The 144,179-nt window shown below is 37.7% G+C and overlaps 10 protein-coding genes across 18 annotated transcripts in view; 4 read left to right on the top strand and 6 right to left on the bottom strand.

Moving 5' to 3' along the window:
- Positions 1–1,462, bottom strand: part of LOC139980960 (protein HIRA-like) — a 26,490-nt gene extending 25,028 nt beyond the window's left edge. The window contains exon 1 of the mRNA XM_071993030.1: positions 1,303–1,462. The gene's annotated coding sequence lies outside the window, so the exon portion shown is untranslated. The remainder of the gene's footprint in view (positions 1–1,302) is intronic.
- Positions 1,463–9,001: 7,539 nt separating this feature from the next.
- LOC139980525 (uncharacterized) lies at positions 9,002–19,563 on the top strand. The gene is made up of 2 exons (XM_071992223.1): positions 9,002–9,172; positions 14,754–19,563. Exon 2 carries the CDS (start codon positions 14,781–14,783, stop codon positions 16,245–16,247), a length of 1,467 nt encoding a protein of 488 aa, XP_071848324.1. The 5' UTR covers positions 9,002–9,172; positions 14,754–14,780; the 3' UTR covers positions 16,248–19,563.
- A 5,429-nt stretch (positions 19,564–24,992) lies between these two features.
- LOC139980524 (uncharacterized) lies at positions 24,993–38,053 on the top strand. Of its 3 annotated transcripts, none has more exons than XM_071992221.1 (2): positions 24,993–25,134; positions 34,170–38,053. In XM_071992221.1, the coding sequence occupies exon 2, from the start codon at positions 34,191–34,193 to the stop codon at positions 35,658–35,660; it is 1,470 nt and encodes a 489-aa protein (XP_071848322.1). In that variant the 5' UTR covers positions 24,993–25,134; positions 34,170–34,190; the 3' UTR covers positions 35,661–38,053. The 3 variants fall into 3 exon arrangements, with proteins under 3 accessions (XP_071848322.1, XP_071848323.1, XP_071848321.1); XM_071992222.1 differs by lacking the exon at positions 24,993–25,134 and adding an exon at positions 27,731–28,550 and having other exon boundaries at positions 34,152–38,053; XM_071992220.1 differs by lacking the exon at positions 24,993–25,134 and adding an exon at positions 27,732–28,550.
- LOC139980523 (carotenoid phi-ring synthase-like) lies at positions 37,048–54,502 on the bottom strand. The gene is made up of 7 exons (XM_071992219.1): positions 53,932–54,502; positions 53,173–53,445; positions 52,385–52,537; positions 46,383–46,505; positions 43,943–44,091; positions 43,013–43,098; positions 37,048–41,598 (listed from the first exon to the last, which is right to left on the bottom strand). Exons 1-7 carry the CDS (start codon positions 53,963–53,965, stop codon positions 40,815–40,817), a joined length of 1,602 nt encoding a protein of 533 aa, XP_071848320.1. The 5' UTR covers positions 53,966–54,502; the 3' UTR covers positions 37,048–40,814.
- A 1,150-nt stretch (positions 54,503–55,652) lies between these two features.
- LOC139981157 (sodium/glucose cotransporter 4-like) lies at positions 55,653–70,515 on the bottom strand. The gene is made up of 13 exons (XM_071993350.1): positions 70,352–70,515; positions 65,445–65,621; positions 65,081–65,140; positions 63,822–63,926; positions 63,235–63,340; positions 62,730–62,814; positions 62,393–62,591; positions 61,741–61,984; positions 61,142–61,292; positions 60,315–60,483; positions 58,451–58,666; positions 57,063–57,165; positions 55,653–55,877 (listed from the first exon to the last, which is right to left on the bottom strand). Exons 1-13 carry the CDS (start codon positions 70,460–70,462, stop codon positions 55,675–55,677), a joined length of 1,929 nt encoding a protein of 642 aa, XP_071849451.1. The 5' UTR covers positions 70,463–70,515; the 3' UTR covers positions 55,653–55,674.
- A 2,998-nt stretch (positions 70,516–73,513) lies between these two features.
- LOC139981156 (uncharacterized) lies at positions 73,514–90,067 on the bottom strand. The gene is made up of 13 exons (XM_071993349.1): positions 89,918–90,067; positions 87,811–87,949; positions 86,260–86,514; positions 84,878–85,012; positions 84,106–84,332; positions 82,329–82,431; positions 81,513–81,584; positions 80,022–80,161; positions 79,099–79,167; positions 78,389–78,458; positions 77,752–77,843; positions 76,714–76,824; positions 73,514–75,537 (listed from the first exon to the last, which is right to left on the bottom strand). Exons 1-13 carry the CDS (start codon positions 89,978–89,980, stop codon positions 75,484–75,486), a joined length of 1,530 nt encoding a protein of 509 aa, XP_071849450.1. The 5' UTR covers positions 89,981–90,067; the 3' UTR covers positions 73,514–75,483.
- Positions 90,068–91,627: 1,560 nt separating this feature from the next.
- Positions 91,628–104,452, top strand: LOC139981083 (coiled-coil domain-containing protein 62-like). Of its 2 annotated transcripts, XM_071993250.1 has the most exons (13): positions 91,628–91,784; positions 93,703–93,829; positions 94,440–94,761; positions 95,269–95,464; positions 95,845–96,011; positions 96,819–96,920; positions 97,206–97,283; positions 97,597–97,690; positions 98,803–98,904; positions 99,265–99,451; positions 99,983–100,217; positions 101,683–101,829; positions 102,504–104,452. In XM_071993250.1, exons 2-13 carry the CDS (start codon positions 93,804–93,806, stop codon positions 102,516–102,518), a joined length of 1,671 nt encoding a protein of 556 aa, XP_071849351.1. In that variant the 5' UTR covers positions 91,628–91,784; positions 93,703–93,803; the 3' UTR covers positions 102,519–104,452. The 2 variants fall into 2 exon arrangements, with proteins under 2 accessions (XP_071849351.1, XP_071849352.1); XM_071993251.1 differs by lacking the exon at positions 93,703–93,829 and having other exon boundaries at positions 91,662–91,784.
- Positions 104,453–105,295: 843 nt separating this feature from the next.
- LOC139980506 (uncharacterized) lies at positions 105,296–121,567 on the top strand. Of its 2 annotated transcripts, XM_071992179.1 has the most exons (9): positions 105,296–105,526; positions 107,231–107,440; positions 108,171–108,332; positions 108,823–108,945; positions 110,154–110,312; positions 110,866–110,981; positions 111,331–111,562; positions 113,521–113,585; positions 115,424–121,567. In XM_071992179.1, exons 2-8 carry the CDS (start codon positions 107,324–107,326, stop codon positions 113,563–113,565), a joined length of 954 nt encoding a protein of 317 aa, XP_071848280.1. In that variant the 5' UTR covers positions 105,296–105,526; positions 107,231–107,323; the 3' UTR covers positions 113,566–113,585; positions 115,424–121,567. The 2 variants fall into 2 exon arrangements, with proteins under 2 accessions (XP_071848280.1, XP_071848279.1); XM_071992178.1 differs by lacking the exon at positions 113,521–113,585 and having other exon boundaries at positions 105,303–105,526.
- LOC139980505 (uncharacterized) lies at positions 119,807–131,457 on the bottom strand. 2 transcript variants are annotated; one of them, XM_071992176.1, is made up of 8 exons: positions 131,100–131,457; positions 130,467–130,608; positions 128,824–128,970; positions 127,118–127,290; positions 126,426–126,532; positions 125,194–125,468; positions 124,229–124,498; positions 119,807–122,936 (listed from the first exon to the last, which is right to left on the bottom strand). In XM_071992176.1, the coding sequence occupies exons 1-8, from the start codon at positions 131,142–131,144 to the stop codon at positions 122,299–122,301; spliced, it is 1,797 nt and encodes a 598-aa protein (XP_071848277.1). In that variant the 5' UTR covers positions 131,145–131,457; the 3' UTR covers positions 119,807–122,298. The 2 variants fall into 2 exon arrangements, with proteins under 2 accessions (XP_071848277.1, XP_071848278.1); XM_071992177.1 differs by lacking the exon at positions 131,100–131,457 and having other exon boundaries at positions 130,463–130,595.
- Positions 131,458–140,729: 9,272 nt separating this feature from the next.
- LOC139980502 (uncharacterized) overlaps positions 140,730–144,179 on the bottom strand; it is a 28,152-nt gene continuing 24,702 nt past the window's right edge. For all 4 annotated transcript variants that reach the window (XM_071992171.1, XM_071992169.1, XM_071992168.1 and 1 more), the window contains 3 exons: positions 143,913–143,963; positions 143,284–143,371; positions 140,730–142,278 (listed from right to left, as the gene is read on the bottom strand). In XM_071992171.1, the coding sequence (XP_071848272.1) occupies positions 141,984–142,278; positions 143,284–143,371; positions 143,913–143,963 (434 nt within the window). In that variant the 3' untranslated portion in view covers positions 140,730–141,983. The remainder of the gene's footprint in view (positions 142,279–143,283; positions 143,372–143,912; positions 143,964–144,179) is intronic.

The raw sequence follows: 144,179 nt of genomic DNA, 5'->3' as shown, positions 1-144,179 counted from the left end.
ATTCTCACAGTTTAAGGAATTTGGAACAAAATACGTACCTGACGTGACATGAATCTAAACGTGATATTTGAGGCTAATCATGACAATAATTTCACCTATAAATGTTTGCGCTATATCCTTTCTACATAGCATGGGGGGCTCATAATTGACGCACTTTAGGATTTGATCAATGACATCTATCAAGGAAAAATCCAAATTACTCAACTGTATGTGTTTTTCATATGTGTAGTTCCTCAGAAATGTTCTGATCTCAAAATATTTAAGGTTCTGTGCTTATGCACCGTACAATTGAGCAGAATTTGACCACAAAATGTCTTCCGTGTCAAGTTCTTTCATACCCCTAAATTGACACATTCGTCGATAAGCTAACCGTAGTGTAGGCCTTAGTATACATCCATTGACTTTAGATGCTGTTTGCTATGCTTTGAGCCTCTAAGCTCAGACAGGTCAGGTCCCAGAGAGCAGTGTTATCATATTGAGGTAATGTTGGGTATTTTTAGGGTGTAAGATTTCCAAATGGCCAAAAAACGTGCAAAACTGGGGGAGGGTGTTAAAAGCTTAAAAAATACCACAATTTGGTCAGCAAATACCTCAAATGGATTCAAACTCATGAAATATGTAATTCTGCTTGACTGCAAAAAGTTTAGGTGGCCTGCTGTATCGTTGCTAGTAATAATTTAAGGTGCGTCAATTACGGGGGTGCGTCAATTATGAAGCCTTGACTATACATGCTGGTGAGATACCATTAGAAATACTATCTACACATTCTTGTTTATAATCTGCAATAAAGGCAATTTTACTGTGAAAATCTGAAGATATAATTAAATTTCTAACCAACCACAAAAGCAAAAGCTCTGAACGGAATTAATTTGCAGCAAAGTTAGGTCGATTGAAATTTTAGTTTGTAAGACCTACCCAACTGCAGTAGCCTAGGTCAATATGTTGTAACAGGTAGGAACAAGTGCCTGTGCAACTGATTGCAGTACAACTATTACATATGAACCGTGTCCGGAGATGAACATGACATTTTGGACATGAAATATTACAAGAATATTGATATAGGCCTAGACATAACTGCAGTGTTACTTTCGCCCAACCAATCAGGCCTATCCTACTTCATCTTGCTTGTATGTATAATGCTTATCAGCGTGAATTATCATATGGAGCAGTTACACGAAACACCATAAGTATCACGGAGAACTGTGATACTAATCTGCAGTATAATCTCCAGGGTTCTCTACAGACGTAAAAAGCATTCAGACTTCAGCGTAAAAAATGCATCAGTTTTATTTAAAAACTTACCACTGCTACATGAAGAGAGAACTTCAACTGGACTTCGCAAAATCACGTCATGTTCTTTAGCTTTGGACGCACGCAAAGTGGAGGTGGTCACCAATGTTCAAACAAAAGACCAGCTAGCTACATGTACGGCGCAAAAGGGAGCACAGCGACCCGAGCTTGCGTACGCCTCTGTATTTGTGTTCGAAGGTCATAATCATCATATGAGCATGCAACTTCATTCAGCTGAGGTTGGCCTGGGGGTACAGGGACAAGACAAACAGTATATTGTAATTATTTTTTCATGATTTCTGTCGGAATGCGGATGTTCGTGATAAGTAATATAATACATTGCTCGGATTAATTCGTTCGTCACATATCGACACATCTTCGCACACAATGAATGTGTGTATCCCTCATGCATAATGCGTATAGATATCCCTGGTCTAACCTAAAACCCTAAATCTGTAAATTCTATAGAAGTTGGAACATTCTTCACTACTTCGCTTGCAATCACTGCATAACATTGAAGTCGAAAGGGGTGTACATGATAACTCTTCCCTTAGGTTTGAGAAAAGTTAATGCTAGTTTAGTTTCTAGTACTTCCCCCGGGTTAGAAAGCCAACAGAGGTTGAAAACCCTATCCATGTGATGAGTGGACGATGAACATCAGCCAGACATGGACGTAATATTGCATCCATTCTTGCTGCATTAAGTCATTTTAAGACGTCTCAACTCATTATGACTTAGAAAGGGTGAATTTAAGCAGGAATTCAGTCTTGATATGTTTTAGTTCAAGAAAAAGTAAATGAAGATAGTGCTAGTAATATTTCTATATCTACTCAAGTTTTCAAGTATTCGCCGGCTTTAAAATATGCTAACACTTTAGAAAGACTGCTTTAAAGGGAGTGGAGACTCGCGCACAAAGAAACATCTCATGCCGGTAATCTGACCTATTTTCGAATGAGGTGTAACAGAAGAGTTGGACACCGGCATCGATCCCAGAAAATACACACACAGCTTGCTACCGTCGGTAATTAGACACAGTGTACAGTCAATACAGGCAGCTACGGTCATTAATTTACCCACAATTAAGTTGCCACAACACATGTCAGTGTCCATAGCAGCGATGGACATCTCAGGTCCGGATAAAAGATAACAAGGTATCACGTTTCATTACTGTCTGCATGCATTTTGTAGCGACAAGAAAAAAAAACTTCGCTTGCAAGCAACGGAAAGTTAACTTTACTTCAGAGGGCGGCACGCGGTTTGGGCGAGTCTATATAATTGCCTTTAAAGCTTCAAACACGATGACGTCGGATCCTCGATCAGTACAGGTTTAAAAATATTAAGATTTTAGTTTTTCACCGATTATCGGCATGCATTATCGGTACCGGCCGATATAGCTGGTCATGTTGGTCCGATATCGGTAACGGTAAAATTTGCGTTATTTACCGAAACTTCGCAATACCGATAATGCTTCCACAAAACAAACACGTTCGGTAAGAGGTATGAACTTTATATATTGTGGCCTAGAAACCGATCTCCATTGTGTGGCATATCAATGCGATCTACACAGACACAATTCGGTGTTTCAATTACCCAGTAAAGCCCGTGGAGTATAGGCTACAAACGTTTTGAACTGCCAGCAAGTTCTTAACTGTGCACCATATACGGTACGTATATTACAAACCAAATGCCTTTAATTAGATATTCCAGGTTTTTCGGCCGAGAAACCCGGATTATCGACCGAAAAACGTGGAATATGTACTGACAATTCAGGGGGTTTTTTTCAACCGAAAATCCAGGTTTTCAACGACTCGGATAAACCTGGACTTTCGCTTGGATTAAAAGGGTAGATTGAACTTCCCTGGTTTAACGGTTCGATAACATGGATTTTCGATCGATAGTCTCGGATTAACCGGGTGGATAAACCTAGATTATCGACCGATTAACCTATAGAATATCGTTCGATGAACTTCGAGACTAAACGAGGTCGTCACTCAATCTTTATCCAATAAGATGACTTACGAGATATCTGCTCTGGTCGAATCGTTGACTCGTCCTGTCGACTGTATAGTTCGTATATACGCCTCGACAAAGTTTTGCCCAAACGAGGTATGGATACCAGACATAGATACTTGAATGCCCAACCTTTCTTGTATCCTTGTTAAGAGCAATTTTCAAAAATACTCAAAGAAAAGCGAATTAATCATATTGTGGCATTTTCAGTCTGGACAATTTGACTTTCACCCGGACCCGGTAGTATACCCAGTCGATATAAGAGTGTATTAGAAAGTTTCTGATCATTTAAACGATCGTCATTATGTGAAAGGTTAAAGGATAAAACTATAGTTGGGCGATGGTTCAAGCTCTTAAAATAATATTTTCCTTCCTTTTTTTTTTTTTTTTTTGATATTGTGCTCCAACTAAAAGCAGGTTCATATTCGAGTATAACGTTACTAGGAACGATATTAAAATATCAAAAAGGTCAATAAATTTATGGAGCTTGCAGTGCATGCGTTTAATTTTCGAGTATTCGGAAAACAACTGTTATTCAAAACAACGTGTGTTTAAACCTTACCTTTATTAAAATAAATCATAGGATAATTTATTGTCATCCCACCGTTGCCAAAACAAGTTGTACTTTGTATAGTCACAGATTGTAATAACATATACACAGATTGTTATAACATATACACATGCAGATTGTTATAACATATATTATGCACAGATTATTATAACCAGGGGCGGCGATTTGTTTCAAATATTGGGGGGGGGGGTAGGGACATTTGCTTGGGTGCAGACGCGTAGCAACTTTCATCCCCAAAATTGTTCGCGCTTCGTGATATTTTGTATATTACTATTTAAGCGGAGCGCCACCATCGGTTGGCGAGCAGCGTACAAGAAAATTTCTTGCTTTGATAGCCCCCCCCCCCCCAGATCACCGGAAATGGCACTTCTCGGGCTTGAAAATGACCAACCAGATGTACACTTTTGCCTGAGAACCAAGTTTTTCCCAATAGTTTTTTTTCAACCATAACCTTTTTCAAGATTGTCACCAGTCACACATCATGTTCGAACTCATCGCAACTCATGTGGATCATTGCTTTTGTCTATAGGTAATAATACGTAACGGCCCACAATACCCGTCAGCCCTACTGTTCAAGGTTTTAAGCCCATTATTTGTTCAGAATTTGAATAATAAATTCACTTCAAAACATGCCCATAATGTTGCACAAAATACCATCTATGGACAACCAATATAGAATAAAAAAACCTCCAACCCCTAACAGACCGGTCGAAATTGCACGAGTAGAGGGAAGTATGATGAAGAATGTTCGTCAGGGAATTTTCAAAAATTCAGACACAGTTAATTTATCAGTGTACAAATATTAAAACCTCTTATAACGGCTACTATAAAACTTCGATATCATAAAAAAATATTCTCGAGGGGGTGGGGCGGCCTCCCCTTCGCCCCCTGGCTACGCGCCTGCGGTTAGAAATCTTTTAGGAAACAGGCCAAATGGAAACCAATTGAACCCATATCGATGTGGATCATATATATGATTGTAAGTACTTACACTCATACACAAGAGATGTACAGACATTATGATAATAATCATGGGTGACAACATGCTATACGGTCACAAGTCACAGAAACGACCACGAAGAGTCATTTACTTCATGCAGCATGTGCTGGATGAAGTTTTAGCCACCGCCAAATATGATTTGGATAAATAATCTCACGCATTATTTTCTATTTATAGCCACACAAAAAGACTATGCCACCAAATATTGGCGGGGGCATATTATATCCTATATCCATCACCTAAAATATTGGGGGACATGTCCCCCGCCCCCGCCCCCCCCCCCCATGATCGCCGCCCATGGTTACACACACATGCATTTACCCTCTTATAAAACACAGTAATCCACTCTCTAAGGCTATTACCAAAGCTAAAGACCGACAGGGTGTAATCAATAAAATTCCATTCCAACTTATCAAAGGCCTTTTCAAAGTCTATAAGAAAGAGTAAGCCAGGAATGTTGTGTTGGACGCATGATCAATAAGATTTAAAACAAAACGGATGTTTTCGCCAATGAACTTGCCTTTCATAAACCCAGTTTGATTTGGTCCTATGATTTTATGGATAACACATTTAAGTCTAGCAGCAATTGCTTAAGCCAAGATCTTATAATCAGTGTTTAAAAGTGTGATTGGTCGATAACATTTAAGAAGCGTTGAGTCTTTTCCTGTCTTCAGTATGACAGTAATAATACCCCTAGATTGTTCCGCCGTTAAAGCACCCTCCTGAAAACCGGAGTTAAGAGAGTTAATAACCACTTGTCAAATAATATGCCAGAACTTTTTATAAAAATTGACAGTTGTCAGTTTGACCGTCGCTCCCAGGGGCTTTCATTCTTCATTGTAGACTAAAACATTCCTCTAAATCTAAAGGTCCATCGCAAGAACTTGAATCATACAGGCGCGGCGGAACGGAAAAGTTATTGGGGGGGCTAATGTGTGGAGACTATCTAAGCGGAGCGCCACCATCGGTTGGCGCGAAGCGTACAAGAAAATTTTGGGTTTTTTCAAAACCCCAGATGGCCGGAAACGGCACTTCCCGAGTGTTTTATGCTGCGAATACCTAGCCCTAAAATATGGGTCTCAAGCCTGCAATTTCTCAGATTGCACGTAAAAGTCTGTAAAAACATTGTAATTTGTATATTCGATGGTGTTTTAAGAGAGTAGCTATTACTCGTAGTGTACTCGCAAAGACGTTTTTGAGTGTAGTAAGGGCAGTGGCGGAGCTAGGGGTATTGGTCAGGGGGGCAAGAATGGTCTGTAGGGGCGCTTTCGACACTATCCAAGCGGAGCGCCACCACAGGTTGGCGCGGAGCGTACAGAAAATTTTTGAGTAAAGTTACTCCCTAGATTGCAGGAAATGACCCTTTCCGGGCCTTGCTAATTTGCAGATAAACGGAGAATAAATAGGTGTCGTCGCCATTTTGTCGGAAAATTACACCAACAGAATATGACAAATGTCAATAAGTATATGAGAGCGCAATAAAATATTCAATAATGGCGAATAAGTTAAAAGTAGTGAAAAGCTGAAAAGGGCGCCAGCAGTCCATTTGAGTCCGTCAGGAGGGGGGGGGGGATCCGCCCCCTGACTGTATATATGGACGCTCCGCCACTAAGTAAGGGGATGTTGGAGAACTGGCTGAAATGAGGCAAGTCATTGGCCTAAGACGAAGTTGTGTTACGCTTACCGGTACTCACACTAACTGCTTCCACTTTTCACCGGCGTGAAGACGCGGTTGGGGTGACAATGTGGTCTATAGCCAGGGGACGGTCCGAGGGACCAGGGTCCCCCAGCAATTATTAAAATTATTACACCTATATAGTATACGTGTGCATCGGACAGATCGACAAGTATGCATTGAAAAATGGGCAGATGCACGTTTCGGAGCCTTGGTAAATATTGGGGGGGCTTATCATGCATTTGCCCCCTCAACTTTTTCATTGGGGGGGCTGAGCCCCCCCAAGCCCCCCCGGTTCCGCCGCCACTGGAATCATATACGTTCAGCTGGGGGTGATCTAGTTCATTAAAGAAGCAAGAGGGGGAGCAATGGTTAGAAGTATATAATGTCTTTTAAAAATCTTTAATATTGGTTGGAAAATTATTTTGTAAAAGCCACGAGGAATGTTGATTTTTTTTATTGTTCATTACAGTACTGATGTAATTATGTAACTTTCATTTCCCGAAGCTTTAGATTCCAGGTCACTAAATGAAGTTCATTTCCAGTAAATTGTTGCCAGATAAATAAATACCAATTCCTTAATGGCGCTGTAGAAGTGGATAAGTTTATTAGAATGAATTGTTTATTTATATTAATTTAACTTTCAAGGGTAAACTGATTTAGCGATTCAAACAAAAAACGCTTATCTTACATGAAGCCCTCAAACATTATTTACGAATTAAACGGAAATCAGAAATTAGATCATAAGAACCTTTAAATAACATAGTATAATAAGAATAAAACACAAAATAAATTCACAGAGGAACACTGATATAGAAGTACAACGAGTAGATTAAACATATCAAGGTCTGGTAGATACACCATTACAAAACATTAGCAATCATTTCTTTAAAACTCGCAAGAGATGTTAGCATGTTTTATCTTAGGATTTAGCTCATTCCATTCGTTTGCCATTAAGTATTTAAATCTATTAGTATGCCCCCCCCCCCCCCCTGTGATGTAGAAATTCTTAGACGATGAGGATCTTAGCAAATGGCTATGGAATTCCGTTATCCGCGGGGTAAATAATTCTTTTGAGTAAGATGGGTAAGATCATTTATAATTTTGTATACCATTGTCATTCTTTTATGCTTTATATATATATATATATATATATATATATATATATATATATATATATATATATATATATATATATATATATATATATATATATATATATATATATATATATATATATATATATATATATATATATATATCAAAAGTCTTCCATCCAAATTCATCGAATAACAAAGTCGATCTGTCATGGTAAGAAGCACTTAAAATCATCCTTGCAGCACTCTTCTGTAACTTTAAATTTCTTTCATTGCTCCTATAGTATTGCACGCTCCCAATGCGAGACAACAAGGACCTAAAAATGACATTCCGATACTCGGTGTAAAACATCGACTGAAGCATTGGAACATGTAGTAAAAGATCGTGAGCAAACGTGTCATGGTGCCCTAATTTTGTACTTATAACCCATTTCTGTTTTCACACAGGCAAAAACAAACCATGATTGTTTGGTCTTCGCTTTTGTCATCCATATAATTTAAGTATAAAAATGCCACAAATGGGTAATGGCGCGGCCTGTTACAGTATTGTTACTATGGTAGCATAGAAACGCGTACATGGTTGATTTGCAAACAAAGTATGAACGGTTCGAAGAACACGAGCTGTGTTGTCTGCAACCCTAAATTTAGTATACTGGAAATTTTCCCTATACAACGGTAAAATAACAATAGGGAAACATGAACACTTCCTTGTTTTAGATGCTAACACACTTTACCATATATATCAACGAAACTGCTGTTCATAACCAAATAGTTCTCTGGCTAGTAAATTGTTTATCTAAGTCTGTGTTACATTTTGAACTGCATGTTCGCTCACATCTCGACAGAATGCAATATTTATATAGACTTAAGCAGTGGCCAAAAGGGTAAGGTTGATGGGAAGGGGGTTCTCCCTGAGAAGAATTTGAGTATGTAGATGGGACATTTGTTACAATTTTGACTATTTCTCCAGAAATTGCTATCATTGTACTAACTATCCTCTCGAAATGTTGACGTTTAATAACGACATTTCTCTTTATTCCTCGACTAGTACCATAATTAGCTCGTCTATTCAGTCATTTCGGCAACCAGATTTCGAATAGTTATTCAAACTTTTCACTTTTTATCCCAAAGTTTCGACTATTCAGTCTCACTAAAACGACCATTCCTTTAGGCCACAACCAACCCCCCCCCCCCGTCCCGTTCCTATTCTAAGAAACAAACATAAATATTGAGAGTATACATAATACCTGACCTTTGACCTTGACTATCACTATTAAAAGTAACTGGAACTTCCCCGTTTTCGCAACCGATTCGGCTCAAGTTGAAAAGAACGCTTAGCATCGAAGAGACACAGGTGTTATATTATAATATACATGTACACGAAAACATAGATCATATGAAATCATGGTGTATATATGCAAGGTCACGGCTAGTCATGGGAACTTAACCAACCTCACCGTGTTACAATAAACTGACTGTGCTGTTTATGTTATTACGTTTGTCTTCTACTTGTGCTGAAAGTAAACGAGGTAAGTGTATTTATTTATCTTTATAATGTTCAAAGCATAAAATCTCTGCATCAGACATAGGCCTATATAGAACTTAGAAGCCATATCACAGCTCAATGGGTGTAACAATACTGCTGTACATGTAGAAATACGTTTATTAAAATGATATGACGGCAACCGTTTCGCTGCCTCGTTACAATATATTAGTGTGTACTAAATATTCCCACCTTTAGATATTGTCTTGACTTGGTGGGGGAAGGGGGGGAGGGGTTGGGTCCAGACATTATTAGGATGGAACGATTTGAGCTCCCCGAGCTGTCCCATGGAAGTTTGAAAAGTCATCCGTTCTTCGTATACTTTCGTGCGGGTGGGGGCGGGACTGGAATTAAGAAATAATATATATGTTCATTATAAATCTGGAATCGAACGGTGTTGTGAATCAGTTACAAAGTTCCTCTCTCGGTAATCATACAACACAAATAGGCTGCATTTAGAAATGTAGAAAATGACCACCTCCCCTCTCGGCTCTTCGCCCCCTAGATTGAAACCTCTCCCTCCGCCCCTGCGAAATGCACTGGTCTACAATAGCAGAGCCCCACTTCAGTGCACATTTTAGATTAGTTTGGGACTAATTCTCATAATAAAGCTAAGGACAAACACTGGTGTGTTTATAAATGTGTTTACACGAAATAAGTTTATTGTGAGTAGATACTAGACGTATGATACCAAATAAAATAGCATGTATATTTCGCTATGACTTACTTCCAACGTTTTGTCATGATACGTCATCATGACTTGAAGAAAGATTGAGCTGCATTTATTTGTATTTTAAGGAGGTGCTTTCCAGTAATCATAGCTGAATCATAGCTGTTCATATATACACCATCAATATATAACAGTGCACTGTAGTATCCGTAACATTATGGCGTTTGTATGACATCACATTGCGTCATCATTACGTCAACATGATCTAAAAATGACAATTTTACACAGATTCAAAGCTCCATATATATATATATATATATATATATATATATATATATATATATATATATATAGTTGAAGCTATATTCATGATTTATGATGCCTAGTACATTGCTTAGGACAGTGTTGTTCATGGGTGTCCGTAGACCTTAATTGTCGGTGTATGGGGATGAATAATGGAGTGGTAGGTGTAGGGAGTTATATACATTTTTTTTATAGATAAGTAGTTTAAAGGGTAAGGCCTAAAATAAGACATTTTGATGAGCGCAACACTGCACGTCATAGTTTGCACACAAAATTTCAAATGTTGGAACATTAAGAGCTTTTCGAGAAATGTCAACAGATTTTGAATGACATTATCACGCACTGCAACAAATGTTCTGAACTATGGAACGCGAAAAGGGCAACATATTTCGTTGTCTAAGCTAAGTTTGTTGTTGTCTAAACTAAAGTTGTTGCTGCTGTTTTACCACGTTGTTGCTCAAACTCACGTTGATATCTTAGATTCCGTTGTTTAAACAAACGTCGTTGTCTAAACTTACGTTGTTGCTATCGGCGCTGTTCAAAATTGCTCAACCGCGTAATGTAAACCAGAATGCAAAATGTATTGAGGTTTCGATGACTTCAGTACAGCTAGAAGGTTCTGCTTGTTAGTGTAAGCAGAACTAGCTGTTACTATAGAAATGGCCCGAACCACCATTTTAATACAATAACACTATGGCATGATAAACACAGGTCAGTCTGCTGTACACACAATAGGGGTCTTGGAGGTCGGCCAAGTCCATTTGGAGTCACCAGACGCAAAATTGTGGAAACCTTGTTTTATAAGCTACCGTATCTCCCACCGCCAGCATATCAGATAAAGATGTGCGTGACGCCTCATGCAAATAGGAGGCTGCGCGGTAAACAACTTTTAAAATGTTATAGGCTATGCATATACGCTGTGAATGTCGGAAATCAAGTAAAACGAGTGTCTAGACAAAGTACCAGCATAAAAATACTCCACATTAAAACTGATTTCATTTAGCCCCTTCAACAATATTTAGAGATACGCTGTGAATGTTGGAAATCAAGTAAAACGAGTCTCTAGACAAAATGCCGGCACAAAAATACTTCACTTTTAAACCAACTTAGTTGAGCCCCTTCAACAATGTTTAGTGATAAGCTGTGAATGTCTGGAATAAAGTAAAACGAGTGTAGAGACAAAATGCCAGCATAAAATACTGTACTTAAAACTTATTTATTTGAACCATTAAAATATGTCTGGATATGTTGTGGATGTCGGCAATCAAGTAAAACGAGTGACAGTAATATTACTAGAGACAAAAGTTTTCGTCCCGATCGAACACCAATTGCGTTTATTATATGGCCTATATTTTTAATAGTGTAATTGTAAAGATGCAATCTTATCACTGCCTGTACTTTGTGAATGTTCTACACATAGTTAAATCATCATACTTTGCGTTCATTGAGCATCGAAGCTAGATGCAAGCATGCTTGCAGACAATGGGTAAGGGATTATTATTAGCCAAACAAATCTCGGGAAATTTGAGAAACAAGAATATTGGCTGTATTTAGCATGAAAATCTCTGTAATAGAAATGTTGTAAGCTCTGCACGGCAGCAACTTGCGGTTGATTGTTATAATGTTTTGAAAAGTAAGAATGATGTTCGTTCACAATGTGTTACAACAACGGAACTTTAGATAGCAACGAAAGTTATACATCAACGTGAGTTTAGACATCAACGTGAGTTTAGACATCAACCGTAAATTTAGAAATCAACGTGAGTTTAGACATTAAGGCGCATTTAGTCATCAACGTGACTTAAGACAACAACGTAAGTTTAGACATCAACGAACAACAGTAGCATGATAAAATAGCAGCAACAACTTTAGTTTAGACAGCAACAAACTTAGTTTAGACAACGAAATAAGGTTGCCCTTTTCGCGTTCCATACTGAACGTGGGGCAAATTGCAATAGATGTCCGTAGACCTTCGAAACATATGATGCTACGTGTAATATAATGTTACACCCGACTGCGTTTGCTATTCATTTAGCCCCCCCCCCCCCCCTTCGGGTACGTTGTCACGATTCGAAGGTGTGAAAACATGAAACGTATGTTTAGTGAACCCAGTTGGGACAATATTTTCCAATACAGTAGTGGCACTCGTGTTGTCAGCACGAGCAGTATGAAAAACATGTTTCTTTCAGATCAAGGTTAGGAACTGTTTGTACTGTCAATAGCAGCTGTGCGTTGAAGCATGATATCAGAGCACAGTTTAGAAAGGTGTTAGCATTAGGAAATTGTCCCAACTGGCAGGTTTAGTGTCAACCTCTTGTAATGTCAACGGACGAAATACTACAAGTATATCAGGTACGATCTGGGAATTTCCCATGCTCTCTATACCCCCACCCCCACCTTGTGCATAGGGGGGGGGGAATTTATGAACAAAACTATATATATTTTACATTATTGCAATTATTTGTGATGATGATGACGATGATACACAGTCCGAAGGCTTCAAAAGCTGCGTGTATGAATACAATATATACGAAAGCGTAGAGCTCAATATTGAATGCCGTCAAGGGCGGCGGAAGCACTTTGAATCTGGGGGGGGGGGCACCAACGTCGAAGGGCACTTTGCAGAAATTCGATTGGACTGATGCAGCCTGATATTTAGTACCCTTTTAACTCTTATTGTATTATCTTATTTGCGTATACACATCACTCCATCAGCGCCCCCCCCCCCCCTCAAGGAAACAATGCATACTAGCACTGCAGTATCTAATGTGCAAATTGGGAAACAAGGAAAAAAACAAAATGAGGTGAAATCATTATAAAGTCCAAGTCCCTGCACACGCGATCGATACATGCATGAAAGCAAATGAAATATGTCAAAATACTGAAAGAAAAGTAATTTTCTATGTGTTTTTCAATGGTTAAACTGATATTATTATGATGATTATTATTGTAACGACTTTCCCAATAATTCTAACCGATTTGGAAGGGTTATAACACGGCAAATGATTGTATGTTATTGGCATGCGATGTAATAACCAACGCATGCCTATATGATATGCACATTAACATGTTGAACGCGCGGTTAGCGCGCGAAAAATGTTGGTAATATTTTTCGGGCAAGTCGTTACAGCCCCCATTTAAAAACATTTAAAACTTCCCGAAATATTTCATTTGACGTGGGTTTCGCTTTGGGTTTCGCTTTTTTATTTAGAAATTTTTATGTAGAAAAAGGGCACATTTTTAATCTGAGGAAAAGTGGGGGGCACGTGCCCCCTGTGCCCCCCCGGTTCCGCCGCCCTTGAATGCCGTGCCACGTGGGCTATGATGTTCCGGGTTGCCAGATAGCGTGCATTCACTGCCAAACCGGTTATTTATTACACCTGGGATAACATTCGAGTGAAGTAAATGCATCATAGGTTTATCATTCATTTTTTGTACATATTCCCATATTTTTATGCATGCAATGCACTCTGACGAATGCCGCGCAACGACTAGATTACCGCTGATTTTCTTTGTAGACGAATCATCTATTGACAGCTATGGTTAAACTGTCAGACTGCAAATTTCTGCAACCTAGACAGTGCTAGGATTTCATGCCGTAATTACGGTAACGCCCCACACTTTTAAAACTGGAAACAGCGAGTTTATATTTACTTATGGAGATATGTTCATTCTTTATGACATAATATATGAGGTCATTTCAACCTCATGACGTCATAAGCACGTCGTAGCGCATTTTAGCTGAAGCTAATATCTTTGGCTAGTATCATATACGGCTAGTATCTACTCACAATAAACTTATTGAGTATAAACACATTTTCCTTCCAGTATATGTCAAGTATGTCGAAACCGTAAAGATTTTTGCTCTCTGAGTTTCATCAGGTCCCTTCAAAAAAGAAGCTTAGTTCTGTGCTTTCGATATCAATGAACGGAAGCCATTCAGACAGTTTTCCGGGCGCAGAACACGAGTATGGTACATCCTTACCTCGTTGAAACAAAGTTGCCCACTAAAATGATTTGGACCTAACAGAGTGAAAGTTAGTGTTTAAACATGAAGTTTGTCCGCGGATTTAATTTGGGCTTATCTTGCTTTCTAACTTTATGGTCATATACAGATCAGAAAGTTCTACACGCCCATGCACTTTGTCCATTTGTTATGTTGCAATATTACATCATACAGTACTTTATACAAACTCCCAAGGCAATCACACTGTTTAAGAAACCTCGACGGCCGACGAAATTTTTCTTGAAGGCTGCATGCGACGCGGGGTCCCGTGTTGCTCACCTGTGGTTTAAAGGTATATTGTACATCCGGTCAATGCAGGGACTTGGCACTTTAACTAATCCCTGGGCTTATTTTATGCTCCATGCTTTATCAACTCAACTACATCACGATGCCTCCCTCACCCTCACCCACCCCCACCCACCACCGGTTAGTACGCTGGTTATTGTCCTTCCTTAGCTCGCGTCCTTGTTTGGTCATGGACGCATCGCCCTCTGACTGGCGGCCTCGATACTTACAAAATTATATGTAACCCTATCACGGGTATACACTTCATATACGATTTCCTGAAAACTTTTTTATTTATTTCAGATTAATACCAACAGGTCATGAGTGATCATGGAGGGAATGAAAAGTTCTTTATCTTGCCCCATATGTTTCGAGCTTTTCGAACAAGCTAAGACTCTCCCTTGTCAACATGTCGTCTGCGCAAAATGCATTGCGTTATGGACAGCAAGAAAAGGTCAACTTACTTGTCCGTCATGTCTAGAGGAGCATGAGGTACCTGCCGGTGGTGTATCAAACCTCCCAACGAATGTCGTGATCAACGGAATGGTGGAGTCCTTTAAGGAAGGATTAGAACTCGAAGACGATGGATCTCCCGATCTTAATGCAAGCTCTATCGAACTCTCCGGGAAGAGTCACGAGCACACCCGTGACGTCATCATCACCTTTTCGATTAAGATTTGTGATTCAAAAGGGAAGCCCATCAGGGGAATCGATTCCAAACGGCTAAATGCGACCATCATGTACCAAAAGAATAAATTGGATTTGGTTCCAGAAAAAGCTAATGAGAAATTTGAGGTCAGGTTTATCCCGAATAAATGCGGCGTCTACGTGGTAGAAGCTTTCCTGGATGGGCAGGGGATTAATAAGTCTCCTTTACAGGTAGTGGTACGTCCAAAAGGCCATATTTTTTCTGTGATCAGAGGATGTATGAAACAACCGAAAGATGTTTTTAGTGATGGCGACTCCATATTTGTAACCGACTCATCGAATGGCAATTACCTTCATCTGGATTGGCTAGGATATGACAAAAGCCCCGTGAGTGACAACATAAAAGTGGGCTGCGCTGGTAAAGATTTGAGCCCATGTGGCATCTTCCGTGCAGCAGATAACACTGTTTACGTTACTGATACAGATAGTAACAACGTACGATTATATGAGAATGATAAATATGTGTGTTCCTTTGGTGATGGGAATCTAGATCAACCTCTAGGCATATCAGTAGATAGGAATAAGTTCATTTACGTAGCAAACAAACTAAGCAATGCTATTAGTGTGTTTGATGAATTTCAGAAGCCATTACCCACCATACGGGTGGAGGGCGGGGGTAAGAAACCTACCGTAGCACCATCCCTGGCTTGTATCGCTCTTAACAGTGCTGAAGATAAGCTAATCGTAGCAGATCAGGCTAATTGTTGTCTCAAAATCATCAATCTTGCCCAGTCAAAAGTGGAACATTCTATAACAACCAAAGTTTTTAAGCATACAGTTAGACCTTTTGGTGTGGCGGTTGACTCTGATGACAATATTTATGCCTCGGTTTGTTATCCCGAATCATTTAACAATTTCAAGGGTGGCGCTTCCAGAGTCAGTGATGCCCGTGAAAGAACCCAGGGGGCAGTTTTGATGTATAATTCTTCAGGATATTTCTTAGGAAGATTCGGTGAGCCAGAATTGATAAATCCTGGTGGTATTTTTGTCCTAGAGAATGCCAACCACATATCTATCCTTGTGGTTGAAACGGACGGCAATGGACACGGTTCCAGAGCTCCAGGTCTCCGAATATTCTGTGTAGCTTAATATAAGCCAGTCGTTGTACAATCAACATAGATACTAGGTTGCTACACTCTTTACTACTCTTGAAAGCATGTTTACATGCAATGTTGCATACATCAATTACGGCCTCATTATACAACGTATATAACAGCATCTCTTCTGTAAAAAGATATTTTAAGACTAGCTCCAGAAACTAAATTTCCATGCGTTAATAAATAATAATAAATGCAAATTTATATAGCGCCAATATACAGAGGAAAACCAATGCTAAGTGGCGCTAGTGCTCAGGGACGGCAGTCAAAAATAGATAAGTTTTGAGTCTGTTTTTGAAAATGTTAACGTTGGGTGCCGACTTGATGTCCAGTGGAAGTGAGTTCCAAACAGTAGGAGCGGCATTAGAAAACGATCATTGACCAACTGACTTGAGCTTCCACTTAGGTGCATGGAGCAGTAACTGATTTGAGGATCGGAGAGAGCGGGTGGTGGTCTTCCGACTGATCATGCTACTTATGTATTCTGGTGCTAATCCATGCAGGGCTTTATTTGTGAGCAGGATGATCTTTAAGTTTATCCTGTAGGAAACAGGTAACCAGTGCAGTTGCCGAAGAATAGGAGGGAAAGTGGTCGAACTTCTTTGAGCTCGTGAGCTGCTGTATTTTGTGTTCGCTGGAGCAATGGAAGCTTATTATCTGGTAAACCATATAGAAGCGAGTTGGCATTATCCAGTTTGGATGCATTGTATCGCATAATGCATTAGTAATTAAACGGACTCGACTGTTTCTGTAAAAGAGAGGTTGTCTTACAAGACATGCGATATTGACTATAATAAAAAGAAAAGAAAAAAAAATAATAGTTACAACAACTACAAAAAGATAACGGTAAAGACCTTTTACCATTAAGATGGAAAAAAAATCTCAAAACACCTTAAATAAACTGAAATAAGAAACAAACTAACAAGAAGGACGTTAACGAAGGCAAATGAAGAAAAAAAATAACAATAACAAAAGAAAGGAAAGGATGAAGAGTAGATCTCTTACTATATAAAATGGAAACGGGTCTTATTTGACCTCTGAATATTTGAAATAAAATAATGTGAAACGTCAAAATATCAAAGAAAGAAAGCAAGGAAGAAGAAATAAAAGAAATATAACATTAAATTAAAAACAAAACGGTCAAGTAATCGTTTCATTCTAAACTTAGGCCTATTTGGTATGTGTTATATACTTATTGTTATATTTTACATGCAGTGACTGACAATGGTTTTAATTTTTTTATTTTCCATTAATTTGCTCTGTATGGGGTAGTCATAACTGATTTTTTTTCCCAATATTTCATATACCAGTTTTAACCACTACATATGGTTACTCAAATATTAAGTATGTGGGTTCACAATATTAAACGTTTCATCTAACTTTTCTAAAGCATATCTGCGGTATGATATAACCTTACAGGATAAGCATATTAATCATTGTATATAACGCGAATAGAGGTGATGAATTTTTTGTTAACTCATTTTCATTTTTAAATTTGTTTTACGCGTATTTGTTACTCGTTAAAAGATGCACTATTTTGTTTCAATCGTTTAATAATCTTTATACTTTCTGTTACTTAATTATTATCTATTATGCTATCTATTTTCGAAACTTCATTATCAAAGTATCTATAAGTCTGGTCATGGTCTGGTCTGGTCATGGAGAGCGTTGTGGTCAAGTGGTTAAGGCAGTGGACTTGTGATCTAAGGATTACAGGTTCGAGCCCTGGCCAGATCATTGCGTTGTGTCCTTGGGCAAGGCGCTTTATCTCCATTGCCTCTCTTCACCCAGGTGTATAAATGGGGACCTGCGAGGTAACTTGTAAATATAGTTGCGTGCGCCGGTTTGTGGCTGCACCCTATGGGAAGTCCCCCGGGGGACACGTGGTTGTGGTGCACTGTGGTGCCCCAGGAGAGATTGATTGAATTGTGCACACTTTGGTGTGTGGGTGTGACAAGTTACCAATGACCAGGGGTTAAGTTGTAAAGTCGTGTGAGGAGGCATTAGCCTCATACAAGACTGTAAACCTTCAACTTTCTGGTAAAGTTTTAACAAAACAAAAGATGTGCCAGATTTGTTTTGTTTTCCATTTCAAATGTACAACTCTGTGTTTATATGCTCTGTTTTAAAAGTAATGTAGTAGATCCAATTTACTGCTTCCATAAGATGTCAAATATATATTTTTATTAATTTAAAAAAATGAAGAAGAAGAAAAATTAGTGAGGCTGCATGATATACATGAACTATGCCGAAAATGTATAAGATATTTGAACAGGGCAGGTGAGCCTATAGTGCTCGGGGTAGTAGGTCTATCTCTTGTTTTTTGTTGCCATGCACGCCCGGAACTAATGCAATTGAAAACTGTATTGAGGTTTGGATGAAGTCATTGCACTAGATTTCTGCTTGTATCACTATGCAGAAATAGCTGTCACAAATGGCCCGAACCACTGTTTTGATTTACAATTACACTATGGCATGGTGAACACAGGTCAGTCTACTGTACGTGGCAATATACACCTCCACCAAAAACAATTGGGGTATTTCACTCAATGTGATGCATCCTCACACCAATGTATATATGGGAAGTATATCCACCATTCCCATCGTTAGATATCATGTAAAAGCGGTTTTCTGAGTTTCACCGCTGGTGACCCCAAATGAGATTTGACCTCACAAGCAACAGGCTTCCTATACTGAATATGGCAAATCCATGTACCATGTATGAAAAGTATCCGTGATTTCTACCATGAGAAATCATGTTTTAAAGGTTTTCAGGTCTCGAAACATATTTTAAAACTACTCGCTATTTGGCGACCGTGACTGAAAATATCATTTACGCAATGAAAATCTTAGGGTTGAAAGAGCATCTATCTTCCACTCGCAATTGGGTTGAGTGAAAATCGTTGCAAAAAACTATCAGCAATAACAGCAAGCTTGTCTCAAAACGTTGTCAAAATATGTTGTTTATTTTGCGAATTATGACTGATGGCATGTAGGAAATGCCCTAAGAAATCATTTAGGAGATGTTTGGTATTGGTATTCTGACACAAAACATTGCTTCTTCACGTTTTTGTGTTAACGAACACAATTTTACCCTACTCAGATGTGGATGACCAATGTTTATTGTGAGTAGTCTATACCGGGCGTCTAGTAATATACTCTTCTGTGTAGGGGTTGCCTGCGCCGTGGTGAAATCGATGGTTAATCACTTTTTTAATTGTAACATATTTACGAATGCCTTTAATACACATAGCGTACTTCGTAAGTTTAAGCCGTTCCCTGTAATAAAGTGTTAATTAGATTTTAAATTCTGTTTTCTTTGTATGTTTTATATGCTCCGTGAAGTTTGTGAACAATCTCCGCAGATGAAACCTTCCCGTAGAGCGAACCAGTTTACACAGTTAATTCGCATTGAGATTGGTCATTGATAAAAATCTCACTAGACAACAGTTAAATTTCAAAACAGCGCCTGGTCATTTCCCAACGTAACTACATCCAAACCTGAAGTTTTTATTTGGCACTGAATCTCGACAATTGCGAAATACGACGGAAAGCTTCAACAACGGAAACAAAGATTTAATACAGGTCGGTGATTCACAACGATATCGTTCATTCCGATTAACGTTGTAGGTACAAAACTCACAAATATGTAATGCAACGACGTATGCGTTAGCGACACGGTCAATTCGACGGAACTTGGGTCGGTATCTATAGATGCCCATCACCTAGTTTCCAATTGCCAACAACCTCTCCTATTCTTATGAGGTGCTACGCATGTTATCGAATAGGCTGGTCGGTGGGACACACAGTAGATTATAAAACAGGTTTCCACAATTTGGCCTCCTGTGACTCCAAATGACCTTTGATCTCAACAAAAAAACAATAAACTTCTTTTACTTAATGTGGTATTCCTTCACACGAAACACTAGATTGATCCAAGGTTCCTGTCTTGAGATATTGTGTTGACAAGATTTTCACAATTTGACCTATAGTGACCCTAAATGACCTTTGACCTCCACCAAACCCGATATAATGCGGTAGAATTTTATGTGATGTGGTAGAAAATGTGCTGGTTCAGTCTGACTCGACTGCGTACTAAACCGAAATAGTAAACCTGACTTCATTGATTGGGGTGGGAGCGGGGAGAGGGGGGGGTGTCTGTATGTCGCCCTAGGAAAGTACTAATACACTAACTGGGTGGGTAAGTTACTTGAGTCCGCCCATTGTCCACCGAGTAATGATTATGCCCACTCATGCAATTACATATCAAGCCACCATTAACATTTTGTGGTAAGTGAAGTTGACTAACAATTTTCTGGATTAAATGAAAATAATTAGTTGGAATACCCCCTTTTTTAAGTCTTCTTCATATAAGATTTCCATAAAAATAGCATTCAAAGATGTTGAAATCAATCAAATATATTTGCAAAAATCCAGATGTTATCAAAATAATAATAAATAATAATAATAATATTAATAATTAATAATAATAAAGCTGTCCGCCCAATAAATCATTCCTATTTATGCGTAAAGACACAAACCCAACCATAAGTATTGGTCTTTTTGATAGAGAAAGTTAACTGTCCTGAATAAATATTCCCAAACAGCTAAGAAAAGTCGTAAGTTCCATTTTGGGAAATATCACACATTTAACATTTCTTCACAAATAACACCGACGACGGAAGACTTGAACAAGTCTAAAATATGAAATCATCGAACAACATGCTTCAAGTTTTTCATGTTTCTCTTTCTTTATTACACTGTATCTATTTAGTGCAATGGAGATAGCTGTTGCAAGTGTTGAATCTAAAATATTCAAACTCGTCACATGACATAATGATTGTTATGGTTTCAGTGCCAACAGTGCAAAATATGTAAAGAAAAGTACAGATGAAGTAAAAAGGTTCAGATCATAATGGCGCTGTAACATCACAGATTTACAAAATAACGACTCCCAGACATGACTTTCAAACTGGTGTAAGTTCTCATTAATGGAAAGATTTTTCTTAGCTGCTTGAGGAGTTGTCATGTCACAAAGATCTCTGTCATATATAAGCCGTAGCTGAGAGTCCCCTTGTGTTCCCTTTAATGGGCGTGAAGACTCGTGCACAAAGAAACGTCTCATGCCGGTAACCTGACCTAGTTTCGAATGAGGTATAACAGAAGTGTTGGCCACCACCATCGATCCCAGAAAATACACACACAGCTTGCCCCGTCAGTAATTAGACACTAGTGCACAGTCAATACATGCAGCTATGGTCAATACCCACAACACAGAATACATAGCAGCAATGGACATCTCAGGTCTAGATAAAAGATAACATGGTATCACGTTTCATTACTGTCTGCATTTTGTACCGACAAGTTTGGGGCGAGTCTTCAATGCCTTTAACTACATCGTCCCCCAAAATTCTTGATAATGTACATATCTTTAAGTTGGCACATAAACCCGGCGGCCTTTGCTTCTCAACAATTTATATAACTAGGCCACAACAAACCACACACTTTGCCCTTTTCTCATTCTAATTTCCACCAGCCTTTCTGATGTTTTCAAAACAGGGACCAATTTTGTCGTTGGAGCTGAATTCAAACGTGCTGTACAAAAACTTCTAAAGAAAGCAAAAACGCCTTAAAACCAGTCGCACGCGCCTTCCGTTAATTGGGGGAGATATACCAGAACTTCAATGAGAGAACCGCTTGGAAAATTGCCTTTCAGTCCAAACTTGCTCAAACATTATCAGACTGAATGTTTTATGGACTTCTGTGGACTGTATTGACAATGATTTAATACCATGGACGACGCGCTGTACGGGAGTGATGGATCCGTACCAAATCCTAAATTTATCTCTGGCATTTTCTTTCTAATTCATATTCTGCACGTTGATAATATTAGACGATATAATAAACCAGTATAGAAACCACTACGTTACACCGTGAGACACCTTAATATCGTGTTTCACGATTATACGGTTCCGACATCTCCGACATGTTGCTTTGTGCACTTTTCGACAACGTTACATTATATTGCATCTACGGCGTTAATGAGTAAAACTCATATAATGCCAGGACCATGTGACCCAGTGACAGTGAGTGAAACCTGCCTCACGTGATCTTTAAGGAGGATGTGATTGGCTGCTTCTCTACCTGTTGACACCGCCCTCTCCATGAGAGCAGACGGGTAATCTGTATATAACCAATCACCGGCGAAGCTTAGATTCGGAATGCCGCATTCCTGTGGATACCCGGATGTTGGGCGATATTTCTCTATCCCGCTACTGAATGATGCGAAATTTTGAAAAGAGTATACATGATAATAAATGATCTTAAATTCTCGCTCTATTATTTCTGGATAAATTTCCTTTACAGCTGGAGCGATGATATCCCAAACTTTATCGTCAGATACGTTTCCATGTTGCCAAACGTAGGTATGGAATTCAACAACGAATCCGCCAGTTTTCTCCGACCAGTCCACATATTCTTTCTCCAGTAAATGATACTGAGCGATGAGATTAATCGGATGGTCTTGAGGTGTTTGCACAACGTTAAAATTTGGGCTGTTTGTCATCTTTTTGTCAAACCATACACGAATCACTTTGTATGGGGGCGCTATTGGGATGTTATCGACATTCGCATTGAGATTGGTAAAGATCTCGGCAATTTTCGGGCTCATGTCGTGGTTGCTTTTTTATGGTAGACTCAAGAATCTTCTTAGTTGCTGGTAAATCGGTCGCTAGGATCACGTGATCATACTGATTGGTTTCGTCATCGATGACGTTTGTCAATATGCCGTTATCATGGTCAATTTTGAGATCTCCTACCGGTGTGTTGACTTGAAGCCTTTGTTGGGAAACGAAAAGGAAATCGTTGAATATTCATGTCAAACATGGGAGTCAAGTGAAGTTGAATAGTGAACCAGTAGTAAAGACTTTAGTAAAAGACATGCAATTTAACAGGCTGGTCGGTTGGAGATTATGAAATAAGTTTTCCACAATTTGACCTCTGCTGACTCCAAATGATTTTTGACCTACACAAAAAATGATACGCTTCTTTTACTTGACCTGTCACAACTACATACTACATACGAGATTGATCCAAGATTCCTTTCTGGAGATATCTTGTTTACAGGGTTTTCACAATTTGACCCCTGGTCACCCCAAATGACCTTTGACTTCCACTAAAAGACAATTAGCTTTTTCGCTACATGCGGTACTCATTTACACCAAATATGACATTGGTCTAAGCTTTTCTTCTTGAGATATCGTGTTTACAAGCAAGGCGTCACACACATACCCTCACACGTAAACACACACACCAGGGACTCAGGGAGTTGTTCCAACAGTCCAGGGTGTTGTTATGGAACAACTCCCTGCACACACTCTCCGCCAGCATGACTGCATATGTTACGATTTCATTGAAACCAATAATAATTTATGCTACAAATGGGTAATGGCGCGGCCTGTTACAGTATTGTTTCTAGGGTTACCTTGTCCCGCCTTCTACGCTCAGCCTATACCGATAGTGACTGACGTGTAGCGACAAAGTCCATTTCGATAAGATCATCGCAATGGCAAATAATGGTTACCATCCTGCAAGGAAACACGTGACTGGTTTGCAAACAAAGCATGAACAGTTCCAAGAACATGAGCTGTGTTGTTTGCAAACCTAAATTTAGTGTACTGGAAGTTTTCCCTACAACGGTAAAATAACAATTAGGAAACATGAACCCTGCTGTACCATATCAACGAAGCTCGATCCATGCATTCAGCTGTTCATAACCATAGTTCTCGGGCTCTATGTCTGTGTTAGCAGTTTTCTGAAACATTTTCAACTGCATGTTCGCTCACATCTCGGCAGAATGCAATATCCATATAGACTTAATCGGTGGCGTATATGAAGCCAAAATGGTGGGGTTGGTGGGGAGGGGGTTTTCACTCAGAAGGATTTTGTTTGTAAACTTTGGGACATTTGATAACAATTTAACTATTTCTCCAGAAATTGCTATCATTGTACCAAAAATTCGACTATTTTCTCGAAATTTTTGAGGTTTATTTACGACATTTCTATTTACTCCTCGACTTTTCATACCATACGTTCGTCTATTCAGTTATTTCAGCAACCAAATTTCGAATAGTTATTCAAACGTTTCCTTTTTTATCCCAAAGTTTCGACTATTCAGTCTCACTATAACAACCATTCCATTAGGCCACAAACATACTCCTTTCTCTCCCCCCCCCCCCCCTGTCCCGTTCCTATTCTAAGAAGCAAACATATATTAAGAGTATACATATTACCTGACATTTGACTTCGAAGAACACTATTAAAAGTAACTGGAACTTCCCTGTTTTCGCAATCGATTTGGTTCAAGTTTAAAAGAACGATTAGAACTAGAAGTAAACATCCGGGCCCAGAGTGTTTTATAATAATATATATATACATGACATTTGACTTCGAAGATCACTATTAAAAGTAACTGGAACTTCCCTGTTTTCGCAATCGATTTGGTTCAAGTTTAAAAGAACGATTAGAACTAGAAGTAAACATCTGGGCACAGAGTGTTTTATAATAATATATATATACATGACATTTAACTTCGAAGATCACTATTAAAAGTAACTGGAACTTCCCTGTTTTCGCAATCGATTTAGTTCAAGTTTAAAAGAATTAACGGTTAGAACGAGAAGTAAACATCCGGGCACACGGTGTTTTATTATAATATATATACATGTAAACGAAAACTTAGATCATATGAAATCAAGGTGTATATGGTCACGGCTAGTCCTGAGAACTTAACCAACCTCAACGTGTTTACTATTATTAACTGACTTTGCTGTTTATGTAATTACGTTTGTCTTCTACTTCGTGTGCTGACAGTAAACGAGGTAAGTGTACTTATTTATCTCTATAACGTTCAAAGGATTAAATCTCTGCAACAGTTAATCGAAATAGGCCTATATAGAAGAAGCCATATCACAGCTCAATACGTGTTACAATACTGCTGTAGATGTAAAAGTACGTTCGATAAAATGATATGACGGCAATCAGGTGCGTATCCAGGGGGGGGGGCGTTGGGGGCGCGCGCCCCCTGGGTAAGAAAAAGAGAAGAGAAAAAAAGAGAAGAAAAAAGGAAAAAAGAGGGGAAAAAAAGAGGAGGAGGAGAGGAAGGAAGGGAAAAGAAAAAGAAGAAAGAGAGAAAAGGGAGAAAAAGAGGGAGGAAAAGCAAAAACGCGAAGACACCGGGAAGAGAAAGAAGAACAGTGACATCATGATAGCGCTGAATGGTAGCCAGTGACGGATCAATGATTTCGTAAAAGTGTGACTCACCCTACCCCTTACACCGACAACTCCATTTTTTGACGTTTCCATTTTCCTCTCTCACTAATGATCTATATATATACTATATATGGTCTATCATAACGCGTGTGTAGAATTGTGCTATGAAACCAACTGTGGCTGGTCTCGAACTCGACCGTGTCGTCGGGGAACATGACGCATTTTGGGATGGGGGCGACCGCCCGCCCCCCCCCCCCCCCCATTCAGCATTTTTTTAAATGATATCGCTAAGTAATTTCAAAATAGAAAGTCCTTAGAGGCAACTTACAAGGCCTGGGAAGTGTCATTTCCAGCGATCTGGGAGACATTTTCGGCCAAAATTTGCTTGTACGCTTCGCGCCAACCTATGGTGGCGCTACGCTTAGATAATTTGCCTACAGGCTTCGCCCCTCCCTTGGCAAATTCGTCGCTACGCGCCTGTTCGAATTTGTAACGCAAACAGCAGATATCACATCATATCAGTGAGCATGAAAATGGCGTTCCAGGATGAAAAGCCTCAAAACTGTCCGACTTGCCTGAAAAAATAACCAAAAATTTTCGCGCGCGATGCGCGCGTTCAACGTGTTCATGTCAATATCATATAAGCAAGCATCGGTTATTACATCGCATGCCATCGTGTACCGTACGGTCCGTTCAAATTGCGCAGTATACCGCGGGATGCTAATGTAAACAACGACATGTCACATGTAGATGTATAAAAAGCATGGAGGTCCAATTATGTCAAAACTCTCTTTTACATTAGTAATGGCGAATTAGGGCCTGCACCCCCGCCGCGCAGTGGCGGAGCGTCCATATGGTCAGGGGGCGGATGCCCCCCTGACGGACTCAAATGGACTGCTGGCGCCTTTTTCAGCTCTTTACCACTTTTTACTTATTCTAGATTATTGACTTTTTTATTGCGTTCTCATCTACTTATTGACATTTGTCACATTTTCTTGGTGTAATTTGGCGATGACACCTTATTCTTCGTTTATCTGCAAATTAGCCAGGCCCGGAAAGGGTCATTTCCGGCGATCTAGGGAGTATCTTTACTCAAATTTTTTTATGTATACGCTACGCGCCAACCAGTGGTGGCGCTCCGCTTAGATAGTGTCGAAAGCGCCCCTTCAGACCATTCTCGCCACTCCTGACCAATACCCCTAGCTCCGCCACTGCCGCCGCGCCTCCTACGCCTATGTGTGTAGTGTTCGGTTGAAGGAAATATCTGCTATTTTTTCATTTCCTTCAACCAAGTTTTATAATAGCCGTTATTACAGGTTTTAATATTTGTACACCAATAAATTTACTGTGTCTGAATTTTAGAAAATTTATGACCAACATTCTACATCACACTTCCCTCTACTCGTGCAATTTTGACCGGTCTGTTAGGGGTTGAAGGAAGTTTTTTCTATATTGGTTATCCATAGATGAAATTTTGTACAACATTATGGGTATGTTTTGAAGTGAGTTTATTCACGAGAAATGTGAATTTTCAAATTCTGATCAAATATGGGGCTTAAAACCTTGAAAAGTGGGGCTGACGGGTATTGTGGGCCGCGACGTAGAATCACCTACAAAAGCAAAGACCCACAGGAGATGCGATCAGGTCGAACATGATGTGTGCCGGGTTGACAATCTTCAAAAAGGTTATGGATGGAAAAAAAAAACTATTAGGAAATACTTGGTTCTCAGGCGAAAAGTGTACATCTGGTTGGTCATTTTAAACCCGAGAAGTGCCGTTTCCGGTGATCTGGGGGGTTTCAAAACAAGAAATTTTCTTGTACGCTGCGCGCCAACCGATGGTGGTGCTCCGCTTAGATAGTAATTCGCGCCCCCCGGGTTTGAAAATCCTGGATACGCGCCTGGCAATATATATATGTATATTATATATATTAGATATATAGTTTATCTATTTTATATATATATATATATATATATATATATACATATAGGCTATATATATACATATATATATATATATATATATATATATATATATATATATATATATCAGGTCCATTCAGCTCTTCATATATCCATAGTTCTCGGGCTCTGTGTCTGTTTTAACAGTTTCCTGAAACATTTTCAATTGCATATTCGCTCACATTTCGGCAGAATGCAATATCCATATAGACTTAAGCAGTGGCGTATATAAAGCCAAAAGGGTGGGGTTGGTGGGGAGGGGGTGGTCACTCAAAAGAATTTTGTTTGTTAACTTTGGGACATTTGATAACATTTTAACTATTTCTCCAGAAATTTCTATCATTGTACCAAAAATTCGACTATTCTCTCGAAATTTTTGAGGTTTAGTAACGACATTTCTATTTACTCCTCGACTTTTCATACCATACGTTCGTCTATTCAGTTATTTCAGCAACCAAATTTCGAATAGTTATTCAAACGTTTCATTTTTCATCCCAAACATTCGACTATTCAGTCTCACTATAACAACCATTCCATTAGGCCACAAACATACTCCTTCCCCCCCCCCCCTGTCCCGTTCCTATTCTAAGAAACAAACATATATTAAGAGTATACATATTACCTGACATTTGACTTCGAAGATCACTATTAAAAGTAACTGGAACTTCCCTGTTTTCGCAATCGATTTGGTTCAAGTTTAAAAGAACGATTAGAACTAGAAGTAAACATCCGGGCACAGAGTGTTTTATAATAATATATATATACATGACATTTGACTTCGAAGATCACTATTAAAAGTAACTGGAACTTCCCTGTTTTCGCAATCGATTTGGTTCAAGTTTAAAAGAACGGTTAGAACTAGAAGTAAACATCCGGGCACACGGTGTTTTATTATAATATATATACATGTAAACGAAAACATAGATCATATGAAATCAAGGTGTATATGGTCACGGCTAGTCCTGAGAACTTAACCAACCTCACCGTGTTTACTATTATTAACTGACTTTGCTGTTTATGTAATTACGTTTGTCTTCTACTTCGTGTGCTGGCAGTAAACGAGGTAAGTGTACTTATTTATCTCTATAACGTTCAAAGGATTAAATCTCTGCAACAGTTAATCGACATAGGCCTATATAGAAGAAGCCATATCACAGCTCAATGCGTGTTACAATACTGCTGTAGATGTAAAAGTAGGTTCGATAAAATGATATGACGGCAATATATATATGTATATTATATATATTAGATATATAGTTTATCTATTTGATATATATATATATACATATAGGCTATATATATATATATATATCAGGTCCATTCAGCTCTTCCATAGTTCTCGGGCTCTGTGTCTGTGTTAACAGTTTTCTGAAACATTTTCAATTGCATGTTCGCTCACATCTCGGCAGAATGCAATATCCATATAGACTTAAGCAGTGGCGTATATGAAGCCAAAAGGGTGGGCCCGTTGGTGGGGAGGGGGTTTTCACTCAGAAGGATTTTGTTTGTAAACTTTGGGACATTTGATAACATTTTAACTATTTCTCCAGAAATTGCTATCATTGTACCAAAAATTCGACTATTTTCTCGAAATTTTTGAGGTTTATTTACGACATTTCTATTTACTCCTCGACTTTTCATACCATGCATAAGTTCGTCTATTCAGTTATTTCAGCAACCAAATTTCGAATAGTTATTCAAACTTTTCACTTTTTATCCCAAAGTTTCGACTATTCAGTCTCACTATAACAACCATTCCATTAGGCCATAAACAGACTCCTTTCTCTCTCTCTCCCCCCCCCCCCCCTCCGCCCCGTTCCTATTATAAGAAACAAACATAAATATTAAGAGTATGCATAATACCTGACATTTGACATATGATATATATATATATATATATATATATACATATATATATATATATATATATATATATATACAGGGTTATAGCTAGGAGATTGTGAGTGCTGGTTAAATAAATTTGCGAAGCGAGCGTAGCGAGCGTAGCGAGCGAAGCTGTCGCATCTCACGGCCGGGGGTCCAGGGGCCCGCTTAAGGGCCCCTGGTGGTGTCCAGGGGCAACGCCCCGGTGGGGGGCGAGGGGACGAAGCCCCCCGAAGCCAGAGGGTTTTCCCCTCTTTGTAAAGGTGACGTTATTATCATGTTTTACGGCAAGGGAAAGATAAATTTGTTGTATTTCACAAGCATTTTACTATTTTTTCGTGCCGGCCAGTGGACTGTTTATTCACTTCCAATGCCGGCCGGCAGGCGTGAGTGGCGGTTACCACCGGCCGCCGCCGGCCGGCGTGGCTATAACCCTGTATATATATATATATATATATATATATATATATATATATATATATGTATATATATATATATATGTATATATATATATTTATATATATATATATGTATATATATATATATATGTATATATATATATATATATATATATATATATATATGTATATATATATATATATATATATATATATATATATATATATATATATATTTATATATATATATATATATATATATATATATATACATATATATATATATATATCGTCCCCGTTTTCGTGTAGCGGCGAATCTGCACTTTTGGCGAAATTGAGTTAAATATTGTTCTTACCTATTTCGAGGGTGAAGAATTGGTTAAGGCTTGTTACAAGTTCTAACTGTCTAGTTTTTTAGTAATTTCTGACTGATTTTTGACGAATGTCCACCGAAGGCCTACTCTCGTTTTTAACATACTGACGAATACTTAATCATTATAACCACTCAGTAACACAATTTGTCTAAGGTCCATGCGTTTTTGCATAACGACGAATATTACCCTTTGGATCAAGCCGAACATAACAACCAAGTCAACCAACTGCCATTTGAATACACCCAGGATTATGGGAAGGTAACATCTTTATTATTTCCACCTCATCTTTTAGTTGATTAATGCAGCATTTCATACACGATAGCATAACTCGTGAAAACAGAATGGCCAGTTGGTCAACAATAATATACCTGAATAGTAGCCTAGTGTTATGATTGCAGTACATTCGATGCTTGTATCTGTTGTGCGAGTAGCTATATACAGTAGACTTGAGTAACGCTATTTATCTCTACTGAATCGGTGTAACAGTGTCGGTACATTTAATAAGAGCTGTGTGTCAATGAGGAAACATACGGTGCAAGACACTGACGGACATTGATGACAATGTTTGTAACTTGTATAAAAATGATGAATATTTCACTCAAATTTTAATTGTGACCGCGAAGACTATACAATACCTAGACCAAGGTTAATTAATTTAAACCATTCTTAGTGTTAGCCTAACCATATATCTACGGATTAAAGGGAAGGATCCCAACCATCATAATGAACTTATATCACCGTCAAGATCCTTGTGATAAACTTATCCCTAAAATATCTAAGTCCATTATCTTGCACGGTACGGGAGTAAATTGGTTTTTACAAGTCGTGGCATGGAGCTACTTTTTTTGCCAATGTGTAATGTCATATTGCCACTTGGGATGGTGGGAGGGGGGGGGGGTGTAATTTAATTATTTTGGTTTCCTGTCTCCTTTCAATGTGAATGTAAAAAGTTCAATAAACAAATACCAGTACTATGACAATTTAAAACATGCAAACACCAGCTTCAAGTTAATATGTAAAGAAACGTTAAAGATGTAACATCTCCCTAAAAGAAGTACGGTTTCTCTGAGCTGTTGGCGGCTTTGCTCATCACGAGCATTGCTCTAGCTTAACTTATAGCTACCTTTATCTGGCTTAGTAATACCTACAGTTATTGGTTGAAGGTCACATACTTTTACATGAAACTTTGAAAGGTACTAGCATAGTTTATACTTAAGTAGTTACTTTGCTACAAAGGACGAGGGGGGGGGGGGGAGGGGGCGTTTAGACCGAATTATTAGAAAATCTGTATAGCAACCTTAAGATTTGACTGAACCTTGGATGTTTTCTTCCACAGGCTAAGAATTTCAGGATCACAGGGAAGTTTTACCGGACCTTTTGGAAAAATAAACCAATTCAGAATATGGACATACAAACCAAATGAACATCACCAAACTGATACACCCTCAGCCCTGGTTTCCATACATTGGGATTGTTAACCCATAAGGTTGCTCGATAAGAAAGGAGAAGGCACTTGCTGTTCCAGAACGGAAGTTGCAAGCCACTCGAAGAATCTATGTATTGCAGATATCAAACGTTTGATTAATCTATGATATTGTGTTTCATTAAGATTGTAAGGAATAAATTATAACAAATGGTCTTTTTCTTGACTTTTCAAGTGCTTTTAATACTGTCTTGCCAAATCTTTTACGATTTATCAAAGAAACATGGCTTATTCATTGGCTGGCACCAGTGGCGGCGGAACCGGGGGGCTTGGGGGGCTCAGCCCCCCCCCCCCCAATGAAAAAGTTGAGGGGGCAAATGCATGATAAGCCCCCCCAATATTTACCAAGGCTCCGAAACGTGCATCTGCCCATTTTTCAACGCATACTTGTCGATCTGCCCGATGCACACGTATACTTTATAGGTGTAATAATTTTAGTAATTGCTGGGGGACCCTGGTCCCTCAGCCCGTCCCCTGGCTATAGACCACATTGTCACCCCAACCGCGTCTTCACGCCCCGTGAAAAGTGGAAGCAGTGAGTGTGAGTACCGGTAAGCGTAACACAACTTCGTCTTATAGGCCAATGACTTGCCTCATTTCAGCCAGTTCTCCAACATCCCCTTACTTAGTGGCGGAGCGTCCATATATACAGTCAGGGGCGGATCCCCCTCCCCCCTCCTGACGGACTCAAATGGACTGCTGGCGCCCTTTTCAGCTTTTCACTACTTTTAACTTATTCGCGATTATTGACTATTTTATTGCGCTCTCATATACAGTACCTATTGACATTTGTCATATTCTGTTGGTGTAATTTTCCGACAAAATGGCGACGACACCTATTTATTCTCCGTTTATCTGCAAATTAGCAAGGCCCGGAAAGGGTCATTTCCTGCAATCTAGGGAGTAACTTTACACAAAAATTTTCTGTACGCTCCGCGCCAACCTGTGGTGGCGCTCCGCTTAGATAGTGTCGAAAGCGCCCCTACAGACTCCATTCTTGCCCCCCCCCCCCCGACCAATACCCCTAGCTCCGCCACTGCCCTTACTACGCTCAAAAACGTCTTTGCGAGTACACTACGAGTAATAGCTACTCTCTTAAAACACCATCGAATTTACAAATTACAATGTTTTACACACTTTTACGTGCAATCTGAGAAACTGCAGGCTTGAGACCCATATTTTAGTGCTACGTTTTCGCAGCATAAAACACTCGGGAAGTGCCGTTTCCGGCCATCTGGGGGTTTGAAAAAACCCAAAATTTTCTTGTACGCTCCGCGCCAACCGATGGTGGCGCTCCGCTTAGATAGTCTCCACACATTACCCCCCCCCCCCCCAATAATTTTTCCGCTCCGCCGCGCCTGGCTGGCACAATTTCTTCAAGGATGGTCCAGACAAGTTAGGTTGCATAAAGGGTTATCGGAAATATCGGAATTAAGGTTGGTGTGCCTTAGGGGTGAGGGGTCCATTATCTGCTATATTATGTACTATATAAACTTATGAAAATAGGTCAAGTTCACACATTTCTCTTACAAAAGATGCCGATGATACTGCTGTATCATGCACAATTCCTAAGAGCTCTGTTGAATTTGACCAATAAAATTATCAGTGTTCTGTAAATGACATAGTTCCAGCAAGTGACTGCAAGACTTAATTGTGTCACCCCCAAAATAAAGGAATTTGTTTTGAAAATAAAACCATAAAACATGAAGGTCTCATTCTATCAAGATCGCAACGTATTATTATTGAGGGAATGAAGGAGCTGAGGTGGCTAGAACCTCCAAAACTGAGTACTTGGAGTATACATCGACGACAGTTTGACCTTTTTGTTGCAAAGCATCAAGGTATTACATTAAAAAAAAGTACATTACAAAGTATAGTGTGGCTTACGTTGTGTCTTTCTTTAACCAAAATGCTAAGGAAAATGTTTTCAATACTATTATTCTAACCTGGCACATGTTATCTAAACAGTGCCTGTGTGTCACTCAAGAAAAACATACTAAAACACGTATGTTGATACCTGCGTTTAACCCATGCAAATTCCTTGTCTATTTTATACACTATAGTAAACCGTGGACGTTCTTCTTAAAATCAATAAGACCAATGTGCCACCCCTTCGATTATTTTCTTCTTGCGTAAGGTGATTCCACCTACCCCCCTCTTCTCCCCATGTGACAGTGAACATTCACGGTGTACCCTATGGCTACTACACAAACGTGACGAATACTAGTCTGTAACAGGACGAAACTTCAAATTTAGTTCTAGCATAGTACCGAATGTGTGACGAATGTCTAAATTTAACTGAAAATGACATGACATAACGACGAATATGTTTACACAAAAATTACTACTTTGTTAGAAATCTTTAGAGAACGTTTTCTCAAAACTCACATTTTGAACATTCGTCACTTCGCCAGAACGGGGACAATGTATGAGGCTTTTTATATTATATATATATATATATATATATATATATATATATATATATATATATATATATATATATATTATATATATTAGATATATAGTTTATCTATTTATTTCAGATTAATACCAACAGGGTCACCATGGAGGGAATGAAGAATTCTTTATCTTGCCCCATATGTTTCGAGCTCTTCGAACAAGCTAAGACTCTCCCTTGTCAACATGTCGTCTGCGAAGAATGCATTGCATTGTGGGCAGCAAAAAAAGGTCAACTTATTTGTCCGACATGTCGACAGGAGCAGGAGATACCTGCCGGTGGTGTATCAAACCTCCCAACGAATTTCATGGTCAACGGAATGGTGGAGTCCTTTAAGGAAGGATTAAAACTCGAAGACGATGGATCTCCCGATCTTAATGCAAGCTCTATCGAACTTTCCGGGAAGAGTCACGAGCACGTCTGTGACGTCACCATCACCTGTTCGATTCAGATTTGTGATTCAAAAGGGAAGCCCATCAGAGGAATCGATTCCAAACGGCTAAATGCGACCATTAGTTATTACGACAAGAAGAAATGGGATGTGGTTCCAGAAAAAGCTGATGAGAAATTTGAACTCAGTTTTATCCCGGACAGATGCGGCGTCTACGTGGTAGAAGCTTTCTTGGATGGGCAGGGGATTAATAAATCTCCTTTACAGGTAGTGGTACATCCAAAAGGCCGCATTCTTTCTGTGATAAGAGGTTGTATGAAACAACCGAAAGATGTTGTTAGTGATGGCGACTCCATATTTGTAACCGACTCATCGAATGGCAATTACCTTTATCTGGATTGGCTAGGATATGACAAAAGCCCCGTGAGTGGCAACATAAAAGTGGGCTGCGCTGGTAAAGATTTGAGTCCATGTGGCATCTTCCGTGCAGCAGGTAACACTGTTTACGTAACTGATACAAATAGTAACAGCGTACGATTATATGAGAATGATAGATATGTGTGTTCCTTTGGTGATGGGAATCTAGATCAACCTCTAGGCATATCAGTAGATAAGAAAAAGTTAATTTACGTAGCAAACAAATTAAGCAATGCTATTAGTGTGTTCGATGAATTTCAGAAGCCATTACGCACCATACGGGTGGAGGGTGGGGGTAAGAAACCTACCGAAGCACCATCCCTGGCTTGTATTGCTCTTAACAGTGCTGAAGATAAGCTTATCGTAGCAGATCAGGCAAATTGTTGTCTCAAAATCATCAATCTTGCCCAGTCAAAAGTGGAACAGTTCATAACAACCAAAGTTTCAAAGCATACAGCTAGACCGTTTGGTGTGGCGGTTGACTCTGATGACAATATTTATGCCTCGGTTTGTTATACCGAATCATTCAACAATTTCAAGGGTAGCGCTTCCAAAGTCAGTGGTTCCCGTGAAAAGACCAAGGGGGCAGTTTTAATGTATAATTCTTCAGGATTTTTCTTAGGAAGATTCGGTGAGTCAGAATTGATAAATCCTGGTGGTATTTTTGTCCTAGAGAATGCCAACCACATATCTATCCTTGTAGTTGAAACAGACGGCAATGGATACGGTTCCAGAGCTCCAGGTCTCCGAATATTCTGTGTAGCCTAATATAAGCCAGTCGTTGTACAATCAACATAGATACTGGGTTGCTACAATCTTTACTATACTCTTGAAAGCATGTTTACATGCATACATTAATTACGGCCTCATTATACAACATATATAAAGGCATATGTGCTGTAAAAAGATATTTTAAGATAGCACCAGAAACTAAATTTCCGTGAATTGTATCGCATTAGTTATTAAATGGACTCGACTGTCTCTGTAAAAGAGAGGTTGTCTTACAAGACATGCGGTATTGACTATAATAAAAAGAAAAGAAAAAAAATAATAGTTACAACAACTACAAAAAGATAACGGTAAAGACCTTTTACCATTAAGATGGAAAAAAAAAATCTCAAAACACCTTAAATAAACTGAAATAAGAAACAAACTAACAAGAAGGACGTTAACGAAGGCAAATGCAGAACAAAATAACAATAACAAAAGAAAGGAAAGGATGAAGAGTAGATCTCTTACTATATAAAATGGAAACAGGTCTAATTTGACCTCTGAATATTTGAAATAAAATAATGTAAAACGTCAAAATATCAAAATATCAAAGAAAGAAAGCAAGGAAGAAGAAATAAAAGAAATAAAACATTAAATTAAAAACAAAACGGTCAAGTAATCGTTCATTCTAAACTTAGGCCTATTTGGTATGTTTTATATACTTATTGTTATATTTTACATGCAGTGACTGACAATGGTCTCAATTTTGTCATTTTTCCATTAATTTGCTCTGTATGGGGTAGTCATAACTGATTTTTTCCCAATATTTCATATACCAGTTTTAACCACTACATATGGTTACTCAAATATTAAGTATGTGGGTTCACAATATTAAACGTTTCATCTAACTTTTCTAAAGCATATCTGCGGTATGATATAACCTTACAGGATAAGCATATTAATCATTGTATATAACGCGAATAGAGGTGATGAATTTTTTGTTAACTCATTTTCATTTTTAAATTTGTTTTACGCGTATTTGTTACTCGTTAAAAAGATGCACTAATTGTTTCAATCGTTTAATAATCTTTATACTTTCTGTTTATTTTATTATTAACGCATTGCTATCTATTTTCGAAACTTCACTATCCAAGTAGCTATAAGTCTGGTAAAGTTTTAACAAAACAAAAGATGTGCCAGATTTGTTTTGCTTTCCATTTCAAATGTAGAACTTTGTGTTTATATGCTCTGTATTAAAAGTAATGTCGTAGATCCAGTTTACTGCTTCCATAAGATGTCAAATAATTTCTTTTTTTAAATTTAAAACAATGAAGAAGAAAAAACAGTGAGGCTGCATGATATATACATAAACTATGCCGTACATGTTTAAGATATTTGAACAGTGCAGCGGAGCCTATAGTGCTCTGGGTGGTAGGTCTATCTCTTGTTTTTTTGTTGTTGCCATGACTGGAACTAACTGCATTGAGGTTTGGATGAAGTCATTGCACTAGGCTTCTGCTTCTATAACTATGCAGAAATAGCTGTCACAAATGGCCCGAACCGCTGTTTTGATTTACAATTACACGATGGCATGGTGAACACAGGTCAGTCGTGGCAATATACACCTCCACCAAAAACAATAGGGGTATTTCACTGAATGTGATGCATCCTCACACCATGTATATATGAGAAGTATCCACCATTCCCATCGTTAGATATCATGTAAAAGTGGTTTTCTGAGTTTCACTGCTGGTGACCCCAAATGAGATTTGACCTCACAAGCAACAGGCTTCTTGTACTGAATATGGCAAATCCATGTACCATGTATGAAAAGTATCCGTGATTTCTACCAAGAAAAATCATGGTTTAAAGGTTTTCAGGCCTCGAAACATATTTTAAAACTACTCGCTATTGGCGACCGTGACTAAAAATTTCTTTTACGCAATGGAAATCTTGAATATTGAAAGAGCATCTATCTTCAACTCGCAACTGGGTGGAGTGAAAAATCGTTGCAAAAACCTATCAGCAATAACAGCAAACTTGTTTCAAAACCCTTTAAATTGTTGTATATTTTGCGAATTATGACTGATGACATGTATGATATGCCCTAAGAAACCATTTAGGAGATGTTGGTATTGGTATTGTGACACGAAACATTTTTCCTTCACGTTTTTGTGTTAACGAACACGATTTTACCCTACTCAGATAGGGATGACGAATGTTCATTGTAAGTACTAGTAGTCTATACCACGGCGGCTAGTACTATACTCTTCTGTGTAGGAGTTGCCTGCGCATAACCAAGCCATGGTGATATTGATGTTTAATTTCTTTTTTAATTGGTTGAGAAATTCAGATTTGAGCCCAACATATTTACGAATGCCTTGAAAACCCATTACGTAGTTTGTAAGCTTAAGCCGTTACCTGTAATAAATTGTTAATTAGATTTTAAATTATGTTTCTCTGTATGTTTTATATGCTCCGTGAAGTTTATGAACAATCTCCGCACGTGAAAACTGCCCGTACAGCGATCCAGTTTACACAGTCAATTCGCGTTGAGATGATAGTCATTGATAAATAATCTAACTATAGGCAACAGTTAATTTTCGTAAATGGCGCCTGGTCATTTCCCAACGTAACTAAATCCAAACCTGAAGTTTTTATTTGGCACTGAATATCGACAGTTGCGAAATACGAAGGAAAGCTTCCACAACGGAAACAAAGATTAATACAGGTCTATGATTCACAACGGTATCGTTCATTCCGATTAACGTCTTATAGGTACAAAAATCACAAATATGTAATGCAACGACGTATGCGTTTGCGACACGGCTAATTGACGGAACTTGGGTCGGTTCGCCTGGTTCGCTAATAAAATCTACAGTTGCCCATAAGCTAGTTTCCAATTGCCAACAACCTCTCTTATTCCAATGAGGCGTAACGCATGTTGTCGAATAGGCTGGTCGGTGGGACACACAGTAGATTATAAAGCACGTTTTCACAATTTGGCCTCTGGTGACTCCAAATGTCCTTTGACCTCCACAAAAAAACAATAGGCTTCTTTTACTTATTGTGGTATTTCTTCAAACGAAATACTAGATTGATCCAAGCTTCCTGCCTTGAGATATCGTGTTGACAAGGTTTTCACAATTTGACCCATAGTGGCCCTAAATGACCTGTGGCCTCCACCAAACCCGGTATAATGTGGTAGAATTTTATGTGATGTGGTAGAAAATGTGCTGGTTCAGTCTGACTCGACTGCTTACTAAACCAAAATAGTAAACCTGACACCATTGATTGGGGTTGAAGCGGGGAGGGGGGGGGGGTCTGTATGTCGCTCTAGGAAAGTACTAAAACACTAACTGGGTGGGTAAGTTACTTGAGTTCGCCCATTGTCCACCGAGTAATGATTATGCCCACTCATGCAATTACATATCAAGCCACCATTAACATTTTGTGGTAAGTGAAGTTGACTAACAATTTCCAGGATTAAATGAAAATAATTAGTTGGAATACCCCCTTTTTTAAGTCTTCTTCATATAAGCTTTCCATAAAAATAGCATTCAAAGATGTTGAAATAAATCACGAATATTTGCAAAATCCAAAAATCCATATGTTAACAAAATAATAATAAATAATAATAAATAATATTTAAAACTCATAATAATAAAGCTGTCCGCCCAGTCAATCTTTCCTATTTACGCGTAAAGACACAAACCCAAACATAATTATTGGTGTTTGTGATAGAGAAAATTAGATATCCTGAATAAACATTCCCAAAGAGCTAAGAAAAGTCGTAAATTCCATTTTGGGAAATATCACACATTTAACATTTCTTCACAAATAACACCGACGACGGAAGACTTGAACAAGTCTAAAATATGAAATCATCGAACAACATGTGCTTCAAGTTTTTCATGTTTCTCTTTCTTTATCACACTGTATCTATTTTCTGCATTGGAGATGCTGAATCTAAAATATTCAAGCTCGTCACATGACATAATGATTGTTATGGTTTCAGTGCCAACAGTGCAAAATATGTTAAGAAAAGTACAGATGAAGTAAAAACGTTCAGATCCTAATGGCGCTGTAACATCACAGATTTACAAAATGACGACTCCCAGACACGACTTTCAAACTGGGGTAAGTTCTCATTAATGGAAAGATGTTTCGGAGCTGCTTGAGGAGTTGTTATGACACAAAGATCTCTGTCATATGTAAGCCGTAGCTGATAGTCCCCTTGTGTTCCCTTAAATGGGCGTGAAGACTCGTGCACAAAGAAACGTCTCATGCCGGTAATCTGACCTAGTTTCGAATGAGGTGTAACAGAAGTGTTGGACACCACCATCGATCCCAGAAAATACACACACAGCTTGCTACCGTCGGTAATTAGACACTAGTGTACAGTCAATACATACAGCTACGGTCAATACCCACAACACAGTGTACATAGCAGCGGTGGACATCTCAGGTCTAGATCAAAGATAACATGGTATCACGTTTAATTACTGTCTGCATTTTGTACCGACAAGTTTGGGGCGAGTCTTCAATGCCTTTAACTATGTATATATCGTCCCCCAAAATTCTTGATAATGTACATATCTTTAAGTTGGCATATAAACCCGGCGGCCTTTGCTTCTCAACAATTTATTTAACTAGGCCACAACAAACCACACACTTTGCCCTTTTCTCATTCTATTTTCCACCAGCCTTTCTGATGTTTTCAAAACAGTGACCAATGTAGTTGGAGCTGAATTCAAACGAGCTGTACAAAAACTTCTAAAGAAAACAAAAACGCCTAAAAACCAGTCGCACGCGCCTTCCGTTAATTGGGGAGCTATACCAGAACTTAAATGAGAGAACCGCTTGGAAAATTGCCTTTCAGTCCAAACTTGCTCAAACATTATCAGACTGAATGTTTTATGGACTTCTGTGGACTGTATTGACATTGATTTAATACCATGGACGACGCGCTGTACGGGAGTGATGGATCCGTACCAAATCCTCAATTTATCTCTGGCATTTTCTTTCTAATTCATGTTCTGCACGTTGATAATATTAGACGATATAATAAACCAGTATAGAAACCACTACGTTACACCGTGAGACAGCTTAATATCGTGTTTCACGATTATACGGTTTCGACATCTCCGACATGTTGCACTTTTCGACAACGTTACATTATATTGCATCTACAGCGTTAATGAGTAAAACTCATATAATGCCAGGACCATGTGACCCAGTGACAGTGAGTGAAACCTGCCTCACGTGATCTTTAAGGAGGATGTGATTGGCTGCTTCTCTACCTGTTGACACCGCCCTCTCCATGAGAGCAGACGGGTAATCTGTATGTAACCAATCACCGGCGAAGCTTAGATTCGGAATGCCGCATTCCTGTGGATACCCGGATGTTGGGCGATATTTCTCTATCCCGCTACTAAAAGATGCGAAATTTTGATAAGAATATACATGATAATAAAGGATCTTAAATTCTCGTTCTATTATTTCTGGATAAATTTCCTTTACAGCTGGAGCGATGACATCCCAAACTTTATCGTCAGATACGTTTCCATGTTGCCAAACATAGGCATGGAATTCAACAACTGATCCGCCAGTTTTCTCCGACCAGTCCATGTATTCTTTCTCCAGTAAATGATACTGAGCTATGAGATTAATCGGATGGTGTTGAGGTGTTTGCACAACGTTAAAATTTGGGCTGTTTGTCATCTTTTTGTCAAACCATACACGAATCACTTTGTATGGAGGCGCTATTGGGATTTTATCGACATTCGCCTTGAGATTGGTATAGATCTCGGCAATTTTCGGGCTCATTTCGTAGTTGCTTTTTATGGTAGACTCGAGAATCTTCTTAGTTGCTGGTAAATCGGTCGCTAGGATCACGTGATCATACTGATTGGTTTCGTCATCGATGACGTGTGTCAATCTGCCGTTATCAGGGTCAATTTTGAGATCGCCCACCGGTGTGTTGACTTGAAGCCTTTGTTGGGAAACGAAAAGGAAATCGTTGAATATTCATGTCAAACATGGGAGTATAGTGAAGTTGAATAGTGAACCAGTAGTAAAGTAATCATGGACGTTAATATGAATCTAAGAGACTGACTTCGGTTAGCTTTCGGCTTTGATAAGCCAATGATGGCTTCTTCGCGAGTTCCTGCTTGCAGGAGGATCTAAAATACATACATACAAACATATACATGTGATATACAGTACTACACTGAACACACGGAGGAAACCCGAGGAGGAAAGAGAAGTGGCAAATGCAAGATAGAAAAGGGATTCCATTTTAAACAAGCTGCATTTATTAAATTTAAGCCTCTGATTAGGATTGTGTGAGACAGAGAATATTATTCACTGACATGCATGGTGTCACTGAGATCAGGGGCGGATTTGGCCTGAGAGTATTGCAAATCTTGGAAATTGAAAAAGACAGCAACTATTCCACGTTAACTTGCCGGACGAGGTGTTCCAGGGACCTAGGTCGACATTAATAATAAATACCAAATATTAAAGTGCTGTTATCATGAAATAAAACATGCTCAAGAACATTGTACAAAAGAACTAATACATGGAATATAAAATTACCAAACTTAAGAAAACCTAAAAAGTAATAGCAATAAAAGTAAAATATGATATATAAGACAGGGTTAAAAACCACAATAAAGAACATAAAAACATAAATATACATAAAAATGGGCACAGTAATGTGACGTTTGAGATGGAGGGCGGGGGTGGCGGGAGAGGAAGGACAGACCGGTGTCAGCACCACGCCCATTGCTGTGACAAGTAGACATAGTCCATGCCCGGGGTGTCGGGAGCACTGTGATGACAATTTATCTGACTATACACACTGGGTAAGAAACGTATTCTTATTGGGACAGAACCGCGAACCTTCCTGTAATGTTCCAAAATTGATGAAAACAGGTTTAACAAACAAAGACACAACAAATGCTTGTTACTGGTTGCTATCAAATATATTGTGCTCTCTACTGCAGCTTTAAGATGTAAGTGACTGATTAAAACAAAAGGGGATATCTTTGTTCAATGGGTAGAGGTCAATGTTTCAGTGGTAGAAACATATATAACCTTTGACCCTGATGATGTAATAATTTGGAGATGAGAGGAACGTGGGACTGGTCCATTTGTTGATATAGGGGTGTTGGTTATACGGGATTGTAAAAATACGCATGTAGATTATAAGTCGATCGGCGGTTCACTTCCAACCACACACAAAATGAGCCAGCTATAATCCCTTGAATTATATTCCGCATTTGTATGCGGCTGTTTACCAAGATAGCGAAGGAATGGAAACAGTATCCCAGTGAATGAAGCTCGTGAAATTCTTATACATCTAAATATATTGTTCAATCGTGAATGGTTGAAATGCCACTTACTTGCCGCCAAGTTGAGTAATCCTGTCAGCCCAGGGGTTTATTAGTGCAGTTCCATAATCTACAATTGTAACTTCACGTCTGTCAGCCTTTAAAAAAAAAGCCAATTAGGAAAAAGAGAAGGAAAAATTGGGAAAGGGACCATCAAAGCACATTTGGAATTTTCTTTGCCATGCACCAACATTTTCAGTTTGATTAAATGATGACATTAAAAAACATGGATATCTCATAATCCATCAAACTCTATTATTATTTTCGACCCCCCCCCCGACCCCAAAAAATGTATTTGGAAACTTAACCCATTTAACGTTTGTAATGTCCAGGCACGGAGCTGAAGAGCCGACTAAACTTTGCTGAAGACGATGACGAAAATCCGTAATAACACACACTGACGAAAGTCCGTAGTAAAGTAATAACACAACTTGTATTTACAGAGATATTTAAACCGTTCGTCACAAAAAAAAAACACGAAAAACAAGGAAACAAACTAACTGTAGAATGATTCAGTCTGATCGCCATCGAAACACACTAAAAATACTCAAAATCATATAATCGTAGGTCGTAGATGGTGATATATACTGACTCGTAAAGACTGTGTTGGCTTGTAGGCTTTCAACACCCGAAAACATAAAAATAACTTTTCTATGGAAGGCCAAATAAGCAGCTCTGCAACTACAACGGTGAATGGATCAACTGCAGTGTTTGTGCATGGGGGCAACATTTACATATACCACTACATGCGGCCAGTAGCGTTCACCAATCTTAAATCCCCCGACTGATGTAGGTACTAGGGGGCATGAATCAGAGACAAATGATAGCTTGTACCAAGGAGAGTATGCATATATACCCTATAGTCTCTTTACAGTGAAATAAATCAAGTTTACTCAAGAAGTAATTTTTTCTTTAAATCCTCGACTGTTCAACAGACCTTACCTTATCATCTCCGGTGAAATAAAAATGAGAGAACATGAGCATCTCAGCAGCACTGAATACCTCAGGCTCATTAAATGTAGCTGACAACGCAGGCTTCAGGAGTACATCACTAAAAGCTTTATCTATCCCATAATAATCCTCAAATTCAGCTGTTTTGCATGGAAACGTAAGAAAAGAGAAAAATTAGAAATATATTGTGAAATTTTATTTGCCATATAGGCTATAACTGATATTAGCTATTATGTATATATTATATCTAAAATAAAGGTTGTTGAATGCAAATCTGTGTTACGGAGCTAGCAGAAAGTAGAGTTACGCACAAAATAATGTAATCCCGCAGACGAAAAATGAAGGAAGTACATTCAATCATTATCCTCATCTGTGATAGTTATATAACCATTTACAAACGAGACCATTTCCTATGGACATATCCATATAGGAAATGGTCTCATTTGTAAAGGATATATGCGAACGAAGTATGACCTTTTAGTCATGGAAATGCACTAACTGACCAATAGAATGTACTTTTATGCCATGGTTCAATGCACCTGTACTGACAGAATGAGCAGTATGGAATAGCATATTTGTTTCTATCAGCAAAAAAGGTATAAGGAACTGTTCATACTGTCATTATGAGTGCTTTGAAGCACATTACGAGAGTACAGTATAGAGTGGTAAATGGCTTGCCATGTAGTCGTACTGCAGTATTCATATATCATCACATCCTTTGTCTTATCATGATGATTTCCAAAGCAAAATAATTATATACCAAGAATGTTAAATGAACGATAGCAAGATAATGACATGCATTCATGAATAATTATAACATACTAAAGGGACGTATACATGAATAATGATAAGAATCAAACATTGATTGATCTATAGAAGTTTCCTGTTTATATAGTTGTTACTCAGAAATTCACGCGTTGAGCGATCATCAGACATCAGTTGTCTGATGATCGCTCAACGCGTGAAACTCTGAGTAACAACTAAACTAGTGTTCCACTAGTCTCAACATATATTTCGCTTTGTCCACCGGACATAGAGCACTCTGCGCCAAGATAGACGCAAACCAACCAACCAACTAAGATATATATATATATATATATATATATATATATATATATATATATATATATATATATATATATATATATATATATACCTATCCTGGCATTACAAGGAGCCAAGAGAACGTATGCTGTTAGATGGACGACAGAACGTAGTCGTTTATGCAAACAACTTGAATAGAGGTATGGGACGTAGCCAGGGGGGGGGGAGCAGGGGAGCGACTGCTCCCCCCTTTCAGTGTCGAAAAAAATGTTTCAAAACTGTCGTTTTTTTAGCATGGTATTTTGTCAGTGCTCTTTTGATCTTGAATACTGTCAGCTCCGTTAACTCGATTATAATTGTAGTAACATTCACGCCTACTGATTCAATTTCTTACTTAGTTTGGCAGATGCAATTAGCTAACTTTAGCCTATAGCCTATTACAAGCCTACAGTTGGCCACTGCGTAATGAAATACATATGGCCTACCTAACCGCACTCTATGGAATATCACGAACCGTATGCACAACAACGTCGACAACGTTCGTTCTCATCCTTTCTATGATTCGTCCTAAGTTGTTGCACGAACAGCATGTAATGAAGCTAAGCTAGCAATCGTACGTGATACGCACTTCCTATAAATATTTACTGCTAATACACTGCAATAACGATATTTGTTTTTAGGCCACTGCATATCTGGCTATATAACAAAATATGAAAGTTTATATTGTCCATCAGTTAAGTTCGTCAAATGTATTAAAGTCCAGACATTGGACAATAAACAAGAATCAGCCTACTGGAAAAATTGTAAAAGAGCAATATGTTTGTCTTTCTGATGTATTATGTAAAAGAACATGTAAAAGAATTCAAACAGGAAACAAAATCTGCTGATAATATATTAGAGGTTACTGTATATTTAGACTTCTTTCGTCATAAGACCATAAAGAATAATAGCAATGTCTGTTTCAGTAGCGGCGGAAGAGGTTGAATCTGGATGAGGTGGGATGGGGGAGGGGGGTCAGAAACTCTGGGTACAAGGGCAAACCACAAAGTTAACAAAAACGTTGAGACAAACTGTTTCACAATATTGGGGCAGAGGAGTTTTCCGACCATGTGGCCTCGGCTTCGCCGCCGATTGCTGTGGTGTAATTATTATTACTTTTTTGTATGATTATATTATTTTTTTGGTAAACGTACAACTTTTCACTCAAGACTTTGACCACATGTATTGGCGTACAGCAATTCACGTAAGCAATTGTAATTATCTAGTACTTAGAATCTACTTTTCGAATGGTTGTTTTCGTTTAATATTTAAATTGTTTACGTCATACAATGAGAAAATAAAAAAAAGGTGAAAATACAATAATAAACTAAAAAGGACACAAACGAACCAAATGTCATATTTTCGTAGCGTTCGTAGAAGGTATCGTGGTTGTAGAACATAGTACAGCTAGCGAACAGTGGATTCAGCATTAACTTGAGAAGTGAGATGTTTGGACTCTTAACGGCCAAATCTGAAGAGAACAAGAAGAAATGTTCGATTGTACAACCAAATATGTGTGACTTATAACATGGAATTAACCCACAGTTATAGTATACTCAAATCATGTTAATTATGCTTGTCTAATGTTATCACCTAGCAGGGTAACTATATGTGTTGGCTCACTATTTTCTACCATTCATGGGACGCGAGTTTACTCCGGGTGCAGTGACCGCTGATTAAGTAAAAGGCCAGGCCACAGAAACAGAATTTCAATGAACCTTGCAATTTTACAGCAACAGAAACAAGCTTTTAAACAAGAACTTACACTGAATAACGATCATTTTTAAAACGCATCAACAGAGTGTACACTGACAGCTTGCCAAAACTGCTTGAGTCAGACTTATTGTGAGTCGGCGTGTTCATTCTCCGAGTCGAATTCTAGCCAGGTTGACTGATGTATATTCAAACTCTCCCTTGTGGACTTGTACTCTGACTCTGGGCATTTTAGAATCTAGCACAGGCTATGTAGGCTACACAGTGGACATTTATAGCTGAACTATTGACTTGGGGTATACGTGAAATATGTCCTTTGAATGGCTTGGTCTGCCACAGAAACGTTACTTGAGAGTGAGAAAGAGTTAGAAAGGGGATGGGGCGGCATAAAGTAATATCAATGATAATGGTGGCAGCCATACGTCAGCAATTGGATAAAACACGTTTTGTCCAGCACACAGTCTTATGAATAGTTACGGACGTGCGGAATGGCCAACACATCTGTCCGCGCATGCGTCCAATCAATGTCTTGGGTAAACAAAGGCGATGTTATATTGTCTGATATTTTTCTACAAAGTACATCTTCATGATCGTGTGCTATTTTACAACACAAATATTGTATCAATGAGATACTGTTGGGCAGTCGTGATTTAATGCATAGGCCTAACTAGGGTTTAAAGTCTATATATATCGTACTGATACAGAGCTGAGGTATTTGTTTTTGTAATCGCATTTTCTACCCTGCATGGATAAGATATTGCTACTGAATACATACTGATTACATACACGTCTAAGTGAAATAGTGCTGTTCCAGACATTCCATGATAAAAATAACCGGTATGGATGTTTGTTCTAAACATCACAGCTGGGGTATTTCGTACAAGCTTATTTGCTCGATCGTATGGAAAGCCATTTTAACATTTAATCGGGAATTTTAGATATCTGAAATTGTTTCTTATTTAAGATATCTGAAATTGAATTCGAGATATCTAAAATACATTTCGAGATATCTGAAATTCTAATTCAGATATCTGAAATTGAATTCGAGATATCTGAAATTGAATTCGAGATATCTAAAATAGATTTCGAGATATCTGAAATTCTAATTCAGATATCTGAAATTCAATTCAAGATATCTGAAATTGAATTCGAGATATCCGAAATTGAATTCGAGATATCTGAAATTCTATTTCAGATATCTGAAATTGAATTCGAGATATCTGAAATTGAATTCGAGATATCTGAAATTGAATTCAAGATATCTGCAATTCTAATTCGAGATATCTGAAATTGAATTCGAGATATCTGAAATTGAATTCGAGATATCTGAAATGCATATGCATAAATTCCCGATTAAATGTTAAATGGCACGTATGGAAAGCCATTTTAACATTTAATCGGGAAATTTCAGAAATCTGTAATTGAATTTGAGATATCTGAAATTGAATTCGAGATATCTAAAATTCTATTTCAGATATCTGAAATTGAATTCGAGATATCTGAAAATGAATTCGAGATATCTGAAATTTTATTTCAGATATCTGAAATTGAATTCGAGATATCTGAAATTGAATTCGAGATATCCAAAATTCTATTTCAGATATCTGAAATTGAATTCGAGATATCTGAAATTGAATTCGAGATATCCGAAATTGAATTCGAGATATCTGAAATTCTATTTCAGATATCTGAAATTGAATTCGAGATATCTGAAATTGAATTCGAGATATCTGAAATTGAATTCAAGATATCTGCAATTCTAATTCGAGATATCTGAAATTGAATTCGAGATATCTGCAATTGAATTCGAGATATCTGAAATGCATATGCATAAATTCCCGATTAAATGTTAAATGGCACGTATGGAAAGCCATTTTAACATTTAATCGGGAAATTTCAGAAATCTGTAATTGAATTTGAGATATCTGAAATTGAATTCGAGATATCTAAAATTCTATTTCAGATATCTGAAATTGAATTCGAGATATCTGAAAATGAATTCGAGATATCTGAAATTTTATTTCAGATATCTGAAATTGAATTCGAGATATCTGAAATTGAATTCGAGATATCCAAAATTCTATTTCAGATATCTGAAATTGAATTCGAGATATCTGAAATTGAATTCGAGATATCTCGAATTCAATTTCAGATATCTGAAATTCCCTGGTATTTCGAGATATCTGAAATTGATTTTAAGATATCTGCAATTATTTTTAGATATCTTAAATAAATTGGAGATATCTGTAATTTAATTTGAGATATCTGAAATTATTTCGAGATATCTGAAATTCCTTATTAAATGTTAAAACGGCTTTCCATACGATCGAAGCAAACATTTAGAAAGGAGAAGTATGTTTGTTTACTAATGTGATGAAAGACGTTCTGGCAGGAAGTTATCTAGTATATTAATCGTGACGTCACAAATCAGATATTTGCCCAACAGGTACAGTGGGAACGACTGAGCTATCTTTTCATTCGTTTACGTATCTTTATCTCTCTCTCTCTATTTGTAGATCAGATAATAACCTTTAGCTGGCTCAGTTGAAACCTTTCAACTGGGCGATCGTGCCAAAATTGTCTTACTTTTTGCCACCGTGTTTCCCGTGTTTCCATTTCGTCAATTTTTTCATTCGATTTGGCTTAAATTTCGTAAGTGTTTTGTGAGAGTTAAGTTTTCATACATGCGCAAATAAATTAAAATTTGAGAATCATTTGAAGTCACGAGAGGTCATTTCATGGAAACGTAAAAAATGCTACTCCTATACAGCGTCTGTCCAAATTTGCTGAAATGTTGTGTATATCACGTTCGAATGGTGTCGAACCAAAGTTGTTTAGGAAAAATATTTTGTCGTCGAGTGAGTGCCCAAAACAGGGCCTTATGTAGAGTTTTCATTTGTGATGAAATGTAGACTACAGATCATCTAAAATGATCATGAAATTTGTTTTTCAAACAAATTTTTTTTTTTTTTTACGTTTTCGTTCTAATTATTGCATGATGAATGAAAAGTCACGAAGTGCATAAACTGTTGTTTCCTTATTTTTGCAATGGGGCATAGTTTATCCCTAGTAATAAGTACAACGATCTATTCAGTGCATAAAATAAGTTCGTGACAGTGTTTCCACTTTGAAGGAATTTTCCGGAATACGACAATCTCGGGGAAATGTTTCGGGGACTAACAAGGGGCGGTTGGTATACACCCTACAGCAAAGGCGTAGAAGCCCAATTCGATTGGGGAGGGGAGGGGGGGGGCTGTAACGACTTGCCCGAAAATTATAACCAATTTTTTTCGCGCGGACATGTTAATGTGCATATCGTATAGGCATGCATCGGTTATGACATCGCATGCCAATAACATACAATCATTTTCCGTGTTATTACCGTTCCATATTGGTTATAATTATTGGGGAAGTCGTTACAATAATAATGATCATAATAATATAAGTTTAACCATTGAAAAACACATTGCAAATTATTTTTCTTTCAGTATAGGTGCCCGAAAATTCCCAGCATATTGCCTGAATTTTCCAAAACAATTTTTCGTTGGGGGCTGCAGCCCCCAGCCCCCCCCCCCCTCCGCCGCCTCCTACGCCTATGCCCTACGGTAATTTGGGCTAACAACCCTTGAAATCATTCCATTCCGGGAAAATGTTACAAAAGTCTTTCATGTGAGCCTGACGTTTCGATCCTAGCAGGATCTTCTTCAGAGGCTGTTACAGTAGCTTTAGCCTCTGAAGGAGATCCTGCTAGGATCGAAACATCAGGCCCACTGACTTTTACACTATATATATCAATGAAAATATATACATTTATCTTTTACGTCTTCTTTTGTAAAACAAATGTTTACAACTTTCTAACTCTGTCTGCTAAGAAGGATAATAGGGCAAGAAAAAAGCAAATGGAAGGAAAGGAAATGATAAATGTTAATCCGCTGAAGTCTTATATTTTGTCCACAAACAAATGGATAAACTGCTCAGAAATATTGCCAATCGAAAGAAATTTCTCAAATGTATATAGAAGCTTTGCTGAGCTTCTGCGACGTTGTTGCCCTTGTTTTTCGTTTGTTTTGTTTTTATTGATATCTTTTAGCTATTAGTTTCATCGTTTTAGGCTGAGAAGGGCAAGGTCTGCTCCGCGTGAGCCAGTTACATCACTAATCTTCCGAATCAGTACTTATATGTTCTGGTAACAATAGTTGGTCTTATCTCGATGTTATGCAACAGTGGTTTACCCATATATATGAAGGTACCGCACCACAATTAGAGTAGTGTACATCCGCTCGAAAGGTTAACCATTGTCGAAGAAAAGCCTAGATAAAAGTACCTAACGTATAATGCAGCTTGTTTAAGTATATTATCAGTTACCATCATTGTTAGTTCTGCCTTTATATGAAAGAGCATAACTTAAAGTACAGATATTGTGAAAATAAGGAGGAACGAAGGTGATATAAACCATTTTAGAAAATCTTTGGTTAAATGTTGATATTACTCCGAGCGAGCAGATGGAAGGGTGGGGGGTTCAGTATGCTAAACTTGCTCCTCTCCTAGCTCAAAATCTAAACGGCCATGATATGGAAGCTTGCAAGTGCCATGATAGGCCAAGGTCTCAGCTATCATATGGTGGGTAGGATATACCAGTTGAAAACTTTTATCTATGCTTTGGCAGGTCTTGAAACTGACGAGGTAAGTCACTAAGAACTGTGGTGCGAGACCTGAAAGGCTGCAACAATTCCCTGTAACCATGGAGGTAAAAACAGATTTTACCTCCATGCTGTAACGCAGATGCAGTCTGGTTAGGCATACATAGTCGGAGAAATATATATGTTACACACTGGATAATCTCATGTTCCAAATGTTGGATCTAATCAATATATAAAATGTTGTCACCTCAAGCGTTTGGCTATAGTAGCTTTATATATAGCTTTGATACCGCAGTACTCAGGGTTTTTTTGAAGTTTATTTAATGTTTATAAAGCAAACACAGAAAATCACGGCCTGCCGTATAGGACATCCCGGGTAGTAGAGATTTAAAATCTAAATTGCTAACATAGTGAAGAACAAACTCAGAGAGGCTCTGGAATAAAATAATCGGACATACAGGAACAATCATGTCCATGGAGTGACGTAATTTTCCCTGTGGTCCAATCTGGCTCTCCACGCTCCTGCCAAAGGCAGTCGGCATTTGAATTTGGAGGTTCTTGTTCCATTAGAATCCGTAGTGTATGCAATTGGCTCTGCCAAGTTACTGTTTGCTTGTCGAGGAAGGTCCCTAGCCTCGGCGAACTCTTTTTTTTTCGCCAGTACATGTTGGTCAATGGGAGCTGCAGGTACTTTCTGTGTGTTTCTATAGTATATCTCAAGAACATATTTTACAGCAGAAGCGAATGCCGCGATAACCTAATGCAGGTTTGTTGTACAACTATACTAAGGTCTTGAACACGCCGGCCGCATGGCAAAGTACCTATCCAGTAGACAACGTTGACTTGAATGTACGTCCTAGAAAGAAAATTCGTGCATATCATTGGCTAATACAGCTCCCAATTGCCTTTTATGACAGTAGCCAACTACATCACTAATCATATACATATTACGTCAGATAATGAATGGCGGTACAGAGTATATAGACTATATACTTACACAATAGATTGAAAGGAAATGGTCCAACGCTATGAACCTCCTCCATTTCGTAGTCTCGGAACATAAAATAATTTTCCACCCATGGATAGAAATATTTATTAACACCGAGCCGATTCCGTAAATCTTTCATATTATGGTAGTTGTTGAACCAACCTACAGGAACAAAGAAAATAAGAGTTAAATGTAAGCGGTAAATGTTTCATATTATGAATATGAGGATGGAGGTTTTCATTATCCCATATTTTCGGGCCCCTCAATAGTTATACTGGACCCCTCATTGATTCTGTACGCAGCGGCTGTAGACCCCCCTCAGGAGCTGTAGACCCCCCCCCCACCCCCCCCCCTTTCGCCCATCTCGTCAGGATGGTCGTATTTAGCAACTCGCATCTTTACATCGATAAAAACACACGCACACATATTGTAACGTCACCGGGGTGTGTTGGTTTTCTTCTACCAGGATGTCACAGATGGTTTTGAAATCAAAGGACAACACTCGACAACATGAGTCAATACATTAAAACATAAATAAGCTTGGCTATCCTGCTAATGGTCAGACAGCCTAACGCAAATATAAACCTGTTGCCACCATGCAGTGCAAAGTACGTTCTTACAAGCATTACTGTTGAGAAAGCAATACATTGAAGACATTTCTTGCGTCGATTTCACTCCATCATTAAGAGAGGGACGTTTATGGTATAGCCTATTCATTATAGCTAAATCGAGAGGTAACACTTGATTACAATATCATAAGAGCTACGAAGTTCATTTGGAACTGAGAAAATATTTACCATGAAAACCATGTTCAATATGAAACGTCTGTCCCTGTACTTCCACTTCTTCTGTCATCAATCGCCCACCTAACACCTGGTTCTTCTCTTGGATTGTGACATCATACCCTCTCTCCACCAGTTCAAGTCCGGCCGAAAGACCAGCTAGTCCGCCACCCACGATCAAAACTTTCTTCGTGACTCCTTTCGGTAGCCGTTCGGGGTCATTCGGGTTACGAGGTTGAATTATCCTGGGCGGATCACCACCGTGGAATACATACGCTGCAATGGCAACTACATATTAAAGAGAGAGATATGCATCAACAGATATGATCGGCCCCTTAGCGATTGGCTTAACGCGCCCATCACCACCTAATTCCGAAATTGATTTTGACGTCCTCGCGGTCCTGAGATTAAAATGTTCAGCTCGGGAGTCGAATACACATCGGCCCACCCCCCCCCCCCCTCCTCTCACGAACATTTCCGAGGACAGCTTGTTTCTCCTAAACTATGCGAGACAATTATATTGTCGAATTCCCTCCCCCAATCCCTACCCTCGGCCCCTCAAGTTTCTCAGTCATATCAACTTGGACTAATTCTCATTCTACAAAAGAAAGGTTGTCACCAGTGTATATTTTTCACTTTGTTGACAAGATCTGAAGGTAAGAGTCCCCCCCCCCCAGAACCTCATATTAATTGCAGCCCTCTTGCAACAAAATATCCCCTCGATCCCCACCCCCTTCAAATTTAAAGTAAAAACACAAGGGAGATCAATATTACCGGCAAATGTTGTAAGAATCTTCCATGTCTCCATCTTCGTTACACAAAGTGGCTGGTAAACTTGTAGCTTAGGCTTCGATTTAACACTTTGATAATCGAAGTTAAGCGGGTTAATATATTCTACCGGCTTTGGGTCCAAAGTCGAAATAAAACTGCTTGGAAACAGGCGTATTTAAGATAACGTCTAGCAATCGTGTATCTTGTCCAAATGTGGTGATTTCCTCCTGGTACGGATGCGTAGAAAGAAATTTCACTTTGAAGACTTACACACAGTGCATAACGTAAACAAATTGAAAATTACCGCTTTGCACACTTAGAATACTTGTTGCATGTCAAGTGTGCAAAAGTACATGCAATTTGTACTGGGGCATTTTCTCTCAGCCCAGTATTATCTGTTCTATTTTACACGGTATGTGTTATCCTTGCTGTACGTAGTTGCACTGCCAATGAAGTAAAAAATGACAGCTATTACGATACAGCTGAATATGCCGTTATTACCAAATTGATTGATGCGTGTTGTTACACAGATGAGTAAATGGAATGTGCGAGACAGGTGGGCTAGCTATGCATGAACGCTAGACAATAGTATATAGTTGTCACTATGGAAACTGACAACGAGGCCTACTACAGCTCTCTGCGACGTCTTATATTCTACGTTACTTTAACCGTTGATAAATCTATCACAATAAGTTAGAGGGTCAGAGCCAGGCCTCCTGATCCTGAAACTATTTTGAGAACTCTCTCTGGACTTCTAATAGCCACGTGCTTCAACAACCCGAAAGTAGAAAGTTGGTCTTGGAAGCGCCCTCAACTTCGGGGACCCTAGCCTATGCACATATCTTAAATGTCAATTGTATAATCCGGCACTGCACTTTACAGATCATGATGGACTGAACGAGATGTAGAAAATACACATTATGATATTTGAACAATAATGAGCATGAAATATATAACAACAACGTTTGTATAATTGGGGTTGCATATTTATTAACAAAAAAAGGGGGGGGGGATGTTATATTACATGTCATGGAAAAAGTAAGTGTCATGTAGATCGTATAGTATGCATGATTTATCATCACAATGGAGCATTTCCATCCATAACTAACCATATCCATAAATGCACGTTTAATGCCTCGTTATGCAATCAATCTCGACGGTGCAGACAATAACATCATCTTTGTTTACCCGCCAAAACATTCATTGGACGCATGCATGCGCGCCAAGTGTATTGACATTTCATAACTTTATATTAGGCTGTACGAGTGCCAAGTTTATAGATATGGGGGAAGGGACGGGAGGGTAGCGTCGGCTTAGTATCATCAACGCGATATTAACGTGTGTATTTACTCGCCGTTCGGTTAACGTACCCATCATTACAAGACATTTTCCTTTATAAATGACAACAATTTGTTACTTGCAACATTCACACTGACTTGAAGACAGCAACTTAAATTCGTCTTTTTTTTGTCAGGAAAATGTTGTGACAAATATCAGAACCATATATATCGACAGAAAATATATATATATATATGTTATCATGATGTAACTCAGCAGCTGCAGTTGTACATTGATGGGCAATTCCGTTCTCATGTGTGCAATGATATAGCTTTATAGAGTAAACGTTGCAGCATTATTAACGAGCGTTATAGAAAGGACACTCTTCTTTTAGCTGTTGCAACATCCCCACCCACCCACTTCCCTTCCCCTTCCCCTCCCTTCCTACACCCGACATAAGTGAATTCACTAAGCAAAAACAACCCAAAGTACCAGACTGCACCCAAGCATAAAAATGGCTGTGGCATTTAGGATAATGGTTTCAGTTCTGGTCTCCGCCAACGAGGAGAGTTTTTCGAGGCTATCAAGCTCCTTGGCGGTCGGTGCTGCATTAGAGTCCTGACCCGTCCCGCATATCACATCCACGAACCGCCTTCCACAAGAGACGTCCTCTGTGGGGGGGGGGGGGGGAAATGGATTATAAAATTATGATAAGCTTGTACATTCTTAACAGGAAACTTTTGACGTCATTATAAAAAAATTATGTTTTTTTTATTGTCATGTGCAAAAAAAAGTAACAGTGTTCCCGTTCAAAGTATTTCAGATCGGCATGACCTTTAAAACAAACTGGAGACTTATCGCCTTTATTGATATACTCAACAGAAAATATAAATGTGATTCATAATTTACTGTTGACAGATGCATGGATAGGGTTGATAAACAACTTTAACAACTATCGTTGCAGAGCAGGCACAACGTTCATAGAACATCAAACTGTAAACATATTCTGTATATGCATCACAGAATAAATGACAAAAATACCTTAAAAAAAAAGAACTTGTAAATTTCGTTTCTGAAATTATGGAGGGTTGTCCAGGAGCGGACTATGTCATAAATTGATACCGGCGCTCGATGCATCAACCGGAGGTTCTATAGTGGCATTGAAAGAAGTGGCAGGTATGACACTTCGGACGAATATATAAACAACTTTTGCGACCAAAAGGAAAGCGGCGCCCTACGACACCTCAAACTAAAGCCGTCTTCAGTATATATCTCGACGATACACCGGTCCCGACATGTTACTTTGCCTGTTACAACTAATATGAGTGCGCCCTCGCATCCTGACAGGCTGATTTGTGGAAGGGCGCCCTTAGTTTGTTATAATTCCACGATATTTATATGTAGAACGAACGTCTCGACCAAGACTAGTCCCGACAGCGTTTTTTTTTTTTTTTTCCCAGGACGAACGTGGGTTTCAGGTTTTTCAGGAATTTACAAATTCGTTTGAAATCAGAGTTAGGATTTAGAAAGTGGGTTAGGGATTCAGTTTCTGTGAAAATGAAGGATTTTCGTTCATAATTTGGGGTCAAAACTAGAAAAAAAGATTCAGAACATGTTTTTTGAAAAAAGCGTCACATGTTTAGAATCCAGGGATATGATTGGCCGATGCCCACGTTCGTCCTGGGAAAAAAAAATACGCGTCCCGACAGAGTGTATGCGGGTGGTGGAATATCAATCCGCGTATGAGATTGTCTTAGTTTCAGCAATGATTGCAATCTTACTTCTAGCAATACTCTGCAAATATAATATTTACAAAACACAGACGAAAACCAAATAAACCAATTGTTTTAACTCACCGTTTTCTCTTGATTCTTGTCTGCCTTCTTCTCTAACTTCAATGACAGGTTCATCGTCTGTTATCAATTTATCTTTTCTTGTCCAGAAGGTAAGTCCTCGTATCTGTTTGAACGAGTGTAAGAAAATTTATGATATATAATATATATATTGCCGTTATTCCATAGCTGCACACTCAATTAAGGGTCGGAATAAGCATATAACCTGGCACGTGCAGGGCATTACATTTAGTTGTTTCGAACAAACTGATCATTATTCTACTGTTACTAACGACGTTTGGCACACTGATTAAAAACTCTTCTCGGGAAAAAGACCCAGCCGATGCTGCGGTCCACAGTGGAGTCGGGCCGTAAGCAATCTAGGGGGACCTACTACATCATTCTCTTATCAGGAACGAATTCTTATCAGTTAAGGCACCCCATCCTACCCACGAGCCGCGCTCCATACGACACACCGTAACGATTTCCTCGGGGCCAGTGGACTACACTCTGGGGCACCGCTCTTTGAACAGAATAACCAATATGTAGCAGTGACATATAGGTAATAAAGTCACAAAATGGAAGCGCAGGTGCCATTCCGATCATCGTATTCAATACAGTAAGTAACGTGTAAACTGATAAAGTAGATCAACATTAATGTGTTGAAATATTTTAACGTGTGTTCATATTCACCACAGCATGGTACTGTGGAACTGTTATCAGTGCTCTCATAGGGTCACACAAGTGTCAAAATAAAGTGAATAATTTTTTTTAACTCTGAGTATACATTTTCATTTTCAACTCAAGTGGCCCAAGGGACCCATTGTTTGTTTTTATAGGGGGGGGGCTGTACCCGAGGGGATTTATTTTTCTTCTTACAACTTGGTAACAAAAAACAATTTTTTGAGGTCAAAAGGTCATGCACATAGGAGTAAGAGAGTGATTCGAAGGCTGTTTATAATATGAGAGGGTTACGAGTTGTTTCTAATGATCATGCAGTTCTTTCAAAGAACATAACATCACTCTATTAAAATATGCAAAAGTACCCTACTTCCATCCCCTGAAAACGCCTGTGGGTGGGGGCTAGAAGAACAGTTCATATACTTTTATAGAAAAAAACATCAGGAACTATTATCTACATGAGTGTCCATTTTTTTTTATCATTGAGGTCACTTCAGGCATGCATCCAAAGAGCCATCGCTATTTTTTTTATTACAAGGGGTCCTTTTCAATACAACCCCCCCCCCCCCCCCATTTGAACGAACAAATGTTTATAATAATAATATTTATAATAGATAGATAGATAATGAAAATATCTATTACCCCGTATAAGGTGATAATATATATATATATATATATATATATATATATATATATATATATAGTCCTAGTTTAGTATTATCTTAACTTACATATCTCTCAGGCAATGGTTCCGTTAACAAACTCACAACGATTGTGAAAATACTGACAACGCCAAATAAGAAGACACCAAAGTAGAGATAGTGCCAGTTAGCCAATAATGTTGGTCTCGTATCAATCTCTCCACATGCAGGAGCAGTAAATGTGAAGTCGATGGCCATTCGAATCAATCCAATTACGAAACCAAACATCAAGCCCCAGAAGGCTCCCTGGAAGGACAACAAAATGTGAGATATATTGGTCATCTGTATTTTCCCCTCCGACCCCCCCCCCCTAAGGGCGTTGTGGTCAAGTGGTTAAGGCAGTGGACTTGTGATCTAAGGATAACAGGTTCGAGCCCTGGCCAGATCATTACGTTGTGTCCTTGGGCAAGGCGCTTTATCTCCATTGCCTCTCTTCACCCAGGTGTATAAATGGGGACCTGGGAGGTAACTTGTAAATATAGCTGTTTGCGCCGGTTTGTGGCTGCACCCTATGGGAAGTCCCCCGGGGGACACGTGGTTGTGGTGCACTATGGTGCCCTGGGAGAGATTGATTGAATTGTGCACACTTTGGTGTAGGTGTGACAAGTTACCAATGACCAGGGTTAAGTTGTTACGTCGTGTGAGAGAGCCTTGGTCCTGAACAAGACTGTAAACCTAAAATTATAAATATATATAAACGCCCACCCTCCTCTTGCTTGCAAAGTCTCTGTTTTTTCTTCGGACATAACGCGAACAATGTTTCGATGTGCCCGGATGTTTTCACAGAGACCCCAAGACCTTGTGCCTCAAATGCTTATTGGGTAGTCCGGCACCACCTCCCCCAATCCTATAAAGAATTTGTCTCTAAACCCACTAACTTGAAGATGATTCAATAAAAGTTAAAATTTTTATTCACAGAATATGGAAAGGTCAAATTAGATAAATCATTTCCGTAGGCGTAGAATCAGGGTTACCAGGGGTGGGGGGCGCTTTCCCAACATTGAAAACTGTATGTGTAGGGGATTGTTCTTCCTCGTTTTGTTAACTAGGGATTAGTAGTAACACGATTTGACAAAGGGATTGGTGAACACTCCCACATCCTGTAGCAGTGCGCATGATGGGCACAATGAAATCATTCTCTTTCCACTTTTATAAATATATTTATTTCTCAGAGAATGAAAGAAGTCAAGCTAAATGTTCTGTGTGAGCGAAACTAAGGAGGGACAGGGATTGGTTCGGTCATGACAATATCTAAAGGCTACAAATAACTTTGGATTGTTACAAAATTATAATAATATTATAGGCCCCTATTATTATAATACTATAATATTTCTCCCTTAAAGGCATTGAAGATTCGCCCCAAACCGCGTGCGGCCATCTGAAAAAGTTAACTTTCTGTTGCTTACATGTGAAGTTTTCTTTTTGTCGCTACAAAATGCAGAGAATAATGAAACGTGATACCTTGTTATCTTTAGCTGGACCTGAGATGTCCATCGCTGTATCGTTTGTATATATACTGTGATGTGGGTATTGACCGCAGCTGTATGTACTGACTGTACACTAGTGTCTAATTACCGACGGTAGCAAGCTGTGCGTGTATTTTCTGGGGTCGAAAGTGGTGTTAAACACTTCTGTTACACCTTATTCGAAACTAGGTCAAATTACCGGCATTAGACGTTTCTTTTTGCGCGAGTGTTCACACCCTTTAACATTGTTTTCACGAATAATTGTTGGTGTGACTTCGCTCATTTAAGATGAACAGGTGACACGTGAATTGAAATCTTCAGCAAGGTTTTGTAAGATAGAGAAAGTAAGAGATACAAACAAATCAAGTTATCTTTAATCAAGCAATTCTGTTACAGTCTGTCTTCGATTATGTGTGTATCGCGAATACCTTTTCATTGGTTCTCTTCCACGATACAGCGAGTACAAATACCGCACAAATTGGGGGCGCTAGGTAACTAGTGATCGATTGTATGTAGTCGAACAGACGTCCTCCTTGCGCTGATTGGATGATACTGATCCACAGGATGCCAATAACAACCAAAACCAGAATGAATACTCTGGAAATGAAGAAAAAACGTAAAAATTAAGAAGGAGAAAGTCTTACTACCCAGAAAGACGGTATGCTACAAGTACCCCCTAGCCCCTCTCCTGTTTAATCTGGATGGTTTAATTATACATTTCCCCAGCCACCCCGCCCCCTCCCTCCACCTCTCTCCACCCTCTTCTCTTCTCTCGCTCACTCTCTCTTTCATGTACACATAACACCTAACCAATTTTTGCATTCATTTTGCAAAATAGATCTTTCTGTGAGACTTGGTTATGCCAGAAAAAAAACAATTACACTTCTGTACTGTTTGGTGGAAAGTTAAAAAATGAACATTAAAAAAAAAGAAAATAATAATTAAGAACTGTACATATTCCCATTATCATTATCATTATCACATTGTCAGTGCTGGGTATCTTTGGCTCCTTGGTCTGATTTTCAAAACTGCATGATAGAAACTCTGAATATTACGGTAAGTAGATTTCGCCTTTTTAAGGTTTGAAAATCACCACCCCCAAAGCTATTTGTAAACTATGAGATCAAGACTACCATACGCAAATTGTTATCACAGCTAATAAAATCATTCAGAGAGCTCTCTATTCACCCACCGGGGAGGGAGGAACCAGGCACCCCTATGCGGGACCTATGCGGGATGATATCAACAGGCTTACCGACCAACCACCATCAGCTCCGTCTCTTTGGCCCTTGGTCTGAATCTGGTCCAGATATCGATGGTAAATATGGTGCTACTGCTGTTGAAGATGGAGGTCAATGAACTCATCAAACTGCTCATGATTACAGCTAACATCAATCCTTTTAAACCTGTTAAGAAATATATAAGGTGCCGTGTCGTTTCATCACAGTATATAGCCCGAGAGAACTTTCAGACCCGGGACGGAGAAAGAAACCCTTGAAGGAACTCATGGTCAGTATATGTGTGAAGTTTATTATATTATGGTTACTTGTCTAGTGTTTGCAATTAACAAAAACAGCAATAATGATATGTTTGAGAAATCTAACTGGTAGAGTGGAGATGGGGTGTCGCGTGTGTGTGTTGGAGGGGGGGGGGGCTTCCTATTCGACATCGTAAGGGAATTCCTTAATTTCACCCCCACCATATATTTCTGCCTTTTGTAAAATAAATCCGAAATTGAAGTCAAGATAATGTGCTGCATTTATCACAAATGGGTTTACCACAAATGGGTTTACTTGCCCGGGAAACTTTACATATATAGAGAAGCCATGCAATCTCGAATTCTATAATACTTACCTATGGGCATTATGTTGACAACCAGCTTAGGATATGCAATGTTACTGCATCCCACTTCACTCTGGCAATGTTTCATGCACTCTACGGAATCCACACAAGCTACTGCATCAGTGAAGAAAACGCGGCTTATCATCCCAGGATAAACCATCAGAAAGAGAGGCAACGATTTCAGAAAGCCCACCAGAATGCATCCTCCTTTGGCGTGAGCCACAGACTTAGCTGCTAAGGCTCTCTGTACCATTACCTGCGGAACAGTCATAACGACAGACATACCTTTATTGATAATAAAATAAGAGTAGCAAAGAAAAAGAGCAGGCACAAAATTTGACTTTCAAATTCCAATATTTTAAATGCTTTTTATCTAATAGTAACTTTCAAGTATCTTTTTCTTCAACGTTTTTCACATAACAGGGCACTGTTTAAGAACTTTTTTTTTTCAACGATTTTGTTTTCTTTCTGTTAAATAACAAAGAGCCCATTTTAATTACAAAATGGAAAAAGTGTATTTTATAACCAAAACGGGGCAATTTTAATTTCTGCAAGGGGACACTTTTATTGAGGTTTTCCACAAATCTGGGTGGGCGGATAGGAAGGGGGGGCGGCATGTATATCCCTGTGCTCCGGCTTTGCTGACGTTATTCCATTTAATTACCTGATCAGCGCAGACATACCACGTGGCAGATACAGTGATGCCAAAGATCATTGCAGGCCAGGGCAGATCTGAGTGGATGGGATGCCGAAAGAGATGAAAAGCATCCTCTCTTGGTAGACCGCAGGAGATGTTACCAACGAGAGCCTGTCTTGGAATTGCTAGAGGATACTCGAGCTGTAACTCATCCCAGGATACTTCCCTGGAAAGCTGCAAAGAAAGAAACATTACTTTACTAAATGGAACTGTAAGGGGTGTTTGGTCTTGTTTTGTTTTTCATACATTTGATAACCGTGGGTTATTTGCATCAAAATGAAGAATATTTTGCAGAATGTGGAACTTACATAGTATCATAAGTACAGCAGCGCCCCCTATCATAATAGCCGTCTGGGCTGCGTCTGTGTAAATAACTGCAGCAAGTCCACCTGCCGAAAAGAAAAGGGATGAGAGAATAAATGGAGAAGGAGTAGGGGGAAAAGGGATATAAAGTATAGGAGAAAACGTTAAGTTAATTGTAACACAAAAGTGTAATTCATGTTCTAGTTCATCGTCTGTCATATTTTGGGGCACTACCCTAAGTGTCTCTGCTCCATCTTTAATTCAAAAATTCCGGGAGCTGGAGAAATGTATGGACTAATGATATATATGTTAAAACCTGATGCATGTAGATTCTATGAAAATGCTTACTGATAAGATTGGTTCTCATATTCCCTCCTAAACGCTAATGATTATATATATATATATATATATATATATATATATATATATATATATATATATATATATATATATATATATATATATATATATATATATATATATAAACCAATGACGTCATTACGTACCCATTACTGTGTATATGGCGGTCACAGTTAATAAGATAATGACAGCGGGGTAGAGATTCCATCCTAGAGCTTGCTGAACAAATAAAGCACCCGTAAATAATGCAACCTGTATTAAAACAAAACAAAACTCTATGAGACAAATAATCATACTAAACCTTTTAAACCTTGTAACCATCAGGATGGCATTTTTCAATCCCATCCTAACTCTTTTAAACTATTTACAATAACATATGAAAGGCTTTCAATACGCACCTGTACTAGATCCTTGAGCGGTGTCGAAGGTTGGATAGGTGAGGGGTGGGGTGGTAGCAAGCAATAATGAACAACATCAAGACCACCCCCCCCCCAAAAAAAAAAGCGAATTTAAGTCTTCCACCTTGTCAAAGAACAAAAAGCACTAACGAAGGCCGTGGTAACTGCAGTACTTGCAAATATATAGGCCTATATTCTTTTTATATTTCACAACAAATTTATTTTTTAATTATTTTACGTGCAGGGAGGGGGGGGGGGATTTCGCCTTACGGTACTATCATACACATTCTTCACCATCATATACTGCTTGAAGACATTCTCAAGTCATAACTTACGGATATTTTCGTCAGCACTGACAATATGAGGGACAAAATGGCCAAGTAAACACGAATTCGCTGGCCACCGAATCGCTTGTTGAGATATTCTGGCATGGTGTATACCTGTATCGAAATCAAGGAGTTTACAAACAGGTTAACTGAATAAATCATTATCTGAAGAAACTCGAATAGAGCCTGTTGAATGTTGGAAGTACACAATAGTGCAGGCAGAGATAAAAAAAGAGGATGTGTATACGGGGTGGGGTGAAATGATCCCCTAAAGTCGGAGCTCAAATTGAATGTCAAAGGTATACATTCGTGTATAACATATGGAGTGTCAGACCATAGACCACTGTCTTGTCAACGGTTTGTATTTCACAATATGAACGTCACATTCTTGAGTAAATTGACAGCCCTCAATTTAACTTAATTGACGAATAAAACAAGATGTAACTGACAGCGTTCCGCAAACGTTTAGACCCATGGACGATTAAGGATCTTCAATGAGGATTTAGCCCCTATACCAACCAAACCCCCACTCAACCCCTCAGAATCGATGCTCAGAATACTGCATGTAAGCTAGTTTGGACTAACGGACTTGATGTTAAGAAATAATTGAGCCTTAATCAATCTCCATCGACAAGCTCCAAATTTACGTTTTATATATTACCCAGTTATTGATTTCTAATCAATCATGTACTGTGTGTTTAATATTGTATTCTCTTACTGCAATGTGATGCGTTACATTTAATACCATCTGGTATATAGTAACAGGTCATGTCCGTTAAAGGAAAGCTGCGCTGTGGTAACTTACTCTCATATTAACTGATGATATGTATGAGCCATTCGTATATAACATAAGAACTACTTAATTACGCAGATACCATCATGTCATATAAATATATATATGGACAAGCAAGTCTTAAACACCCTCTTCTTGCCACGTCCGAACCCAGAACAGTAGGCTACCGCAAAACAATTCTCGAAACTTGGAAAGATATGTCTGCCTCATTATTACTTTCTTGTTGACCTTATACTTCCATAAAACGTACCCGGAGATATTACACCTATATATTCTCTAGTGATGCGGCCCGCGGATGGATACAAAGTTTGACTGTTGCACTGATTTCGGGCCTAGACTTAATCTACATTATAACACTATACTTAACTTTTTAAATGACGTAATTCTCGTTTGAGAAATATTGTATTTAATCGGAAAATATCTCTTTTAATTGTTGGGGGAAAACATTCGTAAGTTGGCAAAGAAATCGGCTTACCCTGGAAGCCAAATAGACTGGTAGAAAGTACCATCCAAGCAATACAAAAATAAACATGCCCTGAAAAAGAAAAAAAGATACACATGAAATCAAGAAAGTGCACTGAACGGCCACTGAAAGCGTGTAACTCTTGAAAGAAATTTCAGTGTGGCTCAATGCTGACCTTACTGCGGTCATTGTAGTATTTTGAAGTATTCGGCGATCAATGGCTTACAAGATATGCTATGTTTTTTTTTTTTTTTTGGTGTGCATTATGTTGTTTACACGTGAAAATTTTATAGTTAGACCGATAACAGGATAACCTATAGTCAGTACACCAAAAAAAAAATGTTAATGCATGGTTAAAAAAAATAAAAATTCTCACATTTATTTCGTAAGCAGCGACGGAAATGCCGTTTGCGGCTCCATATCCAGCTAAGCCGATGAAATGCTCGCAGCCGATGTTGCTAGCGAATAGAGAAGCTCCAACAGGCCACCAGGACATTTTACTTCCCGCCAAGAAATAACCCTTCAGTGTTGATCTCGATGACCTCATGGACGCCTGCACGTGACATATTAGGAATTGACGTTATTTATTGTTATGATTTAACTTTATTAACTATACTTTTGCATCTCATCCAAACAAAGAAACGACGGGGTTTTAGAGTTGCCTAGAATATCATGATTACAGTTTGTCTCAATTTAAAATATAATAACATAAATTAACATATAAACTATATATATATATATATATATATACATATACATATATATATATATAAAAATCGTAATGAGTTGGAAAATCAAGAACAGTGAAAAAACTTCCAGCCTCCACCGGGATTCGAACCCGGGCCTTCCGCTTTGTACGCGGACACACTAACCACTCGGCTATGGACGCTGATTGTATATCCAGAGGTTCGAAACCGGTAAGGAGGGTCGTTTTCCACTGTAGGCGTTTGTCACCTGTATCGAACAATACTAGTTCTATTTTTGGTGACATATTTTGCCTTACTCTAGAGATCAAACATGATGCTAACCAACTCGATTTCATTTGTGATTCCTAAAGCCGGATCTCGAAAGAGATACTTTGAACAGACTTTATGTTAATGCAATGGAGGTAAACGACAAAGGCAAATGAATATATATATAAATGAAGATCGTAATGAGTTGGAAAACCAAGAACAGTGAAAAACTTCCAGCCTCCACCGGGATTCGAACCCGGGCCTTCCACTCTGTACGCGGACACACTAACCACTCGGCTATGGACGCTGATTGTATGTCCAGAGGTTCGAAACCGGTAAGGAGGGTCGTTTTCCACTGTAGGCGTTTGTCACCTGTATCGAACAATACTAGTTCTATTTTTGGTGACATATTTTGCCTTACTCTAGAGATCAAACATGATGCTAACCAACTCGATTTCATTTGTGATTCCTAAAGCCGGATCTCGAAAGAGATACTTTGAACAGACTTTATGTTAATGCAATGGAGGTAAACGACAAAGGCAAATGAATATATATAAATGAAGATCGTAATGAGTTGGAAAATCAAGAACAGTGAAAAACTTCCAGCCTCCACCGGGATTCGAACCCGGGCCTTCCGCTCTGTACGCGGACACCCTAACCACTAGAAACTTATCCCCTTGTTCGAAGGATGCAAAATTGGCTGCATATAAAGGTCTCCTCCTGCCAGTATTGGAATATGCCAGTTCTGTCTGGGATCCCCACCAAGCTTTCTTGCAGCACAACCTCGAAAACATTCAGAGGCGTGCAGCCCGTTTCATCGCTTCAGATTATTCAAGAGAGCCTGGCTCTGTCTCATCTCTGTTACGGGACCTAAACCTGGTGCCCTTGGCAGAGAGGCGCAGACAAAGTAGAATCATCTTATTTGCTAAGGGCATCTATGGTCAGGCCCAGATCCCTATTGACTGCCTAAGAAAGCCTCTGCGTAGGAGTTGGAACATGCATGATATGCATTTCTGCCAACTGTATGCCAGTACCAATTGCTATAAGTATAGTTTTTTTCCAAATACAATTAGGGATTGGAATAGTCTGCCTTCAGACCTCATTAGTAGTTCCAGTGGTTCTGTGAATCCTGTCACTTATATCAGTACTCGGGTCAGATTTAACTAGTTTTTCTCTTGACGTGTGTGTGGTGAGATATTGTCCCTTTTGCGGATGTGTCACCGTATCGAAGACGAAGACGAAGACGAAGACTAGGCTATGGACGCTGATTATATGTCCAGAGGTTCGAAACCGGTAAGGAGGGTCGTAATTCCACTGTAGGCGTTTGTCACCTGTATCGAACAATACTAGTTCTGTGTTTGGTGACATATATATATCTATATATATATATATATATATATATATATATATATATATATATCAGGCGCGTATCCAGGATTTTCAAACCCGGGGGGCGCGAATTACTATCTTAGCGGAGCGCCACCATCGGTTGGCGCGCAGCGTACAAAAAAATTTCTTGTTTTGGAACCCCCCCCCCCCCCCCCAGATCACCGGAAACGGCACTTCTCGGGCTTGAAATGACCAACCAGATGTACACTTTTTGCCTGAGAACCAGGTATTTCCTAATAGTTTTTTTTTTCCATCCATAACCTTTTTGAAGTTTGTCAACCCGGCACACATCATGTTCGACCTGATGGCATCTCCTGTGGGTCTTTGCTTTTGTAGGTGATTCTACGTCGCGGCCCACAATAACCGTCAGCCCCACTTTTCAAGGTTTTAAGCCCCATATATGTTCAGAATTTGAAAATTCACATTTCTCGTTAATAAACTCACTTCAAAACATACCCATAATGTTGTACAAAATTTCATCTATGGACAACCAATATAGAAAAACTTCCTTCAACCCCTAACAGACCGGTCAAAATTGCACGAGTAGAGGGAAGTGTGATGCAGAATGTTGGTCATAAATTTTCGAAAATTCAGACACAGTTAATTTATTGGTGTACAAACATTAAAACCTTTTATAACGGCTATTATAAAACTTGGTTGAAGGAAATGAAAAAATAGCAGATATTTCCTTCAACCGAACACTACACACATAGGCGTAGGAGGCGCGGCGGCAGTGGCGGAGCTAGGGGTATTGGTCAGGAGTGGCGAGAATGGTCTGTAGGAGCGCTTTCGACACTATCTGAGCGGAGCGCCACCACTGGTTGGCGCGTAGCGTACAGAAAATTTTTGAATAAAGATACTCCCTAAATCGCCGGAAATGACCTTTTCCGGGCCTGGCTAATTTGCAGATAAACGAAGAATAAATAGGTGTCATCGCCAAATTACACGAACAAAATGTGACAAATGTCAATAAGTAGATGAGAGCGCAATAAAAAAGTTAATAATCTAGAATAAGTAAAAAGTGGTAAAGAGCTGAAAAGGCGCCAGCAGTCCATTTGAGTCCGTCAGGGGGGGGGGGGGGGAACCCCGACCGTATGGACGCTCCGCCACTGCGCGGCGGGGGTGCAGCCCCTAATTCGCCATTACTAATGTAAAAGAGAGTTTTGACATAATTGGACCTCCATGCTTTTTATACATCTACATGAGACATGTCGTTGTTTACATTAGCATCCCGCGAAATACTGCGCAATTTGAACGGACCGTACGGTACATGATGGCATGCGATGTAATGTTGGATGCTTGCTTATATGATATTGACATGAACACATTGAACGCGCGCTTCGCGCGCGAAAATTTTTGGTTATTTTTTCAGGCAAGTCGGACAGTTTTGAGGCTTTTCATCCTGGAACGCCATTTTCATGCTCACTGATATGATGTGATATCTGCTGTTTGCGTTACAAATTCGAACAGGCGCGTAGCGAGGAATTTGCCAAGGGAGGGGCGAAGCCTGTAGGCAAATTATCTAAGCGTAGCGCCACCATAGGTTGGCGAAGCGTACAAGAAAATTTTGGCCGAAAATGCCTCCCAGATCGCTGGAAATGGCACTACCCAGGGACCATTTGTTAGCGCGAAGCGTACAAGCAAATTTTGGCCGAAAATGTCTCCCAGATCGCTGGTAGTGACACTTCCCAGGCCTTGTAAGTTGCCTCTAAGCACTTTCTATTTTGAAATTACTTAGCGATATAATTTAAAAAAATGCTGAATGGGGGGGGGGGGGGGCGGGCGTTCGCCCCCATCCCAAAATGCGTCATGTTCCCCGACGACACGGTCGAGTTCGAGACCAGCCACAGTTGGTTTCATAGCACAATTCTACACACGCGTTATGATAGACCATATATAGTACATATATAGATCATTAGTGAGAGAGGAAAATGGAAACGTCAAAAAATGGAGTTGTCGGTGTAAGGGGTAGGGTGAGTCACACTTTTACGAAATCATTGATCCGTCACTGGCTACCCTTCAGCGCTGTAATGATGTCACTGTTCCTCTTTCTCTCCCCGGTGTCTTCGCGTTTTTCTTTTACTCCCTCCTTTTCTCCTTTTTCTCTCTTTCTTCTTTTTCTTTTCCCTTCCTTCCTCTCCTCCTCCTCTTTTTCCCCTCTTTGTTCCTTTTTTCTTCTCTTTTTTTTCTCTCCTCTTTTCCTTACCCGGGGGGCGCGCGCCCCCAACGCCCCCCCTGGATACGCACCTGTATATATATATACTAGCTATGACAAAATATAGAGTAATATCCTTTTTTCAGCGATATTAGGCCTTATTCAAGTTCTGGTCATATTGCTGGCAGAATCATGCAAGTGATAATTAAGTTCTAAACGAGGAGTTCTCGTGATATGGTTTTGTACGTACATAATTAACATCGTTGCAATGTTATTTCATATAGGTACAATTACCATGCACATATGCGGTACATGGTATAACGTAGTTGCACCAACCAAAAAGATTCTTTAAGCGTTAACGTAACGTAACAAACTGTTTGACTCTACTATGTAATACTTTGAGGTATCCTTTTTTTCACTCTCGCTATAACCCATCAATAATTATACATTGTGTAAGATCATCCATAACGTAGCTTTTTTTGCGTATAACAATGATAACCGACAGTTGACTTCCATAAAAAAACAAAAAAAAAAAACAATAGTCTTCTAGTAAATATTCGGCATCTCGATCCAAGACAGTATACAATGAACACAGTTCATCTTGAATGTCGTGTTTACAAGCTATATAGGGTAAGATCCCGCCACAGATAACGTCCGCCATATGCAGCAACATAGGTTAAGATTGTCATGGGAACCACAAATCTAGTGGATACTACTTAAAGTGCATTATGGATAAAATTTTACGAAAAGTGCAATTTTCTTAACTGAGCAACAAAATTTACCTACCCATAATCCAACGGCAAGGATACCAACCAAATAAACTATTACTATCACGTAATCAGGCGTGGCCAAAGAAGACCCAATGGCTCCTGTAGAATAATTTGATCCACCCGCCATATTGTTCCAGACGTCAGTTGCCAAGTAAACTGTTGTGCGCGCGGGACATTTATATGAGCGTTCTACAAAGTTTTTTTTAATTTCCATGCTAAGTGAAGCCTGGCATCAGGTCAACACTTTGATTTACACGAAGCTTGACCTATAGCCGACGAGAGGAACGGGTTGGTATTTTGACACAATCTAAACAAATTCACTTGAGGCTATAACGAAGAAATAATATTTCCAATGTTGTGCTTTAGTTACCGAAAATATAAAATGTGGGGTCGTGGCCACTCGTAAAGTTACAGACATTACGTCTCCGTTCGTGAGATAGACCTTTTCAAGTTCTGCACACATCAGAAAGGTTCCAATAATATATCGAAGCTACACCTTATAGGTTGGTATACCTACTGCGTAACATTTTCATGATCTTGTATTCCTTTCTCCTTGAGAGATGTTATTTGAGGCCATAACTGTGTTTGTATTTGCCTATACTGTCTCGGATCTGAGGGACTGACCTAATGGCCTGTGCGGAAGACCAAGCAGTCAAGCCATTTTAATTGATCCAACTGGGCCTTTTTAACACTGACACCAACTTGGAGGGGGGGGGGGGCGACTGTGAGAATCCTCCCAAAATAGACATATAGTTTGTATAGAAATGACTAATTCTGACTTATAAGCAAAACTAGACCATATTTTTATCCAATTGTTGATGTGTTTTTGTGTGAAAAAAAATCTAGAAATCCTCACCACATACATATGTCAAATGCTCCCAAAGTCTAAATCAATTAATACCAATATGGTACCGTATAGAGGGGTCTGGTAACTGGTAAATCACCCTCTACATAAGAAAAGAAGGTCAACAAACTCACCACAGTTAATCTGGGCAAAATGGATCAGTCATTTTTTTTTCATATGGGTGTACCCCCCTCCTCCCCTCTTCAACTGCATAAAAAAAAGAGCAGGAGTAGTTGTTAGCACAATTTTACATTCAGAGCTAAGTCTAGTCTAAATATAACTTAAGATGCACCATTTTTCGTCTAAAATTTTCTTGGGGGATCACAGGCTACCTAAAAGGGAGTCGGTTTGAACGATGCCAGTCGGTCCGGACCTCTCCGTTATGAAATCATTCAATAACCTCCGGCCCTTCCTTATCGGTTCAGCTACGTTGCAAATCAGTCTGTTTTCCAAAGCTGAAACATATACCGAAACGGAATTTGTGAAAATTGTTAATCGAAGCCCGAGCTTCGGTTATAGGAACTGTAGATGATGGCACGTGGTTTTGCGCATTCTTATGTTACTCGCGTATGAAAACTACAGTAAAGTTCGCATGCTCACACGCTCAGTATGAAGGTATCCGCACACTTGAACAGATACAACGCAGTTAACTTGAATATTTCATTAATTGGTATATCGCCCTTTTTTCCCCCTCTGCTTCGATGCGCTATGATGGTTACTTTTGTGTAGTTGTATGTATGTATGTTTTTTAGATCCTCCTGCAAGCAGGAACACGCGAAGAAGCCACATGTGCTTATCAAAGCCGCAAGCTGACCGAAGTCAGTCTCTTAGATTCATATTGTAACGTCCATGATTATGAATTGTTAACAACTCTGTAACTGAACGACATACATTATTCTTGGAGTGACTCGAACTCGGGACTTTATTATTGAAAGGCACCGGCGTTAGTACGGTTAGTAGTACGGTACGGTTATGTTCGAAGACACTTCTTCGTAAGGAAGGATGATGTCCAGAAAAAAGTTTAAGTCACTTTCAGGAAACTTTGAATGACCTTCTTTGCATTTTTCCCACTACCAGGTGAAAAAAAATATACAAACACTGATCAACATAAGGTGCAGCACACTTGATGAACATGAATGTCATGATATTCCCTTTTGAGGTATCATGTTTACAATGTTTTCATCTCTGTTGACCTCATATGCCATTGACCTGCATAGAAATATGTAGACCTTTTGCCGATCACAAGAGTAATCTTCCGTGCACATGCATACCTTAATTGACCAAAGTTTGGTCTTTGAGAGATACAAATAGTTTTCAGATTTTGGCAACCACTGTAAACCTTTGACCTTCACAAGAAAAACGTCAGGAATCTTGTATTCATTATAGGGACGGAAGCCATATGTCAAATATGGGATCTTGTGAAGTTTCCTATCTTGAGATATTGTGCTTACAAGTCAGGGTTGACCTCTGTTGACCTTAAATGACCTTTGATCTACACCAAATTGTGCAAAATCTTTACACTTTACCATGCATATATGAGGTCATTTATTGTTCAGGTCCTAGAGATACAGCACTTTTGAGATTTTCACATTTCGCCCTCTGCTGACCCAAATGACCTCCAAACAAAACAATAGGTTTCTGGTACTCATTATTGGGAAGCCACATGCAATATGTAAGTGCCATTAAAGTTCCCATCTGGAGATATCATGTTTACAAGGATTTCAAATTTTGACCCCTCGTGACCTTAAATGAACGCTGAACTACAGCAAATTGTGTAAAAACTTTACACTACATAAGGCTAACCTACATTGAATGCATAAGCTCCTGTGATGTTCAGGTTCTGGAGATACACTTTTGAGATTTTCACATTTTGCCCTCTGCTGACCCAAGTCATGTTTGACCTCCACTCCAAACAATACGATTCTTGTACTAATTATGGGGAAGCCACATGTCAAATATGAGAACTGCAGAGGATAAGTATCTTGAGATATCATGTTTACCAGCTAGGGTGTCAAACACACATAAACACGCCAACTTGACTGCATAGGTTACTTGCCTGCCTATTGCAAGTAACCAAATAGGCTATGTGATCAGACTCAAGATGTTTAAGGGTCATTTATCAAAAAATTAACAGGGGTAGTAAAAATAATGCACCAATAAAAGTGAAATTCATCATTCTACAGCATATCAAACTAACTTTTCATGCCTAAAGATATCCTTTACACTATCACAATTTAAAAACCAGAAAAAAAAAAGACGGGACAGAAATTTTAGGTACAATCTTTTCTATGTATAAACATTTCAATAAAATCAGTAACATGTTTGATAGATTTTGATGATGATGATGATGATGCATGTTTGCCGAATTTTAGGTGAACTTTCCACTGCACTAGTCAGTGTGTGATCTGCCAATTGCATTACTATGCTATTGATTGACACACTTGTCAGGCAAGAAGTGAAATATTTAGCAAACTGGAGGATAATACAACAATAGCTTTACATCAAATATCTGAATAAAATCGAATCATATAAAAGGATGAACTTCACCTTATATTTGAGAATTTTCTTTAATAAATTTGTTTCCGAAAATATAGAAAACAGTTTTCAAAGTGAAGAGTGCAGAGTTGTTCAAAGCAACACAGAATGATGCACTAAAATATTTTACCAAATAAGTACTTCTACAATATTTCTCTTTAAAATTCACCATTTTAAAATAAATGTCTGAATATGTGAATCATGAAAAAGGATTCAAGTCATGCTATATTTAAGATAAAATTAAGAAAAATAAATATCTAATATAGTGTAGTTTTCAAGGTGAAGAGTGCTGAGTTTTTCAAAGCAACACACATTGATGCACTAAAATATTTTAACTCATAAATATTTCTACAATATTTCTCATTAAAATTCACTATATTAATATAAGTAGCTGAATATGTGAATGATAAAAAGGTACAAAACTTCATGTAACATTTTAGATAAAATTTTAAATAATATATTGCCGAAAAATATATATATCTAATACAGTTTTCAAGGTGAAGAGTGCAGAGTTGTTCAAGGTAACCCAGAATGATGCACTAAAATATTTTACCAAATAAGTATTTCTACAAAATTTCTCTTTCAAATTCAAAATTAAAATAAACAATGTCCACCTCTGTAAAAGTTAAAAACAAAGCACAAAATTCTTTTTTGACCAGTTTTCAAGGTGAATATCAATGAGTTACTTGGTTGCTAGGTAAATAGGTACTAAATACAAAATTAGCAAAAAATGTGACTGTATCCACTACTATCACTGCCAATTATATGTCTAAGTTATGAGACATTCAGCAATCTTTTCATACAGATATAGCTGTTATATACAACATCAATTGTCTTTTAGGCCAACATTACTACAATCATTACAATGGAAACTAATTGGAAATCTGTTGGTATTTTAACCAAGCATGATTGTAGTTAATATTCAGATTATTACTTTAAAATAACCAAATAAAGATGTTTCATAGCTCCCATTGGTTTCTTGTCATTGTTACTAGTAATGTCAAGGGATGCAAAAGCTAGCATGACTCGCAGTTGTAGCTTGTTTGCTAATAACCAAGGGAAGTATCGGAGAGATTGATCTCTTAAGCTTTGTGTTTAGTGCATTTTGCTTCCATCCTCGAGGTAAGAGGGTGGGGGGGGGGGAGGAGTGTGGGTGAAGATGGGTGCGGGACCAAGAGAAGAATGGTAAGAACATAGTAAGTAGGTCAGGGATGATTGAAGATGTCTGAATGTCAGGTTATAACATCTCATCCTCCCACTGCATGCAAATAATTGTTCTCCACCTCCATCATATCTTGGAAAACAATGACCTCAGCTGGCCCGGCTGTTCACCACTCTTGGCAGTTTTCCTCCCATGCTGCACCCATCACCATCATTTAATCTTCCTCCCCCTCCTTATACATCTTCTTCTCCTCCTTATAACCATCAATCCATCCAGTAACAATCAAACCATCTTTGCTCTCATCAGATATACCTCTATCATATATACGTATTTATCTCTTACATAAACAGAACGACAGCATTAGATTCCACGCTATGAAGTTAACGTCCACGAAGGTCACTTAAAATATGATACACGCTCGTAGTTTCAGGTTATCATATGTGATGCCATCTTTGATAGCTAGAGGGAATCCCTCAAGTAGACCCTCAATTTATGACCCTCTACTTAACACATCCACCTAAGGCAATCTGCATATTGGTAACCTGTCCAGTTTAGTAATCATCTCCTAGGGTGTTCCATCTTGGAGTGTTCCACAAAAGAGGAGAATTTATTGCGGACCAGAGTAAGATGTGCTAGGTTGATGAAGAATGTCATTTTCATTCTGTGGGTTTGAAAGAAATGAAAAACATGCTACAATTTAGGAAAGTATTTTACACAAATCATATTTCTAGGTGACATAATAATGTTACATATTGTGACCTGTTATTGAAAGTTTTAAAACAAAATTATCCTCTCTATGCAGACAATGAACTACTCGACAAAACTTGTTTATGTTAATTTTCTGACATTAAAGGTGATCTACCTTTAACCCATGTGACATTTAAGGTAAGTGTAAACATTTCATACAAATAGAAAAGATGACAGAAAAATAGCTAAAAAAACTCTAAAGGTGAGATAGGAAAACCCTGCTGATGGCCAAACCTTGTTTTAATCTGATTCCATCCGGCCCATGGTGTTACATGATCTTAAGCATGTTTTAACAGGACTTCAGACACAGGGTAGGACTATTAAACCTAGAAGGATTTGTTCAAACCTATTTCGTGATGATGGAGTTGACAATAACAACTAGATCTTAAACCAGAAGCAGAGATTTGCCTTAAATGAACATTCCAAACACTTCAACATACCTTTATCATGGGAAGATATTGAAAATGAAAACAGATGTCAAAAAATTCTAGTATGTTGATCAATATCAACATATACATATGGTATAAAGTTACCCTTGGAGGCAAAGATGCTGTGATTTGCCTTTGTTTTTTATGCATATTAAATAGCAAGGTTACAGCAGCAAATTATTTCAAACATTGACTTAATTCCAGTAAGTCCAATAAGAGGCAAATCTGACTGCAGGGAATGCATGCATAACTAAGCTCCACCTTTAACAGGCCTTTTTTGCAAGGTCTACTGTCAATCCATCATTTTGTAAATTCTAATGACACTTTATCATAAGAATTTCTTTTACTTACATCTGCACACACGACATAAGTTCAAAATATGAAATCAAATATCGTTTGCCTTTGATCAATTTATAATACATTGTAATAGTGTCAACATTTGGGGCAATATATATCATATATATATTTATAAATATATATATATATATATATATATATTTATATACATATATATATATATATATATATATATATATATATATATATGTATACATATATATATATTTATTCTCTTCTTTTTCTTTTGTTCCTTCAGAGGCTGCAGCCTAATGGCCTATGTGCTACACTATCGCATCCAGTCCGACCATCGTCTATCAACATACCTTGGCATCTTCGTCTTTCTCTATCAGTTTCCTCAACTGATTTAATTCTTCCTTCATCTCTTTCATGCCTGTAGTATACCTCTCTTCTACCTCCTGTCTCTTCCTGGATTCCTAAAGATTAATGCAACAGATTCAAGCGTTTGTTTCGAGAGACTTGAGAAATAATTTCGTAGGAATAAATTACGTTGAAATCTCCTCCTCTCTTACTCTTCAATTTTGTCTGTAAATTTAGAATCTGTTAACGATTTGCAACGTTTAGTTCTGGTGAAGTATTGAACTTGTTCACATCTAACCAAGCAAAAACAACGACACAAATTGCTAGAATAGTTTCAAAGATATTAGCATTTTAAGTTCAAAAGAATATCTCATAGGTATAAATTTTTAGTCTTTGACAACATATCTGCTTGATATTTCACTTTTACTACAGATGAAGACACTATCAGAATATTGAGAACAGAAAATAGGAATTGAGAGAAAGACGGTACCATGATCTTTAGATAATTCCTCTGTTTACATCCCAAATACAAGTTTACATCTCAACTATTCTTCTTGAAGAATACAAAAGTAGAACCCCTTGAAAGTTGCTGGTGAAGTATGGATGTGCCAACAGTGATTACAAATTGAAAAGTGTCTTTTCCCAACTCAAGTGACTAAATTTCGGTATCGTATATATCTCAGTCACAGAATCAGAGCAGGAACAGGGAACTTGGACATAATAGGTTTAATGGTTCTCTGTTATCCGTCTTAGACATGTTAGCATTGTCATATCTTTGAAATATCCATTTCATAAATTTCAACTTGATGCTACATCAATGTATCATCAACTGCAACATCAATGTATCCAAATGTTTCATTGAAGCATTTTTGCTTATTTTTATGTTTTGGTTTTTAAAGGCGAACAGTTTCAGTGACAAAGGAGAAAGTTAAGAATTTAAATATTAAATTTCTGTGTTGCCATACATCAAATTATACAAAGATCGATCCAGTGGTATAAGTGGGGGGCCGGAGGGGGGGGGGGGTGGCAGGGTACTATGTTACCTTCTCAAGTAGATCCTTCAACCTGATATTTTCTCTGTTCACGGAGGAATCCACATCTGATGCTGGAACATTGACATTCCAAGGCATTGGATCTATAAAATTATGCAAAATAGAAAATCACCTTAAAGAACTGACACTTTTGTGTAAAGAAGAATTAACATAAAAATACCTCTGTATCTACTACCGACATGTCACGGATATGTCCAATTAATTTTGATGTCAGCCGCAAATCTGAAGCACAATTGAGGCCCAGGAGTTTTGAAGCTCATCATTAATCTCTATAAAGGTTTTTTACTTCAAAAATGTTAAGAAAAGTATGAGATGGCTGGGCAATACATTTTAGCTCACAGTGCTGCTTCTAGGACAGTTACTTTATGTTTCAATCTGAAAACAGTGAAGTTTGTACTATCTGTGTTGGTTTGATTCTATGTGGGTTGGGGAGGTGAGGTGGAGTTTATCAAGAAAAAAACCTGCACTACCACCATGGAATGCGTCTTTTCAAATGAATCCTTGAATTAGTCAAAAGCTGGACTTAATGGGAAGAGTATGGTGGGGGTGAGAAGATACAGACTACAATACAGAAATAATATCACATTGAACAAGATGAAAATAAATGCAAAATTGAAAGCCAACTTACAATTTTGGGAATCTAACACTGGTCTGCTGTTCAAGGAAGTATTGAGATCTTGATGAAAATTTCTATTGATCTGTAAAATCCAATGAAAAAAAAAAAGAGAGAAAATATTACATAAAGAAGACAAAATTTGAAGAAATGACAAAATGATCAAAAATCAGATTGTTAAAGCAGTTGACATGTCCATTTCAGTTTTGTATTGATTGAACTGACCTGTAATTTAAATCCCAGAGAACATTATAATTCTAATATATTTTCCAGCAGGAATGGTGGTGGTGGTGGGAGAGTATTTTAACTGGTTAGACGACTTAGTTTAGTACACAAATTATAAGATAAGATGAGTTCCTCCAAATGCAACACAAAATTCATACTTTTATGACCTCAAATAAGACATTTTCAATTGCAACACAAATTTCTCAAAATGGAGCCGTGAATGCTTCATGTCTGATCTGCCTCTTTGGAGCTAAATCGATGATGACAACGGACTCCTCAGTCCAGGTCAAAAGATAAAATTCTAATCAGATTGAACATAAATTCTACTAATTATGACACAAAGACATGCAATGATCATAGTAGTAACGTCCATGGATGACATCCGAAATGTAGTAAAATTTTGAACATTGAAATAATCTTGAAACCAAAATTACAGCTATAAAAAAATCATCAGCATTGAAAACTACTTTTCATAAAATATCAATTCCCTAGTACCTTACCTCATACATGTAAAATTCTTTCTTCAGTTTATTTCCATCCCTCTTTAAGCAACTTGAGATTTCCTCTGCCTGTCATGCATTAATAAATAACACAAAACAAACAACATAAAATTATTAAAAAACTTGAGAAGTTTGAAATGATCTGGAATTTACAACCAAAAAATTCTTAGATGCGATTGTAATTATAATAATTATTATTATTTTTAACTCAGTGGGTTGTATTGCACATCACCGACTTTTGAAGCTATTTTTTCACAACTAAGCTTGATAGCATCTCCAACAATATTAATATTGAAACCTACACAAAAGACTGAGTCATTTGGTTGGTGATAGTTTTGTTGTATAAAGTTTACAACATGGCATGGATGGGCTATGATGGTCAGATTTGTGTTGTTCCATTCCTGTGCCATGTCTTGGAAGAGAGTTATACACTGTAAGTATAGTTTATATATTAACTTTAAGTGTCATGTAAGAATTATGTACCCACCCATGAAAATAACTTTTCAAGAAAACTGCCATAATCCCACCCACCGACCCACCCAACCAAAAAAAGTAAATAATAAAAAAAAAATCAACAAATCAAATTTATTGATGACACACTTTTGAAAGATACCATTTTACACAATTCCTTTTTGTACATTAATGTCAATTTTTAAGACTTTTAGTTAAGACTTTTAATTTTGACCAACAAAACTGGCCAAAGTTATCAAAATTTAATGACTTTTTTTTTGTATAGTCTGTGAAGTTCATTGTTGCAGTTAAGTTATGGTTGAAAAAAAAACATTGCTGTATGGATCTTTCCAGTTATGTTTTACAAGTGTAAAACATTGCTACCGTGTTTTGGACAGTATATGCAGCAAGATATTTCACACTGTACATAACTTACTTTTTAAATTTTTTAAATCTCTTTTTTTATGACTTACTGTTTGACATTGCAGGACCTGTAGTCTCAATAGAGAAATAGTCAAGGCTGTTATGACAGGTATGATGTCATAGTTTGGTGCATCCAATCCAATCAAATACTGATCCCAAACAAATAAGACCGAATCCAGAGAGAGATATCCTAGAACAAAACAAAAAAGACTGATAAGTTCATACAAATACTTCAATTTTTTATCAAATTTTATGATTACCATAAAAGATGTGCCTACTTTGTAGTTACATTCCATGTGATACATGATCCAGCAGCATATGCTACAGAGGCACAGTAATGGACATATGAAACGAATATCGGAATTGAGCCAAAGTGACATTTTGTAACCAATGAGCGAGCATCGACACAAAATGGAAACATATTATATGGAACTCCCTCCCGGTTGGAATTAGGTCTTTAGATTCTGTTATTCAATTCAAGCGCTGTCTTAAAACTTTTCTTTTCTCTCAACTCTATTAGTCTTTGCACATTCAGCACCCGTAGAGCGCATTGAACAACTTTTGTTGGAGTATGCACTATATAAGACTAGTTATTATTACTATTATTATATGGGAAATATAAAAGGGCTTCTGCAAGCATATACATTTATTGTCTATTTGTTACGTTGAAATATCCCATCACAACTAGACCCTGCATACTCGCTGCCCAAAGTTTACAAAATTTAATGTCTTCGCTTTTGTTCATTCTGTGAAGTTCATTGTTGCAATTAGCTTACCAACAAACGCAGAGCGGACCATAGGTCTGATCACTGTTAGCTTACCAACAAACATAGAGCGGACCATAGGTCTGATCACTGTTAGCTTACCAACAAACATAGAGCGGACCATTGGTCTGATCACTGTTAGCTTAACAACAAACATAGAGCGGACCATAGGTCTGATCACTGTTAGCTTACCAACAAACATAGAGCGGACCATTGGTCTGATCACTGTCAGCTTACTAAGAAACATAGAGCGGACCATAGGTCTGATCACTATCAGCTTACCAACAAACATAGAGCGGACCATAGGTCTGATCACTGTTAGCTTACCAACAAACATAGAGCGAACCATAGGTCTGATCACTGTTAGCTTACCAACAAACATAGAGCGGACCATAGGTCTGATCACTGTTAGCTTACCAACAATCATGGAGCGGACCATAGGTCTGATCACTGTTAGCTTACCAACAAACATGGAGCGGACCATAGGTCTGATCACTGTTAGCTTACCAACAAACATGGAGCGGACCATAGGTCTGATCACTGTTAGCTTACCAACAAACGCAGAGCGGACCATAGGTCTGGTCACTGTTAGCTTACCAACAAACATAGAGCGGACCATAGGTCTGATCACTGTTAGCTTACCAACAAACATAGAGCGGACCATAGGTCTGATCACTGTTAGCTTACCAACAAGCATAGAGCGGACCATAGGTCTGATCACTGTTAGCTTACCAACAAACATAGAGCGGACCATAGGTCTGGTCACTGTTAGCTTACCAACAAACATAGAGCGGACCATAGGTCTGGTCACTGTTTTCATCTTCTCTGCAAAGCTCTCTGCTGGAGAATCTGAACAAGGATTAAAAATGAAATGTTATATAAAACTCCTTAAAAATGAAATGGAATTCAGCAATTTGGGGTTGGAGTAGGCAATAATACTGGAATTTTCTAATACTTTTGATAAAGGTCAAGTTGAACGTTTACAGTCTTATTTAAGGCCAAGGCCAAGGCACCACCTTGTTTTTTGAAAAACAAAAAATAACTAGTAGTCTTAACTAGACAGGATTGTCTTCATTTGTATGTTGTTCTCTGTGAGGGCTACCAACACATTTGAACATAGGTGACATTTCTATGTTTCTTTTTACTTGCCAATTACATTCAAGCAGATAAATTGACAGCAGCTGATTGACTTAAGCAGAAACCTATCAAGTACTTAAGTTGGAGGACAAGAGCATCTCCAGTCCAAAAAGGAAAAAAAGCAGTCCTTGGAATGGTGTGAGTGGATTGATTATGTACAATATGCAGTATCACACACTATACGATAAATGCTATAATAGTCACCACCAAACCTGAGGTTTACAGATCGAGCGTCAAGCCAAAGCCTTGTGACCGAGTGAAAATCTATCACTGAAAATCTGATGATCACGAGACACCAGAGACACATTTCATGAGACACATCAGTGCTAAACTACTAAAAATATTTCAATCAATTTTCATGGTTTTATAAGCAATTACCCTATTATGCATCAGCTTAATAATCTTTACTGTATCAATTGATCAATTTCAAAATGAAATCGTTTGAGAAAGGGATACCTTTATCCAAAATGGCTTTTACATGTCCCAGCAAATCTTCATCAGCTGCTCCCAATCTGGAGATGACTTTGTCAGTAAATTCAGTCCAAACAGCTTCAAACTCCTAAACATAGGAAAACAAAACATTTCACAATTAACAGAACTCTCTTGTTCATCATAATAAGTTCCTTTTGCCACTGGCAAGGTATAAAAAAAAATTGCTGTAACTTCCTACCAGCATGCTTCAACTGTATTCATCAGAGAGATGGTACATGCTTGTAACTGTGCATGATAGATATTTTTTGAAAATAAAAGATATTCACATGTAAAAATTCAAGTCAAACTGTGTTTAACAACTGCAGCACAGAATAGTTAAGAGTAGATTGTTATTAAGCCAGATATTCCTATAACATCTTGCATAACCTCCCTAGCAGTATACAACACTTTGCTACTTACTCTCGCAGTTTCCTTTAAGGTAATCTCAAAATGTCTGCAGGTGTGGATCTAGAGGAAGGGTGTTGAGTGGGGGGGGTGTACACCAACCCCCCCCTCACCCCTTTCAACATCACACAAAGAATTATATGTACTTATTACCACAAGCTTCCATGTGGACCTAAATTATAGCCCAAATATGACTCAGTAGGCATTATTTCACATAAATTATTATTTATTTGGTCTATTGGGGATGAGTGGGTGGGGGGGGGGGGGGCTGGAAAATGCCAGACCCCTCAACATGGAAATTGGCTTTAAAGACGCCAGTCCCACACACTGGATTCATTCCTGGTTGGTACCCTTGCTGCATTAATCAACAGCCCCCTATCGATTGTTATAGATGTTACATTTTCACACGACTTTTCATGAACATTTGTTTTTCTTTACATTTTTTTGTACTTTCTCTTTTCCACTATATTTTTTCTAATGGCCACTAGCTTCGACACATTAAAACCTGTTTCGCTAGTGTCCATCATGTGTTCTTGATACTGTAATAATTTAGTAAACCAAGCACAGCTGTACTTATTTTTGTATACATTTAAGAATAAATAAATCCTGAATTTAATTGAACTGATTAGGCGATCAGTAAATTGTTCAAATTTTAGCTGATGGAGACTCTCTGAGATCTAAGCCAGCATAGGATTCACAGATAGCAATATTAACCAATACTTATTGATTCTTTTCCAATACTAAAAACCATATTTTTTCCATGACCTATCATGATATCTTTGCAAGTTTTAATCTTTTTTCCATTCGTTATCCCAAAAATACTAATCAAGTGCAGGTATCCTCTGAAAGGCGAACATACTCGGATGATAGTAGGATGATAGATATGAAGTATATATAACATAGTGTGCTTTAAGCACTATTATTAACTGTCACTTGTGATATGAGTGGTACATGCACCTTTTAAAGGAGCAGTCATACTGATGCTGTATCTTTACGGACATATCATTTAAAGGCATCGACTCTGTACGTACAACCAGATGTATCACTCTCCAACTTATTGCATAGGCATATGCTTAGTTATAGCAAGGCTGAAGCAATTGCATTCTGCATATATATATATATACAGACTTTGCTATATGCTATGTAGACCCCTATGTTTACTTAATCAACATCTGAACCACATTAGCACACAATAGTATAAAGAGTGCATTGTGAATAGAGGTATGTCAAATAAAGTTGAATCTTCAGTCCGGACTGAGTAGCTGTAGTTATAATTTCAATGCTATGGTCTGTGGAAGTTGAGAGAGTGATTAGAAATGTGGTTCAAATGTTGATTAACATCTATATATATATATACCGTGGTGTAAGATTCCTTCATGTAAACAGGTCGGCACTCCATGAAGGTCATGAACTGTTCTATCGTGGTAGCCGTATCTGCAACCTTCAGAGATGTGCTTGGATTGGTTGCTAGGGTAACATAGACAAAAGGTAATGCCAGCATGTAGTCTGATGCAATGATGCTAGAGCTAGTCTGCAACGTCACGTGGTAATACGACAGAACAGCTTTCATCAGGTGAAGACTTTCTGTCAATTTTGAAAGGAAGTTTATAAGAGAGTGAAAGAGTGAGGCATGACATTCTTAAAAGAAAGTCATTCTGAAAGGAGCCACAAGACCATGGCAACCATTATCTTAAGAGTCAGCTGTTCAAACTTCACTGTATTACACAAAACTCACAAAATCACTGATGCACTACATATATTATGGCTTAACGATTGTTTAAAACCAATCTAATTTATATGAAATTTCACCCAAAATTAAGGAAGAAATTAATCTGTATTCAAATGCGGTTGTTTTTGTTGTTGATTACTGTAGGAACTGTATACAGCGTGGGTTATGTCGCAATCTGCATTTGCCCAGATGACTTCACGTTCTCTACTGTTCAAAGTATATTTGAAATATCCATCCTAAACGATTAAAACATAATTTCTCTGTCAAACGCAATATTACTCATACTCATTACTCATACTTTAAAAACATGTTTTGAAAAATGTTTATCGTTTATTATGGTAACTTCTAAGGACTACCAGACATTTCTTTTAAAATCAAATGTTTCACATGTTCAACTTACTTGAAAAAGTTTTAAGCGGTTGTAGAGTCTGCTCAGTTTGCAGCAAATGATCACAGTTCTTGACAATCTCAAGATCAAGCAAAGACATGGTGCTTTCTGGGTTTTGGCGAAATTTCTCTAAATATTTTGTTTTCACTGTGAAGAGAAAACAAGTTTATTATGTAAAAAAATTTTTAACCGGAAAAGTTTGCATACAATCATGAAAATATTTATAACTGAAATTAATCTTTTGCATGTATCTACTACATCTTCGATGAACCTACTGAAAATGTAGAAAAGCATTAAAACAAAGCAAATATTAAAAACCTTTAATAAATACATAAAGTAAATGAACAATGGAAAGCATACTGGGAATCCCATTCTAGCCCAAAGTTTCTTTTGCTCTGTACGATACCATTAATAAAACTGAAAGATACTGCTTTGCTTTTCATTTATTTCTTTGTACCTAGATTTTCTTCACAAAACACTTCCTCAATAGCATTTGAACAGAGTACAATATATTAAAGGTCTGCTGTGCAGACCCCAACTATAGCACGCTATCATGGAAAAGTTTCTTGGAGATTACGTTATCGACAAGCCTAAGTCGTAAAATGACCTCTTTTTACCAATAAGTCTGCAACGCCTGCCATATATTTTTGCTGATATGAGGGTCTTTGTGTGAATGCAGTATGATTAACTACACTGTAGACATGAACATATTTCCAAACAGTGTTTACACAAAGAGCCTAATGGTGTTAAGAAGCTATGTAGGCTAATTGTTAAGCCCAGAGGTCGATTTACGACCGTGGCAGGTTGATTACGTAATCACAAAACTTTCCTAGCTATAGCTTGCTATAATTGGAGCCAATAAAGCAGATCTTTAACATAATACACACTTCTTTAACTACTGTAAGACACAGAATGAGAGAGCTCAGTCAAGATGTCCAATTTCATGGACGGTTAAAATTGACAAAATCTGTGACCATTTGGAGATTCAGCAGATTCTCTCCAGTATATAGTCAAGCATATAATATACAACAAGTGTGAATACATAAAGACCTCATATAGATATTTTTGTCTCAGTAATGGATATTTTCCCAATGCCTTTCCACATACCAATGTAGTTTATTGGCATAAACATTCAAAGTTAACTACAAGTCATGAAATAAAACTAGAAAAGTTCAATGTTACTAAATCTAAATTTTATACTTGGCGTAGGGAGGATTTTGGTCGAATGATAAAAAAAGATTGGGAAATAATCTACAAGTACCCTGATGGTGACAGAAGGCAAACAAATTTTTTTTTTTTTAGGGATAGGAAAGCATAATTTGTCACCCTCATAGTGTCGCTGGCCTCTTGTTGCAATGAGAATTGTTCAATAGAATCAGAGGATGTGAGCAAACCTTGTGGATTCTCTAGGTACAGACTCCACACTAGCCTCCTGAGTGACTGGGGCAGCTGTATATTGAAACATCTATACAACTTGCTCTTCAGATCTGGCCATTTCTGCAGCAAGTGAAGCAACCCTGCATTGGCCTGAGTCTGCAAACTCGCCCATTCCGGTGTTGTCATAGTATCGACATGATATTTCCTGTTCAAGTGAATGTGTTCTGCAATGATTTCGGAAACGCGTGCTGAGATTCTTGCATAGCTGCCGCCTGCAAAACAAGATTTAGGATGACAGTTTTCATTGCAGCAAGTGTACTGAAATAACAACTGCAATGGAAATTTATGCTTTGTGGGAGTCACTTTGTGGGTGACAGATATATAAACAAGTTTTTTACAAACTATTTATATGTTGATACCCAGTACTAATCTTAATACTATCATTAATATTTCAGCACTATGGAAGTAGGCAAGTAACTCCCTAATATCCTCTCCCTTGCTCTCTCATTAATACCACACTCCAATACTCATGCCAATGTGACAATACATAGCTCTGTGTCCATTTTAAAATTAGTTTTGTTATTCTTGTTTAAGCAAGTTTTAGAAAAACTGTACTAAAAACTGAACATTTTTCAGTACCATAAAAACATGAATTGCAAAATCACATTCAAGCGAACCTCACAATGTAATTTATGTACAATCAGAGCTTATTCAGAGTTGATAGTAAAGTAATAGCTAGTACGGTCATTGGTTAATATGTGTATGACCTTGACATTTAAAGGGTGTGAAGACTCGCACACAAAGAAACGTCTCTTGCCGGTAATCTGACCTAGTTTCGAATGAGGTGTAACAGAAGTATAAGACACCACCATCGATCCCAGATAATACACACACAGCTTGCTACCGTCTGTAATTAGACACTAGTGCACAGTCAGTACATGCAGCTAAGGTCAATACCCACAACTCAGTGTGCATAGCAGTGATGGACATCTCAGGTCTAGATAAAAGATAACAAGGTATCACATTTCATTACTGTCTGCATTTTGTAGCGACACGAACAAAACGTCACTTGCAAGCAACGGAAAGTTTACTTTTTCAGATGGCCGCATGCGGTTTGGGGCGAGTCTTCAATGCCTTTAAACATTTACATTCTATATATCAACTCAAAGTCTGTTAACTTGTTCAATGGAAAGAACGAAAGAAATGTGCCCAAATTATTCTAGCCCATTGGCATTGTACAGTCTGGTTACATATATATTTCTATTATTTATAGCTGAATCAATGTCACACAAATGAACTTCAATGCATTCTAGAGACTGTACTGCAGTATAGGTACTGTATCAAACCTGCACCACTTTTAGCGAAGGTAATTCCCAAGAAATTGCACACAATTTCATCAATATTTTGTCATACTACGTAAGTAAAGGTGAAGGCCCTACATGTTGTTAAGACATGGCAAAGACTAGATATTTAACAGTTAGGGCAACTTTATTTGACAATGGGTAAAATCTTCAAAATTCAAAGTGACTGAAGCATTTCATAATTTGAACGATCAATGTCACTAATACCTTGATGAACGGATTGCAGTGCATTCTGCAATAAGCTTCTTTTTGCTTCTTCTGAAAGATCTCTAAAGTTATCAAGCTGAACTTCTGTAAGGTGATGGTCCACTGCTGCTGTCAGTTGATCTTGAAACTCTTGCCATTCCTGAAATGAAATTTTATGCCAAAAATCAGTCCTGTTGCAGAAGCTTATAATGTATACTGAAACATGATTCTCATCTTGACTGATTCATGTTAACAATATCTTTCAATGGTCAATTTGCAATTCTAAGAGCAAAAATGTTCTACTATAGGGCAGCCATAATCCAAATCTCTCTGATTTGCTCTCTAATTTAGTTCCTTCCTTTATCTATGTGGCTTTGATTAACAGTTTGATTTCATTTGAATGCTATAGATTTATATAACTAAAGTTCTCGAGTAGCAGTGCTCTAAGCAAGGTAAAATTTACCAAACTTACGTTTGCATTTTAAGTTTACAGCAAAATTATAGTAAAATAATTGAAATAATTCTTTTAAGTGCCACAAAAAAAAATGGATGTTTTCTTCCTTCACTGTTGCAAATATAACTGTTTTTGTCAAGGCTCTGTCGAGTAAAACTGCAATTAAGAATAAGTGGTTTGAATTTGACATCTAGGCCTAGAACCACCAAAATACTTGAGAGATCCTCAAAATGTCACCCCTCCCTTTAAAGGGTGTGAAGACTCGAAGGTCTGATGCCGGTAATTTGACCTAGTTTCGAATGAGGTGTAACATAAGTGCTAAACACCACCATCGATCCCAGAAAATACACACACAGCTTGCTACCGTTGGTAATTACACACTAGTGTACAGTCAGTACATACAGCTGCGGTCAATACCCACAGCACAGTGTACAAACGTTACAGCGATGGATATCTCAGGTCCAGCTAAAAATAACAAGGTATCCAATTCATTACTATCTGCATTTTGTAGCGTCAATTGCAAGAAACAGAAAGTTAACTTTTTCAGATGGCCTCATGCGCGCAGTTTGGGGCGAGTCTTCAATGCCTTTTACACGTACTGTCAAGGTACTGACAACTTCATGGCCTATGTGGAAGGGGGGGGGTGGGGGTGGAGTCAACATCATGTTTCCGGAATTCTTGCAAAACATAGGTCACCTTATGACATTCTACCAGCATATTATAGATCTAGTAGTAGCATGGTCACTTCGAAGTTCGGACACCTAAGCCTTAAAACACCCCAAAACTAAATCTTCTATGATAAATCACCTGAAAATATACTTGATTTGGTGGGAGAAATTTGTTATAGTACGATACACGGCCAAACTTTCTTTCCTGCAAACTGTTTTCACGTTGTATTCCAAGAAGATTCTTCTTGATTGTGGAACTGGTATTTCTTTGATAGAGTATTGCCAAGTTCGGACACCCAACCCACTGTGTGGCGCTGGTGATAAAATTGGTGGCGCAGTTGCTCTTTCAGTAATTATAACATACTTCATAGATCTCCGTCATTTTATTGACAAATATGTAAGTACTTTCTTGCACACGGTCATTTTGGAGAGAAAATAATTGTAGCTTCGTACTTTTTGCTGAAATTTGGCTCTTCCTGTAGGATTTCATGGTAAAATCGTGTATTTTTTAGGGTGTCTGAACTTCGCAGTATGCCGAACTTCGCAATACTGACTATACTACCTTTGTTGTATAGCTAGTCAGTTGAGTTAGTGCTAGCCACCAGTATTGTACCTTCAGTTTAGGGCCAGCTAAGCCTAGGCTATAGCCCAGGCTTAATTACAATTAACAAGTTGTTAAAGTTGATTGCATATGTAGACAATTGTTGAAGCGCATAAAACGTAAGCGAGTGAAAGGTTAGGGGGTTTATAAACGTTATCAGAAATATTTACTGCTGCTACAAATCATTCAACGGGCTGAAAATAGCATGCTGTTGTCTAGGAAACCTTGCGTCATATTTTCCGGCCTAAGTAGGTTATTAGGTATCTAGGGAATGGGTGAAGCCTCTTTCACGGCCTGGTTCAGTGGTAGTTTTGGCACAAAACTGCGATGTGACTTGTAACTACTAGCCCACGATATGGTTTGCTTATCAATACAATTTTGAAATGAATTAATTCTCTTCGATACCTGACTCTTAAGCAAGGCTTGTTTACTCCTTGTTAACCATTCTGGTGGTGAGACAGACTCCATTTGGGTCGATATGATCGGACACCGGTGTGAAGTTAGTTACTTATTCCGCGTTCCTCGTTCGACATTCGCGAATAAAAGTAACTGTAGCACACATGTTACTGTTATTCGATAATGGATTCGACATACAACTATGGAAAGCCGAATGCTTCCGTACGAGATTATCAAGATTTTTTCGTCGAAAAAGTACATTTTAGCGTATTTTTCCAAAGATAATGAGGTTTTATCAATGATGGGTCATATGAACTCTGAAGGCAAAGTAGAAATTACCACAATGCGTCTTCCCAGGTCTATGCAGTGCTTGACTAATTCACATGACCACTACACCATCAATTATAAGATGGATGTAACGGGACCACGAACAACTTTGGGCCTTAATCCATCCAGCACGCTTTGGACCACCAAACCGATGGATCATATGAACTCTTATGACAATGTAGAAGAGTACCATAGTGCGTCTTGCCCGGTCCAAAGAGTGCTTGACTAATTTAAATGACCACTACATCATCACTTTTGAAATAAATGTAACGGGACCACGAAAAAGCTTAAGGCCCTAATCCATCCAGCACGCCTTGGATCACCAAACCGATGGTTAACACGAACTGTAAGGACAATTTAGAAGAGTACCATATGCGTCTTGCCCGGTCGAAACAGTACTTGACCAATTTAAATGACCACTAAATCATCACTTCTTAAATTAGTGTAACGGGACAACGAAAAAGCTGTGGGCCCTAATCATGACCAGCACGTCTTGGACCACCTAATCAATGTGTAACATACACTCTCAGGAAAATAAAGAAGAGTACAATAATGCGTCTTGCCCGGTTCAAAGAGTGCTTGACCAATTCAAATGGCCACTACATCATCAATTCTTAAATTAGTGTAACGGGACAACGAATAAAAGCATTTGGGTCCTAATCAAGACCAACACGCCTTGGACCACCTAACGATTGGGGGTAGTTGGTCCAAGGCGTGCTGGATTTTATGAGGGCCCACATTTCTTTCGTTTCCCCTTTCATCCATTTAAGAAGTGATGGTGTAAGGGTCATTTAAATTGGTCAAACTCTCTTGGACCGGGCAAGACGCATTATGGTACTCTATCTACTACGTACATTGTCCTTAGAATTTATATAACCCACTGTATAGGTGGTCCAAGGCGTACTGGATGGATTAGGGCCCAAAGCTTTTTCGTTGTCCTTTTGTGTCCATTTAAGAAGTGACGGTGTAATGGTCATTTGAATTGGTCAAGCACTCTTTGGACCGGGCAAGACGCATGATGGCACTCTTCTACATTGTCTTTAGAGTTTATATGACCCATTGGTTAGGTGGTCCAATGCGTGCTGGTCTTGACTAGGGCCCAAAGGTTTCTTTTTCGTGGTCCAGTTACATAGTGTGGTGGTCATTTGAATTGGTCAAGTATTCTTTGGACCCGGGCCAGCGGCAAAACACATCGTGAGAGTTTTCTAAATCGTCTTTAGAGTTCATATGACCCATAGGTAAACCTCTTTTATTTTTGAAAAAAAAACTAAAATCTGGCTTTTCTACGACCAAATCTTGAACATCTTGTAAGAAAGCATACGTCTCGCCATATGTGTTACGTCGATCTTGCTCTTCACAAAAAATTATTATTTGTGCACTTTTGGCTTTCCAATGATTAGTAGAAACTGACCTTCTGACCTGCATGAGAGGGGAAAATATAAAAATGTTAGCCTAAAGTTCTAGCTCTAGTTGTTGCTTTAGCCGTCATAATCTCATACAGTCGGCGTCTCATATAGCTGCGTTCGTCCTGTCCACTGAATATTTGAATGTAATTCTTGTTAATGCTTTTGAACTTCTAAAGTATAATAGTGGTAGGATAAGTCTGATCTTCACATTGGCTCGATCAGTTCACAAATGACAAGTTCTGTTACGTTCGTCATTTGGTTAATAACGTTCTGTAGTGTTAAGCCTATATCCAGGCAATTTAACATAGGACTAAGTTGCCTAACCTTGTTTAGTTGTTGAGCCTAGTCCAACCCTAAATCAGTCAATGTTTAAGTTTAAGGTTTTCTTTTCATACGGCAATATACGTTTAAGACAGGGTGAAATTTTGGGAGCCTCTTCAGTCTTAGTGTTTGGTAGTTCTAAGTGCTACTATGTTTCAATTTCAAGGATGACATTTGATCAAATGCCTTGGCCTGTAGCCTTTGCTAAGTATTAATTCTAAGCTACACTAAATTATATGCACCGGCGTAAAGTTCGTTTGGCTGCTTTACTGTGCTATCCTATATTATATAACAATGTAAAGGTTTGATCAGTTTCTATCAGACAAAATGGATAGATTTTTACTGTATAGTCAGTCTCAAGTAAAAATTAAGTACTAAGTCTTAAAGAGGCAAGAAGAAATTCAAAACATTGTTCCTGTACTGTGTAGTAGGCCTACTGTAGTAAAGTTTGCTGTACAATTCCAGAAGATGTGTGAAATATTTCATGAAAGTACTTTAAAATACAGAATTTTATTTGCTTGTACTGTGGCAATGTCGGAGTAATTATAGAATACAGGGCCACTCGATGATACTATCTGAGCATCCGGATGCGCGGATGCTCAGTCTCACCCCAGTACGTACGTGAGTAAAAAATGTCAAAGTCCCAGTTCTTTCTTTTTGAGTGGATGCGCGGATGCGTGGATGCGGAGTCAAAAATTTCCTAAGTCCTTTGCTAGTACTTCTGTGGTGGATTTTTAGAGGGCGTCACACATGTACGGATGCCTTTTAAGAACGACACACTATTGATGTGGAATATCTTCGTACATACGGGACTTTCAGTATTGGAAATACATGATGGTATATGTCAAAACTTTTTCGAAAATTATTTAAGTCCATTCCTAGGACTCCTGGGGTGGATGCGCGGATGCGTGGATACGTGATGGTATATGGGGAAACTTTCGAAAATTATTTAAGTCCATTCCTAGTACTCCCGGGGTGGATGCGCGGATGCGGAGTCAAAATGAAATACGTGATGGAATTTTAGAGGGCGTCATACGTGTACGGACATGTACAGACACACCGCGCATCCGCGCATCCGCGCATCCGGATGCTGGGAAGAGTTCATGAATGGCCCTGTATTCTATAATTGTACCGCAATGTCAGTCATTTTGGTTCAGTCTATGGATGTAAAACTAAAGTTGTCATCAGAAATGGTTAAATTTCTTAAAAGGCCCTCTAGCAACATGAACTATTATAGGCTAGTGTGTGTATATCAACACCCACTGTACATATAAAGCATAGTAGTACATGTATGCAAACATTGTGAGGATCATAAACTAGGTTTCAAAATGCAGCAGACCTGTGTTACTGTAGTCATACAGCTCTAGAGCACTATAGATACTGTATGTCTGCAGGTATATATGCACTGACTGACTATTCTTACACTAGTTTTACCCCAACATTTTCCATGTATCTCTTGAAATCTTGTTGGCATACCCTTGCTACGTTTGGTTCGATTCAGCCTCTTCAATGTCCCAATTGATGTTTGGCACCAAAATATGCCTGAAAGACATTTATTACTGCAAAAGTTAGATTGCCTCAAAAAATACCTCTGTTAGCATAGTAAATTATTAATGCTGAGGTACTACGTTGCCTATGCTTGTATTAGCTACAGTATAAAAACCTTTAACCCTTCTCTACAAGTATGTAGACTAGAAAAGAAGTGTTAAAATGGTAGTGTTCATTTTTCTTTCTCCATAGGATAATAACTTGACCAGTGGCTTCACATGTATGGATTATTTCATCAGTGATCATGAACGATCTTCAGCCGACATCTACTCTTGATCCTCAGTAACCGACAAATGATCCACTCATGGTCTACTAATTTGTAAGTAACAGTGAGGTAAAAGTTTTGATGCAGTGTTTGATGTAGTTGATTTGCAGTACTTAAAGTCAATAATCAACTTGAAAATCAGTAGCAGTGGTGTAGCCCCCGGAGAGAAGGTGAGAGGGGGGAGTAGTTCTGTCTCCCCATATATCTGTCAGGCCCCCAATTTTTTTTTGTCAGAAAACCCTTTTTCTTTTGGGTAAAATAGGTCATGGCTGCCCCTATTAGAAATTGATTGGGCCCCCTCCCCTAAAAACAAAGAAAGTCTAGCTATGCCCCTGATCAAGAAATGAGTACAAATTTGAATCTTGCTTGACAATATTCTACTTTCCAGGGATGTCACTTAGCTAGCCCTGGATCAGAGAGACATTATTTACGTACTTTCAGACCCACCTATTTCGGTTGTATACACGTGATTCCAATTCCATTCATTACCGTGCAGTTCTTAGTATATATACTTTACATACCGGGGACTGTCATGTTTGTCAATGTATATATCAGATTCTTTGCAAATTATCTTTGTCTGATCAATAGAATAGACAAATCTACATATGCCATGTTTCTTTGGCATCAACCAATTGTGAAAAAGTGTTCGTATCTTTCATTTTAGGAAAATGTACACAAACCAGCCACAGATGTTTCACAGTACTCCCTTGGACCATCGTGGTATTGCCAAGAGGAACCAGCTTAACATGTCGTCTGCATCCTCACCAACCATCGCATCTCTCTCCAAGTACCAATCCTTGCCATCAAGTCATCTCGTTTTGTCACCAAGCCCACAGACTTACCCATCGAGTTCTCAGAATTACTCGCCGGGTCCTCGTTCACAACCAGGGAGTTACAGTCCTACGCAGGAACACTTCTCAAGAGTTAGCCCAAGCAGAGTGACATCCAGTCCAACGGGGGTCTACACGCCATCTTCGTTTATACGGGTTGATGATCTCTTCTATATATTATAATTCTTTAATTGAAAGTTGAAACTATAAATATTGTTCGTTGTTCAGATATAGTCATATTTATCACAAATTGGGTTGGTTTAAGAAATGTTGTAGTGCTGATTTTAGATGATTTTGTATGATGGTCCCAAGGTGTCCAATTACTTTGTCAAGCAATCACAGGTAGTTACTATACTATTGAGGCTTCCTAAAAATGTGGTGCTTACTGACATTGAAACACTCCTTCAGATCCCAAGTTGAAGCTTAGTTCTTTTGACTCCCTGAAAAGGGAATTCATAATGGCAGATGAAAGACCTGGAATATTCTTGAAAACAAATCTGTCTCTGTTGTTAATGATTTCTTTCTGTGTCATTTGGGTCAATCCAAGATAAGAATGTTTATCAACTTCAATTGTAGTACTATATATCAGCTTGGTTTATGAGCCAGGAAATAAAAAAGGGAATTTTTCTTTTCATTCATGTTTTTTTCCTTTGTAATTTCCAGCAAAGACACCCCTCAGAACTTGAAAAGAGCACAATTCAAAAACAGAGGAAGGAGTTGCAGTTGCTGATAGCAGAGCTTCAGGACAGAGACAGAGAACTTAATGAGATGGTTGCATCTCACCAGAAACAGATGCTGGCCTGGGAGAGAGACAGACAACGTCTCTTAACACTGGAACAGAAATGTACTCGGCTACAAGGTGAGAGCTTGACTTTGTGATTTGTACATTTCCACCTTAAGAAAGAACAGATGCCCATCATTTTGACTTGTGAATGCATAAAGCAATTGGAAATGTTTTGTAACCACATAGATTTATTAGTTAGATTGAAGGGTATTTGGCTGTTAACATTGCATGGCTTGTTCAGTAATGGAGCACAGTTACGACCTAATGCAGGCTACAGCTTTGGATATAATTTATATTTAAGCTTTAAAAGTCATCTTAAAAATTCCAAATGACTATTCAAGTATTTTTTTTTTACAGTTGGTGTTTTTACAAATGTGTCTAAAATGTGAAAAAGGCCAATTTAAAAAAAAAAAAAAAAAAAAAAAAAAAAGTATGTGATGTTTTCTGTCACACAGGAGAAGTTAAAAATCGGAATGATCAGGTGAGAAGCTTGACCACAAGGTTAAAGGTCATTCAGTCCCAAGACCAATCTAAGAGCTGTGCCCTCCAGACAACTCAGAAACAGTTGGAACAACTCTCTGAAAAAGCAAGCATGTCCAGTATGCAACTCACAGACTTACAAGTAAGTCTGTGTGCAGCAACAGAGCTAGTTATAAAGCCCGCCGCACGCTGCACAAAAGAATACAAACTAACTCAAATTCGGCCATCGAAATATGGAAAGATCGGGAATAGTCTGCTGATAGGAGTGGGCTTAAAAACTGTTTCTAAACAAGGTTTTACCACTTTCAAGTTGCATTGGCTTCAGTTAGGGAGACCTCAACATGTGTTGTTTCACTTAACAAGCAGCTGGCAGTTATTGGCCAAATATAACTAAAACTGCCTAAAATGTAACCAATCACTGGGAAATCATATTGCATGGGACCTGAACCATCATAGCTTGTTAAAAAAAACCAGTGCTTCATGGTGGGCTTAGTGGTCATGTAGTGCATGCGGGTCATTCTTAAGACCACAGCTCTTGAAGACTATCGTAAGCTAGGTCATAACAGTCTAGTCAAGTCTGGTATTAATGTTCAGTTGGTACTGTGCAACTGACTTTACAACCGACTGTCTGTGTGTATATTGAAGTATTCCTTAAGGATCTTTCAAATGATTCACAGCCATGGAAGAAGGTTCAAATAGATGGTGACATGTTTCTCACTGAAGACTATCGTAAGCTAGGTGATAACAGTCTAGTCAAGTCTAGTATTAATGTTTCAGTTGGCACTGTGCAACTGACTTTACAACTGGCTGTCTGTGTGTATATTGAAGTATTTCTTAAGGATCTTTCAAATGATTCACTGCCATGGAAGAAGGGTGCAAACAGATGGTGACATGTATCTCACAGAGGTAAAATGCTCTTTTTATTCCCTGTTGTTTTGACTTCTCACAGGAAGACAATGGACGTCTGAATACTTTGGTACAAACCCTGACGACAAAAGTTGGTCAACTCGATGCTAGAGAACAAGAGCTGCTCACCGTTATAAGGTTGAAGGTATGGATGAGTCTTACAAACACAGCTTCATTGTAGGATTCTATATTTAAGTTGTAATGATTTTGCACCTGTGCAACAGAACAACCAGGTTTTCTAGTAGCAGATTACATATCACGTTTATGTTAACAGCGCCTGTGGTCTATCCCCTGGTTCGCTAGAGAACTGCCACGCATTCTAATATCACACATCGTCGATCTCATGACTTTATTTTTTCTGTTTTATTAAGGTTCTTTAATCGCTTATTTTAATATTTCTATAACAGTGCTTATCTTCCTTTTACCCCAGGACAGGGACCTAAATGATGCTACTGACCATATCAGTGAATTGACATCAAAATTTAAGAGACTAGAAATGTCAAATAAGGTAAGTTTCTTTGAATTCTGTTTTTCATTGAATGCTTAGAATTGACAACTTTTATGGCAGGAGTAGACCCTCCGTCTCCCCCACTACCCCCACCCCCCACCCCTGTACATAGCTTATCCTGTTGTGCAGCTGTGATATCATGAAGCTTGTTCAGCATCTCAATAATCTGTGATTTTGCCTTCTAAACCAATATTTGCGTTTGTGTGTTTTTTTTTAAATGACATAATCTGGGAAAATGTCACAGAAAATGTCAAAAATTATGCTTTCCAAATTGATTTATTATCCTTTTTTTGCCGTTTTTCTTTTTTTTAAGGAGAGCAAATACTCTGCAGCTACAGGCAAAAAAGAAATTTCGGACTGGAAGAATCGCTACAAAGAAATGAAGAAAGACGCTGAATCACTTAAATGTAACATAGTTTATTATTCACGGTCAGGCGTTTATTGGCAGAAGCGCACGGGACGGGTATCAACATGATATATGACACATGCAATTTTCATTCGTTCATTTTGTTTATCCCTACCTGTATATCGGTGTGGGGTAGATTGAACCTGGGTCCAAAAATTTATCGTTTTATTGTGAATCTAATTTGTACTGCATATTTGAATTTTATGAAAAGTACATTAATGGAGAAATGAAATTAATGAATGTCTGACTTGAAAGGTTGGGTGGTTAATTTTCTGTTTCTACAAGTACAATGTTTTTCAGTGTTTCTCCTTTGCTGGCTTCCCAAATGGAGTAGAATTTTAATCGAGCCCTATCTGTTGTAATATATTAGCACTGTTGTAGTACAAATTCATGATAGAACCGTTTTCTTTGTGGTTTCTCTGTAGAAGGGTACAGCTTCCGATTATAAAGATAAAGTATCATGTTTGCAAGATGTTCACAGAAATTCTAAAGATTGAAATAATATTTACACTGATACACAATTTAAAGTATGTCCAGTTAAAGCAAAGTGCGGATCATATTGGATTTAACACTGGAAGTTGATTTGACTCCGAAAGTACAAACAAAAGAAGGTGCAGGGAATAAATTTATCCCGTATCGTTTAACAAAATACCATACAAAATGGACAAATTGCTAGACAAGTGCAAAGATGTACAGAGCAGTTTTGTACACTGGAACCATAGTATTTTGTAAAACTGCTGTACAAACTTTGAATACTAAATATACCCTGGAATATCCTGGGTAGAATGCGAAATATATCCAAACACTGTACCTACATCTTAATCAAATGTACCACCTTTTGCCGTGTTTATTGTAACTCACAGAACATTAGTGTTAAGTTGGTAAAATGTAACTAGTTACACAATTTTAATAATTGGTACCAGCACAGGTTACTTTCATTTTCCTTTAAATATGCAAAGATAAATGGGATATCTAATTCGATGTGTTACTTGAGTAATTTCATCATGCTTTTGCACCAACAAAAAATAATCTATCTACGGACTTATTTCTTATCATACTTTGTTTCTAATCTGGCACCAAATTCTCTTTATACTTTCCTGTTTTTCCTTTCAGTGGAGGTGGACAAACTGGCTAGTATTAACCTGGAACAGAAAGTCGAGATGGGGAAAACCCAGGAGTCCTTGAAAGCCGTCGAAAGAGAGTTAGACCTGTCCGGTAAGCGTTTAGTATGATATCTTCATCCTAAAACTTGAAATGAGGTCGAAAGGAATAAAATCACATTCTCCTTTATATTTGATAAATTCTTTCCCTTGATGATTCTCCTTTAGAATCCCTTTAGTTAAAGTATTGAAGTCAGAGAGCCTGTTGCTTCATGAATGGTCTTTAAAGGCAAATTGAAATGACTGCAAATGAAACAGCAAGGTTAAAATAGACTGAAAACATAAATGGAATAAAAGAAACTGTGAATGAAGTAGAATTAATCATAACAATGGCCTTTTGAGTGCTATATTTGAAGTCTTACTTAATCATCATTCTAATTTATAATCTGGACCGTTTTTCTTTTTCTTTCTCCAGTCGAAAGAGAAACAAGGAGAGATCAACTCATCCAACTCCAACATTCTAAACAGGAAAGGATCGATGCAGAGTTAACAAGCTTGAGACAAGCCTACGCCAGACAGTACAGGGACATGTCACTGCTACAACTGAACTTGGAAAGCCACAGGGAGAAGAGTCGGGACGAAGAAAACAAAGAAAATGAAAAGTGAGTTAATGCCTACTTTATAGTTTGATATTACGATCCCCCCCCCAAAAAAACATATTGGACTCTTCCTTCACGATGCCTCTCAAGTCTGCAGGTCGGGTCAAAGTTTACAGTGCATGTGTCCACGAGCAGAAAATGTTTTGTTAGTCTTGTGTATGCTTTACCATTGCAGATGGAGAATGACTATGAGAATGTTTACAACTTTTTATGACAAACAGATTTCGGTAGGCTTTGTCTGATCAAATTTAATAAATCGTAAAGTGCAATATTCAAAATTCATTTTTAATAAACATGCAAAGTCATTGCACGTTTATGTGCGCGACACCATTTGATTTTTGCAATTTTCCCATAATTAAGTTTTCTTGTATTACCTGGGTAACAGTGAAACTGCAAGAGCAGATCAGATCGAAACACATGTACATTGAACATCAAATTGGCATCTTTTCAGCTGTTATTAAATCTTAAAAAAGTAAACATAATTTCACTGTGGACATTTTTGTTCTGTCTTTTGTTTTCTTTTGCCCACACAAGCCCTGTTGTTGCCTTCAGTCCTGTATCTACACCTCGAACATCAAAGACGGTGTCGCCGATCAAGATTGAGGGCGTGTCACCTCTTAGCACCCCAGGAAGAGATGGAGTGGAACTAGAGCAGAGAGAGACTGAATCTGTTTGTACGGAGGAAGTGGGTCAAGAGGAAGACGAAGATGAGGATGAGGCAGGGGAATTCAGTGATACATCAGAGGAGGAACTTGTCGATGCCGGAGAGGTAGGCAGTCGAATCACAAAAATTTGGAAACTGATTTGTCGGCATCGTTCTTCCTACCAGAGTTAATTTACCTCTCTTACAAAGCAACATTTTGAATTACTTACTAGTTTATATTACCTGTCTTTAAAAGCACCATTTTGAAATCTTACCAGTTTAATTTCTCTGTCTTAAGAGCACCATTTTGAGTTTTCTTTTGAAAAAATTTGAATAAATAGGACACTTAAATCTCTTAGCAATACCGGTGACTACACTTGACTAAATCGAGCATTATTTTCAGAAGTGAAACGTAACTTAGAAAATTTTCCAAATTGCTTTTTAATTGTGATTGATACAGGTGTAGAATGTGTCTGGGCTACAAAATGTTGACAATAAAAATGAAACTGTGTTCTGATTTTACAACATTTGCTGAAATAATAAATATTAAAGGGCGTCTTTATACTGTAATCAGTTGTGACGTCATTTTGAGTAATACTCGCTAAGTTTGAGATTTTTTTTTTGACAATATGTAAATGATGCTTTAATCGTTAAACGGGAAATAGCCTAGGTGAAAGTTGATTTAGTAAAGCTCTATTAATTGTTGTTGTCAGTCGTTTGATGGCATGTCAAATAGTTGGAACAGCACTAAAGGAATTTGCCATCAGACCGATCAGTTACTTTGGTACACCTGTATCTCCAGATCTCAAGCATTTACTCAAGCATTCACTCAAGCATTCACTCAAGCAATATTTATTCCACTAGAGTAAATTAAATTGATACTTGATAATAACTTTGAGGTGTTATAATTTATGCCAAAAATAGGATTCTCCATTTTTGTGGAGTTGATTGTTTCTAAATGTTGCTGTGATACTTCAGTACCACTCACTGGCCATGGAAACTGCAACGTAATAACAATGTGAAATATTAAAGATGTTTTTTTTCTTTCTTTCTTTCATGAATGCATCTGGTAATGGCAGAAGTATAATGACATTATCATGGCAATTCAGTTGAAAATGCCTTTGTTTTCCTTCATAACATACAAAACCGTAATCTACTGGCTAAAATCAAGTTCCCACTGACATTTTCCTGACTTACAGCACACATCAGTGTATGTACCGGAGCAGCCGTATAGTACTTGCTGATAATATGCTGATGGCTGATAATACTCTGATGGTATGGGACTTAACTAAGGTGTGGAAATCGTGACAACTGTTTTGACTGAGGATTATAACAAGACTTTTGTGCTTATATGCTTAATGTCTATTGGCAGGAAAATGCAAGTGACATTTTTCCTACCGGGAAACGGCAAAATCCAGTGTCATCTAGCCAGTAAATTGCCTGAATTTCAAGGCCTGAATATCGCAATGGCGTCTTCAACTGGCTTCAATTGTGTGAAAAAGTCAAATGTCTACTATGTAAGTGTAACGGTGCCTTCAAAAGGATTTTAATGATGAATATATTTTGTGTTCCGCCTGCTTTTCTTTCATAGGGAGATGCATCTCCAACCACCAAGCTTCACAGACTGTTGTCAGAGTCAAGGCAGATGGTAGCTAACTTAGAACAGTCATCCCTTCCACCCTATGCGGATACTGCAAACGGGCTCGATTGTGGAAACGAGGAGAGCGAGTCCATGCAGGTACAACTACCAGTTTGAGAATTTGAAAGTTGTGTGTTTAGTATTGTCAATATTTTGGAACATTTCATAGGAATTTGTGTTTTTGATTTGCTTCGTTCTGTGGATGGTAGCAGTCAGTGTCAATTTTAAGTTTTTCTGATTTGAAACTTCTTGAAATGTGAGGTGACTCTATCTTTTTCCAGAATACTGATGTTGACCCCCCCCCCATGTACTTTAAGGGTGATATTTAAATATGTATCAAAAGTTGGGTGGGCTTTTGAGATCTTAAAGGTTGTTGGTGCTGTTTCAAGAATGATAGTCAAATGTCCATGTTTCTGTACTTTCTTTCTCTTGCAACTGATATTTTTTTTCTTCTTCAAATTGACATTATTCTGGGCATTTTTATTAATTTTGGAATGATCAGTGACAGTACAGGAAATCAGGGGACAATTCCGCGAATACTTTTAATCCAGTGTCAATTTATGAAATCCGGCGACTGTCCTCAAAAATTTGGGAACATCTGGTTACCTTACTTTAATGCAATGGGAAATTTTAACTTTGATTGCAGATTCTGCATTTTATGAGAGAGTTGTAAATACATTGCCTACTGCACTTTCTATGGACACATTTTTGGTTTTGGCAGCCTATACTGACTATATGTGTTCTGGTTTTGACAATTTTTTTTTCCTTTTCAGAATAAAGATAACTAAGAAACTACTGGGAATTGAAAACAAGAAATGATGATTATCATGTGTGCCTGACAGGAAACTTGCCTGTGCTGGAAAAGAAGGGGGAAAAGAAAAAAAGAGGACTTTTCAAATATGGATGACATTGCCTTAAAATGCATAAAGAAGAATGATGCTGTGTTTTGCATGCTTGGAGCTAACCCTGCAAGTTGTAATTATACTGATTCAGTCTATTAAATTAAGATCTGAATCAGCAATCAGACTGTCTGTTCTCTTTGATGAGACTTGATATATCAGGTAATCTCTCCAACTCTTGTTATGATATAAAATTTTACAGAGGACATTTATGATGGTATTGATCTGCTTTTGTGTTTACGTTTGCTATGTAAAGTTTTACGAAGGGCATTAAAAAATTGACTCTTTCAGGTCTAGAAAGTTGAATGGAGCAAAATGTGTGAAGCATTACAGTGCCTTTATTAATCGATTAAAAGTTTAAACTTTAGTCTAAATTTGCAGCGTGCCATGCATTGTTTTAAACTGAAAAACTAATAATGGCATAGATCTGCTTTGGTTTTTTACGTTTGCTATGTGTTAGTTTTAAGGAATTTATAAAAGATATTTTTTTCCAGTGCAGGTATTGTTTCTACCCCTTTGTTCATATTTGTCTAGATAATTGCCTTTAAAGCATATAAAATGTCTGAAATACTGCTTTAAAAAGAAGTGATGTTGACAAAAGTTCCTTTGTTCCAGTCTTAGTGTTAATACTAACAATACTAATACATTGTTTTGAGGAATTTTTAATAGTGTTTTAGAAATCTTCTTTCATAACAACGTTTCATATCAACGTTATCACTTGCAGCATGAGTTCAAACACCATTTTCCTTGGCAAATTTGCAACACAGTTTCATTGGTTGAAGATGTTGTGTGAAAACTGCACAAGTTCTCTGATAGGTTTTGTAATTATCTCTGATGAGCAGACTTAATGGTATCGTGTGCTAAAACTTGCAAGTTTCCTCAGATGAGCAAATGAAGTAATGTAACAGACTTTTATCTTGTATCGAAAGCAAATCTGCTCTGAAAGTTTTGCTTTATAATGGATATCAACAGAAATAGCTCCTACAATGTTTTATTTTGTGTTTTAGATATTTATAGATAAAATGTACATATTCAGAATGATGTGACAGTTATAGCATATGCATGAAGTTTTAATGGTGAAGGGCTTCAAGTCAGGCAGGGCTCCAGGGAGTCTGTCTATGAGTCTGGGATACTGCTTTTTTGTTCATTGTTCTATGGGCTTTGGAAGGGCGGGGGGTGCAGTGGACAGGGACTGTCCCCCCCCCAGAGTTTTTTATCATTCTCTTTTAGTTACATTCCGTCCATTCTATCAATATTCCATTTTTAGGTATCTTCCATCGTTTTTCTTGTTTGTGTGTGACTTTATTTTTTATTATAATCCAATATTAAATTGTTCTGTGTACACTGTTCTACAATATTCATGTTTGAGCCTAGACCCCAGAGTTACCTTGCTTATCACTATTTGGGATCAATGGGAACTATGTTTGTTGTGCCTACGGTTGTTATGATGGTCTGGGAAGGCGTTGCGGTCAAACGATGACGGCAATGGACTTGGGATTGCGGTTTCTAGTCCTGGTCAAATCATTACGTTGTGTCCATGGATAAGGCTATAAACCAATCTATTGCCTGTCTTCCTCCATATGTGTAAAATGGGGACTTGCAAGGTAACTTGTTCATCTAGTTGTGTGTGCTGCACTATATGGGTAGTCGCCCAGAATGTCAAGGTGCCAACTCTTAACCTATATTGTTTGGGACTTTTGGAAAGTTTAATTATCACAAAATATGTAAGCATTACCAGCTTCAACTCCTTGATAGTTTTACCCTTCTGTATACTGTGACAATTATAGCAACATATTTGAAATAAATAATAAAAATAATAAATATCAAGTGTATTTGCCCTTCTTTCTTCAGTATTCTTCAAGGTGTATCAGAAGGGATGATTGAGATATCATTGTCTGTTTTTCTTTGAAATATCGACTTTTGTCTACGCCTGCGCTGACGTTGTTTTGTCTGCGTTAATTATTTCTTTGGTTGTAATGTTGAATGTTCAGTTTAATAATATCCCTTCAGTGCAATACAACAGAATCTGTAGAAATGCAGAACAGTTAATTTCCAAGTGAAATGTCAACTTTCATCACATACCTACTGCACTTTCTTAGTTGTATTTCCCAAAAGAGGCACCACCAACTACTACACAGAGGTTACTACAGTACACAGTTAAATAGTTTTTGAGACGACTTCCCATCCCTTGTTACGTTATACTACCTAGTATTTTTGGGCTACAGACTTCATCAGTAAACGAAATGGAACACAAAAGTCTAATAGTTTATTCAATGAAATATGTAGCCGGGGTCGAAACAAATTCATCGTAAGGCAAAAAAGTTGAACATCCTACAGAGACCTGACGTATACAACTGCATAATTACTGACTCAGACAAGCGGTTGTTCGACTCTAATAATAATGCCAACTTTCACTAGAAAATACATTAATTTAAAATAACATGATTCCATTATTTTCTTATAAAACACTTCATATTGCATTCGATAATTGTACATTTCTCCGTTCGTATTGACACTTTCTACTTCTCTGCGCTGGGTACGTATATTTCACGCAAGCAACCTTGAAGTACCTGTTGTCTAGGACGCTTGACAACAGCGTTCTTAAGTACTCCTCCATTGGTTCATTTTTCACAACATTGCAACAATTGACCAATGGAAAGTGCATATCTATAATGCTATACGATATCCAACACAGCAATATATGTAGTGAAATTATATACCTTTCCATACGTAGGCTACCTCTGCTGCATTAAGAGTAGCAAGATGTATATAGCCTAACTTACGTTCCACAGTAATTTTTCATGCCATATTTTCTATGGTCCGATTAGTGCAGTGCTTCAGCAAAGTGTAATGTTTAACCCAAACATAAATTGCAGCTACGACTCGACAAATCATCGGTAACGCAGATTTGCACACTACTCAGATCTATATTTAAGAGAAAACCTCTTCTTAGTGGTAGGCTACGTACGTAACTTGTACCAGATCCCTAACGCTAGGTGTACTGTAGCCTAGGTCGAGTTACGGCTTTATTTACTGTACGTAGATCTAGATTTAGGATAGTGTACTTTTACTTTACTAGGCTACTAGTACTACCAAGCCTAGTAATAACTGTGCTAGATATGTTGGAATGAATTAGCTTAGGTAGTCTGGTATCAAACGGAATTATACTCACACCTTCATGTAAAAGTTAAAACGGCTTAACTTAGTTTAGCCTAGGCATTAACATTAACAAGTAAGCTAAGTAGCAAAATTAAGTTAAAGTTAAACTTACTATAGACTAGTATAGGCCTAATTGTCTTGGACAGTAGCACGGTGGGTCCAGTTTATGCTTTTATGACTTTGAACTGAAATAGTTTAGGCCTACTCATTTTGAATCAATTTTTCTAATGTCAACATAGGCCCACCTCGCATTTACAAGGCCAACATGCACATCCACAGTTTTCGTATTTTAACATAGCCTACTCTGGACAATTTCCGGAGAAGTAGCCATACCGGGATTTATTAATTATGATGCAGTCCACTTAACGTAGAGCTTTATTTGGATGGAAATAAAAAGATAAATATGGGGATTTCTTTCAATATTCACATTAGCACAAATATCAGTCTAGCAATGTAACTAGCCTAAACTAACACAAAAGAAGTTTGCCTACCTTCATAATGATGAATTGGAATTTTCAAATTTACATCCTCGGTTGGCTTCAGTTTGGTGAAAAACACATTGAGAGACTCACTAGTAGTAGCACACTTAAAGTTTGGCTTACATCCCATTGCTAGCCTATGGTAAAATCTTGAAATTTCAGAAAAGTATGTCATAGTAGGACCCACAACATAATAGGTGCCTTGAGGATACATTATAAACCTGTGAGTCCCACTGAAAAGGTTGTGAGAGTTAGCAGGTATGAGAAGGTGTTACAAATTTGAGTACATAGTGAAATCCGAAATAAATATTGGCTTGTGAAAGATTTCCTATGAGTGTGTGATGAAGTGCCATTGGAAATTCTGTGGTTGCCAAAAAATTCAACATAGGCCTAGGCCTTTTCATGTGATTGTCATATTCAGATTTTGTGGTGCCATGAAACATGAAAAGAATTGATCAGGCTTGGCAAGTTCTGAAGATTGGCTATCAGTGGCAGTAGTGGGAATTGCAAACTGCTTCTGTGATGTGTGAACTATTTAACACCAACTAGTACTCAGCAGATAATTGCTGCGGTTTGATCATAATATTTCATTGGAGGCTTGAAATGCTCTAAACTTTGGAAAACTTGTCAAGGTAAAACTAGAAATCACACTTTTAATCAAAATAATTTTGTTTTCCCCATCCCCTCCACCCAATTTTTTCTGTGACATTTCCGAAAATGTTACCTGCATGATCTGGCTTTGTTGCAACCATATGCATATTGCTAAATTGCAGTTCTCCGAGATCTTCCCTGAAAGAAAAGTGATTTAAATTTGCAGAATAAGTGCTACTGTATGCGGAACCTGTACAGTTCATGGTAACATATCTCCTATGTCATATTACATTGCTTCACAAAGCCAGAGTTGCTTTTAGGAAGCTTTCATTTACAATTCATTTACTGATATTTCTCTCTTACTCCTACCAGATGCTAGCAGGGATAAAAGACATCAAAATGAGAGCTATATGATAACACATTGGTGAACTTGCTGACTTAAGCTGGTCTTCTGGCTAGGACACAATGACATCTCCAAGAGGACACTCAGGCTCAAGAACTCTTGGAAATGTTAAAGTGAAAGGGACAGTCTTTCCACCTCTTACCAGAGCTGTGAACGACTCTAGCAGACAGTATTTTGTGGTAAAGTGTTTCCATCATATGCATACCTCTCTTGCTGTACACTTAATCACATGTTAAGAGGTTGTTTTTCTTCAAAGGAAATGCTCAATACTTCCCTTGATAGACAAAAGGTGAAGTTTAGGTGAAGCTTGATTCATTTTCTATCATGAATAAATCTTTTCTAAACTCAGTGTAATTTAATTTGAAAATGGCAAAGATATAACCTGCAATATGACCATGACCATAGGTTATGCACAATGCGCAAGGATTTTGCCCCCTGAGTCCCTGACTGACCCGTACCACCGAGCAAAGAATTTGTCATATGGATCAACACCAACTAAGGTTTGAATAAGTCAGTTGGTGGGGCATCAACTGGACTTTAAAATGCGAATGAATTAAAATACTCGCATAAATTTGTCAACTTATTGATACTTGTCAGTTAGACCCTCTGCATTCATTTCCTTTATACACTGTGTAAGTTCATTAATGATGTTTCCCACAATGCACCTTTCGCAGTGACTTAAAATGTGCGAATGGAATGATGTTAACTGTCTTAAACCTATATAATTGTGTCACAAGTGTTTCAATTATCTGAAGGAGGGGTTAAGTTGAGCTATTAATTATGTGAAAGAACGCTTGTAGAACAAATATTAATTTTCTGTCGTCACCCACAAGATCCATGCTGTAGAGATTTCAAGTTTGACTGACTTCTTTTTTCTATTAACCACAACTTTTCCAATCTTCTTTATAGGAACACCAACTTATGGTTCAAGGTGACAGTATGGGGCTGCCCAGTTTCATTACGAAGAGTATAGAACGGAATGATACCCCCCAGAGAGCAACACCTCGACCAGTGACATCAAAGCCAGAAAATGCCAATAGTAAATTGGTTGAAGATATAAAAGAATTACAGGTATTGTATTTTTTTTAAAAAAACACTAGTATGAGAGTCTGTTAAAGGGACTGTATGTTGTTAGAAATTGCTATGATGATTGGGGTAGGAGATAGTTCAGCTCAAATGTTTCCTGACAGCCATTTACCTATTGATTTTATACTCTCACAACCCCATATCCCTCCTGCACATTTTTTTTATTTGTCCAAAAAACTTTTCTCTAAAGTAATCCATTTGAGTTCTTAGTAGGTCCATTCTCTAATGAAATTTTTGTTTTGTGCCCTTTTCAAACATTAAATTATCAGCCAAAAGAATATATTAACATCAATCCAATCAATCTTCTGGTAAGAGTTTCTTCATCTAAATCTACATGAGCATTTTGATCTTTAATTTTTTTTATTATGATTGATTATTTCTATTTCTTTCTTAACACTTATGTTGTGACTTCACATCGTGATTTAAACGTTGCACGAAATGAGACGAATGTTTGACCCTTTGCTTAATTTGACAGACCCGGGAGAAGCAGTCAAAGAACAAAATTCAGTCTCTGCAGAAAATAATCGAGCAGTTGAAACAGGATGTCAAGAGTCGAGATGCAGACCTCGCATCAATCAACCAAAAGCTGGCAGAAATCGTGAGTGATCTCCTACCTCTTACTGTAGTTAGTTCACATGCCGCGAAAGTGTCCATTAGCTATAGGTTGCATCCAAAAATCCGCCGTTTGTACTGAACGGCAGGGTTTTTTCCAGTTGGTTAGCTGAGTGATCAGTCCCATCTTTTCGCACCTTAGTTGAGCTGCCTATTTGTCTATTATGCAACTCATCACACAGCTAGTAGTCAAATCACTATCAGATCAAGACAGACATGGCAAGGTGTGAACAATTCAACCTCTTCCAAACTAACCAGTCTGTTTGCAGGAGAGATAAAGTTTCATTAAGTTGAGGTCGAGAGAGCTGAAAAATGCAACCTATGGTTAATGGACTTATTCTCGTTATGAGATTTACAAATATAGTTCTACATGCCCATGACAAGAATTTGTTCATTAGCCGTTCTGTCACTAATTTCTCCACCTGAGAGAGAGCTCAGCTCATGATAAATGCAAGTCTTATGCAAACAGAGTGTGCTCCCAAGGCTTGCAAGTTGGCTAATGGGCACTTTCTTGGCATGTATATATACAGTGTTAAGGGTATTAAGGGTCAGTATAAGACCCCGGTGTTTGCATTACATAACTCAGGAAGTGAGGTCATTACAAATAGTAAAACCAACACTAAACATGCACAAACACCTCACAGCACTGAATTCCAATCTGGCAGAAAGGTTTTAGTTCTTAGGTAGCAAGTGTGAAAATAGTTTGATATACAGCCATTTTATGTTTGTAAAGTAAATCCATGTGATGCGATCGGCCGTAACTAGTGTGAAAAGCAGAGATATAGGGATTGTAGCAATTAACAATAAAGCAGGCCAAAATTTCAATTGTTCCTCTGTTAGTATTATAGATATAAATAGCTATTCCTGTTTAAATATACCGCATGTCATTTCTGACTGATATTTCACTGCAAAACTACCTCTATTTAGTACGTTAGATATAAAAACCTGTTCCAGTTTGAATATCTCTCAGTTATCGTAATGACCGAAGTGAATGTGATGTATCACGCTACGTGTACGAAGTGAGTAATGTATTAAGTTATTGGCGATTTCCAAAATTGTAAATTATTGATCGTGCCACAATCGTCACACTTCAGATTGTCATTCCACATGATATCAATAATTTAATAAATTTAGAAAAAAAAAATTGCCATCGACAATTGGATTTTTTTTTTAAAAACTTTTTCCAATCGATAGGAGGAACAATATAAGAAATTGTATGAAGAAGAACAGGCTGATCATATTGTTACAAAGGATAAGTTGAAGGGGATCTCTCAGGAATTGCAGGAGAAAAATGAGTTTGTGGAAGAGCTGAAGAGGAAGCACGAGGAAAGCATGCAAGAAATCAAGACCAGAGTAAGTCCCAACCAACGATACGAGAGGCCTATCGGTGGTTCAGCTACGATCATGTTGTTGCCATGGGAATTGTGACCCTACACTGTACACAAACCAATGATCATGATCACATGGCCACAGACTTGATGTAAGAAAAGTAATGCTTGGGTTTTCCTTCTTGGATCATTTTGTTATTGGAGATTGCTCTTACGATCATGCTGTACGTACTGTTAAAGTATTTGCGATAACAAATTCTACAATACTACTTAGTGCGTTACTTTCGTAGTTACCTACATTTAAAGAAAATATTACTTATCAGAGACTCGTTGGTAAAGTCAAGAATGTTGTCCAGGGAAGGAACATCATTAATTACAGAGAAAGTCAAAAGGTGGGGGTGAGGTTGGGGTGGGGGGGAGGGGGTTGTGAGGTGGGGTTGGTAGTGAATGGCAAGGGGATGAGAGTTAGAACAGCATATATGCTCTTAATCACGTATGCTGAATCATATTTTTAAACTGTGCATAATATCATCATTTAATTGTTTTCATTTAATTGTTTCATTTAATTGTTTCAACAGTATGAAGAGAAACTGAAAGATCTTCAAGAGGAGAAAGTCAGGGAAGTCAAAGAGAGAGATGAGAGGATTGAAAAGATGAAGAAACAGATGGTTGGATTTCTCAAAGACAACTCATGGTATAAATGTGAACAAGATAAAAGAAAAAATATTTTTTTTAAAACGGTTGACATTTAATCACATTCGGGGCATGCTTAAAATGGAAAAAAGAATTACTATAATTTTAGTGGATAAGAGAAGAGTAAGGAAGAGTTTTAAAAGATACTTTGAGGGCAGTTCATCATAGTTGGCACATAACTCAGTTTATATTTATTTTCTTCTTTCCAATTAAGAGTCATCCAGAAAGTTTCAGGGTCCCATTCTTGATATTTTCAGGAATTCTTAAGTTCAGAGTAATAAGTGTAATAATCTGTCACTCATAATTTATGCCTTTTCCTTGGAATCCCATCTTGGCATCTCTTTACACAGGGAGAGGCAACAGCAACTAGAAGAGCTGACAAAGGAATTGGGGAAAGTATCGGAAGAAGCTATGACCTTGAAGATCAAGCTCAAATCTCTTCTGAGAAACAACCAATGTGAAAGGTGTGACCTACTGAAGCAGGATATAGTCAAACGGGACAGAAAGATAGCAGAGCAGGAAATATCCATCAAAGAACTGATGACGGTCTGCAAGAAATTTGAAAAACAGTTGATGCAGCAGGTGAGTTTTCAAGGTCTCGAGAATAGGCCAGATTCCTCGGTCAGGGATGTGCCCAGGATTTCCTGAGTGCCGGTTATACTGATTTTTGAAGGTGCTCAGATGCCAAATGCTGGCACTTGTGTAGCTTTTTTAAAAGCACATACACCACAAGTACTAGGTTTGCTAACAATTTACATTTTTAATTTTTTTTTTAGTGAAATATATTAGGTACCTGGTAAAAATTATTAGTTTGTTTTCAAAGAGATTTTACAAGGGACCGATTGAGAGCCGTAAGTAATGTTTCTCGCATGCGTAACTGATGCATAATAGTCTGTATGATTTTGGCATAGGCTAAGCCCAATTTATGTTGAATATATTGTTAGGAATGTCAGGATTTGAGATGAAAATATTGCTGGGCAGGATTTACGATTTTTAAGACAGTGCTGGGCTGTAAATTTTAGTGCTGGGCGGGGCCGCCCAGTACCGCCCAGCGTGGGCACATCCCTGCTCATTGTACTTTGCAATATCCAAAGCTGCGTTTTGTCTTGCACCATCCATTCTGACCGAGTCGTGTGATATGATTTACAAATAATTTGGATACCAATCATTCCTGCTATGTTCAAATGGTTTGTCTGGGGTATGTACTGACGTTTAGCTGCTCCTAACAAATTAGAGCGTTAGTAACCAATTTTTATTCGGATACAAAGTTTTTGTCACACAACTGTAATATCTGTTACTTGTTAAGGACAATATACCAACAGTTACAAGATACTATGTAAGAAAAGTCACCCAAGATAAGACCCTGGATATGAAAACCAAACAACTTGATTCACTTTCAACCCCAGTCCCCATACATCAAGATTATTGTAACTGTGTGATCGTGGCGAAGTCACGTTAAGTGAGTTATCACTTGTAAGTCCTTGGAAAGGGAATAAATACTGTACATACATGATCTTGGCTACAAACAACACAGAATACATTTGAAATAAAGAGTTTCTCACTGTTAAAACCTCCTATCGGTGTTTTATTTTTTATATGGTCAACAACTAGCACTGTAATTCAACGATTCACAAAGTTGGGCTTTTATAACCAAATTTCTAAATGTCATCTCAGTTGCTACATTCTTCATGAAATATTGCATGATAAGAAAAAAATGTCTTTCAATTTCATACATGAACTATGGTGATATTTGTGGGTATCTGATACCTTTAAAGTCATTTAAGTAATGAAATATTCATGATGTTTGCACAGAAAATGCAGAATTTCTTTTCTATAAATACAAAAATACCTGGGTTTCTCTTCAGTGTTTGGCTGTTGCCACAGTATGTCAGCTAGACACAGCATTCTTGCCATTCGTAAATTAGCATTAAAGGATTGGTTCAGGTGTTTGACATGTCTATTTTTCATGAAAGAGCACAAAAAGACAAAAAGAACAGTGAAGAAACTACCATGATAGCATGCTCTGTTAAGGAGATATGACACTTTGAAGATATCAAAATTTCTTTGAAAATGGCTGGTGTAGAAAGACTAACTGTGAGGGTGTGATGTCACATCCTCACTTCCTTAACATGTGTGAATATATTTCTTTAAAAAGTATTTACATTTTTTAACACATTTGAATATAATATAATCAAAAATTCTTCAGATGTTTAATCTCAAATACTTCCTTTGACAAATATGAGATCTCCTGACATATCTTTTGGTTGAAAGTCATGAAATCTCACAAAATATTTAGAGAAAAAAAAGGCAAAGACTTTTCAGGAATGTGAGGATGTGACATCACAGCTAGTCAGATTTCAGCAGTTTCTACACAATCTGATAAAACTTTACACTTGAATATCTCTTAAACCGAAAAAGATATTTGAACAGTTTTACACTATTGTGTTTCTTTTATTGTCCTCTTTTCATATAACATAAACATGTATGACAACTGAACCAATCCTTTAAACACCTTCTTCATACTTGTTTATATTTGTTAGGCTATTCTACGACAGTGCGCTGACTTAGTGAATAAAGCCCCGTAAGGCCATGCAGCATTTGCATGGTGAGAATACCACTCTTTCCTTTGGATTTTGTATTCTACCAATTTATTACTATAAATTTCTTCTCTTTGTTTGCTCTTTTCAGTTATTAATTTTAACTTTTCCCTGCTAGGGCTGATTAACCCCCCTCCCCCCCCCACCTTTTATGACCTCTAAATGGGGTCTATTATGCAAATTTCAAAGTCTCAGCATCGGTGTAATAGTGACAGTTTTATGATATGAGCTTTCCTTAAAATTAGTCCAGTGTTAATTGAATTAACATAGCAACCTGAATTTTTATGATTTAAAACAGAATTTCATAAGAGTGAAATTTTGTTTATGGATTGCCCTTAACTTGACATGTCAAAGTGTTGCTGGATGTATTGAAGTTTTCATTCTCACTAGCAGCCCTTCAAGATTAAATATGACAAAATAAAAAGTTGCCCAGGGGAGGGGTCGGGAGCTGCAAAGGTAGTAAAGTGACGACCCCGATTCAAAGTTTTCAGTAATCGAATGAAGGTGTCAAGGTGATCAAAAGCTACAAAATCATAGTTTAGATTTTAAATTTCTTGGAAAAGATAGAGGTCATATTTGCTTCACCTGCATTGCATTTATATAATTTAAAACTTCCTGTTAGAATGCTTTTTACTTCAATTGTAGTGGCTTTACTAATAGAACTGGTGTTTATACTCAATTTGACAACTTTCTTCCCTAAATTCTAACTAATCTTCTCTATGTTTGTGTTGGTGGAAATTGGGAGGGGAGGGGAGGGAAGGGGTGGGGGATGTGGGAGGGGGGTACAGGGAAGTATGTGGAGAGAGGGAGGATATGAATACATAATGAGGGTAAATTTCCTATGAAAATGAAATCATGTAGCAGGAATTTAAACTGCGATGTTAAATGCTGCTGTCAGATAAATTAAATAGATATCAGACCAAAATGGTATTTAACTAATCGACAGTAAGTAACACTATGCCAGGTATACTAAGAAGACTCAATTCTTTGCTGAGGGAAAGAAATGGATATAAACATTCCATGTCATCAGTTGCAGCCTCAATTGTATTTCATTAACCTACTGAAGAGTTTGAAATAAGAAAACCTTAGCATATCGTGTGTTACATTTCTTTTTTTGGCCAGCCTTAACATCTCCTTTCCTAATAACCCTTCCGAACTCTTTCAGTTAGTAGCCTCCTTGTTTATGTCTCTCCATGTACCGGTCAAGAGGGATGGTCATTCCACTTAATAGTTTTATGCTACTGGTTTCGATTGTCATGAAGAGACAGTCCTTCATGATTGCCACGAACCCAAACTTAATCTCTCTCTTTTTGCAGTCTTAAATTTGCGATTTGTTTCTTTGAGATGTATTTCTGTATCAAGGATACTCGATCCTCTGCTTAAAAATATAATAATTTTTAAAAAAGGAAAAAAAAAACAGTTATGAAAATTTTAAAAAATGGTTAATGTAAAAAAAGCAGTTTATAAAACTGATTATCTGTTCCATACATTGAAAATTACAACAGAAGCTGTGATAAGCAAGATTACGGCAATGAATACAAGATATTTGTATTTATGTTGTATAAGAAAGTATAAATTAGGACAAATAAATTGTTTGTTTCAAAGTTTTGTGTCACCAACTTTTTTGGTACAACTGAGACCATGAATTAGTTGTAAAGTCATGTGAGGAGGCATTAGCCTCATACAAGACTGTCAACCTTCAACTTTCAATTACTTTTTTTTTAAATATAATTTCAGTTAGATTCAATTTTGGAAACATTTCTTCAAATTCAGATTTATTAAATAATATTGCATAAATAAATATTAAAGTGATTTTTATATATTTTTTTATTACTTTTCCCCCCAGGATATTCTCCTTGTTCAATTTCAACAAAATCAAGATGCTGGAAGCAGAAGTACACGTAAGAAGTGATTATCAATGTCCATGCAGTGCCTTTAATTCAGTAGCAGCTATAAAAGTTAAGCTTTCTAAACAAGATGATATTCAGAGAAGGTATCCAAGTTCAGTTACTTGAAGCTAAACAATTTAACTTCAGTGAAGCTAACCAAGTCAGCTTCTGTGAAACTAACCAAGTAAACTGTGGTCAAGCTAACCAAGTTATCTTTGGTGAAGCTAACCAAGTTATCTTTGGTGAATCTAACCAAGTTATCTTTGGTGAACCTAACCAAGTTATCGTTGGTGAAGCTAACCAAGTTAACTTTGTTGAAGCTATGCAAGTAAACTTCAGTGAAGTTAACCAAGTTATCTTTGGTGAAGCTAACCAAGTTATCGTTGGTGAAGCTTATCAAGTTAACTTCAGTGAAGTTAACCAAGTTATCTTAAGTGAAGCGATGCAAGTTAACTTCGGTGAAGCTAACCAAGTTATCTTTGGTGAAGCTAACCAAGTAATCTTTGGTGAAGCTATGCTAGTTATCTTTGGTGAAGCTATGCAAGTTAACTTCAGTGAAGCTAACCAAGTTAACTTCGGTGAAGCTAACCAAGTTATCTTTGGTGAAGCTAACCAATGTCTTTCATGCTTAATAATATCTAATAACATGTAACAGAGGTTAGATGTAATTTTAAGTAAACAAATATATTTAGAAGATGTCTTGATGGATGTTATAAAGTGTTATAAAGTAAACATATTGGTGTCCTTTACTTCATTTCATTATGGCTTAGGACGGTAAAATAGATACTCAGTAAACTGATTTTAGTTTTGACTTGTAAATTAATTTCTGTACTGTCAACATTGGTGGCAAGAAAAAGTTGACAGAGGAGGCTGTGGTGAGAGTAACAAGTACCAACAAACATCTTTGGGTACCTGATGACTAATAAGAATGTTATAAGTATTGAAACTTTATATGGTATGTTAAAATCTTTCTTGAATGAATTCCGTTGTTATTAACTTGTGAATTTCTTATTCTCAGCTGCAATTTAACACAGGCTTGTTAAAGAAAAGAAAAACTGTTAGCACAGAGGCTGAACCATATCATGTGACAAAAGACTGGCAGAGCAAGGGGATGTGGGGGGGGTGGTGGTGGGTGCACGAGGCTCCATCTTCCATGCACACTGTTTATTTATATAGCACTATGTGCCTGTTGATTAAAAACTTACATAGTTTATTACACTTTATAGTAGTATTATAACACTTTAGTAGTATTTTAGTAGTATTTCATTATTACAGTATTAGTAGTATTACATTTTAAGTAGTACTACTACACTTAAGTAGTATTTAGTAGTATTACTTTATAGTAAATTACAAGTTTTTTTTTAAGGTTTCCATTCACCAAAAAGTGGTTATGTACTGGAATACCTGTTGGTATAAATTTTATGAACAGAGGGAACTCTTCAAAACTTCCCGTTTCTAACTTTTTATGTGAACCTCCATTTTCTTTCTTTTATGAATGACTTTAAGGTGTTACAAAAGTTCTTCAAGAATAGTGCCTTGTTTTGTATTTACTATGTGTGCTAGTCTGTTTTCATTATTGTATTGTGTGTACATAAACTATAAAAAAAACAACATCTATGTGTATATATTTTACCATTTGCAATGTAAGCTTTTATAATGCAATGTAAGTTCTCAATATCAAGTGCATATATAGCCCACATTTAGTGCAGGGGTCTCAACCCTGGGCCCCCTATGTTGAAGGGGCACCCCATGTATTTCAGTATTTAAAATTGCCATCTTATGAGGACGGTTGGATAAGAGATATATATGTTGTGCATGATAGGAACTATTGAATACATGAGATGTATTTGTAAATGATATTGTAAAAGAAATACCAAACACTATCATGGGCAAATTTGTTTAATTCATAGGTTAATATGCTAAATGGGCCCTACATTTGCTTGGTGCTGGGCCCCCTCCAAACTAAATTTGGACCTGGTTGTCAGTGAGATTGTGATGAATCTATTGACAGCGAAAAATCCGAACAGAAATTCAAAGTGAATTTCAAAGCAAGGGTTAAGTTGTTCTCCCTTTGTTAAGTTTGTTAGCTGATGTTAATTTGTGTGTGTCCAGCAAGGAAAGAATATAAAATGTTAATTGTTTACTTAATTATATCTATGAGCTTGTGATGGCAACAGTTTTGATACATAATATATTATATATACTTTAATACTTGACGAGAAAACCAAAAACTTACATCTGATGATTTATTCGTTTGAATCTAATCTCACCAATGTTTAGTAGTAGGAATGTTGTGGTAACATCACAGATTCACAATGTACCAGACTGTCCATAATATTGTACAAGTCCTCTTTCTCCTTGTTTTGTTTCCAACAAAGTCATCCCTACTTTTTCCTTCTACAATTTCTCCTTTTTGAAAAAATAAAGGGCAAGGGGGGGGGGGGTGGGGGAAGAATTTCTCTTAACTGTAAATAAAAATACCAAATGCATTTTGAATTTCTCAGATTATATCTACAGTAAATATGAAAGAACTCTGAACAATATTACATTACCAGAGAAATCTGGCTGATGTATATCTATTAAAAATAAAAAACCAAGTTTAAATACATTTGTTTTGTTTTTGTCTTTATTGTGACATCCCCCTCATCAGTGGTGTGTAAACAGAATTTCAAAAGTCAGGGGAAAAAGTCTAAATCTCCCCTTCCCCCCTTCCACACCCTGACTGATTTAGTTGAGGGTATGAACCTTGATAGAAGGTCCAGAGGCTGATCTGGGAGTTTATCATAAAGGGTGGGAGTGGCCCAGTGGTCCTTCAAATATACATTAGTTTTAAATGCTAGATTGTGCTAAGAGAGACTTCAGAATATGTATTGAAGGCTGGTGTACCTCCTGCCTTGTGGGTACATGCACAAGGTTGTCCTGTCAAAGTCTTCCTCAACTGAATGTGATAAAGTGATGCAACCTGAAGGTATCCCCCCCTCCCACTGAAGATTGTGGGGTCAAGCACTTGTGTATGCCACTGCCATTCCTGTTGATGTTACCCTATGTACCTCTTCTATTTATGGATGTTACTCCCATTACAAAACAATTGCAAACAAACCCTATTAAGCAATTTTTTGTGTGTGATATAGTGATTATAAGCATAAATAACGTGAAGGCATGCACCTTGTGTCAATATATGACTATTCATGTATTCAAATTAACATGTTTTGCTCATGCTTTCATCACATGAAATTAGAAATAAGAGTACTGTAGCATATTTTAATAAAAGATTGGCAATAGAATCTTGATAGATAACCCTGTACAATTTAGCAAGAACAAATGAAGCTATGCATGTAGTTGCAAATGTAACAGATTGCAGATGTAACGTTGTAGATTACCAATGCGCATAGGATATTAAGAAAGTAAGAAAGCAGCTATCAAATAAGTTATTATTTATATAATTTCAAGATATTATGTCAAGTAGAGCTATCCCCATTACAATCCATCTCCTAACCCCCTTCCCCTCCCTAGCTATTCCCTCATCAAAAGAAAAGATCTTTGTGGTTTCATATCTTTGAAATATGGATTTGTCAGTTTGCTGTCAATATTATCTCATAGAGAATAGGATCCCTACATATTGAATGTTAGAGGAGTCAAAATCTATCAATTTTAATTAAACGATTAAAATGATTGAAATCTACTATAAAAAGAATGAAATTAAATGAAGCTTAATCATAACGTAAGAAGAAAAGAGAAAATAACTGAAAATGACAAAGTGTGAGATGAATACAGAAGAAAAGGTAAAGGCTATCTAATTTAAATAAACACAAAAGGAGATTCAAATTTACATCTAAAAAAGGTATATACTTATTGGCAAGATATAATAAGATCTAAAAACTAGTGTAACACAATAATTATTGCTAATTGATCATCTCCATTTTGTGTTGGGTTTTAAGTTTGTCTCCCAATTAGCCAAGCTACAGCATATTCACACGTAATTTGGATACCCATATTCTACAATCATTGAGCTGTCGTAGTAGTGTAAAAGAATCTGTTACTTTTATTATGCAAATGAAATGCAAATTAAGTGTTCATTGGCATGCACAGCTGGTTATTATAGTTAAAGCAATCATGTGTTTCTGTGCTATGCTAGACATTTTAGAAAATAAAGAAATCCTTATAAGTGTATGGAAACTATTTATTGAGAGGTGTTTATATTATTTTCATTAGTTCTTACGATAAATTAAAGCCATAAAATGGAGGTTAAACTGCTCTGTGTAATTAAAGCCTCTTACTCAATTTACTGGGAGCATGTATTACTCCACTTTCAGGAATCTTTATACATTTTGCTTTTTCGCTTTCGTTTGAGGACAGGGATCTCACTGAATTTCATCGCCTGAATGATAACATCCAATAAAACAGTTACATCCATATTTTGTGTTGGGGGTTGTATTTCTGACTAAGCCAGAACATATTCAATATCAGATATTAAATTGGATAACCATAAATCTAATTAAGAGATCTATGTGGCTTTAAACGTATTCAGTTGGCTGATCCTCATTTCGGTAGATATAAAAGTTTAGGTCCAGAAAATGTGTCCCACAAATTTAAGGCAATGTTTACTTTCTCATATGGAAGGCTTTTTCAGTTTATGATTAAATATTCTGTTCCTGGCAGGTGCAATTTTGGTGGACATATATATATATATGTATATATTTATCTGGCCTCGACAAATACGGTCGCCAACTCGCCAATGGCGACTAGAATTTTGCGAATGGCGAGCAAAAAATGTATTATGCTCGACATTTTGGCGAGTGGCTCATTCACTCATTGCCTTTATACGCTAGGCTTACTATTAACTTGTGAGCCAAGATCGTTTGTGCTGTAAACAACTAACAGTAACAATATAACGCAATATCCTAAGTTAGGCCATACTGGATTATACCACACAAACACTCAGCGAGAAAAACATTTCCAGTAAATTTAACGTTTTGGCGAGTAGAATTTTAGACTCGGTCGCCAGTTGGCGAGTAGTTTTCAAAAAAATTGTCGAGGCCTGATATATATATGTATATGTCCACCAAAATTGCACCTGCCAGGAACAGAATATTTGAGAAAGAAAAAACAATAACCTAGTTTTTGATAGCAAATGCATGAAAGAATAATGAATCTTGTTGAAGAAAAAAGATGAATTTTTCTATACATTAGGACTAAAAACTGGTTAGCACACTGACTTAGCCAAAACTCTCAGGTCTTTCGCTTTACACCTAACATGCAGTAGGATAAAATATGAACTTGAATTTTACTGAAAAATAATACTACTAATAATAATGATAGAATAATAAGACTAAATATAGGCAAAGTTATGCAAAAAAAACCTCTTCTTAAAACTTAAAATAATATTATTAAATATTGGTTTTGTATTACACCTGCTGGTTGCATTCATTACATAATGATAAAAACAATGATCTTCAACATTCTTTCCAAATTCACTCAAGAAACTACAAGTACAAAATGTCCACTTATTCTGCTTAAGCTGTTATTCTTCTCACAATCAACTTGAACCAGTTTATGACAGTATAGAATGTTCGGCCCAATTTTAATAGAGGCTGATTCTATGCACATGTGTCCATGCTGTAAAAGTGTTGTAGCCATATGCCTAGTGTTACTGTTTGTTTCGAAAATATAAGTTTCTATAAGTGTTCAACATCTGTTTGTAACACTAACACCACAACTTAACCATATATTTCACATCGATATGTTTTTTTTTAACCTTACAGGAGATTATACTTTGTAAATGCGAATGTCACCTGACAGTGAAATGATGTTTTTACCTTACAGGGCATGATACTTTGTAAATGCGAATGTTACCTGATAGTAAAATGATTTTTTTTTACCTTACAGGAGTTATACTTTGTAAATGCGAATGTCACCTTATGGTAAAATGATGTTTTTTTTTACCTTACAGCGACTATACTTTGCAAATGCAAATGTCACCTGACAGTAAAATGATGATAGCTTCGGCTTGATCTTGTGCAATAACCTGATGGAATCACATAAATATAATCCTCATAAAATGCACCAAATTATTTAATGAGAAAGCGCACTACACTGCTACAGGACTTTAAATAAAAATATTAGCAATGTCAGAATATTTAATCTTCCAAGATAAGGAATAAAATAGCAATTAAAACACAAGCGTTCAAAGTGAGATATTTGAGTGAACGTACTATTCACCATCTCGCAGACATGGCTGGTAACTTGCAGCCAGTCTTAGCTTGGGGGTCATAAATTATGCTACTTGCACTTAGGAAATATGGTTTGAACCTAACATAATGAAACTGTCTTAGAAAAGTTTCCTTCTTTGAGAATTAAAAAGTTATATTAACTGTTTTACTACTCCTTTTTTAATTATTATTATTTTTTTTTTAAAACAAGTGATTTTCTCATGGTACCTCTGTACCTCATGGTACCCCTAACCCCTGCATTACCTCATGAATCTAATGAGTCATGATAAACAAAGACATGTGGCATAATACAAACTTTATCCTTTCATTTTTCCATAAACTAATATTTTTTGAAAAAAAGTGCAAGCAAAATCTGGGTAAACTGTTATGTTTTGATTCAACTCTGTCATCTATACGTTTCCATATAGTAACTGGTGGTTTCTGACACACTAGTTGTTTTCAGGCCAAATAAATCTAGTTAACATCTCTTCTGTATAACCAATCTGGTTGTACTTCTCGGGATAACTTCTAACTTTGGAAAAGATCCTGTGCCAATCAAAACTGCACTACTTCATCAGGCCTTATAAGTATTCTATACCTCACTTCCCTATCTTCGCTTCCAGTCAGTAACTCTCTCCACATAAACTTGCGTGCACCTGGATAAGATCAATGTCATAAGAGTCATGGCATATTGGACATGGAAACAGTTCCTGGTTACCCTGCATGGTGCTAGCTGAAGGACCTGGTCGGGTTTGACCAGACAAATCCTGGTTACCCTGCATAATGCTATCTGAAGGACCTGGCCGAGTTTGACCAGACAAATCCTGGATACCCTGCATGATGCTAGCTGAAGGACCTGGCCGAGATTGACCAGAGCCGACTCGAGAATTGAGTTGCGGTGAAGAGTTACTGGTGCGCGGAGAGTAACATCCTCTGTTGGTTCCACTGGTTTGTGAGATGCTTTGAGTCACTGGTCTCGTTAATGAGGTGGATGGCACCCTGGTACCGCACCTCTTAGGTCTCTTTGGACCCGTCGCTCTTTTCCGGGTTGTTGCCTTCTTTGTTTTGGGGACAGGTTCCTTTTCTTTATTATTGGTTCGTCCATGTTTTTTGGCATGACTCGTTGGGGGCACTGTGGTGTTTGCTGAGGTGGACGGAGAACTGCTTCCGGTGATGGCACCGAGAGCCGCCCTAGCTATCTGCAGGTGATCAGGAACGCAGTTTGCGATGTGAAGGTTTATCTGGTTGGCTGTGAATTTAACTGAAAGTACACAGAAAAGTTGACAATTTCAAAGAAATGTCAAAGAGTATACACAAGTTCAAATTGGATGAGAGATGTACTACTTACCATCAACCCATCTAGTACTGGGCTAGTGTTGTGCATGTTGGAGGACTTGAGTAAGTCTAAGATGTGGTCTTGCAAATTTTGTAGCTATGATATCAATGTTTTGATTATATGCTACAAGTGATAGTTTTTGTCCATGATAATGTGTACTTCTCAGCATTGTTTGTGTCTGCTTTTAGTTTTAAAATGTATGAATAGAACAACAAAAAGATTTTCAACATGTTAGACAAGATGACTGCCCTATATCCATTATGTAGTAAGTACAATACCACAATAACAGGAGTAGTCATATGCACCAGAAAGGTATTTACTTTTAGGAAGAAGTCCCAAGATGGACCTACGGAAATAGCTTTTTCGGGGTCGTGTTTGCAGTTATCGGGATTATTTCGATGTCTGAATGCTAAAGAAGATCAAATTAACTACAGTGTCATACTGAGGATAACTGAACGGTGCTTTCAGGCATTCTAGAAATTCTTCTAGAAATTCTTTGACCAAACAGATTCAACACAGACAGTTACCACATAATAGCCAGGAAGTACAATAAGAAAAGTTTGCAACTGTTCTCAACCTTCACTGTGGGTAAACTTATAAGTGTTGTGAAAAATATTTCAAACCATCAGATATCCTAAGTTAGATGGGGTGGGGGCGGGGGCGGGGGAACATGTCAGCTGGAAACTTTTACCAATGCTCCAGCCACCTCATAAAAGGTAACAAATTGAGTGTGTAAGTTAAAGATGCAATCAATTGTGGTACAACACCAGTATTGTATGTATATATTAGATCCTCCTGCGAGCAGGAACTCACGAAGAAGCCTCACTGGCTTATCAAAGCCGCAAGCTGACCGAAGTCAGTCTCTTACATTCATATTTAACGTCCATGATTATGTATTGTCAATTGTCAACAACTCTGTAACTGGACGACATACATTAATCAGGGAGTGACTCGAACCGGGGACCTTATGATTGAAAGGCACCGGCGTTAACCACTGAGCTAACACTCCACAGTATTACCAATCAACAGTCATGTAGGAGCTCAGCACAGTTATATCGTTACTAGTATGAGGTCCAAGCTTCACGATCTTGCGAACAGGATTCAAAACTAATTTGTTTATCAAAAGCACTTCCATCCACATTACAAAAAAGGAGAAGTTAATCGGAATTGAGAAGCCGTTAATCCAAAACCAGTTTTTTCATTCCTTGAAAACTTACCAAAGCATCTCGGACAGTTTCTATAGGCTGATGCAGGAAGCCTTTTCGGTATTTCTTTCTCTGGAAATATTTTCCTCTTCGTTGTTCCAGGTCTGCTCTTCCTCTTCGGCTTCTGTTCGGGCGTCTCTTTGCTCTCGTTTGCTCTCTGGACGGGCAACTTTTCGGATGATAGCAAACTCTCTGCTGCCCTCAGTGACGCCATCTTGAATTCCAGCTTCATCATTTTATCCATCTTGTAACCCAATTGTTCTTCAAATTTTGATCGAAGACCTGCTCAAAGAAACAGTAGAAAAACATGTGATATTTAATACTTTAAAAGAGTATGTTTCAGACAAGACCATTGTCTTCGGTGGCAGTTTTGATTACATACGAAATTTCTAATTTTTAATTCATTTAACGCCATGATTATGAATTGTCAATTGTCAACAACTCTGTAACTGGAGGACATACATTAATTTTGGAGTGACTCAAACTCGGGACCTTATGATTGAGAGGCACCGGCATTAACCACTGAGCTAACACTCCACTAGATAGCTTTTAAGTTTTATTCAAAGGTTGTAAATGTTGGGTGGATGAAACACAGCTTATCGTGCGTTTCTGTCTCTCGGTCCTTACTTGAGAGAATAATTCTTATTTACTTTTTTTTTTTTTTCTTTCTAGAAAATGCTGTCATGCCCCCCCGAAACAAGATTGTCCGTTTGTCTCCAGCAAATGTTCTCACTCCCTACAGTTATCATGATCAATGTCTACAAAGAATAATTTTATGGCTACTTGCAGATCATAAACCCTCAAATATTAACAAAATAGGACAGGAACTTAAATGTCCTGGGATTTCTTTCTTTGGTTGGGCTTTTACCGGTACAGGTTTTTAAGGTTAGTGTCACAGCATGTACAAATGTATTGCAAGACAGGTATAGGTTGCGTGTACAGATGAAGGATGAAAAATGCAACCGCACACAACTTACCTTTCATCGATGCGTTAGCGATTCCTTGTCCTTCTTTGCGAATAAACTTTTGAAGTTTGCGTCGGAATTGTACGAGGCCGTCCTTGACCTCATTCACAGGGACGTTACCTACGGTAGGTTCATAGTTGGTTATTTCTGTCAGGTCGGTGTTAGTCGAGGAGGCCGCGATCAACATTTTCGCAGAGCGCCCAAAAGATGCTTCATTTCTTGGACCATCCTCTGATGTTGACGACATCTTCAGAATTCTGTCTTTCATTTCTGGTTTCACGGATCCACTATCGAGACAAACACAAAATTGGAGAAGTACTTTGTAGGCCTTCTGATCTATCTTTAAACTAGTTACAACATAGATTAGGTACAATGTTTATATTTTTAGCCAATGTAAATCCTCTTTGGTTGAGTAATCTCACCTGCTAAGTCAAATACATGTATATCTTCAAGGGAGACCACATTATTGCAAGTAATGAGAAAAGGTTGTTTAGACCAATTTCAAAAGACATTTAGTTCTTAAAAAAATCTTGTCGCCAGACTTAAATAATTTAGATTCTAAGGCAGGTTGTATCGTAACTTTCCTAAATGTTAATTGTCACATATCAGGAATTCAAGATTGTCTTTCTCAATGAATTATTAAAGGATTGGTTCAGGTGTTTGACATGTCTATTTTGTATGAAAGAGCACAAAAAACAAAAAGAACAGTGAAGAAACTACCATGATAGCATGCTCTGTTCAGGAGATATGACACTTTGAAGATATCAAAATTTCTTTGAAAACGACTGGTGTAGAAAGACTTACTGTGAGGGTGTGACGTCACATCCTCACTTCCTTAACATTTGTGAATATATTTCTTTAAAAATTATTTACAACTTTTAACACATTTGAAAATAATATGATCAAAAATTCTTCAGATGTTTAATCTCAAATACTTCCTTTGACAAATATGAGATCTCCTGACATATATTTTGGTTTGAAAGTCATGAAATCTCACAAAATATTTAGAGAAAAAAAACAAAGACTTTTCAGGAATGTGAGGATATGACATCACAGCTAGTCAGATACTCAGATTTCAGCAGTTTCTACACAATCTGATAAAACTTTACACTTGAATATCTCTTTAACCGAAAAAGATATTTGAACAGTTTTTTCACCATTGTGTTTCTTTATTGTCCTCTTTCATATAACATAAACATGTATGACAACTGAACCAATCCTTTAAGCTATTCTGTTTGTCTCACCTGGTTGTGTCCTTCTCTAAGTACTGTCTATAAAATGATGCATCCTTCTTCCAAGCCGGTATAATGTTTGGTTGCCGTTTCGTTTGTTTCCCTTTCACGGCAGATGCCTAGAATTATGGAAAAATAGAAATAGAATATACTTGAGAACAACAAACTATTTTTGCAAGTAATATTTATGTACATTATTGCTTGCAATGAGCCACTTCCAAAATGTACTCCTTTCATTCACATTACTCGAAATGTTAACTCTGTCAGTGCAGACACCGGTAAACACATTTTATTTACTTGTAAAAACTTGAAATTGTTTTGTTTGCCATCTACATTACAATGACTATAATCATAAATTTAAAAAATTGTACAGCAACTAAATGTGTGGTGAATCTGAAAAAAAAAGAAATACACACTGTAAATAATAATAATAATAATCACAATTCGATACTAGAGCGACAGTGAGTTATGGAATTCCAGTGAATGTCTTATCAACAAAGAATCAAAGCCAAGCATGGAATTGAATAGTCATAAATGAGAACTATGAATAAAACATAGTTCACATGCAACTAATACAGATAGGAGAGGGTGTGTGCAAGGCATGGGGGCAGGTGGGGAATGTGGAGGGTCTGGTTTTTGGGAATGGTTATTACTACCGGCATGTTTAGAGTCGACCCATATAAACAGTTTTGAACAGCACTTACCATTTTTTCGGACTTCTCAAGAACGCTGGCGTCATTTCGTCGAACACTGTTTGGTTTAACAGAAGAGAAGGACACGAACGCTAAACCAAACTGTTTGATTTTTTTTGACAGTTCCCTGCAGATGATTTTCACCCTGTCCCACTTTTGATCTCTGACTCCTTCAACAAAATTTTCTATCATGATTGGTGGAAGAAGAAGAAGAAGAAGAAGAAGAAAAAGAGAAAGACTTATTCAGTTAATAGCATGGTCACTTTTGCAATTAAATTTCAATTAAACCTTTCCTTCTTCTTTCATGACCAGTTGTAGTATTTAAAGTAAACTTCATTCAGTATCAGTCAAAAATATGGTAGTGCAGTCCACTGTTATAACTACCTCTGGTAGTTTATACTGTATATATACTTTCCATAAAAACATTAAAATTGTAGGGGAAAAAAAAAGGCCAAAGTAAACTATTAAAATTGAGAATCACTTTTTTGTTCTTTAATATGTTTAGAGGTTTACGAATGATGCTTAGCAGAAATCTGGGTATTTTTTTTTGTGTGCGTACACGCCGTACAGCTTCAAGAATGTTGTTTAAGTCTAGTACGCACTACGCTGACAAATTGGACTCACACTTTGGTTAGTTTGGATTTGTGTTCAAAATATTAATAGATCAGTCTGGGAAACATCATCAAAGCCTGTGTTTTGTTAATACTGAACTCAAGATGAGACCTTACGATGCAATGAAAATGATGAACATTTTAAACGAACAGTATTTCATAGTGACAGAAATATTTGCAAGGTAGGTGAAAATTGAAAAAAATATTTCCAGTTGAAACATTTACAGAATGTTGTGAGTACATTGAGTGGGTTTTTTTTCGGGGGGAGGGGGCGGGTGACCCATCACAACCCAACTTCTGTGACAGGACAAGTCTTGTATAATTGGACGGAGTGTGCATTCTTTAAACTACAACTGATTCATATCTTGCCAGTTTTAAGTTGCGTAGGTTCAGTATGCAAATGCATGCATGCAGTGTTTACCTGACAGGCTGAGGACAGTGTCCAGCAATTCACACGTTCAAACTGCCTAGGTTCGACAAATGAAACCAATCATTGAATTATTGAATGATTTTGCATGTGACTTAAAGGAGCACCAAAAACACAGAAAAAAAAAAAGAGTTGCTGCGTGTGTCATCAGACGTTCGGTTTTGCAGAAACCATTTCTTAGAATATGGATCTTAATGATTATCAAAAACGCTATGTTTACTATACGTTCCAGTTCAGTCTGATTATGTCCATTCAATCTGGGCAATATATGTGTGCAACCTTTACAAATAAAACAGAAAAGATTGGTTTCATTTGCACAGTTTGTGAATCCAGCCCTAAATTCTGATATTTAAATGGAGGTCTGAATAAATCACGCATTTCATGCATCTTGAAAAAAAAAAATAATCATAATAATAAATAATAACTTTAATTGCCAGAAGATTGTCTTTACTGAAGAGAATTTTTTTCCACCCAAACTGTTACATTTATGCCTTTCTGGCGTTCCATACATGTTTGTTTACATCTCAGATATGTCAAAAGTCCCTTAGGAGTGGCCACTCACGCAAGATCCTTAGTACGACTTACGTCGAGTCAATACACCACAGTTCTGTTTTACATCATATCCCTCTGTGTCTGTTGTTATTATTATCAAAAATAATTGACAAGAACATATCACAAACCTTTTGTGAACATCCTGACCCCATTTTTGTTTCTTCCTTGGCGACTTTCCTCGATGGTACGGAACATGGTGGCAGGGAGCAGGGCTCTGAAATCAGTGTCAAATGAACGTCTGACTTGAATCTCGACCATCGATGAACCATAATTCCCTACGAAAGAAGAAACCTTTCATGGGTTTTATTTGATCCGAGACAAATTTAAAAGGAAAAAAAAACAAAAAACATGTTGCATTAATTACTGTAATCAATGAACAATTACGAGAAGTCTTTGCTTTATTTAGAAATTTTAGTTTTTAGTTAGAAAAGGTAGAATTAAATATCTAGACAATTGATGCAAAGACTGTCATTTGTACTAAAATGTGTATCTGGAGCATGTATTTGGCCATATGTTGTTTCATGTGGCATATATGTTTTTTATGACAAGTAAATTAAAGTTGTTTCTTGACCCTTGTGTAAAATCTGGCACTATGTTATAACCACAACAACAAGACAAGAGTTGGGTGTGAATAAAATTCACTTCAAACTGTAAAAATAAGTAAAAATAACCAAAATAACCAAAAATAACCAAAAAATTACTGCCATGAACAACTTCCCCAAACAGCGGAGAAAAACGTTATTTTATCTGGCAGAATAATCAGAATCTAAGTGGGACATGATGGAGCCAGTTGTGTTTCAAATTTATACAATATTTACATTCTGTAATGGAGGTGTGCGTCTTTCAATATACCGAGTCTAAAATATTGAAGCTCTTAACATAGTTTAAGTATGGCATTGGTTTTAGTGTCAGCAAAGTAAAACACAGACTAAGTAAAGGTTTTAGATCCTAGAGGCTCTATGACATCACATATTTACCAAATGAAATGCTCTCAATCACATTTTATTAAAATTAGAATATCTTCCAAATGAAGCTACACAATGATTTCTATCAAAGCTAATGATAATTATTGGGTTTGTTTCTCCTTTAAAGGGTGTGACGACTCGCACACAAAGAAACGCTTCATGCCGGTAATCTGACTTAGTTTCGAATGAAGTGTAACAGAAGTGTTAGACACCACCATCGATACCAGAAAATACACACACAGCTTGCTACCGTCGGTAATTAGACACTAGTGTACAGTCAATACATACAGCTACGGTCAATACCCACAACACAGTGTACATAGCAGCGATGGACATCTCAGGTCTAGATAAAAGATAACAAGGTATCACGTTTCATGACCGTCTGCATTTTGTAGCGACAAGAAAAAAACTTCACTTGCAAGCAACGGAAAGTTAAAGGGTGTGAAGACTCGCGCAGAAAGAAACGTCTAATTAGACACTAGTGTATAGTCAGTACATACAGCTGCGGTCAATACCCACAGCACTGTGTATACAAAAATACAGCGATGGACATCTCAGGTCCAGCTAAAGATAACAAGGTATCACGTTTCATTACTGCATTTTGTAGCGCCACGAAAAATACGTCACTTGCAAGCAACGGAAAGTTAACTTTTTCAGATGGCCGCACGCGGTTTAGGGCGAGTCTTCAATGCCTTTAACTTTTTCAGAGGGTGGCACGCGGTTTGGGGCAAGTCTTCAATGCCTTTAAATCTTTCAAATAATATTACACAGGGCTGTTGATCATGAATACAGCTCATCTTACCTACCAATGTCAATGAAGCCAATCTCTTCTGCCTTTTCAAGCATCATTTCCACTTGAATGCAACCTGACTTGTCATCGGGAGAACACAGCCATCGGTTCCACTGTGTTTGAGCTTTGAGAAGGTTTTCTGCCTGATGGTTGTCATCCTTGTGGGAAGGTTGAATATATGAAAATTACATAAGGCTAGGGCAGCAGTGATAATGTTTCCTAAATGTTTTTTTTTTTGGTTTATATATTTATTCTAAATGCTTTTTTGTTATAAATTGTTATTGTTCTCTCTCACAAGCATAGCCATCTGTGTTTTCTAAATAGCTCTTCTGAAGAACAGACATTAAGCCTACACGGCTATAGATACCAGCAATACATAGCTAGGCCACCGCCATCACCAGATTCAGTGTATGCTGAAAACAATTACAACTTTGTCATATGCAGCCCAGCAAAGATTTACCATTAGCCTGGCTATAGCCCTGATGTTAGGCAAGTCAATACTTAGCCTAACTTTACAAATTCAAGTTGCAACCAGTGTAGGTCAAGCCTATGGCACCTAACTTACTTAGGCTAGGCGTAATGTTACTAAATACTTTTACTACTAGGCCTATGCTAGAGTTAGAGCTAGTATAGGCACACCTAAACAAACCTGGGAACTGTACGTCACAACTTCTTTTAATTTGATGGGTGCCATTTCTTTCAAGCCCAACGTGTACTGGTGTGTCGTTGTTATTTCGCTATTTTATTTCGGAGGATTTCTTTCTGAATTTATCTGGAGGTTGGAAGCTCAAGGAAATGACAGGTGGTATGTACCACTACCAGTACTAGTCTACTGTATGGTAAATAAAGTTTAGCCTCTGCCATGCATCCATAATTACAAAGATATAACACGCAATACAGCACTACACTACAGCCAGTATTATCCCTATGCTAAACTGTAGTGCTATTTTCGCATGGAACGTACTTTCGCGCCACTTGTGGTTGCTAGGTAGCAGAGCACTATTATAGGTACACTAGTAGTGTACTTGTAACACTTTCGATGTCTTAGAATATCTGGAATCCTAACAATTTTGGTGAATTTTGCACGATTCTTCTTTCGATGTTGTATATATCTGTGTTGAAAGACGCAGGTAATTAAAGAGAAATAGCACCGAGCAGCTCGCATACGTTTGGAAATGTCTACCAGTATTCATCATGCAGTGCAAGAACATGTATGGAGCGAGGCTTTGAGTGGTTCGAAGGAGATGAGGCGATGAGGCTTCAAGCAATATTAGTTTATAACCAGGACCGTAGCCAGGGATTATGAGTTGGAAGCAAGGGCGTAGGAACCGGGGGGCTGGGGGCGCCAGCCCCCCCCCCCAGTGAAAAATGTGGAGGGGCGGAAGTATCATTCCGCCCCCCCCCCCCACTTCGCAAGTCAAAAAACCCCTTTTTCATTTCCAAATGAGAAAAAAATCTCATTTGGAGCACCAAATTGCATCTAAGGCCAGGTGAAAATACAAAAGTAAGTTTACAAAATGGAGTGGGTGTTGAAGTGTGCTATATTGCACCAAATTGCATCTGAGGCCACCTGGAAATGCAAAAAAAAGGGGGCCACCCCCTCCCCTTAGACCCCTCCCCCAGGCCGGCCATCAGTCTTCAGGCCCCCCACTCAATAGTAACTTCCTACGCCACTGGTTGGAAGGGCACCAAAGATTAAAGGAATGAGCACCAGCCCTTTTAAGAAGGGCACTAACAATTTAAGGAGGTGCACAATGCATGTCTTGTAACTTAGGAAGATGTAATTTGTAAACATGATGATGGCACAGATGGGGGAGCCATGTGCAGTAGTCTGCAACACGATCCATGGCCGCGGAGATGACCCTTATGTCGACACGCTGATTAAGAATTTCCATATATCATTACAGACCCTGAATCTAGCGGAACGCTAATTTAGTCATAATTTGATAGCTATCAAACTAGTAGTGTATAGACCCATTATACCTCAAAATGTACAGGGGGACCCGATATACCACAAAATCATCGACAGGGGGGACCCGATATAGGCACAAAATCATCGACAAGGGGGACCCGATATACCACAAAATCATCGGCGACAAGCTAGGGGGACCCGATATACCACAAAATCGACAAGGGGGGACCCGATATAGCGCATTTCTGGACACAAGGGTCCTTCGCTAAAGCTCCGTAAGAATCAATATGACCCCACCTACACCTCCCCCTTTCTCTCTCCTAGCCAGACAGGCATGTCAAAATGAAAACAAAGCATCATTTTTCTACAAAAATTGTTTCAATTTATTCGAGTGCATCACAGCATATCTCCACATCAAACAAGAAAATACGGGTGCTTAAGGCATGTAAAAACGATAATGATATCGATAGTGCATCACTACTTTGGTTATTGTTTTACCATAACGATGAGGAGAAAAAACCTGTGTACCCCTGGCAATATGTTACAGTGTAAAAACATCAACGCATGTGAATATAGTACACGTATTGAACAAAAGAAATAAGTCAATATTGGCTTTAGTGACAATAACAATAGCGACTAGTCTGTTAGGTAGGATATCGATCAATTTCTGTTTGAGGCAAACAATTTATTACTAGCCCCTAAGATCATCGTCCGTTTGCTATATTCGAGCTCAGTAGAGAATGAAACTCAATGTTCTCCTTTGGGGTCTTAACCTATCCTTTAGGATTTTGCGCGGTAATGTAGCGGGGGACGGATTTTCCCAAAAAATTAGTACACAATTATAAACAAACACACTAGCTACATATGAGAAAAACACTGTATTGAATCTAGAAAGGTATCCAAAATTTGCTATGCATTCAGCACGACACTTTTAGAATACGAAACCTCTTTTGTCATTTTCAAAGGAAATGAATCTTTACTAAAAAACATTTCATGAAACGTCATTTGGGAAACGACAGTTACAAAAACTTTAATTGCAAAGATAACACTTTTTAGTCAAATGAAAAGTAAATTTTTAGCTAGCATATTTTATTAAATGGATTTAATTTGGCTATAAGAGAAGGTACATTACAAAGTGTTTTACTAAATCATGTAAAAGTTGTTATAAAACTAAACTTGAGTGACAACATGCGATTTCATGATTTCAAAACTTTTCTTCATCTCGAAACAATTCATAAAAATCACCTTCGAGCATGTCGCGCAAACTTAAATTTATTCATAAATGTGAAATAGGGTATCAAACATTGAAAGTAAACGAATTAAAATTATTTTAGTCACTTAGTAAAACTTTTCCTAAAAGTTTCACTTGATCTGAAACTAAAAAACTTTAGCACTGAACAGTTCATGAAACGTCACTTTGTAAATGAATCAAATAAAAAAGATAAAAGATGCATCGCTTAACACATGTCATAAAATGTATGTCAATTGTAGAAAACATTTCATATAAATCAAATTTTTTAAATTTTTCATCCCAAACATTGTAAAGTTAAGAAGAATAAAATTCATCGTAATGTAAAAGTCAAAATAGATTTTTTTTCCTAAAGTTTCACTTGATCTGAAACTGAAAAACGTTAGCACTGAACAGTTCATGAAACGTTACTTTGTAAATAATAAAATTAAAAAAAGATAAAAGATGCATCGCTAAACACATGTCATGAAATGTATGTCTATTGTAGAAAACATTTCATTTAAATCAAATTTTTTAAGTGTTCATGTAAAGTTAAGAAGAATAAAATTCATCGTAATGTAAATGTCAAAATAGATTTTTTCCTAAAAGTTTCACTTGATCTGAAACTGAAAACGTTAGCACCGAACAGTTCATGAAACGTCACTTTGTAAATAATCAAATTAAAAAAGATAAAAGATGCATCGCTGCACACATTTCATAAAATGTATGTCAATCAACGACATGTAGAAAACATTTCATTTAAGATAAATTTTTAAATTTTTGATCCCAAAACATTGTAAAGCTAAGAAGATTAAAATTCATCGCAATGTAAAAGTTAAAATAGAAACATTCTTTTAACAAACTAACCATTAAAAATGTTAATTTAGTCAATCTTTCGGAAATCAACGGTGCATAGATAGTTTTATATATTAAAGGAAAAATAAAGTTACACGGAAAAGGTATTCAACCATTGGAATGCTTTACAACAACACTATTTTGAACTTTTCACATAGTTTTAAACTCAAAACACGTTTGCAATAAGCAGTTCCCCCTTATTTGTGATAAAATTAAAAAAGATAAAAGATGCATCGCTAAACACATTTCATAAAATGTATGTCAATAAACGACATGTAGAAAACATTTCATTTAAGATAAATTTTTAAATTTTTGATCCCAAAACATTGTAAAGCTAAGAAGATTAAAATTCATCGCAATGTAAAAGTTAAAATAGAAACATTCTTTTAACAAACTAACCAATAAAAATGTTAATTTAGTCATTCTTTCGGAAACCATTCTCTTTTGTGTCATTCGACGCAATGAGAGCTATTAAACAAAAATGTCATTGATATACTTTTTGAATATATCAATATGAGCACATGCTCAATTGCTCATCTAAACGACTCTCTTTTGCTCACGATGTGCTCTTTTGCTCTTTGAGTCACTCCTTTTGTGCTCGCGTGCTCATCGCATGAACCAGATCATGCGTTTTTGTTTTGTTGCTAATTCTAATATGAGCACATGCTCAATTACTCATCTAAACGACTCTCTTTTGCTCACGGTGTGCTCTTTTGCTCTTTGAGTCACTCATTTTGTGCTCATATTTAAAAAATGATATAATCCACGGTAAAGGTTCCAGTGAAAATAATATCGTATGAATCCACGGAACTTGCTTCGAAGGTCCGACAAAGGGAAGAGAGAAAGTATTCCGGTAAATGAATCCGATTGGTCTATGTGTAACAAGTGTTATGTCGTGTATGTGACACAGGCGAAAGGCCCTCCAGTATTGGGGTAAAATCAAGCCTGCTCGTGTAATGCACCAGCCAAAAACACAATCGACATGGTTACAAGGGCGGCGGAAGCACTTTTAATCTGGGGGCACCGACATCAAAGGGCACTTTGCAGAAATTCGATTGGACTGATGCAGCCTGATATTTAGTACCCTTTATAACTCTTATTGTATTATCTTATTTGCGTATACACATCACTCCATCAACGCCCCCCCCCCGCCCTCAAGGAAAAAATGCATACTAGCACTGCAATATCCAATGTGCAAATTGGGAAACAAGGAACAAGTTTTCGTTTGAGACAAAATGAGGTGAAACCATGCTAGTTGCTAATGTAGGAATCTTCCGAATCAGAGTTTATTTCTTGTTAATATCTTAACAATTTTTTTCCATTCGAAATAGCTTTGAGTTTGACCCACAGAAATTCATTAAAAGTGGAGTGTTAAAAGTGAGTGTTAAAAAAAGGGAGTGTTAAAATCATTAAAAGTGGAGTGTTAGCTCAGTGGTTAACACCGGTGCCTTTCAATCATAAGGTCCCCGGTTCGAGTCACTCCCAGATTAATGTATGTCGTCCACTTACAGAGTTGTTGACAATTAACAATTCATAATCATGGACGTTAAATATGAATGTGAGAGACTGACTTCAGTCAGCTTGCGGCTTTGATAAGCCAATTAGGCTTCTTCGCGAGTTCCTGCTTGCAGAAGGATCTATTATACATACATACATACATACATACATACATACATACATACATACATACAAGTCATGGGCGTAGCCAAGATTTGCAAAGTTACTATCTGAGCGGAGCGCCACCATCGGTTGGCGCGGAGCGTACAGGAAAATTTGTGGTTTTACAAACCCCTCAGATGGCCGGAAACGGCCCTTCCCGAGTGTTCTTTCTGGTTCCCTGGCCTCTTGCTAACTTGAGAAACCTCAATAGAAAAAGGGCACATTTTTAACCTGAGGAAAAGTGGGGGGCACGTGCCCCCCCCCCCCCCCCCCCGGTTCCGCCGCCCTTGCATGGTTACTTCTCAGCCATGACGCACTTTGCCTGCAATGCAGAGGATATTACGGGCTGACAGAGAGGTAGTTGAAGGTTCTCAAAGCCATCATTACCCGTGTGTGATCATGTATCAGTCTTTGACACAGAATGAAACTATGGTATCAAAGCGATGTCCTTATATAGTCCTCTCTCTCAAACTTTTTGACCTTTGACACACCATCTCACTCTCAGTATTAGACTTACTTCATCAAACATTGAAACTGGATGGACGATCGATATTCGACCATTGTTTATTCTACAAACCATCGATAGAACTTTATACTAATCCTCATCGATTTTCTACAAGGACCACAGTATACAGTGTACTGTGCTTTAATGTATAGTTCTCTATATATGCATGGTACACCGTACGGAATTTACACATATATAATTGCTAGAATACAGTTCAAGCCATTGTAATTTGCTTTGGATGTCGTCTTGGTTAATTTTTGGTTGTGTTATCGGCTCACGTTTTCACTTTTCTGACATCTGTGCATTTCGTCAATATAATTTGAGACACATACACGGAAGGATTTTCGTTCGGCATTGAAGCGTATACTTTTTACGAAACATCGACCTTATGAACGTGGAGAATGCTGAATAAAATCGTCATCAACCTGTTTTGAAATGTTGCACAGACAAATCTTATGATCTGATACAGTCAAGCAGCCAAAATCAACTGTAAAATTTGTTATTTGCAAAACACGCTTAACACTTCTTTACTTCTCTTACTTACGTATTCCTGTCCGCAACATCTTTCTATAAAGGAAGTCACGGTTGCTAGCGTAAGTTAGTAAGATAAGCGTTAAATGACAGTGAGTAAATCGAAACAGAAGAATATCAAAAAGCAATGAATAACCACAAAAGCGATTAAGAGATTAGAAGAAACAATAGTTTAAGAGAGAAAAAACAGAAGGAAAAGTATCAAGACATGTCAGTTAAAGTGGTATGAAGGAAAACTCGTCGATACAATTACGAGAGGTTGATTCGCGGAGTAGGGTAAGTGTTAGCGCTAAATAAAATGTAGGCCTAGAAGTACAACACACTAAACAAAGCCTAAATCTTACAACGAAGTCTTGGGAGCCTATCAGTGAAAACGATACATATGATAAACATAAATGACTCGACACATTGCATGTTTTTAGAGAGGAAAAAGTCTGCTCTTTCTGGAATATTTGGTGGCCCTATTCAGAGCCGATGGAAACAAAAATACAGCTTCATCGCTTTTATTATTCCTCGCGGTCTGAAGATATGTCTTCATAAACCAGGATTGGTATTTCTGCCACTGCTTTAAACTCCTCTTCTTCTTCCTTTTTCTTCTCCCTCATCAAAAGTTCCTTATCATCTTCATCATCCACCTCAAAAAATGCCCATGGTGGAATGCAAATGTAGTGCACCTGCTTAAAATGCATGATGAAAGCGGTCGGTGTGTCAAAACCTTGACAACAAAAGACACAATATGCTCTGGCTATAGGCATCTTCGAGGCTATAGCTCAAATGACGTGATCTCCACAGAGACATCGTCTTATATGGGGTTCCAAATGTTAATAGCGTTTAGTGTGTACGCCACAGTGTAAGTATATAGGAAATGGCTAGTTTCAAAAATACCGCCAAATCATGTAAGCACCGCCTCTTTACACTTGCGCAGTACTCACTCGTACGATGTACTTATGCAACTGATGATGTCATCCCTAAAATTGATCTATGACATCATTTGCCAAACTAGGGTCCCACTCATTAGGTTACATTTCTGGCCACCTGATGCCAAGCTCTGTCATTTGGACTAGTGCCTCGTTCGAGTGAAGGCCGTGCGTGTTTCTTTTATGTCATAGATCGGGGAGCCCCTATGGTGGGTACATAGTCATGTTATGACTTCAGAAGAGCAAATTTAAACGACACATTTGTCTTCGGTTACCTATAGTTACCACAATGTTTGAAGGACTTCGAAATGACTTTGCAGGTTCTGGAACGCTGGGACCGCAATGGTCAACATTTTTCATTGATGACATTCGTGGTCTGATTTTGATACCTTGTTGGATCAGGGAGTTGTTATGGAACAACTCCCTGGTTGGATCGCGCTCGTGAACGATGCATGTTTGATTGCGTGGTCAGCATGTTTGCGCTTTACTGGTGGATAATAAAGCTGAGAGATACTAACATGCATACTCCCAACGGAACTACATTTTGAGAAGTTGCTGCATCGTGGCAACCGCGTTTGGTGCTTCTTTCCTCGGATTACATGAAACATTTTAATGTGAACAGGTACGTGAAACAACGATTAACATTTCTGCAGTGAAACGTTTGGAACAGTGACACCAGGTTCTCTCTCCGAACTCTTTTCGATCTTGTCTGGTTGAAGTTAAGCGTTGGATAGAAAATGAATGTTATGGTTACCATTTTCAAATGGAAAGTTCACAAGATATCGAACGTGTTTATCTCAATGATTTTTTTAATTTTTTTTTTATTTAACTTGTACAATGTTTGTGATCCAAAATTTATCATAAACGAAGAGCTTTCTTCTGTTCATATGATGATATTTGTTAAATGTTGCAGCTAAAATCTTTTTGTAAATGTTTATATACAAATAAGGGTGAACTGTTTATTGCAAACGTGTTTTGAGTTTAAAACTATGTGAACAGTTCAAAAAAGTGTTGTTTTAAAGCATTCCAATGGTTGTAAACCTTTTCCGTGTTTCTTTATTTTTCTTTTAATATATAAAACTATCTATGCACCGTTGATTTCCGAAAGATTGACTAAATTAACATTTTCATTGGTTAGTTTGTTAAAAGAATGTTTCTATTTTAACTTTTACATTGCGATGAATTTTAATCTTCTTAGCTTTACAATGTTTTGGGATCAAAAATTTAAAAATTTATCTTAAATGAAATGTTTTCTACATGTCGTTGATTGACATACATTTTATGAAATGTGTTTAGCGATGCATCTTTTATCTTTTTTAATTTTATTATTTACAAAGTGACATTTCATGAACTGTTCGGTGCTAACGTTTTTCAGTTTGAGATCAAGTGAAACTTTTAGGAAAGAATCTATTTTGCCAAAGAATACAGACCTAGCAGGGTGCTTCGTTCAAGCGTACAACATATGCTATATGTTCCTACTGTTTGCACGTCCACCTATATGGGGAACGTTGCTTTGCTAGATCAGCTCCACAACTCTGGAACAGTCTCTCCTTCAATCCAGCTTTTTTTTTCATTTGAACAGACTTTTGTTAATGAAATGGAGGTAAACGACAAGGCAAATGAATATTTGAAAACGTAATGAGTAGGAAAATCCAGAACAGTGAAAAAACTTCCAGCCTCCACCGGGATTCGAATATTTATATATATGTATATAAATATGGGGGGGAGGGGAATAAGTCGAGGAGGTTTTACGGGGTGAGGTGGGTCGGGGTGATTGAAGAGGTGTCTGGATAGGATGAGGCTATACCAGGAAATCTGCTTCTTATATACAGGGGCGTAGCGAGCGGTGGGTGTGGGGGGTGTCACACCCCCCCCCCAATAATTTGGTCGCTGTCGGCAAATTTTGGGTCTGTCGGCAAAAGGAGAAAAGGTGAAGAGAGCGGATGGGGAAGATAGAAGGAAAGCTGAATAGAGAAAAGGAGAACGGGAGCTTCTTCCGTGACAAATTTGACTTAAAATATGCACCAGATTGCATCTAAGGACGTTTCAAAACTAAAACTTTTCCAAAGGGGAGGGGGACACCCCCTCCCCTTAGACCCCTCACCCATTTCAGTCACCACTTCCAGATCCGTCGGCAAATCAAATTTGACTTAAAATATACACCAGATTGCATCTAAGGACGTTTCAAAACTAAAAATTTTCCAAAGGGGAGGGGGACACACCCTCCCCTTAGACCCCTCCCCCATTTCAGTCACCACTTCCAGATCCGTCGGCAAGTCAAATTTGACTTAAAATATGCACTAGATTGCATCTAAGGACGTTTCAAAACTAAAAAATTGCCAAAGGGGAAGCGGGCCACCTCCTCCCCTTAGACCCCTCCCCCATTTCAGTCACCACTTCCAGATCCGTCGGCAAATCAAATTCTCCACACCCCCCAACAAAAACCCCTTCGCTACCCCTTTCCAGATGTGCATATAGTGGTTACCCTTGGGGAGGGGCCTTTTATTACTTGCCGTCCCTACGGTCCCTTTGACCTAAACTACGACTCCATTGTTAGGTATCTGCCATTCGGTTAACTCTTCAAAGTTATTGTTTCATGTAGTATACCATTGCATATCATATTAAACTCGGACTGCACTTGATTTTATTACGAATTTATCTTTTTATTTACCTTTTATTAAGTTTAATGTGACGGTTTAATTAAGCTGTTTGAAACTTATTTGTAATCAATATTACATCATAAAATTGGTAATGTTTACAATATGATCAAGACAACAATAGATAACAAACAAACTATTTACCAGTAAAAAGATATATTGGCTTCATTTTCGTCTAAATTGTAAAAAGTTTTCTTATCAGGTGTGTATCAATATTTACACATGCATCCCTTCTGAGATAAAAGTCTGTGTAAAACATATATGGCTATAATACAATAAAATATGTAAATAAACACTTAAAAAGTTTTCGTATATGTAAATAAATGGGCATTACTAAAGCAAAATTCTATCGTTTTATCCAGAAGATATATGGCATTGTTGGAAATGTTTTCTACATGTCAGTCATCCAATTTGTGCTTATACGCGATTTTATCTCGGAATATACTCAACTTTAACGCATACTAAATTCTATGAATAAGTCTTTAGGTGATCAAAGTGGCTTAATTAATAAGAACAAAAGAGACTTTCTTTTACGTCATCGTTATTTAATTCTCTTAATATAAGAGCACTGCCACCCCCCCCCCCCCAACACACACCCTAGCTCCCCTCTCTAACCCATTCCATTTCGGCTTGTTCACCTGCTTTTCTTAACAAGACAAAAAAGAGAAACAACTAAAACATACGGAGACTTCTCCTTCTGCAAACGATCATTGGCAGATTTAAAAATAAACCCAAGATACTTACAGGAAATTTGATCATCATAATTTGAGTTGTTCATATAGCACGGGAAGCTACTTTGACATAATTGGTAATCAAAACATGATTTAGCTTTAATGAAAACGCTGACATAAACCTCGAAACAATACTTAATTATCGTGTTCTGATTCAAACTCATTTCCTCACCTATTCAAAGTGATGGCGGTATGAATATAAAACATGCCATGGTATGTCATTCAAAGATGGTTAGCAACATCAGAGAGGAGACCAGAGAATTTCTCGTGAATTTCTTTCATAGTCGCATTTTGCGTTTTCTCTCTAGAAAAATATGCCCATGTCACTTTGATCGTTATCCTCAATGGGACGCCGTCTATACATGCCGTCAGATCTCGCTATAATTACTGTCCCTTTAAATAATTCCATTATTTAGACTGTGACAGTTCTTTCTTATATCACACATCAACTTCATATAACATATCTTGATATAATTACGTGGCTAAATTTTTGCAAAAATCTTCGTTCTTTTTGGTTCAAATTTGATGATTAATCCGATCACTGCATCGGATCTAAATACATGTAATCGTCCTCTGCCGAGGATGGTCGGATATTATCTATGTATGTATACTCAGGAGGCGGCGAAGGAGGAATGGGTATGCTAGGAGGCGGCGGTGCGAAACTAGAGGGCGCACTACTTTGATCATAGTTATTACTGTGTATATACGTGTGGTAGGTAGGTGATCTACTCTTAGAGGCCGTTGCACCGGTAGGAGGCTGGATGGGATCCTCTGCGTATGACGGATTGGCGATCGCCCCCGCAGATGCATTACCACCCGGAATAGGACTGTTTCTGAAAAGTTTAAAATTAAACATGGATTAAGTGTAAAAAATAAGCAAATAAATAAAATAAACCAATAATAAGCGTTTAAAGGTCTAATTTTTTACTCATCTGAGAGAAATATTCGAAATGGAATACAAAAAATTGACAATATCTCGAGAAAAAAATAATACACATCACAAGAATATATATATATATCAATAATAGAAAACCCATAGAATCGACAAGTATCTGAAGATTCATCTTGCAAATAACAAAAGTATAAAAATCCTTTCTATGACTTTAATAAACCTCACGTACATAATGTACGTATGAAGTCGCTTGACTACAGAGAAACAGACAAGTTTCACAGTATAAGAACAGTACTGTGAACAGTAACTAAACAACAGCAGAGAAACAGTAACAGAAACAGTAATGTTTGAAACAGTGAGTGTGAATCAAACTTTAAAAGGCGGCAGTAAAGAAAGAATGTCAATTTGCTATAAACGTAAAAGCAAATAGAAAATGCTACCCCAAATCCATCCAGATCGCCTTTAAAAAAAAAAAATGCAGACAGTGTTTTACTCAGCCAAACACAGCATCTTAACAGTTATACGAAACGATGACATTTTGAAACAATAACATTCTGTATTCCAATACCACAAATTTTGCAAAAACTAATGGAGACAAGTTTGAAGCCGGGAAACAGTTGTATATTAATACGCTTCGAATAATTTTGGCACTATCCAAATTTCGAATGTAATATTATGTCTTGCCGGATTGTACTTTCAATGTTATAAAGTATAAAGCCTCTACCAAATATTATTGTAAAGTGTTTATCTGAACATGTAATGATATAATAGCACACGTCACAACTAACCCTCTGAACAGAGCAAATCCATTGTTTTCTGACAACCACCACCTCCCCCCCCCCCCCCTGTAAAACACAATACAACAAGAGGCAACCCCAAACACAATCAGGCAAACCAGGCGATATATTTTTTTTTGTTTTTTTTTGCATTAGTTATTAAAACATACCTTGAAAATTTATGCATCAAACAAGTAAATCCGACGATCATCACAACCAACAAGAAACCACCAAGAACGGCTATGCCAGCGATTACACCTGAAAATAGAAAAAAAAATACTCGCAGTGATAAAACGATTAAAGCGCCTGATAACAGACTATGAACTGATGTCTATAGAATACACACGCCTGATCCACAATTATGACGTACCATTCCTTGGTGTTTTTTATCTATAGATGCATTATATCCGTGTGGATATTGAGTAGTTCAAAGAATATTCGTGACCAGAGGAATGCACAAATCCGAATCCGCGGTCTGTTTTCATTATCTGTTCTGCGGCGGAAACAGCACTCTCCATGCATGGAGGCTCCTAACCTAGCTCCACCTATACCCCTCCTCCATCCCCCTCTTTCAAAGTTACTCAGTCAGTGTTCTTTAATTTAAACAAATCATGATTAAAAAATTTCCATACCAAGGTTTAGAAGTGAAGGGGAAAATTTGTATTAGAAAGAATAAAGTGTATATTACTCCCCCCCCCCTCCCCAACCCCATCCCTTTGTCACAAACATAAGTAAATCAAAATAATAAAAATGGAAAATAATATTTCAGCCTCTAAAATTGAAGTGAATCCTAACTTACCAATTTCTGTCAGTGGGGAGGACTGAGCACTCCCTGACCCTACATTGGTTACTGTTAAGAAGCAAGAACAACAGAGAGTAATATGATAAAAAATATAGGTCCACTTTTCATACTCCAGCAATAAAATGTAATAAATTGCCATCATATGGAACTGAGGCTAAGGAAATTATTATTTCACAAAGTTGTTATGTGTAAATACATTAATGACATTATATATATATATATATATATATATATATATATATACAACTACCAGTGATCCACTAG

The sequence above is a fragment of the Apostichopus japonicus genome, chromosome 15 (genome assembly GCF_037975245.1).
Source record: "Apostichopus japonicus isolate 1M-3 chromosome 15, ASM3797524v1, whole genome shotgun sequence".
Classification (NCBI taxonomy): domain Eukaryota; kingdom Metazoa; phylum Echinodermata; class Holothuroidea; order Aspidochirotida; family Stichopodidae; genus Apostichopus; species Apostichopus japonicus.
The sequence above is the reverse complement of the archived record's forward strand: the minus strand, read 5'-3'. Positions and strand labels throughout refer to the sequence as shown.

Bases quoted from the DNA above. Each gene is read 5' to 3' on its own strand.
- LOC139980506 (XM_071992178.1), top strand. From the start codon at position 107,324: ATGACATCTCCAAGAGGACACTCAGGCTCAAGAACTCTTGGAAATGTT. The intron at 108,333-108,822 runs GTATTGTATTTT...TTAATTTGACAG, and splicing joins AAGATATAAAAGAATTACAG to ACCCGGGAGAAGCAGTCAAA. The intron at 111,563-115,423 runs GTGAGTTTTCAA...TTTTCCCCCCAG, and splicing joins AAAAACAGTTGATGCAGCAG to GATATTCTCCTTGTTCAATT.
- LOC139981156 (XM_071993349.1), bottom strand. From the start codon at position 89,980: ATGGAGTCTGTCTCACCACCAGAATGGTTAACAAGGAGTAAACAAGCC. The intron at 81,585-82,328 runs GTATCCCTTTCT...ATCCTTGTTCAG, and splicing joins AAAAGCCATTTTGGATAAAG to ATTCTCCAGCAGAGAGCTTT. The intron at 80,162-81,512 runs GTAAGCTAACAG...GTTTTGTTCTAG, and splicing joins GGTCCGCTCTATGTTTGTTG to GATATCTCTCTCTGGATTCG.
- LOC139981157 (XM_071993350.1), bottom strand. From the start codon at position 70,462: ATGGCGGGTGGATCAAATTATTCTACAGGAGCCATTGGGTCTTCTTTG. The intron at 63,341-63,821 runs GTAAGTTATGAC...GTTTTAATACAG, and splicing joins CAGTGCTGACGAAAATATCC to GTTGCATTATTTACGGGTGC. The intron at 55,878-57,062 runs GTGAGTTAAAAC...CCCCCCCCACAG, and splicing joins ACAAGAATCAAGAGAAAACG to AGGACGTCTCTTGTGGAAGG.
- LOC139980505 (XM_071992176.1), bottom strand. From the start codon at position 131,144: ATGGCACCCATCAAATTAAAAGAAGTTGTGACGTACAGTTCCCAG. The intron at 130,609-131,099 runs GTTTGTTTAGGT...CCTTCCCACAAG, and splicing joins TTGTGACGTACAGTTCCCAG to GATGACAACCATCAGGCAGA. The intron at 124,499-125,193 runs GTAAGTTGTGTG...TTCTTTGAGCAG, and splicing joins CGCTAACGCATCGATGAAAG to GTCTTCGATCAAAATTTGAA.
- LOC139980523 (XM_071992219.1), bottom strand. From the start codon at position 53,965: ATGGAGACATGGAAGATTCTTACAACATTTGCCG. The intron at 52,538-53,172 runs GTAAATATTTTC...TTGTTCCTGTAG, and splicing joins TATTGAACATGGTTTTCATG to GTTGGTTCAACAACTACCAT. The intron at 44,092-46,382 runs GTTCGTTTGTGT...CATGCAAAACAG, and splicing joins CTACGAAAATATGACATTTG to CTGAATTTGAGGATTATTAT.
- LOC139980525 (XM_071992223.1), top strand. From the start codon at position 14,781: ATGGAGGGAATGAAAAGTTCTTTATCTTGCCCCATATGTTTCGAGCTT.
- LOC139980524 (XM_071992221.1), top strand. From the start codon at position 34,191: ATGGAGGGAATGAAGAATTCTTTATCTTGCCCCATATGTTTCGAGCTC.
- LOC139981083 (XM_071993250.1), top strand. From the start codon at position 93,804: ATGATCCACTCATGGTCTACTAATTT. The intron at 93,830-94,439 runs GTAAGTAACAGT...CTTTCATTTTAG, and splicing joins CACTCATGGTCTACTAATTT to GAAAATGTACACAAACCAGC. The intron at 99,452-99,982 runs GTGAGTTAATGC...TGCCCACACAAG, and splicing joins GAAAACAAAGAAAATGAAAA to CCCTGTTGTTGCCTTCAGTC.